The sequence below is a fragment of the Ahaetulla prasina genome, chromosome 3 (assembly GCF_028640845.1).
Source record: "Ahaetulla prasina isolate Xishuangbanna chromosome 3, ASM2864084v1, whole genome shotgun sequence".
Lineage (NCBI taxonomy): Eukaryota > Metazoa > Chordata > Lepidosauria > Squamata > Colubridae > Ahaetulla > Ahaetulla prasina.
In genome coordinates this window covers 167180363-167324541 of record NC_080541.1, presented here as the reverse complement: position 1 = coordinate 167324541, position 144179 = coordinate 167180363, and the positions used below count along the sequence as shown (strand labels likewise).

At 38.8% G+C, this 144179-nt stretch overlaps 1 long non-coding RNA gene across 1 annotated transcript; it reads left to right on the top strand.

Moving 5' to 3' along the window:
• Positions 1-57356: 57356 nt before the first annotated feature.
• On the top strand, positions 57357-112585 carry LOC131195912 (uncharacterized). Its single transcript, XR_009154575.1, has 5 exons — positions 57357-57469; positions 66316-66358; positions 68873-69099; positions 70200-70333; positions 112564-112585. It is a non-coding gene; the product is annotated as an uncharacterized LOC131195912 (long non-coding RNA).
• The last annotated feature ends 31594 nt before the right edge of the window (positions 112586-144179 follow it).

Here is a 144179-nt window from a genome sequence, read left to right as displayed (position 1 = left end):
GTGTCCTATTTGTTTTCCACCACAAATTCCCATGATTCCTGTTGTACACAAATATCCATGATTGCTCTAGTATTATAACAAGCTATCCCATGTAAATTGTCATCTCCACTTCTTTCCCTTATATAACTCTTCTCCCCCAAAAGAAAATACGCAAAGCTTTTGAAATTAAGCCTCCCATGCTGGCTCCTCTCCTTATCAGAGGCCAATCTCCAGAAAGCCATATATGAAATTAAATGAAGGTGTTCATAGCCCACATCTAATACTCTCACTTTCTATTTACTGTTTTTTCAGCTTACTGCCAAGCTGGGCAGGGGGGATGGTTTGAATGGTGGGTGGGATAACATTTAATTCCCTCCTTTCCCTAGATTCCTTTATTTATTTAGTTTAACATAAGCCTTCTGATTTTTAGTCTTCCCGTTACAGAGTAACATAACCTGCAAGGTAACCTTACGCTTAGTTAGCTTATTACACTTTGCATCTTAAGTTTCTTGACAATTTATTTTTCTTTTTATGGTCTTAAGAAAATGGAGAAACCTGTTCCATGTTGAGATCACATTTCTTTCAGACATGCAAACAAAAATATCCAGGGGTGGTCTTAACGAGTTCCAGGGATAACTACAAAGAACCATGGATGTCCATTAACCTTCTGTATTTGGTGAAGTTGGGCTTCTTTCATCGACCTGCCTTTATTTGGGGCATGGATTGAGTCTGTGTCAAATGCCTGCTGATCTATGAAGACCAGTGGCTTGACTTTTCTTGTCTCCCGGGGTTCAGAAAGAACTCAATGGGAGAAACAAGGAAGTTGCTTTATAGTGAGCCAAACTTTGATCAACCTACCCTTTCTTTCCTTCCTTTATCTCCAGCTTTCTGTTTAAAGCATCTTATAACAACTAAATTTCAAAAAAGTGTAAAACCTAACAAACTTCATACAATCAAAATAAAAACCAGAATAAACCTGACACTAATTAATAATGAAAAACTTGATGAAAGAGAGAGTGTCACGTTTTCCTAAAGACTGGGAGCTAAATGCAATTTCTTAGGGAGTCACACCAATGGTGTAGTAGAACTTCTGTCAAATGAGACCTCATCTCCTCCTCTGAGCAACTGTGAATATTTATGGTGAGAGAAGGCTCCATACATCATCAGGCCCTAAGCTGTTTAGGACTTTAAAAGCACTAGTTTTTTAAATTGCTCTGGGTAGACCCAGAGCAAATATCTGGGTCAGGGTAGCAAATATCTAAGTTTGGTAACCAATGTAGATATTTAGAATAGAATAACAGAGTTGGAAGCCATCTTGTAGGTCTTCTAGTCCAACCCCCTGCTTAGGCAGGAAACCCTACACCACTTCAGACAAATGGTTATCCAACATCTTCTTAAAAATTTCCAGTGTTGGAGCATTCACAACTTCTGCAAGCAAGCTGTTCCACTGATTAATTGTTCTGTCAGGAAAGTTCTCCTTAGTTCTAAGTTGCTTCTCTCCTTGATTAGTTTCCACCCATTGCTTCTTGTCCTACCCTCAGGTGCTTTGTAGAATAGTTTGACTCCCTCTTCTTTGTGGCAGCCCTTAAGATATTGGAACACTGCTATCATGCCTGCCCTAGTCCTTCTTTTCATTAAACTAGACTTACTCAGTTCCTTCATATGTTTTAGCCTCTAGTCCCCTAATCATCTTTGTTGGTCTTCTCTGCACTTCTTCTAGAGTCTCAACCTCTTTTTTACATTGTGGCAGTAAAAACTGAATGCAGTATTCCATATTTAGTAGTGGTGTCTATGATTTCTGTATCTTGCTGTGGTCAGCAGCCCAGCAGCTATATTTTGCAACAATTGCATATTCTAGACATATTTCAAAGTTGGTCCCATGTAAAGCTCATTGCAAGCTGTATACAAGACATGAATAGTTGTTGCTAAAACTGATTGACTCAGGAAGGGTCACATCTGGTCCATGTTTCAATATAAATAAACAAACATATAAATAAACTCAAAACTAGTAACAGCTGGGGATGAAGGACTACTTATCAAACTATCTTTCTGGGGGAGTCCTGGGTTATTTTTATTTAGTAGTGCCTCAGTCTTGCCTAGATTGAATTTCATCCTTTTCCTTCATCCAGCCTATATCAAGATGAAGCACTATTCAAGGGTACCGATTGCTTTTGGGAAATTAAAGAAGGTAAGGAGCAACAGATCAGGATCTCATCCTCACAGGAAAGCTCCCACTCCCCTGGCAAAGCAGTTTTGTACAAAAAAAAATTAATTAATTCAGCATTTCAAATCAGAGTTTTTCTTACCTGGAGGTGGCCCAAATGGTAAAACATATACCATGGAGCTATATGTCCATTCCGGTGTTGACATATAACACTTTCGGGAATCAAGTGTTGCCAAAAATAGTCTATTTAGAACAGGCCTGAAATATGCCATAGATTCAGGTTTTCCCTGTTTTGTGCCTTTCAATGCATTCAGCTAGTCATTACTCAGGTTGGGAAAACTAACTGTGAGGCTTCTCTACATAACTCTTAATTGATTTCTCTCCTAACTGCGCTAGGAAAAAGAAAGGAAAACTATTCCTTTTGTGCCAAGTAAGCACTTTTCTTAGAAAATGAGTTATTACCTAATAGGTTGCGAACTCTCTTGCCAGTTCATTTAGATCTCAGCTTATGTATTCAAAGGCATTTACCACCTCCTGACATGCCTTACTAAGGACATGCATCTCATTCCAAATCATATCTTATGTGAATCTGGGATTTGGTCAGGCTTGGTTTAAAGTTTTTGCCTTAATACTGACAATGTTATTTTAAATTACACTCTTAAAGTTCAGAATTTGTGTTTTTGAGGAAAGCTTGAGAACAGTACTTTATCGATTTTTTAAACAGGAAAAAACAATTGCTACCAACCTGCCTTCCATTGAGGACCTGTATACGGCACGAGTCAAAAAGAGGGCTGTGAAAATATTTACAGACCCTTCACATCCTGTTTCAACTCCTACCCTCAAAATGACGCTATAGAGCACTGCACACCAGAACAACTAGACACAAGAACAGTTTTTCCCCGAATGCCATCACTCTGCTAAACAAATAATTCCCTCAACACTGTCAAACTTACGGGACCGCCTGCTGTTACCTCATGCCTCCCACCATCCCGTACACTCTCACAGAGAGGGACTTCTCAGGGTGCCGTCCGCCAAACAATGTCGGCTGGCGGCCCCCAGGGGAAGATCCTTCTCTGTGGGGGCTCCTACTCTTTGGAATGAACTTCCTCCTGGTTTACGCCAAATACCTGACCTTCGGACCTTTCGCCGCGAATTGAAAACATATTTGTTTATTTGCGCGGGGCTAGCTTAAACTTTTTAAACTGTTTAGTTTTAAATTTTAAATTCTATTTATGTTTTAAATTGGGGTTTTTAGATTTTAAATATTTTAATTTCGCGGCCAATTGTTTAATAAGTTTCTTAATTTAGTTTTTAAATTGTATATTGTGTATGTTTTTTAGCCTGGCTGTACACTGCCCTGAGTCCTTCGGGAGAAGGGCGGTCTAGAAATTCAATAAATAAATAAAATAAATAAATAAATAAATAAATAAACTATTTACTAAATCTGCACTACTGCACTACTATTTACTAAATCTGCACAATCTGTACTACTATTAATCTTCTCATTGTTCCATCACCTATCTCCTTCCACTTATGACTGAATGGCTGTAATTTTGTTGCTAGTAGCCTTACAATTTATATTTATATTGATTGTTTCCTGATTGCTTATTGCACCCTATGACCAGTGGTGGGATTCAGCCAGTTTGTACCACTTCGGGAGAACTAGTTGTTAACTTTCTGAACAGTTTGGCAAACTGGTTGTTGGAAGAAATCATTAGGGCAGAGAACTGGTTGTTAAATTACTTTTAATTTAAGGCTTGGCCTGGAGGGTGGTGCCGCCATCAGCAACATTGAGATCTGCTGGCAGCGGTCTGGGGCAGTTTGGATTGTTCCGCTGCTTTGGTGCTGTGACGGCCCCCGAGGCTGTCTTCTACCGTTGGAGAAGCCGACGATGCTGGTGGGGGTACTCCCCCCCTACCTTTTTTAGAGCTAGCTGGGCCGCAAAACGGGATTATGATGGCATTGGCCTTGACATCGCTGTCGCTGCTAGGAGAGATGGAGGTGGCTGGCGGCGTGCTGGGGCACTGATATAAATTTTCCTCGTCATCGTCGAGGCACGATGTGGCGTAAAAGATCATAGTCACTCCGGGAGGTAGGGGCCACACACCGGGGACCACACCTCTCCCAGGCTTATGGTCATGGGGGACTTCAACTTGCCATCGGCCGGCGTGTCGTCAATGGCAGCTCGGGAGTTCATGGCCTCCATGATGGCCATGGACCTGACCCAACTAGTTGACAGCTCCACCCGCGTTGGGGGAAGCACACTGGATCTGATTTTTGTCTCTGGACAGTGGCTGAATGATCTGGAACTAGGACAACTAGTCATTGAACCTTTGTCATGGTCAGATCATTCTCTCCTTCGTCTGGACTTTCGGACCGCCACTCAACACAGCAGGGAGACGGGGCCAATGCGCTGGTTCCGTCCCAGGCGCCTGATGGACCCGGAGAGGTTCCTGACGGAGCTTGGGCTACTCCCTGGTGATCTGGCCCACGGCTCGGCCGAGGAGCTTGTTGTGACCTGGGAACGGGCCACGGCGGGCGCTTTGGACCGTGTTGTGCCTTTGCGGCCTCTGACCCAGCGTAGGTCTCAACCAGCTCCCTGGTTTTCCGAGAAGTTGAGGGAGATGAAACACCAGTAAAGATGCCTAGAGAGTGTCTGGAGGGCCAGCCGTTCTGAAGCTGACCGAACACTAGTTAGGTCTCATATTCAGACCTACCTAGTGGCACTGAGGGAGGCCAAGCGGGCCTATGTCTCTACCCTCCAGTTGGTCCAGGATGCAGCTGCACGGGTGATAGAGGGAGCCACTCGTGGCTCTCATATAACACCTCTCCTGCGCAAGCTGCACTGGCTACCTGTGGTCTCCGGGTGCGCTTCAAGGTGCTGGTTACCACCTTTAAAGCGCTCCATGGCATAGGACCCGGATATCTGCGGGACCGCCTTCTGTTACCATATGCCTCCCACCAACCGGTGCGCTCCCATAGAGAGGGTCTCCTCAGGGTGCCGTCAGCCAAACAATGTCGGCTGGCGACCCCCAGGGGGAGAGCCTTCTCTGTGGGGGCACCTACCCTCTGGAATGAGCTTCCTCCTGGACTCCGTCAACTTCCCGACCTCCGGACCTTTCACTGCAAGCTGAAAACGTATCTATTCTTTCGAGCAGGACTGGCATAACATGGGTTTTAAATTGGATTTTAAACAGGGTTTTATATCAGGTCTTTTATAATTTTAATTTGGCCATATTGAATAAGTTTTTTAAATGGGTTTTATTGTATATTGTATTGTATTTTATCTGTCTGTTAACCGCCCTGAGTCCTTCGGGAGAAGGGTGGTATAAAAATTAAATAATAATAATAATAATAATAATAATAATAATAATAATAATAATAATAATAATAATAATAATAATAATTACTTGAACCCACCACTGCCTATGACTATCAATAAGTGTTGTACCTTATGATACTTGATGAACGTATCTTTTCTTTTATGTACACTGAGAGCGTATGCACCAAGACAAATTCCTTGTGTGTCCAATCACACTTGGCCAATAAAAAATTCTATTCTATTTAAATAGCTATTTTTTTAAAAAAAATCCTAATCAAAATGACACAATACACTTACCTTTTGCAGATATATATACACACAGACAGACACAATTCATTTATTCATTTCCCTTTTGCATATATACATATGTGTGTGTGTGTATGTATGTGTGGGTGTTCACAAGAATGGACAATTTCTATATATTCATTTTTTTAAAAAAAAGATAATTGAGGTAATTTCATAATATGGAACAGAAAAAGAGAAGGAGCCAAGAAAACTGGAAGTTTCCCAATAAAAACCAGAGAGATGCTTGTGAAAAAGGACAGAATTTTATTTGCATGGTTGTGACTACCATCTTTACTCCCTACAGTATATCATCTTCTATAGTGTTGCGGAAGACCTGATTCTAGGGAAGACTAGATGCTTTTCCTTCCTTGGGACTAAAAGATTGAAAATTAGCAACACCCAGCATTCCCCTTTCTTCCAACACAGGCCTCCTGTGAAGGAACTTCTCTTCAGACGTGCTACTGATCCAACCTATTTTTTTCCTCAATACTAATCAAATTGGCAGTAGGAAAATATCTTTGGCCATGCAAAATTCTTTCAAAGTACTTAAAAGGCTGTTCAAACAACAAGCAATTGTTTTTAAAAAAACAAAACAGCAGGAATACCGTTTGAGGAAATCACGTATAACTTGTCCTGTAAGCTCATTGTCATTCTATTATAGCTTACTTCAAGATCTAATATGATTTGATATTTCATATTTTCCCATGCCCTTTTCATGTTTGCTTCCATGGCCTGACCTCAGTGCTAGGGGTCTATTAAAAACCATGGTGCTTTTTGGCTAAGTCTATTGCCAAATCACTTCTAATGAAAATCCAAAGAATGATAAATAGAACAGTGTGAAAAAAATTCCTGCAGCAAAACCGCTAGGTTAAGTCAACATAAAGAGGACAAAAGCATAACAAATATACCAGTGAAGTTCTGAGTTGGCTTTTATTATGGTTCATAAATGAATCTCTGTTCTCCATCATGTCTCTTTGTTTTTCTGATTTTATAACAGCTAAACTTTTACAGAAATGCTATTCAATATGCTTAAACTCAAAATGATAATTAGAAACTCTCTGGGACTTCATAATATGAACAGCTATACTGAATTTGTTGATATAAGTAGTCCCCGACTAACAACAGTTCTTTTAGAGTTACAAGAGCACTGAAAAATGTGACTTATGACCATTTTTCACACTTACCACCATTGTAGCATACCCATGGTCACATGATCAAAATTTGGATGTTTGGCAACTGGCGTGTATTTATCATGATTGCAATGTCCCAGAGTCATGTGATCACCTTTTGTGACCTTCTGACAGCAAAGTCAATGGGGAAGCAAGATTCAGCTAAAAACCATATTACTAACTTAACAACTGCAGTGATTCACTTAAGAACTGTGACAAGAAAAGTCATAAAATAGGGCAAAATTCACTTAACAAATGTCTCACTTAGCAACAGAAATGTTGGGCTAAATTGTGATGATATGTCAAAGACTATCTGTATTTGTCTTTTTAAATACTTGTTGGACTTTATGGGATGAAGATTTTCAAAATATAACATAGAGAGAATTCCAATTCATTTGGAAACACTGGACGGCTTATGTTTTCATTGGATTTTTTGGATCTAGATTAATGAAATCTGCAGTTTTACATGATTTCTTACATTGGGTGAGTTTGATATATTTTGTATTTGACTTTGACTGACTCTCCTTACCATCTGTGTTTGTGTCTCTCAATATGTGACTAGATATGTGGGACTACATCTAATGTTATGTATTGTGTTTTCCACTCGTTGCATATCCTCACTTCCTTCCTCTCTACAATTCCAAGTACATTCCAGACTTGTTCCAAGAGATCTCTCAACTATCTGGAGGAAATGTAGAAAATATGCAGAGGTCATCAGTAGGATTCCATTCTCCTGGAGATGTTCTTTCAGCAATAGATGGACAGAATCACACATCAGCCAGAATGCAAGAAAGGTCCACAATATAGGGAATGGGATGCAAGAGGGCTCCATTCCTTTGGAAAGTCTTCAAGTTTGTGCATGTTTGCAAATATTCAAAGCAGGTAGCATAATTCCTAAAATAGGATCTTTATGCTGCATCCCGCAAAGTTTATTCAGAACTGAGGAAAGACAAGTAGCTGTTGTGAAGAAGCAGACATTCATTTTGAGTGGGGAGGAAAAATCAGTAGAGGACTATACTTATATCTTGGTGATATTATAGAAAATGCTTCTTTCTTCATATCCTAGAATAATCTTTTTTAAAAATATTCTTGATTTATGAAAGGAAACTAATGATCTGCGTAATGGATGTGTACAAGCAGTAGATGGACAGCCATCTGCTATGGGTTGATTTAAATTGGATTCCTGCCCAAAACAAGAAGCTGAACCTGATGGTCAAACATTAGAATGTGTGTAGGCCATCAATTTCTAAAACATATCAATATCTCCATAGACATTCATAGTCCTTTTAGAAGTTGGAAACCAAAGCATTAGAGATGTGCTCAACCAAGTAGATTGGAACAACAAAAAAGTTAAAAGAAATTTTAATTCAGTTTAAAAACACAACAATCTTATAAAGGGAGAACTTGAGTTGTGACATCTCTTCAGAATTCACTTATTTTCTCTCTTTCTTTAAGAGAGAAAAAAATTGAGAGGTGGCTATAGAGAGCAACATAATGAATGAATGAATAAATAAATGAACAAAGCAACTTTACAAATGTATAATAAAAGCTTTTTCGTGGGGGTGAGGAAGAGAGAATAGAAAAGCAAATATAATTAAAATGATAAAGATTCATTGGACAGTTGCCTGATTTTCCTCACTTCCTTTGGTTTCAAATTTTGGCAAGGAAGGACAATAATAATAAAAAAATAATTGTTTACAGAGCGCAGATGCTCTTTTTTGCCCCCTGATGTGGCTCATGGTTTTTGTTGCACAGAAAAGATGGTGTGATAGGTAATTATATTTTACCTTTGTATTTATGTAAGTCCAAAGGCAAATGCACTTATTTGTTTTAGTTTTGCCTGTCCTACAAGACAAAGTATAGTTTTTCACCAATGTCGTTTATCTTCTCTCTTCCCTCCCTCTTTCCCTCTCAGCGAATTAAGTTGTCCCTGTTTTTTGCTACAATCCCTTCATGTTTATAAGTTTAGTAGGGGGTCTATGGAGTGAAATGAAAAGCACATGGCTCTGTACTTTTACACACAATGAAAGAAATATCATATGGCAGATGAATTATGTTTGTGGAGTTATGGCTTTTACTAAAGGACATCCTTACTGATTCAGAATAAAATCTTTCAAAATAAGCTTTGTGTTTCACCTATGGATATCAGAAAGATACAATGGAGTGAATTGTATTTGATTCTGAGGAAACTATTTCCTATGTTAATTCTAAGGCAAGGCATAATATAACTCGCAAGTTACTGCAACCCATGGAAGAAAATTAAAGGTAATGCTAGATTATATTTCTTATATATATTGTGTATCAGCAGAAAGTTATATCATCTGGAAAAAACTGTCCTTAAAGCACAGTGTCCTTATTATTAAAAAGCAGAACTGGGAAATACAATATACACGTCAGGCAAAAGGATTGCATCAGAATTGCCCCAATGAATCTGATTTATATCAAAATGCTGTGCACGTACAAACAAGCACTTATGCAGAGACAGACAGAGAAAAAACAGAGGGATGATGGGGTTAGTTGCAAATTTAGAAATCATGGCTATAATTTAAACATACCTAATGGATTTCACTATAGAGTAGAAACATGTGACCACATGATTATGTCTCTGTACAATTTACTGCCAGGTGCTGAGTGTTTAAGGGAAGATCTCTGATATTATATACTTTTCATTAAATTAGATTTGAATTATGCTTTGAGTTGAGCAATATCAGCCAACCTATCTGGAAAAGTGATTTGGAATGGCAAAACAACCAGGTAAAATTCTGAACTTCTGTTTTTCCCCCCCAATGTATAAATTGATTTATAGGATTAGTAAATAAATGGTATATCATATAAAACTGAGTTACTCAGATTGGACAATTCTACAATTTTAGTTGGCATTGGCAGAATGGGTTTGGTCTGAAAGAAAGGGAGAAAATTTCTCCCTTCCCTTCTGTTTTCAAAATCTGCTCTAGAAAAATTCTGGAACCATAGCATTACAACCAGATGTGGCATAATAGGAAAGATAAGAGTGAAATATATAGTATTAGGAAAATAATGCAGCATTAGCAGAATTTGTACCTTAGTTGTACTGGAATACTCCATGTATCCCCTGGTTGATGGACATATTACATTAAATACAAGGTGGTCTTTTGTTTAGAGTTCTTTGCTTGCATAGAATAACATGGAAAAGGTTGTGATAAAACTGGACTTCAATGGCACTTATACCAAACTGTCCCCAGCCAATATGTCAAAACTAACCAGTATTGTTCAGTATTGTCTAACAAGACATTTTTAACCTAATAAGGCGTGATGGTTAAAATGCAATATTGCAGGCTACTTCTGCTGGCTGCCTGCAGTGTGGCAGTTCATATCTCACCAGGCTCAAGGTTGACTCAGCCTTCCATCCTTCCGAGGTTGGTAAAATGAGGACCCAGATTGTTTCAGATGCTGACTCTGTAAACCCCTTAGAAAGGGTTGTCAAGCACTGTGAAGTGATATGTAAGTCTAGTGCTGGTATAAGTGCTGGTATATAAGTCTATTGCTAAGTGCTGGTATATAAGTCTATTGCTAAGGAGAATAGGACAAGAAAATCCTGCTGATGATGTTACCTAGTCTGATAACGAAACGTTCAGAAACTAAATTGAAACAGGGATTGGAGAGCAAACCTCTGCCAAAATCTAAAACCCAAGCTACAAATATTTTCTATTATTTCTAACCAGCATTGTCACTGCTATCAACAGGGAAGACTATATTAGAATGGATATTACTAGGGACTGCAACATGGTCTATTTTCTCCTCTTACTAAGAATCATTAAGTGAAAGCCTTGATGGATTGAAGCCATGATGAGAACTGGTGGAATACAAGGAATCTTTGATTCCGCATCTCAGAGTCCCAGATTATACCATGAGAAAACTCAAGCTTTAGGCCAAGAGGGAAAGCCACAGATGTTGCTTAATTATAACTCCAGCTATATCTGGCAGCTATAGGTTCCCATCACTGCTCCAGGCTCCGGGGTCTACTTTATTCACATACTCTCTAACTTAAAAGGATTTGTATTATTAAAATCTACTTTTTCCTCATAATTTGCAATGATGGGTCCATAACTTTTAATATATATAATAATGTTATAAATATCTGCTCCCGTCAGGTTATATATTTTATTTATTTATTTATTTATTTTCCTGCCTTTGTTACTTTTTTAATTAACAATTCCATGTCAAACATACCTAATACTCCTTCCTCATATTATTTTTTTTTACTTTTCAATAAATTATAATATAATAAACATTATTAAATATTATTTATATTTAAATATCAATATCAATTTATTTATATTTAAATGTCAATGTAAATTATAATATAGTAAACATTATTAAATATTATTTGCATTTAAATATCAATGCAAATATTATTTACGTTAATATAAATTACAAATTTATTATATTTTATCTATATTACAAATTATATTTTATCTATATATTTTATAGCAGGGATCACCAACCTTTCAGACCTCAGGGACCACTAAGTTCATAATTTTAAATCCCATGGACTACTAATATGATCTGCTTAATGACCAGCTGGGTGGGTATGGCCAATTGATGTCACTCACATCAAGGGGCGTCTCACCAGCCTCTACTCGCCCCATCCCTTCCAGCCACTTCTTGCCTCCTCACCCTGGCTCCTTAGGGCCTCAATAAGAAGCAGTTGCTGATGCTAAGCAGCCACCATGAGAAAGACTTGGTAAAACAGCTCAGTTCAAATTGGATCAGACCAAGAAGGAGGCTCAGCAGAAGCACCTCACTGAGGACTATGAGCATAGGCTTTCCAAGCAGAGGGAAGACCTGTGGGAGTGCAAGGCCAGGTACCGGCACTTGGAGGCTCAGCGGGCTGAGAAGGTCAGTCAGTTCCAGGCCACGATGCAGTCCCACTGGAACAAGGCCCTCTGGCTCTTCACCACCAGCAGACCCCAAGTCAAAATTTCTGCCCCCTTTCGACCTGCACAAAAAGACCCAGAAGAGGGAGACTCTCTGCAGCAACACAAACATTCATTGCACGTATCCGGCCCAGGAGCTGTAGTTTGAGGACCCCTGATATAGTGTAATATAAAAAATGCAAATAATTTTTCTGTGGACCATCAAAATTTTCTCGTGGACCACCAGTGGTCCATGGACCACCAGTTGGTGACCGCTGTTTTATAGCATATACTTAAATTATATTTTATTAGGGTGGTAAAACCTTTCTTCCTTTACATACAAATTATTTATTATTCCTTCTCTAGTAGTACATAAGATGCAAAAGAAGATTTGATTGGTTATGTGCCATCAAGTTGGGGTCACCGGTGTATTGACAAAATAGGTAGATTTCTTCTGAATGAGATCTATGGACTCCCAAAAAAGTTTGGTTACAGTTATTTCTTTCTTCTCTTCCTTTGGAAAAAAACAAGTTGAATTATATCAAAAGAGAAAATTAATTTGTTTTTAAACCCATTCTCTAAATCATCTATTGAAGGGGATGTGACCTCTCTGAATGTTTGATTAGAATATATCAAAAATATTAATTTTTTTTAAAAAAATGGGTAATAGCAAGCTAAAGCTTTTCTGTTTAGTTTCCTCTTTTTTAAAAAACAAAGCTGCCCATTAGATTTGAAGAAGAAAACCCTCCAAATGAAAAATTGGCACATAAAATTAATGACTGCTGAAGTTGGCAATTCTTCCTAGGAAACTGTGGTTCTTCTGGCATCTGTATTTGGAACTTCATCAAAGCTTTAAGCCTCCATTCAAAGTAACAGCTGAAAAGCAAAGATGAGAGGGAGGGAGGGAGGGAGGGAAAGAGAGAGAGAGAGAGAGAGGGAGACACACACACACACACACACACAGAGAGAGAGAGAGAGAGAGAGAGAAGAAAATGTGTCCAGAATACCAGGTGCAGAGAAAAACTAGGAGGTTATTAGGAAATTGTAGCTGTGTTCAAGTTTCATTCCAATGAAACAATCTTTTTAACGTGTATGGGGAAAAAAACCAGTCTTCTGAGATTCAGTGAGTTCTGTTTCATTTCTCCTTCCTCTAATATTAAATTGGAAGTGAAAGTAAGAGTAAGGTCAGAAAAATCCACAAAAGTGGACATAGCAATCTAAACCGCCAAGCTGAACTTAGGAAAAATTTAGCTCTCTGTGAATGACTAAATTGTGTTAAACAACACAGTTTCTTTTGGCCAAACTTGATTAAAACCCAAATTTGATTATTTCTCTGAGGTGACATGTGTTCAGTTTCACGCTCGTAAGATAATCCCCTGAAGCTTGATCTTTCTTTTATTATTTTATTTCATACAGCAGCTTCTTTGAACTGTGAGCTTCGCATATATTGGACCAGATTTCAGCTTTCATGAGCAAAAAACAACTTTTACCCTTGACATTACTCGGAATGTCCTTGACACTGAACTAATAGAATCAAAGGCGGGTTCAAGTCATCGGGCAGCTGCCAACACATTCTCTCACTGAGCAGATTAGTCTGCAAAGCAAAAATGTGGAGAGAATCATGTAATTGGGACATTAGACATACAAACAGTATCTTTCTCTCTTTAAGGGGAAAATAACATATTATGCCATGGTCCAGCTGCAAATCCTCATTTTAGGGCTGGGAAAGAAGCAATGTTGCTCTTCCCTTATTTTTAGCGGTTTAATAGCTAGAAGGAAACTCTGCTGGGATGGGCATTCTCCACTGGATTGAGCTTTTAAAATGACCATATTTTTGCTCATTTCTTCCAAATGAGTTGACAGCTATTTCTGACAACGTTGCCCTGAGCAAATTCTCCACCTTTCCGGGAGTGATTCAAATCTGGAGCTGTCGTAGAGTTGGTTCAAAGTGATAATGTCATAGGTTTGGAAGAGGCCATTTAGACCACACAGATGCAAAAGCTTAAGGAAAATACTACCTGGCATATCCTAGCCCCTGTGTGTTGCTAACTGCAGTGGTGATGAATGATTAAGGAGGAACTGAAAGACGGAAAAGAAGGAAGGCACGAAAATTTTCCAGTGGAATTCTGGAAAGCAAAGGTCGAATGGGCTGGACATATTTACATATGTAAGCCACTTTGTATTTAAGAGGATTGTGACAGATAAACAATGATGTTTATCATTGATGACCATGATGACCATGGTGTTCAATTGGGAGACCAAAAATTGACTAAGCTCAGTCATGGTAGGTATCAAGTCAATTGTAAGGTTTACTCTAGAGGCCAGAAACAAGACCAGGGAAGCATCTGAAAGGTTCAGCTAAAGCCTAGAAGAATTGAAGGAAATTTGACCAGAGATAGGCAGTCAACGTCTTGTAGAGTCCACCAATGTTTCCAAAAGTCTACATTTCAAAAGGATGATAATTTAGTGCTTACTTTTTGTTTATCAAATATTCCATTTAGAGACAAAATTAAGTTGAATATGGTAATTATTTGCAATGGTTTGTTTAGCTTGGTTGAGAGGGAAAATAAACCATTAGGGTAAAATCTATTGCAGCGTATGAGGCCAGAGAATCATTGCCTTTTGGCTCAGAAAGGAGCGGCCGTCATTGGTCAATAGGTGATTGCTGCTATATAAGTAGCAGCTGTAAGAGAAGTTGTAAGAGGGCCGCGGTGTGGCTCAGGCTGTAAGAAGCCTGTTATTAAAACACAGCTGCCTGCAATTACTGCAGGTTCTAGTCCCACCAGGTCCAAGGTTGACTCAGCCTTCCATCCTTTATAAGGTAGGTAAAATGAGGACCCAAATTGTTGGGGGGGCAATAAGTTGACTTTGTAAATATACAAATAGAATGAGACTATAGCCTTACACACTGTAAGCTGCCCTGAGTCTTCGGAGAAGGGCGGGATATAAATGTAAACAAAAAAAAAAGTTGGTTTGTTCGGTAATATTGCCTTGTTTTACTTGCCGTTAGTTTGTTGTTAATAAAGGATTATTGCTAACCGTCAAGCCTCCATACCTTTCTTCATTCTTTGAATGAAGCGCTGGCGACGAGGAGGTGGGATTCCTGAGGCGACGGTTGAGTACTGGTTACGGTAGGAGAGTTTATTCATACTCTGTCCTTGTCAATCCACATTGCTCCATGGCAAATAAGATATTTTTCGCTCCATATGACCCGGCCTACGAGACGTGGGATGCGTATGTTGAGCGATTTGACTGTTATCTCTTAGCCAACATGTAATGTATCTTTAAGAGATTTGGAGGGAAATTAGAGCGGGAAATAGCACGTTGCTGATTGGCTGTTGCCTCTGACTGAACTGTATATAAAGAGGGTTTTTTCTGTTGTTCGCTGCTGGGTTCACTATAAACTAAAGAGCTGTTGTCACTCATCTGGTCTCCTGCCTCGTTATTGCCCGAATCTAACACTGGCGACGAGGATGGGATCTCGAGGCAAAAGAGCACCAGGAAAGAGCTGAACTAACCAGGAATACGCGAACCCAGCAAAATAAGGGCGGATAGCAGCGATGTCCAGCTACACACTGCCAGCGCCATTCGACCCAGCCAAAGAAAAATGGGGGTCATACATGGCTCGTTTCGAGTGTTTCCTCGAAGCAAACGAACTCCAAGGGGTCTCCGACAACAGGAAGAGAGCGTACTTCCTAAGCCACTGCGGTTCGGAAGTTTTCAACACCGCAGAGTCGCTTTCGGAACCAACGCCGGTACAGTCGGTACCGTGGCAAACCCTGCAGACCGCCCTTCGGGCTCACTACGCACCGACGCCCTCAAAATTTGTTCAAAGGTTTGAATTGCGGCAACGGATGCAACGAGAGGGCGAATCGATTCGCGTGTACATGGCAGCGCTGAGAAAAGCCGCCAACCATTGCGAAGAAGACCGGGGCGAATGCGCGAGTTGCGGGGGACAACACAAACGACAAGACTGCAAATTTAAGGATGCGACTTGTCGGCGGTGCGAAAGGAAGGGGCACATAGCGCAGGCCTGTCGAGCGCCCCAACCTTCCCGCCAAAAATTCAAACCGACCAATCAGAGCGCGGGAACGACGAAGAGGCCCGTGATTGGTCGATTCAAAAAAGGCGCGAAACTTAATCAGACTGCCGTGAGAGTAGGCCAAGCAGCCACGCGCCTTGAAAAAAAGATTTTTACTAAAACGCACATTGAAGGGGTGCCATGCCGAATGGAAGTGGACACCGGTTCATCGATCACGATCATGTCCTGGGACACTCTCGTGAAACGTTTGCCAGCCATCGCGAAGCGCAAGCTGCAACCACAGAAACTAAGGGTACAAGATTACCAAGGAAATCGCATCCCCGTCCGAGGGGTAACGTCCGTCCAAGTCAAGTATGGACAGCACAACAAGACCCTGCCCATCACCGTGGTCGACAGAACCTTGCCGAGCTTGTTGGGACTGGACTGGTTCCGGGCATTGGGCATGGGAGTGACCGGAGTCTTCCGAAACGACGTCGACCTAAAAGATGAACTAATGAAGGAGTTCGGGGACGTCTTCAAAGACTGTTTGGGCAAGTACGAGGGGACCCCGATCTCCTTTAACCTTGACCCACAGTTGCCCCTATCCGGTTAAAGGCTAGGAGGGTTCCATTCGCCCTAAAGCCCAAAATTGACCGGGAGCTGGACAAACTAGTAAGCCAGGGAATACTAGTGCCAATTGACCATGCAAAGTGGGAGACACCCATAGTCACCCCAATCGAACCGGACGCGTCGGTCCGGATTTGTGCTGACTACAAGGCAACACTTAATAAAGCGTTGCAGAAGAGTGCCTACCCCGTCCCAGTAGTACAACACTTACTGCACTCTTTGGGGCAAGGCCAGGTCTTCGCCAAGCTAGATTTGGCCCAAGCCTATCAGCAGTTACCCGTAGATAGCAACACGGCCGAAGCACAAACAATCGTAACGCACAGGGGTGCTTTTAAATGCACCCGGTTACAGTTTGGGGTTAGTGTGGCTCCAGGGTTATTTCAGAACCTAATGGAGCGGCTATTGCAGGGACTCCCCGGGGTGGTACCGTACTTTGATGACGTACTGGTATCCGCCGACAATCTAGAAGACTTAGGGGTACGGCTGAGAAAAGTTTTGGGCATTTTCCGGTCCGCCGGTCTCAAAGTCAAACTGAATAAATGCCAGATCGGGGTAGGATCCGTGGAATTCCTGGGCTATCGGATAGACAAGGAAGGAATCCACCCCACTGAGAGCAAGGTTAGGGCAATCAGGAAGGCCCCAGCTCCCCAAAACAAAACGGAGTTACAGGCGTTCTTAGGTCTGGTCAACTTTTACGCGGTATTTTTAAAAAATAAGGCGACCATAGCGAACCGCTACACAAATTACTAACGAAGACAGCTGTGTGGTCTTGGGGAAAGGCGGAAGCTAGGGCATTCGAAGCAGTAAAAAACCTTCTGTCTAGCGATAGCCTACTGATTCAATACAATGGCACGCTGCCATTGGTGTTAGTTGTGATGCATCTCCCTACGGGTGGGGCTGTGCTCAGCCACCGGTTGCCAAATGCCACAGAAGCCCCTATAGCATTTTACTCCCGGACAATGTCATCCGCTGAAAGAAACTATAGTCAGCTAAATAGGAATGCCTTGGCCATTGTTTCCGGGGTAAAGAAGTTCCATGAATATGTATTTGGCCGTGATTTCGAAATCGTCACAGACCATAGACCCCTACTAGGCCTGTTGGCAGGCGACCGCCCAACGCCCGTGGCACTTTCGCCTAGACTGACCCGATGGACTATCTTTCTGGCTGCGTATTCTTACAAATTGTTGCATCGGCCAGGAAAAGAGTTAGGGCATGCAGACGCTTTGAGCAGATGCCCACTACCAGAGGCTATCGAAGACCCCACTCCGGGCACACCCGTCCTGCTAATTGACTCTTTGGACTCGGGTCCAGTCACTTCCAAGGAGGTGGCTCGGGCTTCTTACAAGGACATTACAATAAGAACTGTAATTGGTTGGGTGCAAAGAGGATGGCCCGCTGCGCCGGGCGAGCGGTTTAAGGAATATGTAAAGAAACGCGGGGAGTTGTCGGCTCAAGGAGGGTGTCTGCTCTGGGGGATAGAGTGGTGATCCCGGAGAAATTATGAAAAAGTTTTGGAACTCCTGCACGAGGGCCACCCTGGGATCGTGAGAATGAAGGGTTTAGCAAGGAGCTATGTGTGGTGGCCCTTGATGGACACGGAGATTAGTGACAGGGTAGGAAAATGCCAAGCCTGCCAGGAGTCCAGACCACTACCACCAACGGCCCCAACTCGGGAGTGGGAGAGACCCCAGGGCCCATGGTCTAGGATCCACATCGATTTTGCCGGCCCCTTCCATGGGCAAACATTCCTAGTGGTAGTCGATGCCTATTCCAAATGGCTGGAAATCATTCTTATGAGATCCATGACAGCCGAGGCCGTAATCTCAGTCCTGCGGCACCTATTTGTAACCCATGGGTTACCTGACACCCTAGTTTCCGACAACGGCCCTCAATTCACAGCGACCCTGTTTGAGGGGTACTTGGCAGAAGAGGGCATCCGGCATGTCCTCTCGGCGCCGTTCCACCCTGCGACGAACGGCCTTGCAGAACGTTTCGTACGGAGTGCAAAGGAAGTATTGTCCAGAATCAGGCCAGGCGATTGGCAATTAAAAATTGACACCTTCCTAGCAGTACAACACAGAACCCCCTGTGTAGCAACTGGCCGCAGCCCAGCAGAACTACTGATGGGCAGGAAGCTTAGGTGCCCATTAGACCGGTTAAACCCAAACTACACCCCAGACTGGTACAAAGGGACAAACGGTAAAACAAGAGAAATGACAGTGGGAAGTCCAGTATGGGCACACAATTACGAGAAGGCCCAAATTGGGTAAAGGGGACAATCCTTGAAACAAATCGTTTCGGGTAGAGATAGAGGATGGCCGGGTTTGGAAGCGCCACATAGACCAATTAAGAAAAAGAACAACCAAAAGTCCAGAAACAGGCCCTGACTATCCAATGTTTGAATCCACAGCTGACTCAAACCCGGGGCAAACGCGGGACTTATCTGAGTTCGATGAGGTCCAGCGACACCAACCGGTCCCTCCTGAAGGAAGCAGGGACGATTCTGCAAATAATCCAGGGCCGGATGGCCTAGAGGAGGAGCTGAGAGGAACAAACAGTCCCTCCGGCCAGCTCGACTCACTCCCAGAGAATGAATTGCGCAGGTCCGAAAGAGTTAGGAGACGCCCAGTCTACTTGCGTGACTACGTAGAGAAATAAGATGCTAATTTCATGTAAATAGGGGTAAAATGTTTTCTGGGAGGGAAGGAGTGTAATGTATCTTTAAGAGATTTGGAGGGAAATTAGAGCGGGAAATAGCACGTTGCTGATTGGCTGTTGCCTCTGACTGAACTGTATATAAAGAGGGGTTTTTCTGTTGTTCGCTGCTGGGTTCACTATAAACTAAAGAGCTGTTGTCACTCATCTGGTCTCTTGCCTCGTTATTGCCCGAATCTAACACAACAATTTCTCCGAACTCTCAGGAGATAGGAAACGTGCCCATTTCCTGAATGCCTGTGGCCCACAAATATTTGCAACGGCCAGAGCCTTGGGCCACCTTGATGGGCACATTGCGAGCTCATCATGCGCCGGCTCCTTCGCGCATTTCCAGACAGTTTACCTTTCGCCAGAGGGTCCAAATGGAAGGGGAGTCCATCAACTCGTATATGGCTTCTCTCCGGACCGCTGCTATAGACTGTGAGTTCCCTAACTTGGATGACTCCCTTCTTGAGCAGCTGGTGTGTGGCATGAGGAGTTTGAGATTGCAACGCCGTCTTTTATCTAGAACAGACATTACCCTCCAGTCTGCCTTGGATGAGGCACGTTCCTATGAAATGTCGGAGAAGTCATCGGCAGAGATGCATAGGGCTCTGGCCACGCACGCGGTGGCCCACTCTGCTTCCATTCACCATGACGATGTTCTTTCCGATGAATTCGAGGGTGAGGAAGACGAGGTGGGTCACCTCCGAGTAGCCCCGGGAACCAAGCGGCCAACAGAGCGGAAACCACAGATGGTGCCTTGCCTGGGATGCGGAGAGAATCACCCTCGCTCGTTGTGTCGCTTCAAAACTGCAGTTTGCTGCAAATGCGGCAAACGGGGACATCTGGCAAGGGTTTTTCGTTCCACCCCACTGGACAATATTCCATCGGGTCCTCGTCCGGCTAAATGGTTCCAGAGAGGTCCTTCTGTGTCCCAAGATGATTGCTTCACCGTGAACCGAGGAAATACCAACCCTGCAGTATCGATCAGCCAGGCTTCAACTGGCTCCAACAAGAAAATTTTTCTTACTATCAAGTTAGAGGGGGTGCCCTGTAAAATGGAGATGGACACAGGGTCTTCTAAATCTATTATTGCCTGGAACACCTTACAAAAGATAGCTCCAAGCTTCACTAAAAGTCAATTGACTGCCTGCACCACCAGGCTGAAGGACTATCAAGGGAATGATATTCCCATTATTGGAGGTGCCCACCTTCGGGTGGAGAAAGGTGTTTTCTCTGGCCTCATATGCTGCATCTATACATGGGAATGTCCAGGCTAATGGGCCACCTGAATGAACCCCACCAGAGACAGATTATTAATTGTACTTATTCTTGCATTTCATTTCTGCACAGATCTAGCATATAACATCATTTTCTAGATCCAATTCTGCAGAGGATCTAAGAGAGAATTTTCAGCTATACCAGAATGACTGAATGTGATTTATACTCCAAACTTATGGAGTAAAAACAACACTGTTTTTCTGATGCCCCTAAGACTGCAAGCCTTTGGTATGCTTTCTATCTCCAAGCTGGCCTTGTGTGATTCTAGTCCTCTTCTCAAGACACATCAGATGCACCAAATTCATCTGGGCCTCTTCCTCTTTTGATTGTGGAATTGTACTAATTTCCCCAAATTCCCCCATTTCCTGAACCCCACTGAATTTAATAAGGCTTATCTCTAAGTAGACTATCCGTGTAATTTATATTTAATGAATCAAAGCAGTCAAGATTCATTCCGCATAAAATACAATAGCATCTACCCTTTGATTTTGCAATCATTTATTTTCCTTGCTTTATTTGTTCATTTATTTAGTCATTAAAAAAAATCTCCTGTTTAATGTCAGGCTGAAACATAGAACTCAAATCACTATCCTGCACATGCTTTCCAAGAAGGAAAACTGAGATCAAATACATCTTATACCCAAGGGCATTAGTATAAGATCACAATTTCAGCCACAAAACACAACTTTTTAAAAAAATAACTGTTAGTGCTATGGCATATTTCAGTACATAATATTTATATCTTGACTGTATTATGGATACCAGTACTTTCTCCAGGTGTAAGTTTATCTTCAGTTTCATACAATGCTAAACATATTCCTGAGACGTGAACTCACTGAATTCAGTGAAGATTTCAGGTGAATGAAGCACCAAAGCCCCAGTTGAATAAACAAAACTGAATACTTTCTCCTAGCTCCCAAAATATTTAAGCACATAGTACCTCTTTTTAAATGAAAATAGAGAGGGGTGGGTGGGAGTAGAAGCTTCTTTGTAGATCATATGTTGGATAAGAATGCTCCCTTCTCACCTTTCTCACTTTCTGACGGCACAGGGAAACTTGGCTAGCTTTTGAAAGGCATAAATTAGGAGAGGTGGAGCTTAGAAAAGGCCCCTTTGAGCCAAAGCATAAAAGAGTTCAAATGCTGAGCTTTCAGCTGTTTGAGATAAAAGTTCTATGGCTTTCCAATCTTCCTTTTTGCTTCTGCCAATAACCAGGGGGAGAGCTTTGAGCAATTTACTGCCAAGGAAATAACAGAGATAAATAAAGCAGAATAAATACACGCTGGACTGAATAGATAGTAATTCTATCTGACTATCGAAAATATCAAAGGATACATCTCTGTCTTTTTACACTCACAGACATCCACCCACCCACAGAGGGAGGGTAGCATTTGAAGTGTAAAGGCTGCCTTTACCAATATGACTATAGGCAGTGGTGGGATTCAAATAATTTAACAACCAGTTCTCTGCCCTAATGACCAGCTGGGTAGGCATGACTCGGTGGTCATGTGACTGTGTGGGCATGGTCAACTCAACGTCACTCACATCGATGAGTGCGTCATCTTAGCTGTTACAATGTAATAAGGGTTAAGCAGAGAGGCAGTTTCTGTAAGCAGGGCAATAAAGATTAGGCTAGAAACACCACCAGAATGTTTCTTTCCTGCCTTCCTTACAGTATTAGCCCCGTAAAGTAGAAAAAAACAAAATAAGATTTCTTCCAACAACTGATTCTCCAAACTGCTTAGAAAGTTAACAACCGGTTCTCCCAAAGAGGTGCGAAGTGGCTGACTCCCACCACTGACTATAGGACTGGATTATTTGAGGGATGGCTTCTCTCCAATTACGTTGTTTGGTCCGGCGTGAGACTCATATTATGAGACCAGTCTACAAAAGAGTGTAAAGGATAACTTTTTCTACAAAGTTGCCTGTCCTAACATTATCCCCACCCCAGTCCCTAAATTGGGCCTAACCCATTCAGCCTTAGAAGGTGATGTTTGTAGCTCAGGGTTGAAACCACTGGTGGGTTTCAAATTTTTTTACTACTGGTTCTGTGGGCATGGCTTGGTGGGTGTGGCGGTGGAAGGATACCATAAAATCTCCATTCCCTCCCCATTCCAGGGGAAGAATGCTGAAAAATCCCTATTTCCTTCCTATCAGCTGGGACTTGGGAGGCAGAGAATAGATGGGGGTGGGGCCAGTCAGAATTTTTATTACCAGTTCTCAGAATTACTCAAAATTTCCACTACTGGTTCTCCAGAACTGGTCAGAACCTGTTGAAACCCACCTCTGGTTGAAATGAAGAATCCTGGATGCTCTCCAAGGTTGGTTGATTTCTTGATGACGTTCATTACTCAAACTAGGTAACATCATGGGAATGGCAAGCCACTAATGTATAAAATGAGAGCAAACCTCACTCCTTTCTATAACTGATAATGTTACCTAGCTTGGTAGTGAAAAGCCATCAAGAAAACAACTAAGCTCAGAGAACAGCCAGGTACCACCTCTCAGCTTTTTTTTAAGAGTTTATTTTTTTTATCACAACTTTATTATTTTTTTTATAAATAGCTCAAGGCAATGAACATATATAATACAACTTCTTCCCAACAACAACCTTGTGAGGTGGGTTGAGCTCAGATAGTGTGACCAGCCCAGGGGTGAAGTCCAGCAGGTTCTGACAGGTTCTGGAGAACCAGTAGCAGAAATTTTGAGTAGTTCAGAGAACCAGCAAATACCACCTCTGGCTTGCCCCAGAGTGGGCTGGGAATGGAGATTTTGCAATATCCTTCCCCTGCCTCACCCACCAAGCAACACCATGCCCACCAAACCATGTCCACAGAACCAAAAAAATTGGATTTCACAACTGGACCAGCCCCAAATCACTCAGCTAGGTTTTCATGCCAAAGGTGGGACAAGAACTCAGAGTCTCCTGGTTTTCAGCCAGCTCCTTAACCACTGAAGACGAGGCCATCGTTTCTGGGGTTTGGGTAAATGGTGGGGAGCTATTACAGTGGCTGTATGGAGCTGAAATAGAATGAATTCTGCTGCTTCTCATGAATATATGTTTTTTAATTTGATTGCAGGCAGTTTTTATATGTTTATAGATTAGGGTTTTTTTACCTATTATGGGAAACCCAGACTCACTTAGATGAAATGGTTGGCCATGCAAGTTGTCAGCATCATCTGGTTCACCGATGTTGCTATAACTGGTGATGTTAGCCTTGAGGAAAAGCAACTGGAAAAAATTGCAAAATACCAGGACTTGCAGATTGAAGTTGAATGCTTATAGGGAAAGAAATGTATTGTTATATCAATCATGACTGGAGCCCTAGGAGCAATGCATAACGGACTCCCCAAATGTTTGGAAATTTTGAAGTTATTGGACTTGAACAACTTAATTTTACAACCACCACCAGCATCACAACAAAAGAAAAGCACCACTTGAGCGCCTTTGGCATTGACAAAATCATCATCAATCAATTACAAAAGCCAGGTTTGCTTGGAACATATACATGCTTTGACAATACTTTTAGCACCATCAAATGACAATGGTTGCCTATCCCAGATCCTTGAGAGAGACTTGATAGTTGGACAGAAAGGCCAATCCAGGCTAAACATCAGGTTGACTGTGTGACAAACAATAATAGTTGTTGGAGGGGAAGGGGCATTTCTTATTCTCTTTCATTTTGATTTTTAAGAGTATTTATTACTAAGGACTTTTGATTTATATCCATTGTTTTTATTTTTTTAATCTATTATTATGCCTGCCTACAGTCACATTTGACAAACAAATAAAAAGTTTCCAGTCTTTTTTTAAAAAAACCAGATGAAAATAATTCATTATCAATACAATCTCAGAATCTTAAAGCATATCCTCATTGTACAGTTCTTACTTTTCCATTGGGATTTTTTTTCTTTAATGTCTATCAATGAGCAACTGTATTGTTTTTCCTGTCAAAATCTGAGATGGAAGGGTTTTCACTCAAAACATTGTAAAACACTGAAACAGAAGAGTTTCACCCCAAATTTTATCCAAAGGTAAAATTCAACCTCAAGAGACTGGAAAACAATAAAATGGTGCCCTTATTATTATTATTTTTAAGTCCTGTAGGAAATAAACTAGTTTAGGGCTTGAAAAATAATCTACTGAAGGAAACTCTTTTTCCTTTAATAAAGGAATGAATCATAACATACAAATGAAGTATGTTCCTGTTTGTTGTATGTTTGGTACTTTAACAAACAGCTATTGATTTGGGGAAAACAATTACAAAACGGGACTATTGTAAGAAATAAACAAGAGACCTCCGGTTGCAAAGCCTTTCTTTGGGCAATTTTAGCATTAGAACACCAAGAGAGATCAATTGTCCAGATTGAGTGAAGGGAAAGAAACTTGCCCACAAAACTTTGTTTTCTGGAAGTGATGCACATTTAGGCATGAACTAACAGATTTGCTGGGATAGGTTCTGCAGCCAGCACAAACAAATGAGAAAAGAGTGACTGCTTGTATGGAATGAGGAAAGGAAGACATTCCATAACAAAACATCTGCCCTGGAAGCCGACCTTGATTTCTGAGATGTGAGTCGACACTGATTCTCATATATGACCCCTTTCCCAAAACAGGAAAATGAGACTTAACCCACATTTTAAGTTTTTATTTTATTTTATTTTGTTGAGTACATTTCAGATAATATATATAAGTAAAAGCATGAATTGAATACATAAAGTGAATACAATTAAAGGGAACATTAGGACAGGGACGGTAGGCACACTGATGCTCTTATACATGCCCCTTACAGACCTCTTAGGAATTAATCTAATTCCTAAAAATCTAAATCTAAAAAGTTAATCTAAAAAGTTAATCTAACTTTTCCAAAATCTCCCCTGCTGCTAATTCTTCATTCTTCTTGCTTCTTTGTTTGGAGAGATGGGTGTGAAAGACTCACAGAACTGTGATAGAAATCCTACTTGGCTATTTTGCAATGAGAAGACTTTTAAATTTATACAGATCTGTCTTATGAAGAAGCTTTTGGAGATAAAGGCAATGAAAACATTGTTGAAAAAAACAACTGAGCATGCCGTCACAGGAATTCTTGTTGTAGTATTGCTCTTACTATTATCGTTCCTGTGAAAACCAGCTTCACTTTTTATAGGGTTCTAAAATATAATTTACTGTGAGGCCGTATTAATCATAACCATCTTGTGTATTTTTGCCCTTCACTTTAATTTAGATTGTATTCAAGCCAATGTTTGTTCAGTCCAAGGCTATGACTTGTTTTATAGAAGAAACCAGCTCATAGAAGAGCAGTGACTCTACCTGGCTGTAAAGTCAACATTTTATAGCTATAATTTCTGATTTCCAAAGACCTAAACCTCATGCTGAGAACTTTGAACATCATTTAAGACTTCTTGGAATGTGTTTATGAGAGGGAGGGAAGAATCCAAAGCCACTTAGTAAAAAGCACGAGCAACTATTTTATGCTGGTTTTTCTTCTTCCATAGCCAAAACCATATGAATCCTCTAATGATTTCACTAAAAAGTCTTTCTTGGCAGAATCCTGCTTCTCCCTTCCCAACAAAGCAATTTTTTTACCAGAGTGGTCTGAAAAATAAGGAAATCAAAGAATGTTTCAAATTTAAGATGCAAACCAATATACTAAGTCAAAGCTGAGAGTTTCTACCTGAGGGCAGAAAGAGCAGAGAAGGATGAAAAATTTCTTCTCAGCTCCAAGTGTGACTGATGCGCAGAAGGGGGCATTTCTAACATAGCTTCATCCATCACAGACCGAAACTGGCAGTAAATCTACAGCAAGTCTGAATCAACTGTAGATTAACTCCCTTCCATTGCAATCAATGGAAGGTAACATGAAGGAGGCAAGAAAAATTACTTAAAAAAAGGAAAGAAAACAGTGATATATTTCTTGTCTCTTATTCTCTTTCATAATTAAGTTTACATCTTTACTTCTCTGCCTGCATTCATCTACTCCATTCTGTTAGATTCGGGCAATAACGAGGCAGGAGACCAGATGAGTGACAACAGCTCTTTAGTTTATAGTGAACCCAGCAAGAACCTGCAGCAAAACCCCCTCTTTATATACAGTTTAGGCTGAGGCTTCAACCAATCAGCAACGTGGTATTTCCCGCCCAAGTTTCCCTCCAAAACTTTTAAAGATACATTACACTCCTTCCCTCCCAGAACGCATTGTACCATATTTACATAAACATTTACATCTTATTTGTCTACGTAGTCACGCAAGTAGACAGGGCGTCTCCTAACCCTTTCGGACCTGCGCAATTCATTCTCTGGGAGTGAGTCGAGCTGGCCGGAGGGACTGTTAGTTCCTCCCAGCTCCTCCTCTAGGCCATCCGCCCTGGATTATTGCAGAGTCGTCCCTGCTGTCTTCAGGAGGAACCGGTTGGTGTCGCTGGACTTCATCGGACCCAGATAAGTCCCCTGCTTTTTCCGGGTTTGAGTCAGCTGTGGATTCAAACATGTGGTAGTCAGGGCCTGGCTGATCTGTTTCTGGTTTACTTGTTATCCGCTTCTTATTTGGTCTATGTGGCGCTTCCAAACCCGGCCATCCTCTATTTCTACTAAATATGATTTGGGCCCGGTTATCTCAAGGATTGTCCTTTAACCAGGTTGGGCCCTCGCTATAGTTGTGTGCCCACACTGAGTCGCCACTGTCATTTCTCTTGTTTTACTGAGTGCCCCTTGTACCCATCTGGGGTGTAGTTTGGGTTTAGCGGTCTAATGGGCACCTGAGCTTTCTGCCCATTAATAGTTCCGCTGGCTGCGCCAGTTGTCACACAGGGGTTCTGTGTTGACTGCTAGGAATGTGTCTATTTTTGTTTGCCAATCGCCTGGCCTTATCCTGGACAATGCCTCTTTGCGCTCTGAACGAAACGCTCTGCAAGTCCGCTCGTCGCCAGGTGGAAAGGCGCCGAGAGGACATGTCTGATGCCCTCCTCCGCCAAGTACCCTCAAACTGGGTTGCCGTGAATTGCGGGCCGTTGTCGGAAACTAGGTGTCGGGCAACCCATGGGTTACAAAGAGGTGCCTCAGGACTGAGATCACGGACTCGGCCGTCATGGATCTCATAAGAATGATTTCTAGCCATTTGGAGTAGGCATCTACTACCACTAGAAAGGTTTGCCCGTGGAACGGGCCGCAAAATCGATGTGAATCCTAGACCATGGCCCTGGGGTTTCTCCCACTCGGATTGGGGCCGTAGGGGTAGTGGCCTGACTCCTGGCAGGCTTGGCATTTCCTACCCTGTCGCTAATTTCCTTGTCCATCAAGGGCCACCACACATAACTCCTCGCTAAGCCCTTCATTCTCACGATCCCGGGTGGCCTTCATGCAGAAGTTCTAATACCTTTTTCCGTAATTTCTCCGGAACCACCACCCTATCCCCCATAACAGACACCCCTTGAGCCGATAGCTCCCTCGTTTTTAACAAATTCTTGAAACTCCGCCGCGCAGCGGGCCATCCCCTTTGAACCCAACCCATTACAGTCCTTATTGTAATGTCCTTGTAAGATGCCCTAGCCACTTCTTTGGACGTGACTGGGCCAGAGTCCAAAGAGTCAATTAGCAGGATGGGTGCCCCCGGGGTAGGGTCTTCGATGGTCTGCGGTAACGGGCATCTGCTCAGGGCGTCCGCATGTCCTAAGTCCTTCCCCGGCCGGTGAAGCAATTTGTACGAGTATGCCGCCAGGAAGATGGTCCATCGGGTCAGTCTGGGCGAGAGGGCCACGGGCATTGGACGGTCGCCCGCCAATAGGCCTAGTAGGGGTCTATGGTCCGTGACTATCTCGAAGTCACGTCCGAAAACATATTCGTGGAATTTTTTTACCCCGGAGACTATAGCCAATGCTTCCCTATCTAGCTGACTATAGTTCCTTTCGGCCGAAGACATTGTTCGGGAATAATACGCTATAGGGGCTTCTGTCCCATTTGGCAATCTGTGGCTGAGCACAGCCCCCACCCGTAGGGAGATGCATCACAACTAGCACTAATGGCAGCGTGCCATTGTATTGAATAAGGAGGCTATCACTGGATAGGAGGTTTTTACCCTTCAATGCCTTAGCTTCCGCCTTTCCCCATGACCACACAGCTGTCTTTGCTAGTAATTTGTGCAGCGGTTCGGCTATTGTTGCCTTGTTCTTTAAGAATACCGCATAGAAGTTTACCAGGCCCAAGAATGCCTGTAACTCCGCTTTGTTTTGGGGAGCGGGGCCTTCCTGATGGCCCGTACCTTGCTCTCAGTGGGTGGATCCTTCCTGTCTATCCGTAGCCCAGGAATTCTACCGATCCTACCCCGATCTGGCATTTGTTCAGCTTAACCTTAAACCCGCAGACCGGAAAATGCCCAAAACTTTTCTCAGCCTTACCCCAATTCCTCTAAATTGTCAGCAGATACCAAGACATCGTCAAGTAGGGTACCACCGGTAGTCCCTGCAATAGCCGCCCATTAGGTTCTGAATAACCCAGGAGCCACACTAACCCCAAACTGTAGCCAGGTGCATTTAAAAGCACCCCGGTGCGTGACAATTGTTTGCGCTCAGCTGTGCTGCTATCTACGGGTAACTGCTGATAGGCTTGGGCCAAGTCTAGCTTGGCAAAACCTGCCCTTGTCCCAACGAGTGCAGCAAGTGTTGCACTACTGGGACGGGTATGCACTCTTCTGCAATGCTTTGTTAAGCGTTGCCTTGTAGTCAGCGCAACCGGACCGATCCGTCCGGTTTGACTGGGGTGACTATGGGTGTCTCCCATTTTGCATGGTCAACGGGCACTAGTATCCCTGGCTTACTAGCTTGTCCAACTCCTGGTCAATCTTGGGCTTTAGGGCAAAGGGACCCTCCTAGCCTTTAACCGGATAGGGGCAACTTGTGGGTCTAGGTTAAAGGAAATAGGGGTCCCCTGTACTTGCCCAGGCAGTCTTTGAAAACGCCCTCGAACTCCTTCATAAGTTCATGTTTGAGGTCGACTTCATTCCTGAAGACCCCGGTCACTCCCATGCCCAAAGCTCGAACCAGTCCAGTCCCAACAAACTTGGTAAGGTTCCATCAACTATGGTGATTGGCAGGGTTTTCCTGAACTGTCCATACTTGACTTGGACGGACGTTACCCCTCGAACAGGGATCCGATTCCCTGGTAGTCCTGTACCAGCTTCTGGGCTTGCAGCTTGCGCTCGCGATGGCAGGCAAGTCTCTCACGAGGTGTCCCAGGACATAATCGAGATCGATGAGCCGGTGTCCACTTCCATTTGGCACGGCACCCTTCAATGTATGTCCTGGTGAAAATCTTTTCTAGTTTCGTTGATGCGTGACCCACTCTCACGGCAGTCTGGTTTAGTTTCGCCTTTTTGAATGGACCAATCCCGGCCGCTCGCTGCTCCCGCGCCTGATTGGTCGGTTTGAATTTTTGGCGGAAGGTTGGGGGCTCGACAGGCCTGCGCTATATGGCCTTTCTTTCGCACCGCCGCAAACCGCCCTTAAACTTGCAGTGTTGTCGCTGGTGTTGGCCTCGCAACTCACGATTCGCCCGGTCCTCTCTCCGCCTCCCGTGTGGAAAACCTCTTCCTTTCCTCACCCTCCGATTCGCCTGGACTTCCTCATTGTGGACCGGGTTGTTTTCGCCCAGCCCTGGCGCTGCTCGGCATTTGCAGGGTCTCTGCCGCTTTGGTGGACATCTCGTGAGCCCTGGCCTCGCCCAGGGCTATTGCCAGCGCCAGGTTGCTTCTCGACAGCAGCCGCCGCAGTCGGATGTCCCTGACCCCACAAATGAGCTGGTCGAGCAATGCGCCTTCCAAATCTCTGTATTCACAATGGTTCGCGGCTTTTCTCAACGCCGCCATGTACACACTAATCGATTCACCCTCGCGCTGTACCCGCTGTCGCAACTCGAACCGCTGGACGAACTTTGAGGGTGTCGGTGCGTAGTGTGCTCGAAGTGCCGTTTGCAGAGTTTGCCACGGTACCGACTGTACCGGTGTTGGCTCTGAAAGCGATTCTGCGATATCGAAAACCTCCGGACCGCAGTGGCTTAGGAAGTACGCTCGCTTCCGATTGTCCGAGACTCCTTGGAGTTCGTTCGCTTCGAGGAAACACTCGAAACGAGCCATGTACGACCCCCATTTCTCCTTGGCTGGGTCAAATGGCGCTGGCGGTGTGTAGCTGGACATTGCTGCTTTCCGCCCCTTACTGACTGGGTTTGCTAATTCCTCGTTAATTCAGCTCTTTTGGGTGACCTCGCTGCCTCGAGATCCCACCCTCGTCGCCAGTGTTAGATTCGGGCAATAACGAGGCAGGAGACCAGATGAGTGACAACAGCTCTTTAGTTTATAGTGAACCCAGCAAGAACCTGCAGCAAAAACCCCTCTTTATATACAGTTTAGGCTGAGGCTTCAACCAATCAGCAACGTGCTATTTCCCGCCCAAGTTTCCCTCCAAAACTTTTAAAGATACATTACACATTCGATAAGATTAGACCACCCTCACTCACATCTAGGGACTAATGTTAGGTCCTTCCTTCCTTCCTTCCTTCCTTCCTTCCTTCCTTCCTTCCTTCCTTCAACATTCCATTCCATTCCATTCCATTCCATTCCATTCCATTCCATTCCATTCCATTCCTCCATGTTGTTTAATATTTCTTCCTCTTACATTCAAAGTCTCAGTAGTTTGTATGCCGGCAAGCAGTTGGCTGACAGCTATTGACCCTGCCATCCAACATGACTTTAATCAATTATGACTTTCATATAATAACATATAGTTATAAGAAGATATAGGTTTTTTTTTGTTTGTTTACATTTATACCCCGCCCTTCTCCGAAGACTCAGGGCGGCTTACAATGTATAAGGCAATAGTCTCATTCTATTTGTATATTTTTTTTACAAAGTCAACTTATTGCCCCCCCAACAATCTGGGTCCTCATTTTACCTACCTTATAAAGGGTGGAAGGCTGAGTCAACCTTGGGCCGGGCTCGAACCTGCAGTAATTGCAGGCTTTGTGTTCTAATAACAGGCTTCTCTATTGCCTGAGCTATCCCGGCCCTGCCGGGAGCTCTATTGCCTGAGCTATCCCGGCCCTGCAGATAGATTAGCAACCACTGTAGTTGTATCCATGTCACAAACACCATTTCCTACTCACGGTAAGGACATTACTGAGGGTTCCTTCCATTATCCATAAAAAATGTTTACTTTTTAAAATCACGTGGAAGAAGCTTAATGTCACTGTTCAGCTTTCAGAACATGCTTTGTTCAAAGCTTCTTAGCAAGGAAGCCCGTTCAAGATTTGCACATCTTTTCTGTTCAGTTCTTAGCAATGACTCAAGCAGCTTCACCCCAGATGGTATTAGAGTACCCCTTGAAATATTCTAGTCATTTTGTCCCAGCTGAAGCAGACTAGGAATAAAAAAAAATCTGCAGAGTTAATACATCTATTTGTTGTTAATTGCAAAGTTGTATCTGACCCATCATGACCCCATGGAAAACTTTCCTCCAGGCTTTCCTGTCCTCTACCATCCCCCAGAGATCATTTAAGCTCATGCCGACTGCTTCAGTGACTCCATCCAACCACCTCATTCTCTGCCATCCCATTCTTCTTTTGCCCTCAATCATTCCCAGCATTAGGTTGTTCTTCAGTGAGTCCTTCCTTCTCATTAAGTGGCCAAAGTATTTCAGTTTCATCTTCAGGATCTGCCCTTCTAAAGAGCAGATAGGGTTGATCTCCTCTAGGACTGACTGGTTTGATTGCCTTGCAGTCCAAGGGACTCGCAGGAGTCTTCTCCAGCACCATGGTGCAAAGGCCTCAATTCTTTGACAGCCTTCCTTATAGTTCAACTTTCACACCATACATTGCAACTGGGAAAACCATAGCCTTGACTATGCACACTTTTGTTGGCAGGGTGATGTCTCTGCATTTTAGTATGCTGTCTAACTTTGCCATAGCTTTCCTCCTCAGGAGCAAGCATCTTTTAATTTCTTGGTTGTAGTCCCCATGTGTGGTGATCTTGGAGCCCAGGAAAATAAAATCTGTCACTACCTCCATTTCTTCCCCATCTATTTGCCAGGAATTGAGAGGGCCAGTAGTCATGATCTTAGTTTTCTTAATATTGAGTTTCAAGCCAACTTTTCCACTCTTCTCCTTCATCTACAGCAGAAGGCTCTTTAGTTCCTCTTCACTTTCTGATATCACTTTCTAGAGTGATATCATCTGCATATCTGAGGTTGTTGATATTTCTCCCGGGAATCTTAATTCCAACTTCCTGCCTAAATCTGAGGTCGTCTCTATCTATTTCTTTCTAGGGTGAAAATGGATTTTATGTGCAGTATGTATGTATTTGTAGAAAATGAAATATAATCTGGATCACTATGCCACAAGCCACAATTGCAATTGCAAACCAGCTTTAGTCAATATGGCAACATGATATATCTTAGAACATGCGAGTCAGATATTCTAATTGCCAGCCAAATAGAAAAATTGACATTATTTAAAATTCAGTAAACATGCAAGTCTGTTTTTAACCATATCTTTTGTAAAAATCAGAATCTAAGTGTTCTTCTCTTTATTCAGTTTTTAAAGTGTTTCAGAAAATCTTCTGATTGCCTGAAGAGTTGAGAGAGAACATTGCTACTCAGACTAGCAACCACTCAACACAAACTGTAAAAATCCAAGTTTTGAAGTTTGATATCTAAGTTTTGCAGAACTGAATGTAAAAACATTTTTCTTCTCACTGATCTCCTCTAAATGATTACAAGCTCATCAGTAGATTTGACAGGCAACCATATCAGTGGATATGAAGCCAATACTTCTAATGTTTATCTAAACTGCTCAGAGTCACTTAAATAGTAAAATGGACATTGCTTAAATGTATTAGATAAAAGACAGACAGACAGACAGACATCAGAGATAGATAGATAGATCAGTTTCTGACCGATTACACTGGTGATGATAACCTAAGGCACCTGGGTTGCTTGTAGCTTTGGAACTTTTTGACACTGAGAGCATATGCACCAAGACAAATTCCTTGTGTGTCCAATCACACTTGGCCAATAAAAAATTCTATTCTATTCTATGTAGCTGTGGAACTTCTTTTGGCCAGTATTGTTGAAGATTGGTGGAACAGATTTTCATCATTCTTTGACAGTAAACATGAAAAGAAACACGAAACATGAAAACTGTACAGCGTCTGTAAGCTTAAAGAATTTTAAAATGAAGAATGATTTGCTAAACTTTCTTTAAGGAACAAATAACCTCCCACTTTGTATTTGGAGCCTTCCATATGTCTAGCATTTGGAGATTACCAAATTGTCCATACTTTATTTACACAATCCCTGTAAAAGTACTGCCCAGCTTGATTCTCCATGCTTATTAGTAAACTTGATCTTAATCTTTCTACTTGGTTCCTGGACAATTTCACAATCCCTGTAAAGATCCTGCTGATCTAATTTGCTCTGCCAATAGAAGCAGCATGCAACAAATTCTTGCTCCATCCCAATTTACAATCTCAAGCCAGTCATTACTCCCCCTTCATATTCAAACACAGCTGTCCTCAACCTTTTTGACACCAGGGATTGTTTTCATGGAAGACAATTTTTCCGAGGGGGGGAGGAGGTGCTGGTCCACAGCTCGGGGGTTGGGGACCTCTGCTCAAACACATAGAAGGTATATATATTGCATTCTATATTACATTTCTCAGAGCAAGATGCTACAACTGGCATCTATCAACTCTTCCTGAATCTTGCTTCCATAGCCTGCAAGCAAGAGAGGCTTCATTGGGCAATTCTCTGCTTCAAGCTTATGGCCTCTAGAGTGGGCATCTGGAGAAAAAAACCACAGAGGAGTATATGTACAGTATATGGCATATTATATTACTTCCCCAGTAACAGCATTTCTTTCAGATTGACTGACTTCATTTCAAGAACAAGTCTGGCTCACCAATTCATCCCCTAATAGCTACTATTGCAAGTCTTCCCTGCCTTTTCTTAGCTTTCCCATAGAACCCTCTACGCCTGCAATATCCATTTACATAAGGGCAACCCTTGTTGTGTCCCATTGTCTTCAGCTTCATCCGCTTGTTTTGTTGGTTGATCATGCCTTTAGTTGTTGCTTGTATTTGTTTTAGTATAAAAATATGGGTTGAGGATATGGGGGAAGAGAGATCTTAGTATTTTGCTAGACAATTTAGGAGACCCAAAGATGCTTTTTTTAAAAAAGGCAACTGGACTGTTTTTTCCTTGAGGAAGAAGAACAAGAAGATGTTTCGCTTCTCATCCAAGAAGCTTCATCGGTTCTGGGATGGTGAGGGTGATGGAAGGATTAGTTCTGACCAGATGGGGAAGGGTTGGAAAGATCTTTTTTTTTTTTTGCAGTTATCTGGTTATGAACAGATGACTACAAAGAAATACAATCCTTCCAACCCTCCCCCCATCCTGTCAGAACTAATCCTTCCATCCCCTTCATCCTGTCAGAACCGATGAGAAGCGAAATGTTTTCTTCTTTCTCATGAAAAAAACAATCCAGTTGCCTGTTGAAAAAAAGCACCTTTGAGGCAACTGGAGAACTCAGAATCTCCACAGAATTTAGAGGAGTTGATGTTCAAGACACTTGCAGGCAAAGTATTGCTGGAGTTGGTTGGAAAATAAATCTTATGCTATAAACATCTAAGGATAACAGCAACTATCTTCACTAAGTTCACCTTCCTATGTCACCTACGAATGCTGGGCGTTATCTGCAGAACTACTAATTAGAGAAGGCAATACTCTCTGCAGCCCTAATAAACAAGATGTCAACTTAAAATACTCGGGCCTGTCTTCTATATTTACATTTATAAAATGTGACCATATCAAAATGGAGCAAGATTCACATTAAAAATAAAAGAAACCTTCATTTTAAGATGATAATATTAAGCTCTTCCCTACACACAAAACCCTCAACAACAAATAGTAGATTAACATACATGTGGAAAGCTGGAGATTAATTGCTGAAGAGGAAGATTAACTTTTGATGTTTAATTTGATATTAAAAATTAAAAGGAGCCAAAATCAGTAATTTTATTTAGAGGAAATGGACTGCAGATTATAAATCCTATCTTTAAGTATCATAAATCTCTTTTTTTCACTGTAGGGGCCTATTTTATTTATTTTATTTTGTCACAACAATATATGTAGGTATCATACAAAAGATTATATAGTAAATAAACACATATTTGAGTAAATATAAGGAGGTATAAGCATATATATAGGAAGAAGAACAAGAAGATGTTTCGCTTCTCATCCAAGAAGCTTCATCGGTTCTGGGATGGTGAGAGTGATGGAAGGATTAGTTCTGACCAGATGGGGAAGGGTTGGAAAGATCTTTTTTTTTTTGCAGTTATCTGGTTATGAACAGATGACTACAAAGAAATACAATCCTTCCAACCCTCCCCCCATCCTGTCAGAAATAATCCTTCCATCCCCTTCATCCTGTCAGAAATAATCCTTCCATCCCCTTCATCCTGTCAGAACCGATGAAGCTTCTTGGATGAGAAGCGAAATGTTTTCTTCTTTCTCATGAAAAAAACAATCCAGTTGCCTGTTGAAAAAAAGCACCTTTGAGGCAACTGGAGAACTCAGAATCTCCACAGAATTTAGAGGAGTTGATGTTCAAGACACTTGCAGGCATAGTATTGCTGGAGTTGGTTGGAAAATAAATCTTATGCTATAAACATCATTTGTAAGGCCTAAGGATGACAGCAACTATCTTCACTAAGTTCACCTTCCTATGTCACCTACGAATGCTGGGCGTTATCTGCAGAACTACTAATTAGAGAAGGCAATACTCTCTGCAGCCCTGATAAACAAGATGTCAACTTAAAATACTCGGGCCTGTCTTCTATATTTACATTTATAAAATGTGACCATATCAAAATGGAGCAAGATTCACATTAAAAATAAAAGAAACCTTCATTTTAAGATGATAATATTAAGCTCTTCCCTACACACAAAACCCTCAACAACAAATAGTAGATTAACATAAATGTGAAAGCTTTACAGAGCTTTGTATGCTACTATGGATTTAGAAATGTCCTCAATGAAGTAATGGTCAATATATATCAGTCAGAAACAAAGCAGGCATTTTTTTATAGGAATAGGGTTTATGGATTATAAACAAATTGAATTTATGGCTGAAGAATTACTAAAGTAGATGGAATTTTGAAAGATACAAGATATGGTAGCTGTAATCTATTTCTCTTCTTAAATGAAAAACAATATTTATCTAGTATGTGGAAAGCTGGAGATTAATTGCTAAAGAGGAAGATTAACTTTTGATGTTTAATTTGATATTAAAAATTAAAAGGAGCCAAAATCAGTAATTTTATTTAGAGGAAATGAACTGCAGATTATAAATCCTATCTTTAAGTATCATAAATCTCTTTTTTTCACTGTAGGGGCCTATTTTATTTATTTTATTTATTTATTTTATTTTGTCACAACAATATATGTAGGTATCATACAAAAAGATTATATAGTAAATAAACACATATTTGAGTAAATATAAGGAGGTATAAGCATATATATAGGAAGAAGAAAAGAAAAACAATAGGACAGGAACGGTAGGCACGTTTGTGCGCTTATGCACGCCCCTTATGGTCCTCTTAGGAATGGGGTGAGGTCAATAGTAGTTGGTTAAAGCTTTTAGGATTATGGGAAGAGACCACAGAGTCAGGTAAAGTATTCCAAGCACTGATGATTCTGTTACAGAAGTCATATTTTCTGCAATCTAGATTAAAGCGGTTGACATTAAGTTTAAATCTATTAGTTGCTCTAGTATTATTGCAATTAAAGCTGAAGTAGTCTTTAACAGGAAGGACATTACAATAGATGATTCTGTGAGTTAAGCTTAGGTCTTGTCGAAGGCAACGGAGTTCCAAGTTTTCTAAGCCTAGGATTTCAAGTCTGGTGGGATAGGGTATTTTATTGTTTTCAGAGGAATGGAGAACTCTTCTTGTAAAATATTTCTGGACACGTTCAATTGTATTGATGTCAGAGATGTGGTGAGGGTTCCAAACTGGCGAGCTGTATTCTAGAATTGGTCTAGCAAATGTTTTATATGCTCTGGTTAGTAGTGTGGTGTTTTTGGAAAAGAAGCTACGCAAAATTAGGTTTACAACTCTTAGAGCTTTTTTTGCTATGTAGTTGCAGTGGGCTTTGGCACTTAGATCATTTGACATGAAAACTCCAAGGTCTTTAATGGGATGGGGGTCATCTGTAAGATAATGTCCATCTAGTATGTATTTAGTTTTTGGGTTCTTTTATCCTATATGTAAGTCTGAGCATTTGCTGGTTGAAATTTGGAGCTGCCAATTTTTAGACCAAGCGGATAGATGATCAAGGTCGTTTTGAATGATAGAAGTATTGTCTGTGGTGTTAAATAGTTTGACATCATCAGCAAAGAGAACACAATTACTTGAGATGTGGTCACAGAGATCATTAATGTATAGTATAAAGAGTGTTGGTCCAAGGACGCTGCCTTGAGGAATGCCACTCTTGACAGGAACAGGATTTGATAAAGCATTGCCAATTTTGACCACTTGTTGTCTGTTAGACAGAAAAGCAGATATCCATTTGTGGAGGGGTCCTGAGATGCCATAGGATGTCAGTTTTAGGAGAAGTTTATCGTGTACTACTGAGTCAAAAGCTTTGCAGAAGTCTATGTAGATTGCATCTATTGATTTGCCTTGATCGAAATATGTTTTTGCAGTGGAGAAGTTGTAAGTTACATGATAATTTTTTCCTGAAACCAAATTGTTTATAATTTGTTATAATTTACAAATTGTTATAGTTTGCAGATCAACTTAGCATTCTTTCTTTTACACACACATAGAAGTGATTGCTCTATTGACTCATGGGATGGGGAATCTATAACAGAACAATATTTTGATTAGGTTACCCCAAAATGTTCCATAGTACAGAGTAAGCTTTTGTCTTCACTCTGCTAAACAAATAATTCTTTCAACAATGTCAAACTATTTACTAAATCTGCACAATTAATCTTCTCATCTTTCCCATCACCCATCTCCTTCCACTTATGACTGTATGACTGTAACTTTGTTGCTGGTAATCCTTATGATTTATATTGATACTGATTGTTTCCTGATTGCTTATTTGTAGCCTATGACTATCATTAAGTGTTGTATCATTAAGTGTTAAAATTGTACCCTATGACCATCATTAAGTGTTGTAAGTGTTGTACCTTGATCAAGGTATCTTTTATTTTATGTACACTGAGAGCATATGCACCAAGACAAATTCCTTGTGTGTCCAATAACACTTGGCCAATAAAAAAAAATTCTATTCAGCTCAGAACTTTTTGAATATGGGATCAAGCAGAGAGGAACAGAGAAAAGGCATCTGATAGTAAAGGCATGGAACTCCTATTAACTTGCTTGGAAAGTGAACATCATATGGAAGGGACATGATGAAGATCTAAAGAGAGATTCCAAAAGCATTGAACTTAATTACAACCCTCTGTGCTTTTACTTAACCATGATTGCACACAGGGTTCCCAATCCCATTGGGTCTCCTGATGAGTTTAGCTGTATATCTCACAGCTTCATTTCAGCACTAGGATTAGATACAGTAGCGCTTTGTCTTTTCTTTGTACATTCTATTTTCCAACATCTGAACGTGTCTGAGCCTGCAGTTGCCAAACATACCAATGAAGTTATTTTAAAGTATTGAAGTAAGTGTAGCCCAGTAGATGTTGCTAAAGTAAAACTTCCAGCAACCCTATTCAGCAGAGGGATGTTGGGAATTACAGTACAGTAATATCTGGAGGGCAATATATTTCCCATCATGTCTTTGAAGCACCACACACAGATTTTAGATCGCAGGAATAATTTTTAAGAATTACCTTGGTTGAACATCTTATTTTTAAAATAATACAAATCAAAAAGTCCTCTGGAAAAAAAAGATTTTCTGGATAAATGCTGATAATTATACATACGTTTCCTATTTTCTCTGTATTAAGGTCCAAATCTTGTTTTGGCTGTAATTTCCATTATAATCATAATCAAAAGCATTTGATTTTGAGTAAAGCATAGTTATTCTACTCTGAAATGCCTAAGAATAGCTGTCAGTATTAACTGGGGAAATGACTATTCCATTAAGTTCTCCTATTACATAGAAGAGTCACACTTCATGTTTTTAAGAAACACCCATGCAGAGAAAGAGTTTGGACATAGCAATAGGAGGGAGTCATCTGTTATTGAGTGAAAGATTTAATTTAGACCATCAACTTGGAGCATTGTCAAAAAGATGCTTGTCCAAACGTGCTTGGATGTGAATGATTGTCCCAATAGTCTAAAATTTGGATGAGCAGCAGCAGCGTTATGTACATCAGGTTGCATGACGCTATCCAGGTCACTAGGTGGGGAACCGAGGATAACTTGGCATAATCACAAGGTATTTATTGAAGTTCCAGTTCATTTGAGCAACTGAATGCCAAATGACACATTGCATTGTTATTCAGATTTCTTTTTACAAAAATGTTTGAAGTGGTTGTTTGTATCATTTAACTGGAATACATTCCTAATCCAACTTTGGTTTGCTGCTGCTTTATGCCCTTAACAGCGCTGGGACAGCAAATAATATTTTGAGAGTCAGACAATGATTTGAGGGTGTGTGTGAAGGATCGCTGAATAATCAAGAATATTTTTGATTGAAGCATGTCTGAGCTCAGCCATTTTCCTTGTTATATTCAATACCCATAATAAGGTTCTATGTCTATAACTTTTTTGTTTTGTTAAATTTACTGATGTATTCACTTACCTATATACATATTGATGTTTTATTATTCTTTCTCTTATTCTCTTGCTCTAATTGGTCATAGATTGTAATAAACTAACTCAACTCAACTCTACTCTACTCTACTCTACTCTACTCTGTTCTGTTCTGTTCTGTTCTATTCTATTCTATTCTATTCTATTCTATTCTATTCTATTCTATTCTATTCTATTCTATTCTATTCTATTCTATTCTACAGTCTGACCCAGAATGTTTTTGGCTAACTTTAGTTGGCCTATTGTTTACAACTATTCCTAGACAGCGATAACTTGGTCATAGTAGTTGCTATATTGGTATTGTCCTATCTAGTATATTCAGATATAGGACTGTCTTTGAGAAAGACATGGAACTCATAACTTATGAAGAATACAGCTATTAGCTTGTGGGTGGTAAAGCCCAGAATATCAGTTTTAAGGAATTGTATTAGTACCCAGATATTTTGGTTCCAAATTCAAGGCGTGAGTCCTTTATTTATTTATAAACGTGCCTGCCATTCCTGTCCTATTGTTTCCTTTTATTATATCCAATTAATATAGTTATTACATACTCATACTCATATATATGCTTATATATTGTATAGTTATTTCATACTTATGCTTATATATGCTGTGTGACAAAATAAATAAATAAATAAAATTCAGTGCTGCCCATCTCATTATCAAGATGCTGCCCATCTCATTATCAAGATACTTACTGCTTTACTTCAAGTACTAGATGATGTTTTTTTCCACTGAGGACTAATTTGGTGAGCATGGGGTGGATGTACTCAAAAAAGGGCTGCCAAGAGAAATTCGCCTAAGTACAAAATGATTGCTATAGAGGGCATGACCTGTTACAAAATCCTTAATTACCGGAAGGTGAGGTAGGCCTACCAGGAGCTCTTTACCTACCAGTGAGACTTTTGTGGGACTTAATTTTTAATCCTGAAAATTATTATGACTATTGAAGTTAGTACTTTGCTTGATGATTTTGACTTTTCCTAAACTAGGTAATTAAAAATAATAATTATTTTTAAGGTGAGGTAGACAGTCTAGTAGAGGTATCTGAGGACATATTGATGTTCACAGATATCATATGATCTACTCTTGTTCTACATAAGATGGCAAAATCTTATAGAGCTCTGTACAGAATTGGTCAATATTAAGATTGTCCAAGTATGCTTTTCTCTGCTTCTCACCATTGGGCATGAGAAGTGGAAAAGGACCTTCTTAGTCATAACATCCAGGCTATGGGTTGTGTAAACCCGTTGACGATAGCAAAACTGACTCTGACATTTCAGAATCAGCAAAAGATCTACCTGTTCACTCAATCATCTTTGAACCTGAGTAACATTAACTTGCCATCCATATATTTTGAACTCTACTATTGTGATGTTGCTGTCTTTTTATTAGGTAGATTTGGGATTTGAAAAATACTTGGAAAAAATTACAATTATCTTTGTTGAGGATAATAGCAGCTATAAAAATGAATGTTTTGATTCTTGTTCTTGTTTCAGAAAAATACTTTGAAAAATGATACCAATAATTAAGAAAGACAAAAATTTGGAAGACTGGCAGATTGGAATTAATAAATTTATATGGGAAGGGAAAAAAGCGAGAGTCAAAATGAAAATAATGCAAGATACACGGGAAAGAGGAGGATTAAAAATGCCTAATTTAAAACTGTATTATGAAGCAGTTGTTCTTTCAGTAATAAGTGATTGGTTTAATTTGACAGAGGAAAGGATTTTGAATATAGAAGGTTATGATTTATTATATGGTTGGCATGCATATTTATTGTATGATAAGAAAGTAGACAAAGCTTTTAAGAATCATGTGTTGAGAATTTCTCTTCTGCGTGTCTGGAAAAAATATTATTATAAGTTAAATTATAAAATTCCTATATGGGCAAGTCCTCGGCACGCAGTAGAGAATATAAATATAGAACAGGAACAAGAAATGATTACTTATAAAGATCTTTTACATAATGAGAGGGGAAATTTACAACTAAAATCTTTGGAGACATTAAAAGAAGAAGGGAGGAATTATACTTGGTTTCAATATGGACAGTTAAAGGCTAGATGGAAAGAAGATCAGAAAATTGGTGTTATTCAAAATGAAGAAAATTTGGTTAAACAAATTAGAAATCAAACCCAGGGGCATATAAATAGATTGTATAATGTGTTGATAGAAATAGATTCTGAAAGAGATTTAATAAAGGATTGTATGATAAAATGGGCACAGAATATTCAGGAACCAATAATGTTGGAAACATGGGAAAAAATTTGGGTTAGAAATGTTAAATTTACGCAAAGCGCAGAATTTAAGGGAAAATTTTAATAAGATGTTTTATAGATGGCATTTAGATCCTAAGAAATTATCATGTATGTATCCAGATATGCAAGCGAAATGTTGGAAATGTAATTGTGATGATGCTACATATTTTCATGTATGGTGGACTTGTAAGAAAATTAAGTCTTTCTGGATAAGAATTTGGTGGATTATGTAGAATGTTCTGAAGAAGAAGATAAAGTTCCTACCACAATTTTTCCTTTTGGGAATAACAACAGACTGTACAGTGATTGAGACTAAATTGATTTTGAACTTAATAACAGCAGCAAGACTGTTGATTGGACAATATTGGAAGAAAAAAGAACTACCCACAATAGAAGAATGATATTGAAAGTTTCCAATTTGGCTGAGATGGCTAAAATCTCAGCCTTCTTGAAAGACAGTACTCAAGAAAAATATCTAAATGAATGGAAGAATTGGATTGATTATATTCAAAATAGATATCAGATTAAGAAATTTCAGATTGCCTTTGAATGAAGGATGTTGTTTTGATTTTAATGGAAGAAGTCAGGTTATGTGAGAGAAGGATTATAATTGTGTTAGATTTTAAAAATTTAATGTATGACTGTTTGTTTATTGAACTATACCTTGTGTTTGCTCCGGGAAGTCTGGGGGAGGGGTTTTGGAGGAGGGAGAAGGAGGGAGGGGTGGGAGGGAAAAATTTAATTGTTGTTATAAAACCTTTTCAATTAAAAAAAAGAAAAAAGAAAAATATTTTTTTAAAAAAATCATATATACCCTAATAATCTATGGATTATAAATTCATTACTTTATTAAAATGTGAATGCCTGCTAAAAGGGAAAGGTTGTAATCAAGAATCATTTGTTTTCCCTTTCTTTTTGGTTGCACCATAATATTAACCAAGGCCATCCTTTAAGACAGGGGTCTCCAACTTTGGTCCCTTTAAGACTTGTGGACTTCAACTCCCAGTGTTCCTCAGCCAGCTTTGCTGGCTGAGGGACTCTGGGAGTTGAAACCCACAAGTCTTAAAGGGACCAAGGTTGGAGACCCCTGCTTTAAGATTTGGAACTGTAAAGCCACACAGAAAGCAGCGCAAACATTTAAACTCTGGCACTCAACTTGGGACAGTATCCAAGTGTTTTTGTCCCCTCTGTTAAAATGTGTATCCAATAACACACAATGGAAATTGACAGAAAACATACTGCTAGATTCATATAATTCCCTTGGTGTGTTTCTCTATTTACTTCTGGAAATATAGCTAATTGTGTGAAGAATGCATGACATACTTGATGTTCATAGTATGTTCAAATCCACCCAAAGGGCTTGTGAAAGATTTAAAGTCAGATTTTAAAATGAGCCTCAGTGATCTCAGTGGGGCTGATTTTCAAGAATTCATGTTTACACTTGCTGTTCACATTCTTAACAACTAATGATCAGTAAAAATATCATTAGCTGACACAGAACTTTGAGAACACATGTTTTATGCCCAAACTCCACCAATATTTTCCATTAAATATAATCTTTCTCCTTACATCGAGTTGCCAAAATAGTTGATTTTTAAATGCCAACAAAGCATAATGATACAAAACAACAAACATTTGCATTTGTGTTATGTAACATTGAAAGATTGTTTTTAGGCTTATAGCTAACCAGAGTCATTCTGATTCGTATTAAGATGTGAGGTTACTAGGAAACTCCATGGCTTTGGATTAGATCAGGAAGTTAAATGTTATTCTAGAACAGGGATGTCAAACTTACATCGTCATGGCATCGTCATGTAACATATTGTGACTCCCCCCCTTCGCTAAACTGGATGTGGACATGGCCAGCACATCTGGCCCATGGGTCACGAGTTTGACATCCTTGTTCTAGAACAATGGGAATTCTGGGAATTGAAGTCCAGAGTTGCTTAGATTGAGAAACAGTGCCATAGAAGAAGGCAATAACAATCACTTCTGTGTTGTTGCCAATAAAATGGAATGAATGTGTCTTTCAGATTACCCGGAATCAAGTTTGAGATGATTTTTATATTTAGGGACAATAGACATGATTGATGAAGCACCACTGTTAGAGTAGATTTAGCAACACACATGCCTTTAAAATTCCTATTAGGTTTGTCCTTGTACAAGTTGTGCATTTTAGTATACATTTTCTTCATCTCTCTTCTGAGTTTTGTATCTAATGGTTTACAATATACTATATATCTAAAGTGTGACTTGAGCTATAGCAGACATGTGGACAAGCTTTTAATGTTGTCTTGTATAAAAGGTACTTTAAATATTTGCTGTAATATTGTAATCAAAATGAAATACTTCCTCCAAAAGACATTCTATTTATTTATTTCTTCCGTTCAAAAGAGGCCCAGTGGCACAGTGATTAGAATGCGGTATTGCAAGCTAACTCTGCCCACAGTCTGGAGTTCAATCCTGAACGACTCAAGGTTGACTTAGCCTTCCATCCTTTTGAGGTCTGTAAAACAAATATTCAGATTGTTGGAGGCAATAGGCTGATGTTGTAAACCACTCAGAGAACACAAGAGCATAGAAGTCTAATCAATAAAATAGAGGAGAGTGGTGATTATAAAACTATTATAAAAATTTACTCTTCAACTAGCCTTAAGGATAGGGTCACCATTAAAATTTCCTAAAAAAGAAAAGAAAACAAAAACCTAACAATCTGTGCGTATAAATGGCTTTGTGTTTCTAGAGCACTCCCCATGAGAATCATGGAGAAAATCTATTTCTCCTAGTTACTAAGAAGCATCAACAACTTGGTGGCACATAATCAATCAAGCAAACTTTACCAGAAAGGACAATTACTGTGGGAAGATGGTTTCACTGAAATAAGTAGAAAGTGGAAAACTTTCTCAAATGGAATAAAAGCAAAGGCCAAAAGGAAAGCTTACTTTGATCACAGGGATGAGATGGCCCTGGAAATGTAAGACGAAATGGCGGATGACTGACAGGTCCTAACTGACATGGTTATAAGAAAGGGATAATAGACTTTCAAGATTCTGTTATTACAACCAATCTCAATAAAAGTATCTTTAGCTTTTCTGTGGAGTTGATTCCCAAACTAGTCTGCTGGTAGGGCTGACAGGGCCATGTGAAGATGTTGAAGATGTCTATGGAGATTCTCAGGCATCCAGGTCATGGTTGTCCCAAACATGCGGAAGAATCAAGGAAAGTGGGTGATCTTTATTGTCTTGCCATATTTGCCATCTTCAAATGTTTCTTAGCATTAGTACTAAGTACTATTAAGCTACTTAGTATTGAGTACTATAGAGTGTTGAATAGTATTACTATTACTTAGCATTGAGCAGAGAAATGACAAATGTGGAACCTTCTCCCCTTCCCTTCCATACCTCTGTGAATTCTCTATGGTCTCAGAAGGACAGTTACACCATGACATGAATGTGAATATTTGATAAAACAGCATCCAAGTTGCACGGACAATATATTCGTGTTTAGAACAAATATAAATCTACCAGCACTTCATATTCCTGAGCGACTAAGAGAGGGGAACAATGATCTTCTTCTATTCACAACAGTGGTGGGTTGCCCCTGGTTTGGACCGGTTCTATAGAACTGGTAGTAAAACCGGTGGGAGGCTCCGCCCACCGACCTGGATGTCATCATAGGCGATCTGCGCATGTGCAGAAACTCAGCGCACATGCGCGATCCCGTTGCGAACCAGTAGTAAAGGTAAGTAGAACCCACCCCTGATTCACAACCAATTTGAAGACTTCACATTCTAGAAAACTTCAAAAGACTATTTAAGGCAGAATCACTGCCTTCTACATCAAATACTTTGAAAGTATCAGCTGAATGTTATGGAAGATCAGCTTCCTGTGCTGTTGAAGTTACTACACAATTGATTTTAAAGCAGCTATTATAAGAACATCTGCAGGAATATGAATGTAAGAACACATCCTTTCAATTGCAGAGGAGAACTATTATGGTCCTGCAGGTGTTATTGGAATATGATCGCTATCGTGTCAACTACTGGCTTTCTAAAGACCCTGACTTGCACCAGATTATCCTTGGAGAATGAAAATGTTTTCTGCCCTTCTTTTACAGAAATATATCCTCATTATTAGAAAGGAAGATTTCATTATGTTCTACCGTCATTATTTTTTTTTTACATATGTGAACAAACATTGTTAGCTAACCATGTGGTAAGTCATTAACAATTTGTGAATGAATTTGGACATGGATAGAATTCCTATGGTGCCTCATTACTGGCTATGGCAGGTGGGGTTTATGGGAGTTGTAGTCTCAAATATCTGAACGGCAGATTGTCTACCTCAGTGACTGCTTAGCACATCAGCACAGATGAAAATATGCTTGGAAATACTGCAAGGACAGAGTAAGTTCTTATATTTCTATGAAGCTGACAGCATACTTTAAAACTTCAACATATATATTATAGGAATGAAACTCACCTTTATTATAATGGTCACCAAAATTGAGTACAGTTATAGGAGGAAATAGAGTCCAGATAAAAACATATTAAACATTTCTGAATAAATTAAAAAATAAAAAGACAAACCAAAATACAAGGCTACACTTAAATCTAAATTGATAAAACAGCCATAGAATACTAAGCATGTTTATTTTTTTTAAAATTAAGTCCCTAAGTTATAAAATTAATTAAACCGTTCACAGTTAAAATGGTGATGACTAAGTAACTCTGTGATCAATCCTTGCATTGATGACCTTCACTGGTCTGTAAAGCAAAGAAAAGATGAAGTAAGATAATAAGCATAGTCATCGTTTCAGTTAGAAATCCAGTTGCCAGCCCCAATTATGATTACTAAATGAGGATTACCCGTCACCATAAATAATCTTGAAATAGTATAAACTAGATTGCATTTAATTACTTTTTACAAACTTGTTTGGTAGTTCACCCTGTTCCATGAGATGAAAAGCAGTTTGGCATCTTCACTGCATCTGTTACAAAACACAAATTCTTATGTTAAAAAGCTATCATGACTAAATGAATGAACCTGAGATCTCATTTTCCTTTCCTAATGCTTCTTTAAAAGTCTTGCTTAAATTTGAGGCATCAGAGAAGTGTAATTTTTTTAGGCAATGTCAGCGTAAATCCCATATTTCATTTCAAAATTTAGCTAGAAGTATAGATTTTGAAAACAGGTATACTTGTCTGGAAACTTCTTCCCAAGTATTAAAGGCTAACTGCTGGCTGAACTGTTCACTGGGACTCTGATCACCTGGAATGGATTTAATCTTGGCTTGATTTCACTTCAACCAATAACTCATTTCTTTCAATTTGGTTTTTAGTTTTACCTTGTGCGCAAGATGGTGATGTGACTGTTATGGATAAACCCACTAGCTTTTGTACATATCCTCCTCTACATAATTGAAAAAGTGAAGCATTTTATTTCAACCAATGAGTACCTTTGAAAACTCCATCCCTACACAATCTTGAAAGAGATCTTATGATACAGTAGAAGACTATCCTTCAACTCTATAGATGTCTGGCTTGTCAGTCCCATTATTTTCAGCTAGTTTGGCCATCATATATAAGAATGACTAATAGATGGTTGAAAGCATTTCCATTCTTTAGTTTCCTGTAAAGATGGCTTTACAGGGACAAATATAGGTATCCTTTGCACACTTGTCAGACTTTTCACACATGTTGAACTTGGTAGTATCTTGCACTGGGCTTAGATTGTGTGCCCATTTCCTGAAAGATCACAAAAGAGAACTCATGTTTATGTGATCTGCCTTTATGTGACTATCTTTCTGGATCATATGAACTGAGTATAAGGATGCGATCAGTGAGTAGCATGCAGTGATAGCAAATGGAAGGAATATGCTAAACATGAGTTTGCCTTATGTAAAAATAATTTGGTCCTCAGAGTTTAGTTTAGAATCACAGCTAAGAAATGGCTATGAATTAGAATAACAGAATAACGGAAGGACTTTGGAGGTCAAGTCCAACCCCTGAATTTCCCTGAACTTATACCATTTCAGACAAATGGTTGCCCAATCTCTTTTTTAAAAAACTTCCAGTGTTGGAGCATCCATTATTTTTGGAGGCAAGTCATTCAACTGATTAATTGTTCTGTTAGGAAAATTCTCTTTAGTTCTGGATTGGTTCTCTCCTTGATTAGTTTCAAATTAGTTGCATCTTGTGCTGCCCTCAGGTGCTTTGGCGAATAGGTTGACTCCCTCTTGTTTGTGGCAACCCTTTAGCTATTGGAACACTGCTATCCTGTCACCCCAGTCCTTCTTTTTCAAGAAGGAAAGTTCAAATAGTTCCTGTAGGATTTCCCAAATCTCACAACAAAGGCAAACACACATTACTTCTGAATCGTAACCCCAAGGATTGTGAAGTGATTCAGCACTGATCAAGAATAATCAACATGACCAAACATTGTAGGGGAAAAAAAAACCCTGACATCCACTGCAAAGTTGTTTTGATTAAAAAAGGTTCCCCCCACCTCACATTGAGGTCATTAGCCAGCCAGCTTTAAATATCCCTTTCATGCAGCTGGGCTCAGTGTAATGTGATTTTTTTTTCTTTCGTAAGGTATCCCAGGGCCATTTGACTATTTCAGACAAAGAAGGAAAAGGCTCCTGCCGAGCTTGGAAATCATCTTGCTACTTGGAGATCAGCTTGGAACAGGTTATTTATTGCTGTTCTTGGCATGGGGGTCTCTCCCAAGCCTGCAGCCTGTTTGGCTGTTCTGTTTGCAGCTCTCCAGCGCAGCTGATGATTCTTCCTTTGGAGCATGGGGTGCCTGACAGGCCCTGCAAGGAAAGGCCTGCTTTGCTCCACTTTCCTGCCTAAGCTGATTTCCAGTTACATCAACAAAAAGGGGCTGAGTTAACAAACAGATGCTTAATGGTGTGCCTTAAAGAAGAATGCATTGAATCGTGAGGCTTTCGCTTTAGCAAACTCTTCGGAAGGACCTTTTGAAGACAATTGTTCCATAAGCACAGCATAAATCTGTAGTTGTAAAACCTTTAATGTTGTCTCCTCTTCCCACCCCCCACCCCCCCATATGAAATCTGTTCAGCATTATTGCCCCTTTTTTGGGGGTATTACTTCGTTAGCCGAAACGTTCAACCTAGATATGGTAGCCTACCACTAGACTGTAGCAAGAAGATGCAGCACAGTCAAATTATTAGCTGTCATTTAGTGGCTCTCTAGACCGGTTTTTCTCAATTCCAGCAAATTTAAGATAGTTGGACTGGCTGGGACATCTTGGGAGTTGAAGTTCACCTCTTAAAATTGCCAAGGTTGAGAAACACAACTCTAGACATTTGTGGGCCAGATATGTTAGCTGTGACCATAAGATTTGCTCTTTCCTGCTACAGGGATCAGTATTCTGATAAAGTTAATCCACTGGTTTTACACCGATTTTCCATTGCAATTATAATTAGATGCATAATCCAAAGTAATTTTTCTTCCCTGATACATTTGAAATAGTAATAGGGAACTTTTTAAACCAAGTACTGTAACTATCACTTGCTGCAACAACAAAACTTGGAACCCTGGCAAAACCTTTAAATGCAATTTTCAGAGAAAGCCCTACACTTATTTAAATGGAAATAGACCATAATGTTTAAAAGTGCTTATTCATTAATAAGGGACTACATCAAAAGATTGGTAGGATTTTGGAAAGTGGGGAAGGGGAACCACGAGATTCTGGTTTCTTGAGGATACGATATATGTTTCTATTTTATGTGTGGTTTTATTCTAGGCACAGGTAATGTTTTGGGTTAACAGGTTTGCCATTAATATTGAGCGACTAAGGGCCATAATAGGTAATGACGTATATGAGACAGAACTAGCATTTCCTGGAGTTTTCCCCTTCGAGGTTTGGTGACTTCCTTTGGATTGTAGCTATATGCTGAATTTAGCTCTAGAATAGTGCTTGTGCTAGCATTTTCATGTATTTTGTATCACAAAATAGTGTTTGAAAAATATAATACTTGATTACAGGTGGTCCTTGTTTAGTGGCCACAGCTGGGACCATAAATTCCATCACTAAGCAAAGCAGTTGCCAGTTGTGTGTTTGCAACTGTGCTTTCCTTTGCCCATGAGATAGCCATGATGCTGGGAAAAATGAAAGGAAAGTGAAGCAAAGGATGACCAGCAGCAAATGTCATCTGTAATCTGTCACTCCGTTTACTCTAATGCCTTTAAACTCACAGAATGAATATGATTGTACATGAAACCATATTTCCTGGGATAAAGGATGTAAATCTCTAATACATATACAAAAAATATGAAAGTAGTTTTCTAACTCTTTCTTTGGAGGTGGGGGAAAACTTGTATATTATTGTAATTGTTCTATATGGTATGTGGCACCTAAATAATATGCCTTAGGAAACCAATATTGGTACATTAAATGTACATGAAATTCAAATGTAAAATGGGCTTTATTTCCCCAATAATTTAAATTAATATTTTACTCTCATTTTGTTTTGTGACATATTTCTATAATTAAAAAAAACTTTCCTGGCTAATTCTTTAGGGTTATTTTAGCATAATTAATGCTTCATTAATTAGTTTTTCTGATTTTTAAAGAAGCTATTGCCTTAATGTCTCTTTTATATCAGAGATGAATCCCAAAATAAGGCTTTTTCCAGCTGGTATTCTACAAATTAGTTGAGAATTGTAACTTTCAGGGTTCCAGTCTGCTCCTTAGGAATTGCAATATCAAGATCCCTAAAACATTGGGACAATCCGGAATAAATATTTCTTCCTTTCCTATATATTATCCTGTTCACTTAGATCAACCCAGTTATTGGAAAATACCCAGGCAGGCAGGGAGGAAGCAGGGAATTAGCTTTGAATCATTATGCAGCCACAAGCATTCCAGGACTGATCCACCCTCTTAAGCTCCATGGAATCTTGTCTATCTGTTCTCAAGGGAAGGCAAGCAGACTGGGGAGATTTCTGCATTATAGGCAGAACACAATAAAGTAGATAGCTTGAACTCTACATGTGTGGATTTGGGCTCTTGTGCCTGACAACAGTACAGCCTTATTTCATGGCTATCATTCAAGGAAGGTGGATATCAGAGGTGGGTTTCAGCAGGTTATGACCAGTTCTGGAGAACTAGTAGCAGAAATTTTGAGTAGTTCGAAGAACTGGTAAATACCACCTCTGACTGGCCCTACCCCCATCTATTCTCTGCCTCCCGAGACCCAGCTGATCGGGACGAAATGTGGATTTTGTAGTAACCTTCCCCTGCCACGCCCACCAAGCCACACCCACCAAGCCATGCCATGCCCACCTAGCCACCCCCACAGAACCAGTAGTAAAAAATTTTGAAACTCACCACTGGTGGATATGTGAGAAATAGGTAATCTAATCTATTATTCATCTTGCCCTGAGATTCCCAAAGTAGAATCTGGAGGAATCAATGCACTTGTAAATATCTCCCACTTCCCCCTCTTTTTAACATTTTTTTTTTAAACAAAAACTCTTAAATATCATTTTTTCCAGCAAAGCAAAGGATTAGCCCCCAGTACAATTTTTATTCACAAAAATGCCTGAGAGCTAAACTGCATTGGCATTCTATGTTCGTAAATGAGCTTCTCTCCCTCACTACCTAAAGAAAAATGTTAGAGTTAGTTGGAGGTTGTAGAAGCCAAACAGTATGGTTGTTCCCTGGGCAACTGGTCTTTGATGGCTGGATCCATACACAGTGTGGCCATCATTTAATATGTCGGGGTAAGTTTCTTTATAGCAGCTGTTTTCTTTGAAAGCCCATGCTGTGCTTTTAAAATGCAAAATGTGACAATTGCTCCCAAACAGTTTTGGACCCCCCCTCCACCCCCAGTTCCCTACTGTGAATAATTTGATTCTTCACAATTTCAGTTCCAGGTCTTGCCTCCTTCTAAATGAGATATTGATCGACTGGTTTTTTAAATTTTTTAAATTTTTTAATTAATTAATGTTCCACCTTTTGATTTACAACACACAAGGTTGCTTTTTTTTTTTACAATATTAAAAATACTAAGTAAAAAATTAACACAAAATCAAAAGGACGATAAGAACTGAACCTGAAACTGTATCTCAAATGATCTGCTCTGCCATAGAACTTTGGCCTCTTTAAGCACCATTTCCATCATAGTGTACCAGTTCAGAAATAGGGGAGAATAAAATTAGTGTGGTTTTTTTTGTTTTGTTTTGGAAGGTAACTGTACTTTTATTATTGCAACTTTCTTTCATATACTTTTACTCCTGATCTAATCCAATGGATGTTGCAGTTGGGGTATGCCCTATATACATATGTAAGCATCCCCTAGATACAGCACATCTGGAAAACCTTCAAAACATATGCAAGGCACTTGCTGGGAGGAAAATAAAGGAGGTAGTTTATGATTTCCACATTAGGGTTGCTCACTTCTCTGAGAAAAAAGTGCACACATCTGTATCTTTCAAAAGTAACATGAGAAGCACCCCTGAGAGGGCTGAAATGCAATGCTGAGCCTGGGAAATTGGACCAAAATCTAGGTCCATTGTTCTTACTACTGGATCATATAGACTTTCCTTGGCTCTTTGTCAGATGGATGTCAGCAGCAGGACATAACCTGGAGGAACAGAAATGCTAGTAAGATGTTGAAAGATGGCATACTATACCATGTTCCAATGTGCTGGAAGACGCTGAGTATCACCAGCTAGGATTATGTGGTAGGAAACCTCTTGTCCTTTGTGTTGGAAATATCTTTAAGTGATCTACAGCCTTTGTTATATCCCATCAAATGATATTAATAAGCCCTAATGTTCATTTTAATGTTTTTAAAAAAGTAAAGCCATTGTAATCATTTTTCCATTCTAATCTCTGCTCATAAATTTGGAGATTCTTGCACATTAAGGGGAGAGAAGTGTGAATCTCTCTCTCACACACACATACACACACGCACACACATGAGATTAAGCAGTCTTATGTGGTATAATGATTCATATCCTCTTCTAATCACCATCGATTATACGTGAAAAACTTGGAAAGCTCATCCCAGAGGCTTTAACAGCAATGTATAAGTTGTTTCCAAAAGTACCATATGGACTATGACTCATATATTTGCTCAGCACATAAAATATCTATTATATGGTCATTTTGGCAAAGAAAATGATCTTTTTGTTGCTGTTATTGTTGTTTAAAACCATTGGTCATTTGTTTCCTAATAATTTTTAGAGCTATGAGAAGATCATAAAACACTAGATGTGCAAAACCAGCTAACAGAAAAAAGAGTTGTGCAAACCAAGGAAAAGTGGTTTGTAACAAAGGATAATTGTCTGGTTTTATCTCCTAGCTGATATTTATATTCTTACAGTCAATTGAAGTTCTTACCCCTGGATAGCATGGCTCTATAACATATGTCAGCTTTCCCCAATCTAGTGCCTTCCTGATTTATCATTTAAGAAATTTCACAGTTGAAATTCAACATATCTGGAAGATATTATTATCGGACAAAGCTAGATGATGTAATTTTGAACATAATGTTCCGAATTCCTGTTTATGAAAAAAAACCTGACAACTGTAGTCCTACCCAAAGTTAAAAGAGCTAAAGGATTAGCAAACAACAACAGCAGCTAAGTAAGCTAGAACAACTTACCTTTGATATACTCTGAAACAGATGCATTGACACAGCATCTCCCAATGCTATTGTTATTTCTGGGAGTTGCATTCTCAACAGATGCATTTTTTAAAAAGTATTCATTAGATTTATATCCTGCTTTTCCATCAGGAACTCAAGGCAACATACATAACATTTTCTCTTCCTATTTGTCCTCACAACACAACTTGATGAATTACTCATCATGTTGCTCTGGTCACCATCTCCATACATTGGAGAGGGCTGTTGTTGGATCTTGCTCCTGAGTCTTAGTTTGAATACACAATCAATAATGTCCACAGCGTACAAGTAATACAAGTAAGATGGGGACCATAGCAACCTGATCTAAGCCCTATATGCCTTCTGTATGCATATTAAGGTCTTTGATTATGATGGTGCAATTGCCATCTTGCCTGCTTTGACACCCCACCTTATGCCTTTGTACAGATCCTTAACTTGGGCACACTGGGGTATAATTCCATCATACCATCACAACAAAGACTTTCATAGAATTTGGGAATTATAACCCAATGTATTTGGAACATGCTTGGTTAGGGAAAACTGTCATGATATTATTTAGCTGTCTTTAGCATCATGTCCATAGCTTATCATGTTTTTTTGCGGCAATTCCTAGGAAACTTTTACAATGTCTTATCGGTGGATTTCCCAGTTTCTTCTGAGGAACAGAAAGTTGAACTAATAGATGTTTTTCATTTAATCATCTTCAGTTTATAAGTGTAAATAAATGTTTGAAACATTCTTTGTTCCTGCTAAACTGGTCAGGTCTCTCTCTCTCTCTCTCTCTCTCTCTCCTCACATAAAAGATGAAAGACAGGAGGGGCTAACCTGTATTAGACAAGCCCATTTTGTTTACCAACATCTTGAGGTTTATGGCCTATATAATATCTAGACATCATGTTGAATTTGAATTGTGAGGATGAGGGCCCTACTTTTGAAAAATATCTAGTTAGCCACATTTGACTTCTTTCCAGAAGACAGCATTAAATTACATTTCACAAAGACTGCCTCTTCAGCATTCTCTGTGAAGAATATCTAGTGACACCGATACACTTCATGTATTATTTTTTGCCCTAAATAAGCACCTTTCTATATGGATGGCTAGGATATTTCCCACTTGTTTTCTTAAGCGTTTGACATAATTTGTTTCTTGGCCAAGCTTAGTTCTTTGAAATATTGCTGCTCTGGTTGCTGATCCTATCTTATGAAAATATTTAGACACAATTCAAACTTTGTCAGCATATGATTTTAATTGCAGATGTATTTTGATTCTAGATGGTGCCTTTATGAAGCAACCCCTTCACAACAGGGGTTGTTAAGAGGCCACCACTCACTAGATGCCCCAATATTATTTATTTATTCATCCATTCATCTAGATTTTGAGTTTTTCTGTTCTTAAGTCTCTAGGTGGTTAGCAAAACAGTAAAACATAGCAAATATTAATATATTCCCTTCAAATGACTGCAGATATCAGCAAGTACACACAGGTGAGTAGGAGTGGCCTTAAAAACAGTTCTTGGTGAGAACTGTTACATATGTGCTGTCCATGAAAGCTTTACTTCCCTGGTTTGGAGATTACCTCTCTAATATATGTTCAAAGTCACTTTTTTAAAGTCTTCAAAGGGCAGATACATCCACTGTGGATTTATTTTACATAATAAAGTGCCATGAACTACCAAATCGGACTCAACTATCATGTAGATAACAGTATTGACTAGTAGTAGTATTGAAAGTTTTATGTGTTTGCCTTTGTTCGTTTGTTTTCTTTGTGTGTCATTTTTTTTGTACTGTGTATTTTAATATTTGGAAATTTAATAAATATTATTTTAGATAAACAGTAATGAATGAACAGTGTTGCCGTCCATTGCTCTTGTATACAAAAGATAATAGACAAATATATTTGGGAATGTTATATAATGGGCTGCCCAAAGATTCAGATTTGAAGGGACAAATGTTTTAGAGTGCATATGGATGCGCATATAGCACTTGTGTCACCCAATCCCTGAAAAATAAGCCTTTGCTTTAAGGCAGGGTTACCCAAAAAGGGGTTGATATTGACCCCAAATGATGATGAGACTATCCTAATGTCAATGCTGTTATCGTTATTCACAGTACTGTGCGCAGAAGCTTCTGTGCATGCACAGAGCATATTTGATGACATCTGGGTGGGTGGGTGCAGCTTCCCACCGCCGCTACTACCGGTTCTCCCGAACTGGTGCAAATCGATAGCAACCCACCATTGGTACTATTGCTTAAAGTAGTATGGGGGGTTGATGAACAATTTGAAGCTTCATTACGGGGGCGATGAGCTGAAGACCCCTGTTTTATTAGGGGTATTATTAGGAAAACCTATTATTAGGTTTTCCTGATCAGAGCTACTTGCACACCTATAAACATTTTGAATCCTACTTTGTCCTTTGATGCTGATCTTCTGCCTTATTGCATAACAATTATGCAATAATTGTTATGCAATAACAATAACAATTATAGATTTTACAGGGTTTCATAAAGCATATAGTATATACATCTTATAGTATACAGTATCTTTGGGCTTTGATGTTCTATTCTGGTCTTTTGTCTGTAACTCAGACCACTTTTGCAAAATTGTCAACACGTATGAGTACAGGTGGTCCTCAACTTAACAACAGTTCACTTAGTGACCATTCAAAGTTACAACAGCACTGAAAAAAGTGACTTATTATGATTTTTGACACCTACGACCATTGCAGCATCTCCATGGCCACGTGATTTACATTCAGATACTTGACAACTGGTTCATATTTATGACGGTTGTAGTTTTCTGAGGTCATGTGATCCCTTTTTGTAACCGTCTGACAAGCAAAATCAATGGGGAGGCTGGATTTACTTAACAACTGTGTTACTAATTTAACAACTGAAGTGATTCACTTAACAAATGTGGCAAGGAAAGTCATAAAATGGGACAAAATTCATTTAACAAATTTCTCACTTAGCAACATAAATTCTGGGCTCAATTGTGGTCATAAGTCAAGGACTACCTGTATAAAACTAATTGACTCCTGCCTTTCTTGTCACTCTCTTGAATAGCCCAATCAGTATCTTCCCCAAGAACTGTGTTTGGAGGGACCAATTATGATCTGACACAGAAGCCTTTCTGATCTGAGAATGGATCTACCACATCCCGAATTCAAATCTTTTCCCTTCCTTTCTCTTTTTTAAACAAACATCTAAACATCTTTCATCTTCCTATAGCCTTTGATCTGGGAGCAAAGGTCTTATTGATGTTGTTCTTAATTCTTTTGCGTCAGGTGAGTAAATAATGACTTTGCTTACCCCAATTCATCTCATTTTGACCTTTTCCCCAAATTGGATTATGTGGATTATTAGGCTGTTAAAAATTTTATTCTGTTTAGGGTTTTAATAGTACAACATAACATATTACTGTAGATTTAAATTGATCAATGGATGCCTAATCTTTAAGATGCGGAATTCTCATAAGTTAGCTTAAAAAATTCATTTGTGAATTCTGATAATGGAGCTGATATGACTTTTTTCAGATCTTCTAGGCTTTGTAACTGGCCAGAAATTGTGATGCTTGTTCTTGCCTCAAACTACATACATAAATAAATCCATACATATGCATATGTAGCACATGACTTAGGAGAAAACACAATTGGAAATATGCTCAAATTTCAAATGCTACTTGCAATGTTTGCAGATTAAAAATAATTGCTTTTTTAAAAAAAACAAAAAACCCACATATTGTAGATTACATAGAAGTGGAATACAAATGATTTATGAACATATGTCAAGCTAAACCAAAGAGTCAGTTTGGTATAGTGGAAACTGCTGGGCAAGAAACCAGACGGCTGTGAGGTTAAATTCTCCCATAGGTATAAAAGCCAGGTGGGTGATTTGGAGTCAGTCATTTTCTCTCTGAACAATCCACCTCACAGAATTGTGAAGAAAATTAGAGACAGGAGCATTAGTTATGTATATTGCCTTAGCTGACCAAAAATAAAAGCAGGAGAAAAATCTAATAAATCAATCAAATGGATCACCCTTAATAGGGATAAACCTGATAAGTAGAAAATTGTTTTTTTTTTAGTTTTTTAGTTTTTGCTGATTGAAATTCTGTGATTTGACTATTATATACATTTCTGGAAATAAAACATTCTCTGTTCTGGAAAAATACTGACTTTTCCTTTAATTCCTTTGAATAATTAAAGTTAGATTTAAGTTTATTTCATTGATATAAATTAATTTAAGCTCCTTTTAATAATTTAATTATTCTCTTTTAATTTAGACTTTCCTGTTTAAATTTTTAATAAGTTGTGATTGTCTACTATTTGCCCCAAGATAGTTTGTTAGCTCTTATGGCAGAATATAAATTGGGAAGAGCCTAGAAGGAACAAACTTTCAATCTGTGAAGTAGGCCTCAATTAATACAGCCAATATTGTCATGTTTGAGTGACAAGGATAAGATACTGCAAACCAGTGAAATCAGTGCATGGATGTCTGTGGTGATGGGCAAAATAATTGCGTCATGATGTTTCAGTGCATCCTCCCCTAATACACTTGCATGCAGCGATCTGATGTGAGTCTGAAAAGGCAGAACTTGTATCACAATGTCACAAAACATGTTTTGGCATCATCTTGGCTAATATGGACATCTCTGAAATGCAGGGCATCTTTTGAGGTTTTTCATGGGTGTTGATGGAATTTGTTGAGCAGAGGCATGCTATTTTTTTTTTAATATACTCATGATGAAAATGTCATATTTTATGAGTGAGGAAAATGTGTCGGTCGCTGAAGCCTTTTTTGAACATGGGGGGAGGAATGATAATAATGGCCTTTTATAAACCTTTACTTTATCGTAGCCTAAACAAAGCAGCTCACGTCAACAGTGGAGAAATTTAATTAGAGGAAGGAAAGATTATTTCAGTACCCTTCAATAATGAACTATGATTTATTAATGAACATTTTAGAGAAGATTTAATGAAAAAGGTCAAGATAAGGAGAAAGAATGAAAAACCTTCAGGCTTGTCTACCCCCCTCCCCACAATTTTTGGAGTTCGCACTGTTTCATTTTGACCAGTTTTCAGTTATGACTTTGTAAAATCTAGAAATAATCCCCAACATTCTCAATTAAGATCTTTTTAAAAAAATCTAGATTACCTTTCCCTGCAGGCATACTTTTATATAAACATGCATTTTAACAGCATATTTTCCCCATTGGTTGAAACTATTAATGATTAAATGACAAAATAAGACAGTTGTATAAACCTGGGTTATCAACTAGCTCAGGGGTCTGCAAACTTGGCTCTTTTAAGACTTGTGGACTTCAACTCCCAGAGCTCCTCAGCCAGCAAAGCTGGCTCAGGAACTCTGGAAGTTGAAGTCCACAAGTCTTAAAAGAGCCAAGTTTGCAGACCCCTGAACTAGCTGGTGTCAGCATCTAATTTGACCTTGGCTGATCTAGAAAGGTAAGCAGATTACTTAGTGTCTGGATGAACTGTTTACAACTGTACAGTTGTAAACTGGAAGACAGTTTATAACTGTAGGAAAGACTATTAAAAATTAAAAACATCTTGGAAACAGGCAAACCACTCTTCTGGCTATATCATGCTAAGCTCATGCTCCTTGTAGAGAAGATGGGCAGCATAAAAATTTAATATAGGAAATAGGGTACCAGAATGATAGCTGCAGCACGGTTGCCAGTTGTCCTACCTTCTCCTTCACTTGTATGTAATAGAAAAGTAGGTGCTAGTCAAGAAGCATGCTTCACCAAAAACAGGAAGGTTTTAAAATGCAGAGATAGATCAAATTCAAGAGACATCAATTATAGAGATTTCTGTTGCATTGGCCAACTAGTATTTTGTAATATAGCCACCACATCAGTTTGACTGAGAAATGACAAGGTAGAGAATGATCAGGAAAAGAGAGGGATTGAGAGGAGCAGCAGATATGAAACTACAAGGGGAAACAGCAATTAATGAAGTGAAGGATACATTTTATATAAATACCTATAATAAGTTCCGGTTTAATTTGCTTAATAGCTTTCATGGCAGAACAAAGTTCTGATAGATCTAATAGAGGTTGATGAAAGTTCTAGACTCCTTCCTTTTTTGATCAATTCTACAGAAAGGTCAATGGGTTTTTGCAAGACTGCTACTGCTGCGATTAATATACTTAAAAAAAAAATCTTATTGTTTCCAGAGGTTTGCTGAGCAAATGAGGTTTTACATTTCCCAGCCTCCTGCTAGCACATTAAGGTGTCAACTTTCACTGTAAGGCAAGTGTCTTGGTGCAAACAGCATTTTTGACCTCATGACACTGACCAGAGTACTGAAGTTTTTTTTTTTTTTTGAACAACCATTGAACAAACCTGGGGTGTAATAAAGGGATGGGAAAACAAATCAGGTAGCTATGAAATACTGTATAAAACTTTATACGCACATACTGTACATACATACATACGTGAGTGGATAGCTTTATACAACATCAAAGAGAATGTAGCTTCTTCAGAATTGCTAAGCAATTCCCAAGAATTAAAATATTATTTTCTGGGGAGAGGAAATATGAATCTGGCTATGTTGCCATGGCAGATATATCAGCTGAACCCCAGATATAGTCATGGTGTGCTTAGGCAATGCTACTCTTCCATCAGTGATGAAATGTCAACAGGGCACTTAAAATAAGTATTTAAGGTTAGCCCTTGAAAGAGCTTTATGTTGTATCCTTAACTTTCCCAGATTCCTGTCACGTCCTTATTGATACTACAGGTTTACATCACCCTGGATGTGCCCAAGGAATTTCTGTCTCAATGATTTCAGTTGCATGGTAAACAATGAACCATTAAGCATTTTTATGTCAAAAATTGTCCCACCTACATCATTGTGGAAGTGTATATGTGCAACTGGAGTAAAAAGACAGAGAGAACAAAGCTTCATTGAAAAGAAATGCGATTACAATACTCTTGGCTATCAAAATAGGGATAATGAGCATTTACCCACCAAGAGAACATTTTGAATGGACAACCAAACATTTCTAGGAGTGGGAGCAGTGGTGGGATTCAGCCAGTTCGCACCACTTCAGGAGAACTGGTTGTTAACTTTCTGAGCAGTTTGGCAAACTGGTTGTTGGAAGAAATCATTAGGGCAGAGAACCGGTTGTTAAATTACTTGAATCCCACCTCTGAGAGGGAGTACTTATATAACACTAATCACCTAGCAGCTCCCATACTTTGAGATTTTGAATTAAAACAGCCCTTTTCCTCCCCATTCCAGTAGTTGGAATACCAGCAGGTCAAAGGAAAGTAACAATTGGTGTAACCAGAATGCCCAACATACCTTTTACAATCTTTGGGTATTATGTCTTCCCTAAAGTACAATGCTTTAATGTTTTTCCTTTCTAACAATAGGGAGCTGTATCTCTAAAATGTTTGGGAAGCAGTTGTTCCCAAATACAGTTAAATCGTTGGCCTTCCTCAACTCAGTGCTCTTCATCAGTATTTGCATTATAATGAAGAACAATATTTTAGATAAGGTGATAGGGGAAACTGCCGTTTAAGTCTCCATCTGACCACAGAGCTCCATGGATGATTTGGGGTTATGGATGTCGGGATAAATTAGGTGAAGCCTTCATGAACCTGTCTTTAGCTCTCAGCAAAAGAATTAAACTACATCAAAGGATTATAAGAGGTGCAAAATGATTGTCTTCCTGCAGAGTTCTATAAAAGCCATCCCTCTTTGGCCCAGAGGCTGCATGCTTTGCAGCTCAACATGTAAACATTAGCAGAAGTTAAATCTTACTGTTGTAAAGCTGATCAGCTGTTTTCTGCAAGCTTTAAAAATCAAAGCAATAAATGCAGGGCAAGCTGCTTTTGTTCTGGCGAATTGCAACCGTGCTTTTGCCATCCGTGGTAGCAATTATTTCACCGAATCCGCTAAACCAAGAACTGAGGTAGATCTCAAGTCTTTTTATTTTCTCCCCACATGGTCTTTCGTCTAATGATGCACTTCAGGAAAACCTGGACAATTGCCCCTTTGCCATCCCTAAAAAAAAAAAAAAAAAATCCCCCATGAGCAGCTGTGTCAACAGTTCTTCAAGATGCTATTGAGCAGGGAGATCTCTTGCAGGCAACTTCGTGGGAAAAAACATTGCCACCAAGACATATGACCCATTCCCAAATGAGCATGGAATGATGGATGCTTTAGAAAGCCCCAAGATTCACACAAAGCAGTCTCCATGTGCAAAGGAGGGGTCTTGCTCAAGGGGGAAAGGGAAACCTCTGACCCTCTTCCCCTTTCTAAGGTAACTTCTTTGGCAGAAGTTCGGAGCTGTTTCTCATCTTTCATATAAGGGCTCTGTTGCTATTGTAAAAACACAAGGAGCATTTATCACGGAGGCTGAAATAGCTCGGTATCAGTGGGAAAAGTTATTTGTGCGTTAATGGACCAGCAAATCCTTGCCCCTTCCTAATGGGTGGAAGTCTCATAGGCTCAGGAGCACATACTAAAAAAAAAAAAAAGGATCCGTTTCCAGCTTGCTGATACCAGCAAGAAGAAATCAAAGATAGGGAAGCATATGCAGTCCTCGCAGGGGCAAAGGAAGACATCACATCGTTGGAACACTTAGTCAAACAGAGGATGTTTATGGCGAGAAATCAGGAAGCGCGCTTTCAGGAAGTTGGTAGGAAAATTCAGATGAGGCAGGCAAAGGAAAAACAGAATGCGGACACAGAGAGAGCTGTTGTGCAGTGACATTTATAGAAAATGGGATTGTCATCAACTTTTTGATCTTGAGCCTCTGCCCAATCCTTTTCAAGCGTCCAACAATCTTCTCATTCATATTTAGAAGACCAAGCTGCTTTGTGAGAAATTCGTCATGAGTTTCTTGTTGTTGATTTAGGAGCCTATTTTGAGCCTAGGTGATAAACACATTTCTGTCCTGGTGCAGACTTCCTGATTGGGCAACAATGTAAGTTTGGATGATTTTGATTGGTGGAATAAATATATTATCCTCAAATGTAGCAAACTCTTAGCAAAACAAATAAAGCAGACCTGTTCCTTATATAATGCTGAAAAAGCTATTACAGTCCAATAGGATTTCCACATTACCAGAGGAACCTGAATTTCATTGTCAGTTTGAATATAATACAATGTAGAGTTTACATTTACATTACTACCACTACAGTGTAGTAATGATGAGGAGAACATCTGTGCATTTATACTATACATGGTAAACTATATTGTTTTATTGACTTCAAAATTGGATAAACTTGCACTACTGTGTTAGGAATACTTCTATTTATTCTGTTGGATGATTCCAGATATTAGCTGGAATAACCTGTGTTGATGGTATTTCAGCTTTCATGGTTATGCCCCAGTAAATCATTGGTGGGGCCAACCTGGACTTGTCTTTTGTTTTTGCTGAGAAGATCTGTTTCTCAGTTAAAAAATGGCCTTGTGACCACAATTCTGGTCACAATCCAGTTGGTTAAATTGAAATAACACACACTTTAAAAGGACATATTATATTTTATAATTTCTTCAGAAATTGAAGCTACCGACTGCTCCTTTTGCACCCAAGCATTGCTTCAGTGAGACAAATTTCACCAGTGTCACTTTCTCTGAGTTTTCTTACTATCAACTGAACTAGGCAAGATATGATCCCAGTTTATCATAGAATTAGCTTTGAAGGAACAAGAAAAAGAGTATAAATCACTCACATTCTAACATTTTTTAAAAGAAGTGTTAGTATAGAGTGATAAAGTTGAAAGTTGGTTAGATACCATCTAGTCTACCCCTCATCACTGTAGGACTCAATAAAGCATCCCTAACAGATGACTATCCATCCAATCTCTGATTGATGAGTTTGAGAAAAGAATAACTCTTTTAACTCCCTATTGCACTGTTGGTTTCTATAGTCAATAAATTCCTCCCAGAGTCTTCACTATCCTCTGAATTCACTCCAATTTGTCATTGTCTATTTTGAACTGTGGTGCATAGATTGGGATATGATATTCATGTGGGGTATGGCCAGTTAGTAGAATAAATTTCTATTAAAATTTGTTTGTAGAGGAAAATCAGACTACTATCAGTCATTGGCATAAATTGCTTTATTATGGTATTAGAACCATCCACCCTTCCACATCTATCTATCATCTATCTATCTATCCATCCATCCATCCATCCATCTATCATCTATCTTTCTATCATCTATCTTACATCATCTATCATCTGTGATTTATCATCTATCTAGTTTTTTATAAAATAACTTAAAATGGTTTTGGAGGCAAGGTTAGATGATACAATTTAAAATCTAAATTTGTTGTAATTTTCAGTTTCTTTGCTGGTGTGAATAAGGTTCATGATACTGCTGCGATGGCCTTATCTAGCTGGTGCCTCTTAATACTGCTGAAGAGCTAAAACCACAAGTAGCAAAAGTGGCTAAGTGGAGGTCACCTGTGGAATGTGGCAGGAAGGAATGTTTTAAAAAGTGGGGGTGGCCAAAATAAGAACAAAGTTTGCTTTAATGGACACTCAATAATTTCAGGCTGTTTCAGTCAAGAATCCTTTGTCGTCCACCCATAACATTTGTATAAGAGATATGAAATTAGTTTCCTTTTGTGTAGTTGAAAATATTGCAAAACTAGTTATTACTTAAAAAGAAAAGGATGCTTGATAGTTTCCACTTTAGAAGGTATTACTGTTGATTCTTCATTCTAAATCCTGGTTTTCTGGTGCAGGAGGGAAATCTCAGTTTGATAATTTGCTACTTTCCTTTGGTAGCCTACCAGAAAGGACCAGAGGTGGAAGTAAGAAGCGTATATATCTTTCTCTTCAGCACTGGGAAGAACTAGGGTGCAAAACATAGATTCTAGGAATTGTTTTCTTTACCTTTATCAATAAAAATCCCTGCACCTCACTTCTCGCAAGAGGATCTGGAGCAGTTCAGGGTGAATCAGTGATTATTCCTCCTCTTCCATCTTTATACCTTCTCCTTCTTTTCTCCTTCACAGAATTTCAAGTTAGTAAAATTTGATCATCACAGACAGTATCAAAGTGCTTCAGAGGGTTGTGAAGTCAATAAGAAGGCAACAAGGAAGTGCACTGAATAAATATAGCTAGTCTCCAATATTTACTTCCTTTACAATATTAACAATTCAAATTCAGGGGAAAAATTGGAGCTTCGTTATTCCCTTTTGATGACTTACACATGATTTGGGACCTCAAGCAAGCTCCCCTCTGTACAACAAGGCATAACTTTCATATGTTTCTTTAATTAATATAGCTCCCTTGGCAAACCATTGCAAAAATTAGGATAGTGTTAGCAGTTCAAAACATTAAAAAATGTGTCACAGACAAAATCAGAGTTAAAAAGATAATATACAGTATATAAATATTTAGCAATGAAATTCTGAAATCTAAGCAGGTCACTTTAATTGAAACTATCATTTTGGCTTTAATGAGTTCAAAACAAAACACTAGCTAAGGAAATTACAACACATTTCCCCAGATGAAAACCTTCAGTAGAATTTTTTTTGCCTCATTTTTCTATCCTCCCCTCACCCCACCACCACCCCCCGATATTTGTAGGAATGTTTGGCCTGGTAAAATAACAATTGAATCAAATGTGTGAGAGTATTTAATATGATTTGGCAATATAACTCAAAATCAGCAAACTGAATGATGTGGCAGTAGTATAAAATATTTCTTTGATTCCTCATTTGCTAACTATAGCAATTTCAGAATACAAATTGCCAACAAAAAAAAGAAAAATAGTCTCTTAAAGCAATCTTTGTTTATAAGGTTTTCATGTCTGATTTATGATTTCTGGATACAGAACTGCTGAAATAATCTGAAAAGCCTTTGGCTTAAAGTGCAGAAATCCAATATTTTGCCTGATAAAGACATTATTATTTCCATAAAATTGATCAACCATTTATAAATAAGCAGATTTTTCCCTGCAGCATCTCAACAAGTCATAATGTCAAATGATTTGTAGTATTTCACATTTTTAAGTTTTACTTAAATTCTTCTCTTTATAAAAAAACATCCAATAGAAAAAGAAAAGAACATGATATATATTCCTGATAATATATTTATTTACAAAGTGTTTATTTTTTGTTATTTTCTTTATAAAATAGATCAGGAACATGGACAACAGGATCAAAACTGTGGACATGAAGGGTATTTGAAGCTCTACCTTTTAATGTGCGTGCGATCCATGCAACATAGGTTGAAAAGGGTTCAATCACCTGGTTGCACTCACCATTTTGACAATGTTGACCCCTTCTCCATAGATGCTCCTAGGATACACCTATAGTTGTGTACTCCATTGCACATATATACAGGGCATGCATTTATAGGTATATCCATGAGATCTTTTAGAGTGGCATGGCAGAAATTAGGATAAAAAGCTGTTTTTGTGTCTCTTCCTTTTCTTTTTGCACAGAGATTTATTTATAATAAAATGAATGTCACTCAACTGGGGACCCATGTAATCAAACTAATTCCATGCAGAATTAGCTGGAAGTTGCTTCACATTCACTTCCTCTGTTTCTTGCATGAAAATTTTCTAAATCATACTTTTTTTACCATTACAGGAAAAGTAGATGTAAAACACGTTTTTAATTAGTCAAAGTGAGTTTATTAGTACATTACAAAGTCTAGAAGTTGAGTCATGGCAACCCCTTCCCTTCCCTTCCCTCCCCTCTCCTCTCCTCTCCTCTCCTCTCCTCTCCTCTCCTTTCCTCTTCTTTCTTTTCACTGCTTATCCAAGTAGCTTCTTCAGTCTGAAGAACAACTCTACCTGGATGACTAAGAATCTTCATTGATATATTTCAAAGCTAGCTTTTTCCAAACATGTCCTTACTTATACCACATGAAACTTCTTACAGATTTCTATAGCTCTGAGGCCTTCATGGGGTTTAAGAAGCAACTTCCTGGCCTGTTCTTTAAAGATGTCTGTTATTCTTTTGTTTTAATGCTGCTATGAAATCTGGGAGAAATCTTAGATGTTCTGAAACATTTACAAGATAATCAAGTATCCATTGAAGAACCTGGCAGTGGCATTAATAGAGCTTCCCCTGTTCCAGCCAAACTGCATAAGAAATGTTAAAACTGTGTGTTTAATAGTGCTTTGGTTAGCCAGAACATCATGATGGCGTCTTACACTTTTGATCCCTAAATAACCTTTGAGTATCTTTCATAGCATGGGTATCAAAGATTCTATGGCATTGTTATTATGCTGCCTTTGAAAACAGCCGTCTCACCATTAGTATCTTATGCCTGCAGCACTACACTGCCAGTATTATCAAATGAAAAAAGGAAATTTACATGAATCTTATCTCCTTGATAATTCTTGTAGTTATTTCAAAGACTGATTAAGTTCTGTCTCATGCTTTATTGGTTATAGTCTATTGTCAGTATGGAAGATTTGTATAACCTTAGCAAAATATAGGCTCACATTGTGCACAATATGCATTATGTACACAATAAAGTGTAGCTCATAAGAATATCCCCAAGACACATGCAGATTCAGTATTTTTATAACTTGTGAACCTTCAGAGCTTCATCATAAAATCTGATCAGCAGTTGATAGTCTGGTTCACATCCACGACTGTGTATAAAGAAACTGGTAATAAGCTTGTATAAGCTAACAGCTTTCTCAACAATTTCTCTACAATTTGTGTATAATTGGTTTTAGCCTCTGCCATTGTCTTAGATGTGCAAACAAAAGACCATCATGGTTGCAGAATCTGCTGAGATACAATAGGCTTTATTTTAACAGGAGGGTAGTCTTTAGCTTCTGTTTCCAAGCAGTCTATAATTCCTGCTGTGGCCTCAGCATCATTCATTTGGTTTACAGAAAGGCTCAAAGAGGGGCTCTTTAGCTGACTAATTGCACTGAAATTTACTCAACTAACTGACTATTATTGCACGTCTTACTTAGATTGAGGTTTAGTTATCATGTGAATACTCACAATTTTCTTTTGTTGCTGGAGAGAATGTTGTTTAAGAGGCAGGCTTTGTCACCTTCAACCTAATCTGTGTTACCATATGATTTCAGGTTGAAACTTTGTTGACTCTAAGAGTTCAATAGCCTTGAATCATGTTCCTGTCTTTTGGAGCTTCCCATAATAATGTTATTTACCAAAGTACAAACACCATCAATACCACTCATGTATTAAGTGAATCATTCTATGGAACATTCAGCACAAATTCAATGCTAAATAGAAGCCCCCAAAATCTATAACAGCACAAAAAACTCATAACTTTTTTGTCTGGGCTTCTATTTCTTCTGCAGCTTTACGTGATTTAACAGCCATCCTCAAGATAAAATCATTTTTTATTGTATTATCCCTGATATCACAAATAATCCTATCCTTGATGAGTAACTCTGCTAAATTTTCAGCAATAAAATTCCGCTAAGAGTCATAACTGTGTGACATATTGGTCTTTAATTTTATGCACAATTGGATGCATTGCATATGGAAAACATATGCAAAATGCTACTTCTAGTTGTTCTTTCCAGTTCTCCTTTTATTGCATGTCATGGAAGTGATTCAGTTTAGAATCAATCAAGAAGTTGTTTAGCCTTTTCTGGGATTGGTGGGTGGCGGAAAGCTGGAAAGTCACTGAGCCCCTAATTCTCTCAATGCCATAACTATGACTTTCTCTTCCTTCTTCCTCTACCTTCAGGCACTGGATCTTGGATATGAAGGAAGAACTGCAGATGTTTGTCCTCCTGAAACGGGGAAAGGAGTAACCGATGTCTGACTTGTCTTCAGAGATCAAAAGTCTTTCTTAGATTTCAGAAAAGGAAAACCACTTCAATAGCCCCTTGGAATGTGTCTTAAGGCTACAGATTTCAGAAATCCAAAACTGTAGAGTTGCAGCCAATATGTACTGTGCAGTTGTCGTACACGGTAGAAAACTGTAGTATATAAAAAATACTCTTTGTTTAGGAATAAAAGATGTACTTTTATAAAGAAATTGTGCCCAATTAAGAAGTTCCAAAGTTCTTGCTCTTTTTTTTTTTTTATAAAAAAGTTTTATTTTTACAATCATATCAAATAATTCATCCAATGTACAGTTATATACAATTAGTCGGGCTTGCCCAGTCACCACCCCCCTTTTTAACACTCTTCCCTCTTCTACCTTCTTTTACTTTCCAAACCTTCCTCTCCTTCTCTTATCTACATCCTCTCCTCCCTCCACCCTACACTCCTTCTCCCTCTTCTACCCCTCTTCCTTCCTCTTCTCCTCTTTCCTACCTCCTACTCTCTCTTTTCTCCCTCCCCACCGTTCTAAAATGGTAACTGGGCAGACCCGACCCTACATTAATTATATTTATACATCTTCAATAATCCCTGTACATTAACCAACACTCCATCTCTATCCTCAACCCCCCAATTCCCCTCCCCCTTACCCCCCACCCCCCACCCCGACTTCCCAGAATAAAATGCAGGGTATCAAAACTAACAATCATAATCTAAAATAATTCCTAAAATATAATCTCTAGTCACTCCACACTTAATCACACTCTCAATTCCCCTCTCCTTCAGAAGTTCTTGCTCTTTTTTTGATACGTTAGAGTTAGTGTAATTCTGATATTCTGTATTTTAATATTTCAGTATTTTAACATTAAGGTTATTAAATTAACTTTTACATTTTACAGGTAGTACGCTATTAGCTATTCTCTTCCAAGTTTTAAAAGAAAGGCAACTTGGGTGCTTTAGCCATTTATTTGAATTTCAGTAATGAAACTTTACAGTGATTCAAAACATTGAATTGGTCAGATAAAAGGCTTTTTGAAGATTCCTGCATTTTATGGAATACTTATCCCTAGAATACTTTTAGGAAGTGTTTGGACATTATCTGATCAGTGCACCTGAAGTCCACTTATTGGAAAACCATTAAACCAAGTTTTGCTGTATGTTGTTTTGTCTGTGAGTGATTTAAGAACACAGAAAGATGCCTTATCACACATTAGATCACAGTGGTGCCTGTCTTGTGTCTCCAACAGATTTCTTACCTGCTGCTTGGCTCTGTTAATGGTGATTGGACAACTGACTTCCTGCATACCAACGATGTATCCAATCCTGAGAGAGTCCTGATTGGAAGTAATGACAACATTTCCTGTTCAAGATAATGAGCCAAGTATGGTTTGTTTGGGATTTTTTTGGAATAGAGACAATTTCTATCTTCCTGACCTGCAACTATCTATGAAGGATGAGAGAACTGGCTCACAAACACAGTGAATTAGAATAATATAATCATGGAATATTACAACTAGGGGACTAGGAGAATCCATACTCCTCAAATCAGTTATTTGGACATAAACTACACGCCAGATGTAAACTATTCATGCAGATGGTTGTCTAGATTTCCCAGAGGAGAGATTCCACAAATTCTCTAAGCAACTTTTTAGTTACCAGCTGTTCTTAGAAACAGGGATATTACTAATATTATTCAATTGAAAATGCACAAGCAAAATATACTGTTATCTATCTGCTATCCAAGTCTATGGAGCACAGTTAGTTTACATATATTTAACAGCATATGCTAAATATTTGAAAATAGTTACCTTTCCCATGCCAATGATTTTACTTCAGTGATAAACACTCCTACTTTGACCATCATGCTTCAAACATATCAGAGAAAAACCTTCAAACTTAAGATTTTAAAACTTTATTAGAGTTTGCTCACATGACTGAGATGATCTTTTTAATTTAATTTTTCTTGACATTTCTTCTAAATTTAATCAAGTTTTATTCATACAAGATCTGATGAAGCACAATATAGGAGGGATTTAATTAAATTCTTTTTTTTTAAATACATTTTATTAAATATACAATTTTAAAAACATTAGACATGGTGTGACTTGTCTGGTACATACTTTTCTAACACTTTTTCTTTCGTGTAGATTACAATATAAGGTCATGCATATTCCATATATACTTTTTGTACATTCAATCACACCCCAGTTACATATATATTTCCTTCATATCTATTCAAATCCTGTTTATTCCTGTCTAATATTTCTTATATTATTATTTTTTTCTCCCCTTTTCTTCACTTTGTTTCTAATTCTCTATCCCTGCATTCCTCCTTTTCTCTAGCCATTTATAAAATGTATTCCAGGTTACATAGAATTCCGATTCATCTTTATCTTTGAGCTCCATTGTTAACCTGTCCATTTCTGCACAGGTCAATATTTTGTTGATTATTTCTGCCTCCTGTGTTCTCTGCATTTCCAATTTTGTGTGAATATCAGCCTTGCTGCCATTAATATGTGTACCATAAGATATATTTCTTCTTTTTTTGTAATTATCCCTTACTATACCCAGAAGGAAGAGTTCTGGCATCATATCTATTGTCTGGTTTAACATCTCTTTTAGCCACTGTTTTATTTGGAGCCAAAAGTCCTTGGGCATCCCGACCACATATGATAATAAGTGCCTAGTGTTGCTTTACATTTCCAAAATTTCGGTGAGCAGTTTTTGCACATCTTGGCCAGTCTTGTAGGTGCGAGATGCCACCTATAAAACATCTTGTACTGATTTTCTTTGTATGCAGTGGCTAGAGTAAGCTTTAATTAAATTAAATTCTTAATTTAGCGCAGGGGTGTCAAGCTGGAGGCCCATGGGCCAGATGCATCACGCACAAGCCACGTCCACCTTGGCTCCGCAAAGGCAAAAAAATGTCACAGTATATCACTTGATGTCATGTGATGCAATCGAGTTTGACCCCCGTGACTTAGCTGAATTAATAGTACTTTAACAGGAAATTCAACAGGCATATATTAATATATCCATCTCAATCTTTCAAATACCAGAAATATAGTCAAACGTCCAGAATAATAGATCTGAGTAATATATTAAAATCAAGCTTCAAAGACTATACTTACTGCTGAAATATAAAGATTACTTCTAGCTCTGCATGTATTGCTATATAGAAGTATTGTCATTGTCCAAAAATTTAAGGTGTGTTTGTTATCCATAGAGCAACCTCTTGGATTTCTAATGAAGCCTGCTTTAAATATAGCATGTAAACATTTTGGGCAGAAAAGTTTTAACATTCTATCATTTATTTATTGAATTTTTAAATTTATATTTGTAGAACTGCAAGAAAAATTTAAATTTAATTTATGTGAGAAACACTGCATATTTACTATGAATTTAGCATCCATAGTTCCTCTGAATATAAAGGTAACATATCCACTAGTTGTTCCTGACACAAGGGGGTGGTGCTCATCTCCATTTCAAAGCTGAAGAGCCAGCGCTGTCCAAAGACGTCTCCATGGTCATGTGGCAGGCATAACTAAACGCCAAAGGTGCACGGAGCGCTGTTAACTTCCCACCAAAGGTGATCCCTATTTTTCTACTTGCATTTTTTACGTGCTTTCGAATTGCTAGGTTGGCAGAAGCTGGGACAAGTAACGGGAGCTCACCCTGTTACGTGGCACTAGGGATTCGAACCGCTGAACTGCCGACCTTTCAATTGACAAGCTCAGCATCTTAGCCACTGAGCCATTGTGTCCCTTTCCTCTGAATATAGAATCAAATTATTCAATTGAGTCACAAATATTTCTGATACATTAGAGGACTTCTCCCAAAAAAATACTATATTAAAAATACCATATGCAAATCAAATAGATTATTTTACCATGAACAAGTTGTATAGATTTAAGTCTTCAAAACATTTTTTTTAAAACTAAGATGTATCAAAGGACCTATGTCCAAAATGTTTTTCCTGGTACCAGGAAAATACCAGGACATCTCAAAACAATCAGATTTGTGCACAACACACCTTTCTAGTTTAATTTTTAATTTATTTATTTTATTTTTTGACTACGTATTAGATAATATATATAAGTATAAGCATGAATTGAATACATAAAATGAATACAATGAAAGGGAACATTAGGACAGTGGTGGTAAGCAAGCTGGTGCTCTTTTGCATGCTTCTTACAGACCTCTTAGGAATGGGATAAGATCAACAGTAGCCAAACTAAAGTTAAAATTTTGGGGGTTTGGGGAAGAAACTACAGAGTCAGGTAGTGCATTCCAGACATTGACCACTCTCTTGCTGAAGACATATTTTCTGCAATCGAATTTAATGTGGTTTACCTTTTTTTTTTTTACATTTATATCCCGCCCTTCTCCGAAGACTCAGGGCGGCTTACAGTGTATAAGGCAATGGTCTCATTCTATTTGTATATTTTACAAAGTCAACTGAGTTTGTATCTATTGTGTGCTCATGTATTGTTGTGGTTGAAGCTGAAGTAGTCATTGATAGGTAGGACATTGTAGCAGATGATTTTATGAGCTATGCTTTGGTCATACCGAAGGTGGCATAGTTCTAAATTTTCTAAGCCCAAAATTTCAAGTCTGGTGGCAAAAGGTATTTTGTTGTGAGCAGAGGAGTGGAGGACTCTTCTTGTGAAATACTTCACGTTCAATTGTATTAGTGTCGAATATGCAGTGCGGGTTCCAGACAGACAAGCTGTATTCGAGAATTGGTATAGCAAATGTTTTTTATGCTCTGGTTAGTAGTGTAATATTACCGGAGAAGAAGCTATGCAAGATTAGGTTTACAACCCTTAATTCATAACATAACATAACATCAGAGTTGGAAGGGACCTTGGAGGCCTTCTAGTCCAACCCCCTGCCCAGGCAGGAAACCCTACTCATCTCAGTCAGATGGTTATCCAACATTTTCTTAAAAAATTTCCAGTGTTGGAGCATTCACAACTTCTGAAGGCAAGTCGTTCCACTTATTAATTGTTCTAACTGTCAGGAAATTTCTCCTTAGTTCTAAGTTGCTTCTTTCTTTGATCAGTTTCCACCCATTGCTTCTTGTTCTACCCTCAGGTGCTTTGGTGAACAGTTTGACTCCCTCTTCTTTGTGGCAGCCCCTAAGATATTGGAACACAGCTATCATGTCTCCCCTAGTCCTTCTTTTTGTTAAACTAGACATACCCAGTTCCTGCAACCGTTCTTCATATGTTTTATCCTCCAGTCCCCTAATCATCTTTGTTGCTCTTCTCTGCACTCTTTCTAGAGTCTCAACATCTTTTTTACATCGTGGCGACCAAAACTGGATGCAATATTCCAAGTGTGGCCTTACCAAGGCATTATAAAGTGGCACTAACACTTCACGTGATCTTGATTCTATCCCTCTGTTTATGCAGCCCAGAACTGTGTTGGCTTTTTTAACAGCTGCTGCACACTGCTGGCTCATATCTAAATGGTTATCCACTAGGACTCCAAGATCCCTCTCAAATTCCTTTTTGGTAATGTTGTTACAGTGGGCTTTGGCACTTAGATCATTAGATATCAGTACTCCAAGGTCCTTGACAGAGTGAGGGTCATCACAAGGTCGTGTCCACTCAGTTTGTATTTTGTGTTATGATTCCTTTTGCCAATGTGTAAGACAGAGCCTTTGTTGGTTGAGATTTGGAATTACCAATTTTTTGACCATTCCGACACAAAGTCAAGGTCTTTTTGAAGGGTAGCAGCATTGGTGGTGGTGGTGTTAAATAGTTTTACATCATCGGTGAAGAGAACACAGTTACTTATAATATGATCACAAAGGTCATTTATGTATAGTATGAAGAGTGTTGGTCCTAGAATGCTGTTGTCAGGGTTCCAAGGAACACCCCCTACGAAATAAAACTCTGAGGCTTGAGGTTCCTCAAAGTTCCTATTTATTAGAGATGTCATGTTGGCACAGCTGGGAAAACCTGAAACTGAAAGCTTCCAGGTTTTCCACACCCAGTTAACAGTTCACAGCCCTGCCCCACACCCACAAGTTCATCACATTGTCCAATCAACTCTTCACACTCAATTGGATACCGTCTTCAGGCAGTCTACATCAGATGCAGGCAAAAGTCCTTGAATACGGAATGTTGTTATGACTAACTTTCTACTGCTCCAACAACAACCCCCTCCCAACTTCCCCAGCTAAAATATGTGGCAGTTAAGAAGCAAAAAGAAAATTGCCTTCCAAAACTGACAGCTATCTTGGGGGACACCACTATCAACAGGTGCAGGATTTGATAGGGCACTCCCTATTTTGACCACTTGTTGTCTGTTTGACAGGAACGCGGTTATCCAATTATGGAGGGGTCCGAAGATGCTATAGGATTTAGTTTTAGAAGTAGTTTGTCATGTATCACTGAACAAAGGCTATGTAAATTACAGAAGTCTATGTAAATTGCATCTATTGCTTTGCCCTGATCAAGATTTGTGGTCCATATGTTTTTGCAGTGAAGAAGTTGTAAATTACAGGATAAGTTTTTTCTGAAACCAAATTGTTTATTAGAGAATAGGTTGTTTGCTTCTAGGTGGAGGGTAATGGATTGGTTAATGATTGATTCCATGACTTTGCAGGTGATGAAACATAAAGAGATTGGTCTGTAATTTTCGACTAGGCTGGAGTCTCCCTTTCTTAAGATAGGGATAACCGTGGCTAGTTGGGTAGGGACCTGGTCCTGAAAGATTTTTCAAAGATTATACTTAGGGGTTCTGCTATAGCAGTGGAAAGCTTTTTTAAGACGTATGCACATAGTCCATCAGGTCCAATAGATAGAGATGGTTTTAATCTACGCAGTGCCTTTTCAACGTTATCTTCTGTGAAATCTATTTGTGTTAGAGCACTGTAGTTATTAGTGGTATGACTAGAGAATGTTGGGCATGAACCATTGCTGTTTACAAAGACTGAGCTGAAGAATGTGTTAAAGAGGTTTGCTTTAACTGCTTCATCATTGCATTTGTTACCGTTAGGTCCTTTTAGGGGTGGGATGGAGCTCGAGTCTTTAAGTTTGTTGTTTACAAAATTATAGAAGGCGCAGTTGGATTTCATGCACAAAAGATTTTCTTCTTGTTTCATGTGGTAAATTGGTGCATTCAGTCTTTATTTGGTGGCATATATTTTTGTATCGGCTTTTAAAGTTAGCTACATAGCCAGTTGTTTTTTTTTGCCAGAGGGATTTTTTTTGGATTGGAGCTTCTTTATTGATATGGGTAATTTGTTTTTCTTGGTTTTGGTGGTGATTAGTGGTACATATAGTTTAATAACTCTATTGACTTCAAGCAAGAAAATGTTACAATGGTCTTCGGCAGTGTTACAGTCAGAGAATAGAATTTGCCAATCAAGATATGAGAGGTCGGTATCTATGAGATCATAGTTGGCTTTTTTGAAGTTGTAGTTGGGTATCCCATTATTATGGTGATTTTTTAAGGGTGTATATTGAGACAAAAATGAAAAGAAGGACTATGGATGACATAGAATAGAATAGAATAGAATTTTTATTGGCCAAGTGTGATTGGACACACAAGGAATTTGTCTTGGTGCATATGCTCTCAGTGTACATAAAAGAAAAGATACGTTCATCAAGGTACAACATTTACAACACAATTGATGATCAATATATCAATATAAATCATAAGGATTGCCAGCAACAAGTTATAGTCATACAGTCATAAGTGGAAAGAGATTGGTGATGGGAACTATGAGAAGATTAATAGTAGTGCAGATTCAGTAAATAGTCTGACAGTGTTGAGGGAATTATTTGTTTAGCAGAGTGATGGCCTTCGGGAAAAAACTGTTCTTGTGTCTAGTTGTTCTGGTGTGCAGTGCTCTATAGCGTCGTTTTGGGGGTAGGAGTTGAAACAGTTTATGTCCAGGATGCGAGGGATCTGCAAATATTTTCATGGCCCTCTTCTTGATTCGTGCAGTATACAGGTCCTCAATGGAAGGCAAGTTGGTAGCAATTATTTTTTCTGCAGTTCTAATGCAGTTCTAATTCTAGTTCTAACATGATAATAGTGTTCCAATATCTAAGCAGCTGCCAAAAAGAAGAAGGGGTCAATCTATTCTCCAAAAGCACCTGAACAAGAAGCAATGGATGGAAACGAATCAAGCAATCTAGAACTAAGGAGAACTTTCCTGACAATGAGAAAATCATCCAGTGGAATGACTTGCCTCCAGAAGTTGTGGGTGCTCCAACACTAGAATATTTAAGAAGAGATTTGACAACCATTTGTCTGAAATAGTATAGGGTTTCCTGTCCGAACAGGATTGGACTAGAAGACCTTCAAGGTCCTGTCCAACTCTGTTATTCTGTATTCCTAATTAGGATGTACACTCTTTTCTGGGAAGAATATTTACCCACAATCTGTCTCTTTTTCTCTCTCCCCCTCTCTCACAGTTACACTATCAAAAGTTTGTAGCTGGTATATCAAGAAGCAAAGTTAAATACTGTAAATGATTATAGAGTACTCACAAATCTACGCAGTTTCTCTCTTTTTGGCAACTTTAATGTTGGACTTATCTCTTCCATATTTTCCAGCCAGAAGGATTATCCATGAACTAATATTTCATTTGCATTTTGATCTGGGAAAAACCAGCAGAAACAGGCCTTAGTACTTAAGAAACTGGACCTCAAATGATGAAATGTAAACACCAAGCATATATACAAGAAGTCAGCAAATACATACTGTATACACAAAACTGAATGTAAAATCTGCAGTAGGTTACTTTCCACAATCCCTAATTGTTCTTCAATTATAACTTCCACTTTTTCTATTTTCCTTAATCTTTGATAAAGGATAAAGAAGATAACTTGGAGACAGCAACAAGAAGTGTATCTACATACAGAATATCTGTATACTGGAGAGAAACACTAAAGTCAAAAATATTCAGATGCATACTGATAGAAAAGGGGGAAAACAATTCAACAAAAGGATTCTGTTTTGTGGATTTTTATTTTTAATTGCTTCCGCTTCCTCTTTCTTATATTTGCTCATATAAGAATGGCAACTGTGCTTTTTATCTTCCTTTGCAAGCCTTCTTTACTTCTGGTAATGAATGAAGGATATTCTTAAATATCTAAGTAGTAAAGAATGAAGTTCAGCTTTGACAGAATTAAGACTCCCGGCATTTCAAACACTACAGTTTCAAACATTGTAGGTAGACCTTCTGGCCTAGGAAAGAAAACCCATGAATGGGCTTTTATACATGTATACCATGTTTATTTGCATGGAACATCCTTAATTTCTCTTTTGATGTCCCTTGGAAATACCAATGGAAGTTAGAGCATGGTTTTAAAGGATTAATGGCCTAATTAAGCATATCAGAAGGAATTGGAATAAAATCTGAGTAAAGGAATTAAACATTACTTTCTCTTCCTGAACATCTTCCATGGTGCACTATGTGGAGCAGGGGAATCTTTAAAAAGAAAAAAAAAAACCCTTCAAGGCCTGATGATGAATAATATTCCTTAGGGAGAGAGCTGAAGAATATCAGCCCCTTTCTGCTTTTGAATGATTTAATGGAAGGTAGCATTTAAAAGTAAAAGTCTTTTATTAGCACATTAGTACCTTACATTTTCTAGACTGTCCGGTAAACCACAGAATGGGTGTCAGGGGCTCTATGGTGTTCGGGCTGCAAGCCACTTTCCCACGTATGTACAAGTTCTTGCAGTTTTGCCATAGAGAACTAGTTCTGATTTTCATGTTCCATTTTCATAATGACAATATGAGTGGCACTATAGTCTTGTTTATTTTGGATATTTAAACAATCTAAGCTGCTCTCTTGCTTTCTTGTTGAGATTGAAACCAGGATTTTAGGGGAAAGGGTTCCCACCTCCCTCCCAAAAAAAATCTCTTCAGTCATGAAGGTATTCCTTTATTAAAAACAAATCCTGCTCGCTGACATTGCCTGAAATTTCTGCTGCTACTTTAGCATGATTTTCCATATTTTCCCTTCCATGGGTCTGTTAGATGTCTTCGTAAACAATCTCAGGATGATCTCAGTGGATCTGGAATCATGCAGAGTCTAATTGGCAACGTGTATCCCTTGGACATAAGTGGACTGCAATTCCCATTAGCTCTCGCTATTTGTCATGTTGGCTAGGATTGATGGCAATTTTCATTCCACACTTTCTGAAGGGGGTACATATTGCCTCTTCTGCTGTAGAACAAGAACAGGATGATCTGACAGTATTATTTATTACCTCATTATCTCCAAAGGTTCATAAATAATGCACATTAACTAAGCAAGCATAGTTGCTCATGGCTTAATGTCACAATAAGCAAACAAAATTGAGGAAAGAGATCTTTTGGAATCAGCTCTTGAGAAGTACTCAGTGAAAACTTAATAAAGAGAACCTGTATTCATTCCATTGGGGATTGCTGAAAATGTTTGTGGGTAATCTGGGAGGGGATAATCTGAAGTGGGAGGCTGATATACTGGCATCTTAATTCAAAGGCCTCATTCACAAATACACAGGTAAGTTTTGTTTCTATTTTCCCTCACACAGACAATGGTTTTAGACCTACGATAGCTGCCCCTTTCCTTTTATTTCCTTATGTCTATGAGTGTTTGTGGAATGTTGTCATTTTAAAAGTGCCTCAATGTTACATTATGTAAGATCTGCTCCTTTGAATTTTGTTTTTCCTAATAAATAGCACCAGAGTTCAATGGAGCTGATTCACCCGTGGGCAATGTCAGAGAGGATCCAAGAACAATTACTCTCTGAATGTTTGTGGAGATTCTCAATCATCCAGGTCATGGTTGTCCCAAAGGTGCTTGTCCAAAAAGCAACTGGACTTTCTTGTTTTTTTCTTTTGAAAATGTTTGCTTTTCATCCAAGAATCTTCTTTAGTTGAGTTCTTCAGAACTGAAGAAGCTTCTTGAATGAGAAGCGAAATATTTCCAAAGGGAAAAACCCCCCAAGAAAGTCCAGTTGCCCTTCGGAAAAGCACCTTTGGGATGTCCCTTAACTTCCTTCATTTAGTAAAATTCATAATCCCCCAAATTTGCAGAAATAATGTTATAAGCTACCGAAGACTTTATGTTGTGTTGCAACTTTACCTTTCCTTTTTTTCCTCACCAAAGCAAGCATACTGGCTAAGCCTGACATTTTATGGACTTCAAGACTCTCTTTCTATTTCAGAAACCAACCAGTCTAATTTGAAATCTTTGACCTTTTGATGTCACACATTCACCGGCCTGGCAATCAGTTAGCACAGTACAAGGCAGGTCCCTGATTAAGTCATATTGCAATCTTTTTCTGTTCTCGATCCTGTATTACTAAAGGAAACATTACACTTCCATTTATAGGATGACCCAGAAATTACACATGAGTTAAATGGAAGCATAAGTTAAAGAAACGTGCATCTGTCCAGACATTCTTTGGAATGAAAGGGTAAAGAAACAAGTCATTGATTAGCAAGTCAAATTCTTTTGCTTTTCTTTGAAAAGTCAATCTGCCTTTTCCTCAGGGACATTATGTCACTAAAGCTGGCCTCTCCACTTACAAAGCAAAGTCCAGCTGTGTCATGGAGTTGTTTTAGTTGTTTTCCTTGTTAGCTCACTTTTCTTGCTGAAACTCTCCCGGTGTGTGTGTGTGTGTGTGTGTGTGTGTGTGTGTGTGTGTGTGTCTGTTTGGAAGGGTTGTTAAAGGCACCCTTGGAATGGGGAAGGAGGTTAATAATGGAAGGGATGGAGATTCATCCTTGAACAGAGGAACCAGTGGTTATATTTTTACATTTCAGATTCAACCCTGGAGAATACATTAAATGTATTAAACTGCGTGGTCCAAATTATTGGATATGCAAAGGCCACTGGCCAACTTGGAATTCATGCATGGTTAAGGCCTTCAAAATGTGATCCCTGCAGAAAAATAGGACTTCTACAGGCATAACAAGCAATTAGCATCCTACTCATTATGGGCAATGAATGGTTCCTTTCTAGGGCAGTAACTATTTTGAAGAGAAGCCATTGTATTGATTTCATTCAAGCTATTCCCTTTACACTGAATGGCATGACCATTCTTGCAAGCGTCTGTGCTCCCTTTTATTCCCAAAATATTGCCTTCTTGCAAAAGTAGCAGCTCTGTATATATTTTGTCATGTGTACCAGTGTTGACTGCTTCACAAGACACACTATCACAAATAAGTGTTGTATCTGGATTTTTGTAGTATGTGCCCTACATGATTTGAAGCAAAAAGACAAAAGGAGAAGTTTTGTAATTTGCTGATTTCCTGCTGAGCACAGTATGAAGGATGCTTTTGACAAGAGATTGAGTTACTCTACTTTTTAAAAAGGAAATATTTTTTAAATCAAGAGTCTCTTCTTTTGGATTCTCTGCCCTTTCCTCCTAATTATTCATGAATTTAATGGATGCTTTCAGAAGGACATTTCTCTGTTGGTGAATGTCAGTGTGTTGTTTTTCTTAAAGAAATATACACGGATAAATTCATTGCCAAAATTTTATAATTCTCCTTTGGGAAGATTAAAATAATCTTGGACAGAAAGGACTCTGAAGAACATATGAATTTACTTTGGAAGGCGATGATGATTCCAGTTCCTTGAATAAAGAGAGAAAACAAACTTCCAGTTCTAGTGCAAAAATCTGATGATTGTCTCTTAGCTTTGTGGAATGTGTGTACTAGCAAAACAATAGGCTAGACATTTAGTTCTCTCCCTTCTCCTTCTCCTCCACCTCCTCCAACCTCCCTCTTGCACCAGGCATGTTGTGATGGTAGCCCATTGCCTCTGTCCAACTCCAGACATTTGACTAGCTTCCAAGGAATAGCTGAGATTATGTAAATGTGAGATCATCTAAAACGAGATTCTTGAAAATAGCAGATGTCATCAGGAACAAATGAAATAAAGATAAGAAACTAAATTAAAGTTGGTAAAGGTTGCAGCTGAACTTCCAGATGCAATGGAGACTCTGCTACAATTATGAGCATACTTAAGCCATATCAGTTACAGTGGAATTTGTTTATGAGTAAGTAAGCATAGGCTTGTGTTTGTGAGTCTTGCAGCAACATGCCTTGATTTTAATCATACATATTTTGGTGTGTGTGTGTGAAAGACTTCAGGGGGAAGCCAAAGGAAGTAGCCACTTGACTTGAAGTAGAGGGACAAGAATATCTATCATGAAAGCCGTACTTTGAGTTTTAAGCAGCATGTGTTTAATTGCAGGGCTACCGAATTTGGACTGCAGAAATACAGACACTAAATTGGAGCAAAGTGATATAGAAAGTATTGTTTTCACTTTTTATAGTTTTCTATCTAATTTCAAAAAGCTTCTTGCAAGCAATCAGCTCAAGGGTTTTCTCATCGGGGGTAGCAACAGAGAAAGAGAGGAGACATCACCCCAAACGAAAGATACCATGCTCTTCTGCGTCACGTTCAATACACATGCAATAAATCACAGGTCACCAACCTTTCAGACCTCAGGCACTACTAAATTCATAATTTTAAATCCCGCAGACCACTAGTATGATATGCCTTATGACTGGCTGGGCGGGCGTGGCTAGGTGGGCATGTGATTAGGTGGGCATGGCCAACTCAATGTCACTCACGTCCAGGGCTATCTTGCCAGCTTCTACTCACCCCTCCCCTCCTTGCCTCCCCGCCCGGGCTCCTTGGGGCCCCAACAGAAGCAGTTGTTGGAGCTAAGCAGCCATCACAAGAAAGAGTTGGCAAAACAGCTCAGTTCAAATTGGATCTGACTGAGAAGGAGGCTCAGCAGAAGCACCTCATTGAGGACTATGAGCATAGGCTTTCCAAAGAAAAGGGAAGACCTGTGGGAGTGCAAGGCCAGGTACCGGTGCCTGGAGGCTCAGTGGGCTGAGATGGTCAGCCAGTTCCTGGCCATGATGCAGTCCCACTGGAACAAGTTCCTCTGGCTCTTCACCACCACCAGCACTTCCCTCCAGCCTTTGCCCAAAGCCTGCACAAGGAGGCCGAAGCAGACCCCAAGTCAGATTTTCTGCCCCCTTCTGACCCATACAAAGAGAAGCCGAAGGGGGAGACTCTCTGCAGCAACACAAACATTAATTGCATGTATCCGGGCCAGGGGCCATAGTTTGAGGACCCCTGATTTAATGCAATATAAAAAATGCAAATAATTTTTCTGCGGACCACCAAAATTTTCTCGCGGATCACCAGCGTTCCACGGACCACCAATTGGTGACCGCTGCAATAAAACATCATCTAGCTAATGATGAATACGGTAACATGGTTTCACACCTGGCGTTGATATGAAATAACATAACTCACATCATCTTCATTGTCCAAAGTTCCTTCTCAAGGCAAACTCTGGCCACCTTGCACACCCTAGTGAAATTTGATATAATTTTGTGATGAATTTCATTGCCCAATTTGCTCGTACTCATTCATTTTATGATTCAGGTTTGAGCCAATACATTTTCTTTGAGGGTGGGATGGGAGTATATGATAACTGGCTTCCAATACTTGCGGGGGGGAGCTGTCACATAGAAGGGGGAGAGTGACTTATTCTCCAGGGCATCAAAATGCAGGACAATAAGTAATGGGAAGTTTCTCAAAGAGAGATGCAACCTAGAAGGAGAAATTTGCTGACTGTGAGAGCAATCAATGGAATAGCTTGCCTTTTGAGGTTGTGGGTGCTCCATCACTGGAGATTTTCAAAAATAAACTGGAAAACCAGTTGATGGTATAAGGGATGATATAAGTCTCTTGCCTTGAGCAGAGGGTTGGACTAGCAGACCTCTGAGGTCCCTTCCAGCCCTATGATTCTATGATTTTATAAAATACCTTTCCTGTCATTTCTATACCTGATAAATAGCCACATCCATTTCTTCCTGGGTTGTATGGGTCAAATAAACAATAGTCAAACAATTGTTGAGATATAATTTTCTTTTTGGAAAAGAAATTTTTAAAATGTTTATTGTGGGGGGGAGTCAGATGAATACATTAAAGTTGAAATCTTATTGGACCTGTGGAAGGTTGGAATCTCAGACACCACAATCTCCTGTCTCCTTTTTCTTAGCCCATGGCTCTTTTGGAGAGTCAGATGTAGGGCCCTGGGAATTTTTAAAGCCTTTCAATATTTATGGAAGACATGGGACTACCATTTATTTATTTATTTATTTATTTATTTATTTATTTATTTATTTATTTATTTATTTATTTATTTATTTATTTATTTATTTATTCATTCATTCATTCATTCATTCATTCATTCATTCAATTTTTATACCGCCCTTCTCCCGAAGGACTCAGGGCGGTTTACAGCCACCATAAGGCAGCTCAGTGGCTAAGACACTGAGCTTGTCGATCAGAGAGGTTGGCAGTTCGGTGGTTCGAATCCCTAGTACAGGTCTCCTGCGTGAGCAGGAGGTTGGACAAGATGACCTTCAAGATCCCTTCCAACTCTGTTATTGTTAATTTTCCTTCCATTGCCATGCTCCTGCTTTGATAACAAGTGATTGACATAGCTTTGGATTTCACCCAGGTTTCAATGGGATTTTCCCTACTTTTGCTGGTAAAATTCCCCGATGAGCTTACAAAAAAGAAGCGTATATAGCATCAATGTGAAGTGGGGTGGGGGTTATTCATTGAATGTCAGTTTCAAAACAATGTCTCTATAAATCTAATCTGAAATGGGATCACATAAGAACTCTCTACAACCAATGATGGGCAGAAGAATGGACTGAGTAGACAGTGCCCTTTCATCTGAAAATTCTTACTGTGATGATAATGAAACAGTTTTTTTTTCTTTAAGATAATGCAGGAATTGATTGACAGGTTTTTAATTTAGCGTCCCGCCCCCTCCTTTGGTTAAAGCACACAATGCAGATGCATAGCTGTTTGTTGTGGTCCGCCAGCAGCCTGCAGAGCTGGAGTCAGAGAGTGAGGAGGCTGGGGAAGAGCATGGCCCAGTCCTGGAGTCTGGGGAAGGCCCAGAGGAGGGCTCTGCGTTGGAGGCAAAGATGGGGCCAGGGCCATCTAGGAGTGATGCGTGGACTCTGGAGCACCCAGAGTCAGACAGCAGAGAGGCAGAGGAACAGGACCATCCTGTTCTTAGTGCATACATACGCAGAGCAGCCAGAAGGCAAGAGCAGCTAAAGCAAAAGGGATGACTCAGGAGTAAGGCCAGGAGATGATTGGCCCCTCCCATAAGGCTTAAAAGAGAAACAAAGGGACTTGGGCCTTTTGCAGGAAAGCAGCATTGCTAACTCTGTTTCCAGTCAGCATCTCTTGTTTGTTTCTGAACTTCATGGGGCATTGCCAAGTAAGGCCTTTGGCAGGGTGTCAAAGAAAATAAAGGTTGGTGATTATCCCGAAGGACTTCTTCTGAAGGACTTTTTTCCCCAACTAATTGGGACTCAGCTGGGAATGAACATAATTCTCTGCTGTAAATAGTGTTTTTCAGGACTAATTGTGTATTGTAATGACTCAGTAAACCTAGGTCACAATACTGTTAAAGAATGAAGCCATTTCTCAAACCCATTTACTAACTGATGGGATTTGCCCAACATATGCACAACATAATATTTCCCATATGCTGAACTTTTGGGTTCCTGTTGTTGAAACGATTAAAAAAGGAAGAATATATTTTTCCTAGAAATGGCTTTTCTTTTATACTCCAACATGAATTTCCTCCTAAAAAAAGAAAGAAAAAATATCTCTGCTTTAGAGCTATTGAGAGACTAGATTGGTGAAAATACAAAAAGAGTTTTCTTTGTTGATTGTACTCCATAAGAAGATTAGCTTGGCCTGTTCTTTATTTAATGTAAAGATGGTACATACAGTCCTTGACTTGCAACCATTTGTTTAGAGATTTTTTGAAGTTACAGAGTCACTGAAAAAAGTGACTTACAATCATTTTTTACACTTATGACTTTTGCAGCATCCCCATGGTCATGTGATCAGAATTCAGACATTTGGCAACTGACTCGTATTTATGACGGTTGCAATGTTCCGGGGTTATGTAATCACCTTTTGCAATCTTCTGACAAGCAAAGTCAATGGAGAAGCCAGATTCACTTAACAGCTATGATACTTACTTAACAACTGCAGTGATTCACTTCATAACTGTGGCAAGAAAGGTGGGGCCAAACTCACTTAACAACTGTCTCATTTAGCAACGGAAAACTTGGGCTCAATTGTGATCGCAAGTTGAGGACTACCTGCGTTTCCACCAACCTGAGTAGCAAATTTAAGCAACAGAATCTTTGTTTAATAGCTAATTGAGAGGAAAACACTTCTCATAGTACTCCATGCAAGATTATTTTTTGGTCACAACGTGGTCATCTTGCAATAAGAATAATTTATTCTCTTCCAGTATCACTGTTTCCTAAATTAATGAGCAATTTTACTCTTTCCTTTTTATGGCTTTTCTCCGTACTTCAGGAAGAGGAAAGTTCTGCTTATCAGATAGTATTTATATCTTTTCTGCCACATATAAAAAAAATCAAATGAAATAAAAATAAGATGGCTTGTTTGCAAAATCTTAGTTTAAAGCTAGCATCTATAATTCAAATCATCAAGAATGAAGCAATAAGTAAAATGGTCCCTTATAAAAAACAGAATTGTCCAAAGACATCCTTAAGGATTTTCCAAAGCAAAAGTTGGTATTTTTTAGCATCATCTATTGTATCAAGGGATGCGGTTTTGTCGATCGAAAGGTCGGGAGCTCAGTCGTTCGAATCCCTAGCACCGCTTAATGGAATGAGCTCTCATTACTTGTCCCAGCTTCTGCCAGCTTAGCAGTTCAAAAGCACGTAAAAAATGCAAGTAGAAAAATAGGGACTACCTTTGGTGGGAAGGAAATAACGTTTTGTGCGTCTTTGGCATTTAGTCATGCCAGCCACATGACCACGGAGACGTCTTCAGACAGCGCTGGCTCTTTGGCTTTGAAACAGAAATGAGCACCTCCCCTTAGAGTCGGGAACGACTAGCACATATGTGCAAGGGGAATCTTTACCTTTACTTTTATTGTATCATCAGGTTTCCACAAGTACTAACCTTTTTTTCTTTTAAATATAAAGCCTCAGATAACAAATGAAGGAAAGTAAAATTATAATGGAGGTTAAAAGCCACTAGTGTTTATTTACCGAATAGAAGTTTGAGATGATGTGTCTGAAAGCATATCCCGAAATTTGCAGATTGGTGCTTACAAAGATCTTTTGGCTCCTCTGCTTTCAAAATCACATATTTCACAGCTGTGAAAACTTGGTCTCAGTGGAAAGTTGGAACCAAAGACCTTTGTGTGGAAGAGCCAATTTTAATTAGAAGTGAAAAATAGCATCCAGCTTCCTGCAAAATTTCAGGTTTAAAAAATAAGAAATAAAAATAGGTTTCTGCTGGGATGAGAATAGACTATATTGTCCCCACCACTTCCTTGTTCCGTCGTGACAGCCTGTCAGACTTTTGGACTTCAACTTCCTCATCCTTGCTTATCTCTGCTGAATGAGACTATTTGGGCCCGTCTGACTGCCCTGCATACAGATATGGACAGTCATTCAATGAAAGAACATTACATTCTCATTCTTAGAAATTTCCTGTTTTATTTCACTAGATAGCATATTGTATATGTGAAATATCAGCTAATTTGTTTTCAACAAACATATTCTGCCCAACATTTGTTGAATTATATTCTGGCATAAAACTGAGCAAGACGTCCTGCTAAAATAATTCCAGAGAAAGCTAAATTAAAATCACTGTCCAAAAGGTTTTCATATTTATTGATTTATCAAACTCAAATGCTTCTATTTCCTTTAGGAGTTTAAAATAGTATACAGAGAATTCCCTTTTCCAATTTAATCTCTCCAGCCACAATTCTAGGTGAGGCACTGAGTGGAGGACTGACCCAAAGACATCTATAGCTGAAAGTTGACTTGAACCTGGCTCTCCTTAATACTGATCCAATATGTCTGTCTGTCTATCCATCCCTCCATCAGAAATTGTTCCATCGCTTTTAGCATGCTATTATATTCTTGATATAATATTAATTGCATGGGTATTTACACAAATAATCAATGATTCTACATGAGATACCCAAATCCTTACTGAGATATCCGTATCTTTAGTAGTGGTGTAGTCAATGTGATGTGTGGGTTTATATCAGGTGCCTAGTTTGAGTCATATTTATATCATTGAAAGTAGATCCACAATATTTCTAAATACATTAATAGTGTTTTAACTTTCTTGAAGATATGTTTAGTTCATTAATGATTAATAGGATTCACAGTCTTAAAAATTGGCCGTTTCTGGTATGTTGACTGACTCTTGCCTTGGAACAGACACTTTGCCATAAACTATTAAAAGAAGTAGTGCTTATTTTTTAAGAAAAGCAAAAGCTAGAGACTGGAATAGAGCAGAGTGATACTGATTTGAACCAGACATCTCTCCTTGGCTGCATTTCTGTCTAATAACACATGTCCTAAATTTGCTAAAAGCATATATAAATATACATATAAAATTAGATATGTCATTATCTATGGACATAGGTATGAATATATATGAATATGTATGTATGAATTAGCCACGATCTGAAAATTTGAAGGTGTTCGATTTGACTTGAATCCATAGTTCAGGACTTGAAGGCCATAAGATTAGATTCAAAAATTCAATAAAATCTTTGATGAATAGCTATAATGGGAACCATCAAAGCAATTGCTGCTGCTTTATATTTTGAGAAAATGGAATGAAACTAAGAAAAATAATAGATTTTTTTAGAGCAATTTTTTTCCATATGATACTGCTGCTTTCTCTATTTTTGTCTGTTCTCTGCAGTTTTCTTGGCAAGGTTTTCCAAAAGTGGTTTGCCATTGCCTCCTCCCTAGAGCTGAGAAACAGTAACTGGCCCAAACTCACTTAGCTGGCTTTGTTCCTAAAGTGGAACTAGAACTCACGGTCTCCTGGTTTCTAGCCTGATGTCTTAACCACCTCACCAAACTGACTCTTATCATTTCATCACCATGATGTTGGATTGTATATGGTTTTATCAGATGTGTATGCTGCCCTACTAACTTAACCTATTTGACAGCTTATAAATGTAAGAAACAAACCAACCATGAACATTAAAGGAAATTGGATAATGGTATTATACTGTTATATTCCAAAAATTATTTTGATTTCAAGAAGAGACTGCTCAGAGCAATGTAGCTTCTAGTAGCTCACATTAAAGCTATTTCCTTAGTTTGGAAAGAAAACCTAAATGAGATTAGCAGCTACCAATATAGCAGATTTAAGCAGATGTGTTGCTAGAAAGGATGCTCTAAATAACTTGTCTCTTTCAAGAAACACATTTTTAAAATTGGCAGGGATAGTTCAGTCACAAATATAATTTCCAAGCTTCTTGGCTTGAGATACCAGTAAAATCAACTGCTAATCATAACACAGATCATACAAATAAATGCCCTCGAAATATAGATACCCTCAGCTTAGCGGATGTTCTGAAGGCATGAAATGTATTTCACAATTAAATCTGAAGAAATTTTTAAGATTAGGTCTAATCAATTCTCCAGTTATTCAAATTTTACTCTGACTGCTAGCAGGGTAGCAAATGTGGCTACTTACAATTAAATAAACACCTCTGTTCTATCAACCAATCTGGAAATATTTTTATTGCAGTTCCTTCAGACTGTAGTTACATCATGTCCACTAAGACATGTAGTTGCATTTATTTTAAAATGTAATTGCTTGGATTTAAAATGAACAATAATATACGTTTGCAATATCAGTTAGTCATCTTCTTTATAAAGGTAGAGAATACAGAATCTTCCCTGTTCCAAGCCTCCAGTTTAGACCTGATGAAAAATTGTCTGTCACAATTTATGCATCTGAAAATGAAGAAATTCTAGCTTATATTGAGAGACAAACAACAGTTTGTGCATGACACCTTTTCATCTTGATTATTTTAGTATTCTGTGAAACCAAGAACTACTAATATCCCTATCAAAATAGTCCAAATAATAAAAATGATTGATGTTGAAAATATATTAGGACTGAGCCCTGCTTTGTTTTTTTTGGGGGAAAAAAGGAATGAAAGGAAAGATTTACCTACAATGTACTATATCTGTAAAATTCTTTAAAGAATTTGCCTCGTCCTTCACATTTCTCTCAACTTAAATAAGAATCTGCCACACTAAATTTCCAAGAACACAAAAATTCATATAAGTAGATTTTGTTGTAATGTGGATGAAGCCATGATGAAGTCTTCTAACACTTGTGGATCAAATGCAAGTCTTCATTATACTAAAACTACAAAATAATATTTTTGTGCTTCTTTCTTCGGCCTGCATGTCAGTCATTTTTAGAAAGTCAGACTCAGGCAAAGAGGTGACATAATTGCTATAACCAGAATTCCCTTTATTACAAAAAGGTCGTAAAATAAAGATTTTAAACTTAAATTAGTGGGTTAGGGTTAGGGTTAGGGTTAGGGTTAGGGTTAGGGTTCCAGCTGTTTGGGAGGAAATGGGGATTTTGCAGTAACCTTCCCCTGGATTGGGGAGGAAATGGGGATTTTGCAGTAACCTTCCCCTGGATTGGGGGGGGGGGAATGGAGATTTTACAGTATCCTTCCTCTGCCACGCCCACCAAGCCACATCCACAGAGCCAGTAGTAAAAAAAATTGAAACTCACCACTGTTTAACACTACTGCAATTTCTGCATTGCCAAGCTAAAGCTTTAAAGCTCCCTTTAAAGATCAGGTTGAATTGATTTGTAAGGATGGAGATCTTAATGACAAAGGAAAAGTTGTAGGCTTTCTGGATATCACCCGTCCATTTTTTCACACGAAAGTTGTTTTCTTTGGAAATCAATTGATTTGGTGTCAGCCTCTTTGCTTCAGACCACTGGAACTTGCTCTCACCTGTAGCTTTTCCTGAATCATGTCTTCTCCTGCCATGACATCTTAAGAATACATATATCAGTCTTAAAAATTACAGACAGATGCCCTGTGAGTATCCCTGGTGCTCTGAATCATATTTTTGCACTCAATTCTGAAGCACTGCTAATCCTGTTAGATAAAAGCACTTCAATTTTATTTATATTTACCTCACTGAGATCTCCCTTTTATTATTTATTTATTTAACATAACATATCATAACATCAGAGTTGGAAGGGACCTTGGAGGCCTTCTAGTCCAACCCCCTGCCCAGGCAGGAAACCCTACACCATCTCAGTCAGATGGTTATCCAACATTTTCTTAAAAATTTCCAGTGTTGGATCATTCACAACTTCTGAAGGCAAGTCGTTCCACTTATTAATTGTTCTAACTGTCAGGAAATTTCTCCTTAGTTCTAAGTTGCTTCTTTCTTTGATCAGTTTCCACCCATTGCTTCTTGTTCTATCCTCAGGTGCTTTGGAGAACAGCCCGACTCCCTCTTCTTTGTGGCAGCCCCTGAGATATTGGAACACAGCTATCATGTCTCCCCTAGTCCTTCTTTTTGTTAAACTAGACATACCCAGTTCCTGCAACCGTTCTTCATATGTTTTATCCTCCAGTCCCCTAATCATCTTTGTTGCTCTTCTCTGCACTCTTTCTAGAGTCTCAACATCTTTTTTACATCGTGGCGACCAAAACTGGATGCAATATTCCAAGTGTGGCCTTACCAAGGCATTATAAAGTGGTACTAACACTTCACGTGATCTTGATTCTATCCCTCTGTTTATGCAGCCCAGAACTGTGTTGGATTTTTTAACAGCTGCTGCACACTGCTGGCTCATATCTAAATGGTTATCCACTAGGACTCCAAGATCCCTCTCACAGGTACTACTATTGAGCAAGGTACCACATATACGGTACTGGTGCATTTTGGTTTTTTGGCCTAAATGTAGAACCTTACTTTTTTCACTGTTGAATTTCATTTATTTATTCAATTTGTATACCGCCCTTCTCCCGAAGGACTCGGCGGTTCACAGCCAAATAAAACACACATCATAAAAGTTAAAAACATTATAAAAAACTAATTCAATTATGGCCTAAAAAAACTAAAACAATAATATAATAAAAATCCCTTCAGGTGATCCTGCTGCCATATCGGTTCTCTGATTTCTTCCCTCAAAAGAGTCATGTTTGTCTGCTTCATTTTCAGGTCTTGATCAACAGGTGATATGCTTTAAAGTTACATAACTGTTGCCTGAATAGACACTGTATGTTTCATCTAATTTTATTATGGGCTCTGGCCCTTCATTTTGTTTATGCAGCAAATCCTCTCTTACAGTTAAATCTGCTCCAGCTGTTTCTGAGCACACATCTTGTATTCAGTCCATTTTCTCCTGATTTATTTTGCGTATGATACTTTGGATATTTGCTGGTAATGCTGCAGTAACTTAAACTTAGTTACCTGATGCACGCTTATGGAGATTTTCTTTTTGTGCTGAAAATTGCTTCTGTGGTTTTTTTAATTGTCGCTATTCAAAGTGATGAAAAATAAAAGGTGTTTTTTTTTTAAAAAAAGAACATTTCAGAATGTTTCTTATGGTAATGGTTGGTAATTCTAATATTTTAACTTAGTTAAGTGACGGCCAAAGTGTATAACCTCTTTTACTGTATAATTAGTGACTTGAAAATGGCTACCTAGGCTATGCGGCAATGGTGGAATTCAATTTTTTTTACTACCGGGTTCTGTGGGTGTGGCTTGGTAGGCGTAGCAGGGGAAGGATACTGCAAGATCTCCATTCCCACCCCACTCCAGGGGAAGGATACTACAAAATCTCCATTCCCACCCCACTCCAGGGAAGGATACTGCAAAATCTCCATTCCCACCTGACTCTGGGGCTAGCCAGAGTGGAATTTGCTGTTTCTTCAAACTACTCAAAATTTCTGCTACCGGTTCTCTAGAACCTGTCAGAACCTGCTGAATAGGCAATTCTTCCATAAAGATCTTTTTCCCCTTTTAAAAATAAGTTGGTAGATTGCAAAAGAATGAAAAAAATATGTGAAACAACAGCATCTTTTTCTATTTTGTAGCAATCAATTGTTGAGCCCAGCTCCGGCTCGACACATGACGCTACAGGGATCTGGATCATTGGAGCAGCCTCTAATCAAAGATCCAAAAGGATGACATATCAAGGACTTGTTTGAGGGCTGCAGGGATCTGCGTTTGGCAAGCATGGGAAAGGAATCAGCACACTGGTGGCCGGGATAGAGGGAGATGAGGGTTGGGTGTTAGGAAGAGCTGCTTTAGTTCCGGGATTTGGCAGATGACGTGGCAGCTGAGGCTGTCAGAGGAGGAGGGAGAGAGTGGCCGGGCGTCCAATCAATGGAGCAATTCAGCCATGGGGCGGGGCATGAGCAGCTTGGGATGTTTAAAAAGGGCCTGAGAGGCAGAAGCTCTCAGTGCTGACTTTATACAGAGAGACCTCGACTTTTACTGAGACCCAGTTTGTAGCAGGCCCAATAAACAAAGTCACTATTGGAAAGAAAACCAAGTTGGCTTGTTTCTTCTCACGGTGTCTGACACAACTATGGCTGAGAAAGCCGACATCAATTTCAGACAACGGCCAATCATTTTTGCATGTTGCCAACCTTGTGATTTTTTGTGTGTAATGTGAGTCACCCCAATAGCTTGGAACACAATGGGTGCCACTGGGTTTTATCTACTTGAATAACAACATCTTGCTCATGGTGCAATTCTCAGCTGAAGCCAAATAGGCTATAAATTACACCAGGACAGAAGATGGCATGTGATGCAGTAGTTACAGCATCGGGAAGAAGAAATAACTTGGAGTTCAGAGTTAATATCTCCATGATAGAGCATGAAGGATTTGGATTAAAAAAGAAAGTGGAGTTTCATAGCTTGTTTCCAAAATTATGGTGGAGAGAAATCAGTTTTTGTTTCTTTCTTTTTTTTTTTGCTGTGACCATTGTAACCTTTGTTTCCTGCCACACTAAGTGATAAGTCCTTGCTTTAGCTTCAAAATTTTCAACTGTTCCAGTACCCTTAAAAGAAGGCTTTGTTTTTCAGGAAGTAGGAAGCAATGGGTCTCTTTTTGCTAAAAATAGATGCCACGTTTAGATGTGATTGGAATACAATTGTTCTTCTGGAAAGCTGAGAATTGAAATAGATCTGGGAAGGGAGCGACAGAGGACATCCTTGAAACATTCAAGAATGGTAACCTATGAATGAACAGATCTTAGTACTCTCAAGGATCTTTTGGTTATCTAGATCGGCAATTAATCATATTCAGCAAACAATGTCCTCCAAAGAGAACATTTTTGTGATTAATATGACACAAACAGAGATATGTGTGCAACCATAAAACATAAGAATTTCCTTCCTCTTCCAACATTTTTGTCAAAAGGCAAGATGACGCAAAAGCATTTATGCTTCTTTCCAGAAAAAGTGTTTTAGACTGCTTGAAGATCCACCCATACACTCACATCCTATAATCCTTGGCCATTATTAACTATTTGCTATCGTTGTACTTCACTTAGAGGTAGTGGTTTCACAAGATTTCTCAAACCTTGGGTCTGAGGGAAAAGCAGATTAAAAAAATATTTTCAGAGAAGAGAAAATTTTGACCTTTATTGGTTTCCTCAGAATTTACATTCATGCTTTGACAGAGGAAAGATCATGCACAGAGGCAAAATCACTACTGTTTGGAACATTCAAAACCTATCCTATAGCAGAGAACCAGTTTCTTGTTAGGGAGTTTTAATCTGAAATATTTTGTGGAGAGGTAGGCCTTCTCCCCCAACTGGAGTGGCCATTGTGGAGCTTGATGTTTGTCTGCCTGTTTCTTATAGGTTGTGCCACTTTAGCTAGTGCTTTCTAGACATTCTCCCAGTTGCTTTCAGTGTTGACATCCAAGCGGTCAAGCTGACTGAGGAGGGGGGCATCCCTTGGATACTTTTCTGTATCTTCTTGCTGTCATCTTAATAATTATTCAAAATATTGCAACCCAGAACTAGAAGGTCCACATGAGTTAGTCTTCAACATACTCCATTTTAACTACAAAATAGCAATGAATATAAATGAAATTTACTTTTACATTTTGAGGAATGCAATGAACAATGCACAAATGACTAACACTTAAGATGTGGCTGTAAATATTTACTGTTTTTAAGAACAGATGTTGGCAAGGTTACAAATGTCAGTTTTTCTGTACAAGACTTTCTCCGTGGTATTGTATCTTATTGGTCAGTTGGCTCCTTTTGTCTCTTCTAATTGCCAGTCAAATTCATATGGCAGTGCAGTGTATTTAGCCTCTTAATCAAGAATTCATACAATGATTTCCTTATTTTTCTTTCCTTTCAGCCTCAACTCTATTTTGAAATTCAGCCCCAAAATTCAAGAGCTCCTAGGACTGAGCACTGAGAAATGAGTTCCAAAGAATTAATATTGTATGTCCTCTGATATTTCTCCTGATAATTCAGAAAGATGTATAAGTAGGGAAAGTGATAGGTAACCATTTCAGGCAGCCAAATTTTATTCCCAGTAATAAATCTAAACTGTATAAAATAAAATTTGAGGTTGATCATTCGCCTTGTGAGATCATTTTGATGGAATAATAGCAGATTTCCCTTATGTATATAAGTTGCCATTTTCTGGATGTAATGAATGGAATGTCATAAAACATATATACTTCAAAACATCATATATCTGAGTGAAGCAGGAGATATTCAGTGCATTTCAATTTGGCTCCTACATTTCTATATTGTTGATTTAATATACTTTAGCTCTAATCCTTATCCGCAGCAATGCAATTTTTTTCAACATTAGCACAAAGTGTGTCTTCTTCCAAATGTACTTTACATGCAACAGTTTGATTCATACTACCACATATGTCCTATAATTGAATTTTTAGAGCACTTCTAGAGGCTTTTCCAACTAACTACCGGTAAATGGTCAGGTGATCCCCTCTTCTTTCCATTTTCTGCCTCTAAGATGTTTTGCAAGATGTTTTTACATCCCACGAAGGAGGCATTAAAAAACAACAACCCATGAGATCTTTCTACATGTATATTCCCAGCTTCTTCTTTCATATTGTACATAATGCATTTGAATAAAGGAAATATGGAACTATGTAACTTTGGCAAATGGTTCTTATATTGTTCACAGGAGCTATTCAATGCTTATAAGTCTGTCATGGGCCCATTCTCAACTGCTGCTCTGATTAACTTCAAAGATTATTGAGAACATGGTGACTTGCCATGTTTAACCATCATAAAGATAATATCCAATTTCAACTGGAGAATAATTGGTCTGAAATACACTGCAGAAAAACTTGAGCTGCTTGGACAGAGCTAGTTGTATGAAAAGCTAAACAATATCCATATGTAATGATTTTCTTGATTCACAATTTTGAAACTGAAAACCTCTTGGCTTCAAGCTTGTGTGTCCATTCCCCTGGGTATAAGGGTTCCTGGCAAACTATCAGCTCTTAAATATCACTTCTCCAGTTACATTCTCACAGGTTGCTATTTATGCAAACCCAGCTTTTCAAATCTATATAGTTGGTATTGGGCTGCAGCTTAATGCATTACAGGTGGTTTTTGCTGCTTCGGGCTCATAGGCCAAACTGATTCCAGATGGTCACACGGTATGAGTAATAACGTCTCATTAAGTTGCAAAGTTTCAACTATGGCCCCAGAATTATCAATGAAATAGAAGCTAGAGGAATATCAGCTGTATTCCAAGTCATGAATAGGATTTTTCATAACTTTGAACTTAGATTTGCCATTTGTTACCGAAGAGGGAGTTGTCTTGCAGAAAATATGAAAGGCCACAAAGAGTGAACTGCTTATTCTAATTTTAAGAGCGATTTTGAACCACTATTTTAGGAAGATGTTCATTATGTATCTTGAAAAGTTAAAAACTTTTAAAAGGGAAATTCTGTGTTCAGATAACTCTTTGCAGTTGGGAAAGTTTGTTTATACTGGATTTCTGTCAAGTACAAGTACTTTTTTCGATGAACCATCCAACCAGGAATCGGTTATTTAGAGACAATATTGATCAAATTAGCAAAACAGAAAAATAATCAGTCTTGTCATCTTGCCCAATAGTTCCAGGTGCCTTGGGAATATATTTCCCAGAGTTCCCAGAAAACATACTGTGTGGGTTGGCCAGAAATTCTGGGTATTGTAATCCTTATATTTCCGGTGAGTTGCTGATTAAGGAAAACTCATCCAGACTGATTTTTTCTGCTACAATTTGTCTCAATAGGGATGGTGTTAATGATCAATGTTAATGTTAATGATTAATGTTAATGAAGAAAAATAGTAGATCACAAAAGAAACCAGCATGGATGCATAAAGAACTATCTGACAAATTGAAAGACAAAAAGGACAAATATAAAAAATGGAAAGAGGGGCAAATAACTAAGGCAGAATATCAGCAACAGCCCGAGCCTGTAAAGATGAAGTGAGAAAACCAAAGGCTCACAATGAACAAAGGCTAGCGACAAAAGTAAAAAATAATAAAAAAAGCTTCTTCCAACATGTTAAAAACAAGAAAAAAGTCAAGGAAACAATTGGCCCATTGCTGGGAGAAAGTGGCAAGAAGATGACAAGCAACAGGGAGAAAGCAGATCTACTTAACTCATATTTTGCATCTGTCTTTACACAAAAGGAAAAACAATCCAACCTATCAAAAACAGCACTACAAGAAACAGATTAGAAACACAAGTTAAAATAGGGAAGAAAATGGTAAGTGAACACCTGTCTACCCTAGACGAGTTCAAATCACCAGGACCGGATGGATTACACCCCAAGGTTCTGAAGGAACTGGCAGACGTGATCTCAGAACCACTGAACTATATCTTTCAAAGATCCTGGAGCACAGGGAGCTGCCAGAGGACTGGAAAAGAGCTGATGTAGTTCCCATCTTCAAAAAGGAAAAAACAGATCCAGGAAACTACAGACCTATCAGTCTGACCTCAATACCGGGAAGATTCTGGAAAAGATAATCAAGCAACGAATCACCGAACACCTAGAAGCAAACAAAGTAATAACCAAAAGCCAACATGGGTTTGTCAAAACAGATCATGCCAGACTAATCTTATCGCATTCTTTGACAAAATGACAAAATTAGTAGACCAGAGGAATGCTGTTGATATAATTTACTTGGACTTCAGTAAAGCATTTGATAAAGTAGACCATAACCTACTACTAGATAAAGTAGAAAATGTGGGTTAGACAGCACCACCACCAGATGGATTCGTAACTGGCTGACCAACCGCACTCAACGTGTAGTCCTCAACGGAACTACATCCACATGGAGGAAGTATGCAGTGGAGTACCCCAAGGCTCTGTTTTAGGCCCAGTACTCTTCAACATCTTCATCAATGACTTGGACGAGGGATAGATGGGGAACTCATCAAATTTGCAGATGACACCAAGCTGGCAGGAATAGCCAACACTCCAGAAGATAGGCTCAAGTTACAGAAAGATCTTGACAGACTTGAACATTGGGCGCTATCTAACAAAATGAAATTCAACAGTGAAAAAGTAAGGTTCTACATTTAGGCCAAAAACAAAATGCACCAGTACCGTATATGTGGTACCTTGCTCAATAGTAGTACCTGTGAGAGGGATCTTGGAGTCCTAGTGGATAACCATCTAGATATGAGCCAGCAGTGTGCAGCAGCTGTTAAAAAGCCAACACAGTTCTGGGCTGCATAAACAGAGGATAGAATCAAGATCACGTGAATTGCTAGTAGCACTTCACAATGCCTTGGTAAGACCACACTTAGAATACTGCATCCAGTTTAGGTCGCCATATGATGAAAAAAGATGTTGAGACTCTAGAAAGAGTGCAGAGAAAGCAACAAAGATGATTAGGGGACTGGAGGATAAAACATATGAAGAACGGTTGCAGGAACTGGGTATGTCTAGTTTAACAAAAAGAAGGACCAGGGGAGACATGATAGCAGTGTTCCAATATCTCAGGGGCTGCCACAGAGAAGTGGGAGTCGGGCTGTTCTCCAGAGCACCTGAGGGTAGAACAAGAAGCAATGGGTGGAAACTGATCAAGGAAAGAAGCAACTTAGAACTAAGGAGAAATTTCCTGACAGTTAGAACAATTAATAAGTGGAACAACTTGCCTTCAGAAGTTGTGAATGCTCCAACACTGGAAATTTTTAAGAAAATGTTGGATAACCATCTGACTGAGATGGTGTAGGGTTTCCTGCCTGGGCAGGGGGTTGGACTAGAAGGCCTCCAAGGTCCCTTCCAACTCTGATGTTATGTTATGTTATGTTATCATGGTCCTTAATTTATGTATACTTTATATTCTTTCTGTTCTGAGGATCTGCTCATTCAAGCAGGACAGCAACATTTATAACCGTCACTGTTTATGTACCCTTTCTGATTTTTCCGTACAAACAGTGTTATTGGAACAAAGTTAAAAGGAGGAGGATGCCTTTTATTCTCTGCTACTTGAGAAATACAAAAGCATCTTAAACTGGTCCCTGGTAATCAATCTGGAGGAAAAAACTAGGCCTTCTGAGGCACATTACCAGATTACAAACTCTCAAGACACATGATAGTATCCAAAATCTCTGTGTAAAATAGTACTTAGATTGCAGATTGTGGCCTGAACATTTGCCAAAAGGAAAAAAAAAGGTTTGATGTGTTCTTGGAAGGATGCTTTTATGCCTGATATCAAAGGTGGGCTTGATTAAATGAGTTCAATCTCAGCCTTCTGATGCAGTGAAAAGACTTGGGCAATATGATTCCATGTGGCCAGAGTTAAATGTGTTGTTTAAAACCTGAATGGCATTAAATTTTATACATGTATAAATATTGTAACTCAGTTAGGGTTTCTCCCCCCCCATTTCCTCCTACTTATATGCTGTGTTCTTTTTTGTTATATTACTAAAAGTTTTTTTAAACAGTCACACAACAGCAACATGGATGGGTATTAAGGATTAAAGGTTATTAAGGATAGGAAGGAAGGAAGGAAGGAAGGAAGGAAGGAAGGAAGGAAGGAAGGAAAACAAATTGTCCAAAATGGACAAATACTCTGTAGATAGTATTGAAGAACACTGGCCATTTGCACTTTGAGCACAAGCAAAATAAAAACCTCTGTTGAAATACTCGCTGTACCTAGACGTCTGGGTTAGGTTATAGTTCTCCTTGAAATTTTGCCCCACAACCAGGGTGTGATTCTATCCTACCCACAGACAGCTGCTGTTCCCCAAGCAAATTCAAAGAATCAAAGTCTTCAGCAAATTCTTTCCTAGCTGTTTAACCTAAGGGAGAAATAGTGATTTGATTAGAGATAGAAGGAATTAGACTCCAGGTCAGTTGTGAGTACATTCCTGATATTGTGGCAACTTCTAGAATTTGGATTTCTAGGAGGCCCTGTAACAGCATATTCCAGATCTTTTGTTTTAAAAACTTTTATAGATTCAAATATTTGACTAGGTGATTTCTTTTTTTAAAAAAAGGTTTTTTATTTATAATACAATAAAAAACATTGGACGTGGTGCGACTTTTCTGGTTTGAACATTTCCATCAAGTTTTACCTTACAACAAATACAGCTCATTTTCCCTATGTTAATATAAACAATCTATCACAGTACAAACACATAGATTCTTTTGTCTGTGAAAATTACAACAATACTGATACCATTCCTATCTGTCACAGATAATAACATGAAAACTTTTAAACTTTCGACTTATCAATAATTCTTTGTCCCGACATTCCTCCTCCTCTCCAACCAGTAATACATTTTATTCCAGATTTCATAATATTCCGTATCTTTCAGTTCCAGAGTCAACCTGTCCATTTCAACACAAGTCAGTATTTTGTTTAATACTTCATCTTCTGAGGGGGTCTCTTTATTTTACCAGTTTTGCACAAATGCCAATCTTGCTGCTGTTAAAATATGTAACATTAAATATATTGTTCCCTTGTTATATTTGTCCTTTATAATACCCAAAAGAAAAAGTTCTGGCTCTATATTTTGAGTTAACATCATGTGATTTCTTGACCAACTACATCATGTGTTTTGACATAGAAATTAGTAACTAGACTAATTCACTATAGGTTCAAGCAGATGATTTCATATTACAAAAGAGAACAAACTCTTAATGACTGGATTTATTGTCCTAAAGGTAAAATGACAAAGGTAAATAAGGTATATATCCTTATATACCTTATATCAGTTTTCATCAGCTGTTCTTCTTTTAAAATGACAGCTGTTGTGAAAAATGAAGCAGAACCATCCTCCATTTTCATATTACAAAATGGTGCTGACAGATATTCTTCAACTTGATAATAAAAGCAAGCATAAAAGACCCTTGTCCCCTTCTGGACTGGGCCTTTAAAAGTGGTAGGTCCTTTATGGACTTGGAATATGAAGGAAGTTCAAACATTTCTTATTTAGACAGGACTGAAACTGCTGTTGCCTATTATTAACTACAATCTGGGAAAGAATGAACAACACCCACAACCAACCACTGTAATTATTATCCTCATATTTTTATATAAACAATGTTTATGGATAAAATTTTAAGATTAAAACAGTTTTAAAATTCACTGGCATAGATTCAAATTTACGGAACAATGTAAACCTCCCTTGCATAGACAGCCATGTGTGTTGAGGGGGGAAATTGTTTGAATGAAACACAGATGTTCCTTTAGTGATAGAAAAGAGAATCGTCAGAAGACTATTGTAAGCTTTATTGAACCAAAAGTCATTTCTTGGGAGCCAGCACAGCATTGTTGGAGACCAACTTTGGTCTAATGCAGGGGTGGGGAACTATGGCCATTTTATGACCTGTGGACTTCAACTCCCAGAATTCTTGAGCCAGCATGGCTGGTTCAGGAATTCTGAGAGTTTAAGTCCACAAGTCAAAAAGGGGCCATAGTAGGGGTAAAATGTTCCCGGTTCAGACCGGATCAGACGATCTGGTAGCAATGGGGGCGGGTAGTTCGGAGAACCAGTAGCAAAAATCCCTGCCCCCCCTGCCCATACCCACCCAATTGCCCGGTCCCCACTTGCCTACTTGGCAGCTTACTGCTTCTTTTGGGTTCGCTTGCTACCTTGTTTTGCTTTGGCTGCTGCAATCAATTGCATCAGCTAGCAACTCAATCTGACTGCCTGCAATCCATCTCATTGGTAAACAACTCAATCTGCCTGCCTTGTCCCTTCAATTGGGTAAGTAACTGGGGTGGGGGAGCTTTAAAAAAATAATTAATTGTGTTTTTTTTAAGGAGTTTTTTTTTTTTTTAGACATAGCAATTTAAAGTTAAGGAAGTTTAAAATTTAACTGCTTTTATCTAAAAATATAAATAAAATAAAATAATAAAATAAAATATTTGTGCAGCTTTCTAAGATTTCTAAGTGTTTCTGTAGTGTTTCACTCTGACTACACAAACACACAAAATCTCACAAAGCTGTATGTGGCATTTTGTGTGTGTGTGAGAGTCAGTTGTGTTGTGTTGTATTGTGTGTGTAAAGTGTGAAAGTTGGTTTTTGAGCTTTTTCTGGCTGTGTGAGGTTTCTGCTTGTTGCAGGGGCCATTTTGGGTGAAGTGCAGCTTCTTTTACATTTGTGTGAGTCAGTTGTGTTGTGTTGTATGTGTGTAAAGTGTGAAAGTTGGTTTTTGGTACCTCTTATTGTTTTATGTACTTTGTTTATTATTTCTATTATTTATTATTATTGGCCATGCCTACCCGGTCACCTGACCACCAAGCCACGCCCATAAATTAAGCCACACCCACAGAACTGGTAGGGAAAATTTTTAGATTTCACCCCTGGGCCCTAGTTCCCCATTTCTGGTCTAGTGGTTAAGGCATCAGCAGTGATGTGTTTCAAATTTTTTTACTACCAGTTCTGTGGGCATGGCATGGTGGGTGTGGCAGGGGAAGGTTACTGTAAAATCTCCGTTCGCACCCCACTCCAGGGGAAGGATACTGTAAAATCTTCATTCCCTCTCTAATCTCAGGAAAGATTACTGCAAAATCCCTATTTCCTCCCAATCATCTGGGACTTGGGAGGCAGAGAATAGATGGGGGCAGGGCCAGTCAGAATTTTTACTACCGGTTCTCCGAACTACTCAAAATTTCTGCTACCAGTTTTCTGAAACTGGTCAGAACCTGGTGAAACCCACCTCTGGGCATCAGGCTAGAAACTTGGAAAGTGTGAGTTCAGTTCACATCTTAGCCAGTCTGGTGACTTTAGGCCAATCATTCTCTTTTAGCCCAATCTACCTCATAGGGTTGTTGTAGGGAGAATAGGAAGAGAAGTATTATGTGTAAGTATTGTAAGAACACAAGTGAGGGGTCAGATGAGGAGACCCATTCGTAGCCTCACATTCCAATGAATAAGGACACACGTTTAATTTTGCAGCAGCAAAGATCATTGGCCATGCAGGTACAAAGATAGCCAGGGAAATGACTGAAGCCTGGGAAATGGCCTCCTTATCAGTTAATCGGAGTTGCTGAATTACCACCAACATATCAAATGCTTAAGTTGGCTCCTAAGGGCTTGCCAGCACAAGGAAATGACAGCCAATTGCCAGGCATCAAGACACCAATCAGCCAATAGGAAGGCACCACATAAACACGACTCACAGAACAGCCCAGAACACATATTTCAATAGAGAAAAGTTCCTTGAAGGTGTTCTGTCCCCCTCCCCACCTCACATCAAAGAGCGCAGGAGCGAGCGTCTAACAGTCATTTATTCTACAACTGACCTGAATTTCCTTTGTGGATAAAAGACTTGGCAGCTACAGTTCAAACGCCTGCCAAGTTCCTTATCACTTGCAGAGACGGGAGTCACTAGTCCGTAGGCTGTTGCCAGGGCAGCCAAGAGTTCACAGAATAATTCCTTCACACAGTCCAGGCCTTAACTCAAAAACAACCGATCAGAAGTTCATGCTTTGTAGTTTTTGTCCGTCACAGGGGCTACAGAGCAACTCCACCCGCTTTTATCCCCTGTAGGGTGTGGCTCAGTGACTCAGAACTCTCTGGGCCTGCCATACCTCTTCCTTTGCTGCTCACGCTTCTCCTTCTGACGCTGTCTGGGATCAGTCCAGGATTGATCCTCCTCATCCTCTGTCGGTGGGGGCTCCGACACGCCTTCTTCCTGACCTTCAGGTGGCACCTGAGGCGTTGCCAGAAAGAAGGGACCTGGAGAGGGAGGCCTTGTCGGCTCCTCCCCCTCACTCTCAGAGTCATCCTCCTCCAAGAGGCCAGGCTCGGGAGCCGGACTCACAATAGAAGGTGAGCTCCAGCATGAGTCTGAAAGCTTGGAAGAGTAAATCTCTGGTCCCAGTGACCAACCCAAATTCAATCTTGCAGTATCATATGTGTTTTCCGCCTTGTATTATTTGTAACAAAAATAAAAAAATAAAGGTGGGTATAAATAAATTGAAAAATAGTAGTTAAGGCACTGAGCTGGCACTTCCGGAGACTCAAGTTCTCACCTACCCTCAATCATAGCTGTCTACAGCAGTGGTGGGTTGCTACTGGTTCGGTCCGGATCTTGCAAACTGGTAGTAATGGCGGCGGGAGGCTCCTCCCACCCACCCAGATGTCATTACAAATGCTCTGTGCATGTGCAGATGCGCCGCACACAAGCTCCTGTTGCAAATCGGTAGCAAAGGTAAGTGGAACACACCCCTGGTCTACGGGGTGATTTTGCGCCAGTCATTCACTCTCTCAGGCCAACTTACCTCACTAGCTTGTTGTGGAGAGAAATGAGAGCCTTGCATATGTCATTTAAGCTTCTGAATAAAGGGTAGAATGTAAATCAATAAAAAATTATTGCTGGTGGCAGGAGGTCCTGAAAGGATTTGCAGTTGGCAGTATTAAAAAGAAGGATCTTGCAGCAATTCCTGTTGACCTGATGGCTGAAGTTGGTGTAATTCAGTCTCTGCAATATAGAAGGTACCAACTAACTTGAATTTTCAATAAATTCTACACTTGAGAATTATTCTTCTAAAGCCCAGTAATGGGGAACTATGGAATTCTTTATTGTTATTATTTCCCATCGAATTAGTTTCTTTGTTCATGTTTTTATATATAAGAATTATATATATATATTTTACACTTAATCCATAAAATTATATATTCAAAGATTATTTTATGCAGTAATCATGTAGTTGCAAAAGACTTCACAGCAACTGACATTTTCTTGATATATTGTCTTGAGAGATAGTTCCATGTGACATTTTACATTAAAACTTAAATTTGTATCCCTTTATAATTGTGGATTAAATTACCCTTCCATTTAAACCATTGCATTCTCATCTTGCTTTGTTTTAAAATTGCATGAGCATATGTGTGAATTGTGAAGCTTTTGTTGGAACTGCAACTCTTGTCAGGTATTCTGTGTTTTTTTTTAAAAAAACTGGTTTATAGATCACTTGAAGTTGGGTGGTAAATAATAGTGATGCACTGAAATGCTTCTCTTCAACTGTTTCCTATAAACTTCCTTTTTCCGTTTTCTTCCTTGCCATGGCATCTGTTTGCCTTTTAAGCTAAACCTCTGTGCTGTATCCCATAGTCTATATCAGTGTTTTTCCAAGTTGGCAACTTTAAGATGTGTGGACTTCAACTCCCAGAATTCCCCAGCCAACATGATGAAAGTTGCCAACTTTGAAAAACATATTTTGCTCAATTCTACTCCTTTAAATAGGTTTTATCTTATATTTCCCTAATCTCTTGGCTCTGTTTTCTTTGATCTGAATTGGGCTCCATATTTTTATAGCCCCCACACCCTGTCTGACTAGCATTTGAATTTTTTAACTTGTTTACCTTCTCTCTGTCTGCAAGAAACAACCTATTTCTTCTTTTAAACTCTGCCTCCTCACCTCCCTCCTGGAGGCTCCAGTCTCCAACATTTTCACAACAGTTGCGACTTTCTGGAAAGCCACAGCTACAGATTCGATTTTTATCAAATATTAACACTGTGATTCCTGAGCTGTAATAGTCAAGGCTTGCACTCACATTATTTGGTGGGCTGATTCCCTATCTTTGATTTTTGTCTGTTTTTTCTTATGTTCTGTTTTGTTATATACATTTGCTGCTGATATCTCTTCTCCTCCATTGAATTGAAATCTCCCACTGTGCTTAGTTGTCTATGTAGGAATTTACAAATCTGACTTTCAGTGGTCTGTTTTCAAATATATACTTCCTTATATAAACCTCTGCAGTCTTAATATGTTCTTAAACTATTTTAGATGGGTAAATATTAATATTAACAGGGACACGGTGGCTCAGGGACTAGGACGTTGAGCTTGTCGATCGAAAGGTCGGGAGCTCAGCGGTTCGAATCCCTAGTGCTGCCGTGTAACAGAGTGAGCTCCCGTTACTTGTCCCAGCTTCTGCCAGCCTAGCAGTTTCGAAAGCACGTAAAAATGCAAGTAGAAAAAATAGGGACCACCTTTGGTGGGAAGGTAACAGTGTTCCATGTGCCTTTGGCATTGAGTCATGCCGGCCACATGACCATGGAGACATCTTTGGACAGCACTGACTCTTCAGCTTTGAAATGGAGATGAGCACCGCCCCCTAGAGTCGGCAATGACTAGCACGTATGTGCGAGGGGAACCTTTACTTTTACCTTTTAAATATTAATGTCTCAGGAAAGTGTGGTAGTGCCCTTATGAGGAGACGTATGCAATGATGACAATATTCAAATGCTGCCATTTATACTTGCATCCTGACATGTGTCAAAAGTTTGTGGTGGTATTTGCTTCATGGCAACATCACACAAATGTCACTTTGTTCCTTCTTGCCCATCCTATGATATTCATAACTTAGACCGATTAACGTAACATTCAAACATCTTGGAAATTGGATGCATTGTGTTTCATAGAGTGTGCCGAAAATGGAAATATTTTAAAAGCTTACCAAATCTGCATTTTGTCTCCTGAGTCAGAGTTTGTTTGTTTGTTGTTGTTTTTAGCGTGTCCTTTTAGAATAATTTTGACACCGTTTGGTCATTAAGACAAAACTTTATTCAAATTCTAACCATTTTGAGTTTTCCTTTTTTTCAACAAAAAAAAAAGGGGGGGGCTAGAAATGAATTTCTACTCAACATTTTATGAGTCATAAATCTGAAGAGGATCCTACTTGGCTACACACTGTGGAAATCCATTAAAATGCTTGAATGCAAAATCTTTGCATCACATTTGTTTTGGCTCTAATCAGCAGTGAGAGAAAAGTAATGCGCAATATGTAGCAGAGTATAATTTAGATGAGATAAGGCATATGTATCAAATGTTACGCTTTTTGAAATTCAGTTACCCACATTGATTATGGCATCGGTAGTTCTGTTTCCCTCCTATGTTTCTGAAGGTTTTGCAGATATGGTTCTGCCACTATTTTCAGATGTTTCAGGCTTTGTTCACAGTTCTAGACTGACCCCAAATGGGTTTTTCTATTGGAAAGTTTTAGCACTGACTACAATTCTTGCCAAGTACAGGTAGTCCTCGACTTTCAACCAAAATTGAGCCCAACATTTCTGTTGCTGAGTGAATTTTACCCCATTTTACCATTGTTGTTAAGTGAATCACTGCAGTTGTTAAGTTACTAACACGGTTGTTAAGTGAATCTGGCTTCCCCATTGACTTTGCTTTTCAGAAGTTCACCAAAGTTGATCACCTGATCCTGGACACTGTAATGGTTATAAATATGAGTCAGTTGCCAAGCGTCTGAATTTTGATCATGTGACCATGGGGGATGCCGCATAGGTCATAAGGGTGAAAAACAGTCATAAGTCACTTTCTTCAGTGAGCTTGTAACTTTGAATGGTCACTAAGTGAACCGTTGTAAGTTGAGGACCACCTGTGTAGCTCTGCTCTGAGGAAAGGAAGCAGAATTTAGGATCTAGAAATGGAAGTGATTTTAGACTGAACATGATATTGGCCACCAGTAACAATCTGAGTTTTTTTAAAAAAAATAAGGGGGGAGGGAAAGCAACGTTTTATGATTACATAATGTTCCTATTTGACAAATATTGGACAAAAGGCCCATTTAATGACTCTTCATTTGGCATTTTGATGACCTGACTCGGCCCTATACATTTTTTTTCAGAAATAGGCTTAAAGGAATTAAGCCTGAAAATTTTGTAGACATAGACCAGTTTTTCTCAACCTCAACGACTTTAAATGTATGAATTTCAACAGAATTCTGCCTTCTGGGGAATTCTGGGAGTTGGAGTCCACACATCTTAAATATGCTGAGGTTGAGAAACACTGATATACATTGTCCCAATGCAACTTGAAACTATTACTGCAAGCTCCTAGTATTGAGAAAGTGTAAACAGCACCCTCAGCCATCAGAAAAAATATGATAGAATATATTTCTTCATTCTTTTCAAAATGGTGGCATTCATTTAGATGCTCAGGTTAGATGTCACACAGATCTGATGGAGTGGATCAGGGTTGAATTGCTTGACAGCACTTGTTTTGTAGTTCATAATACCCTGTTCCCAGGGGTGGGTTCCAATTTTTTTACTACCGGTTCTGTGGACATGGCTTATTTGGTGGGCGTGGCTTGATGTCATGTGACTGGGTGGGCGTGGCCCACTCAGGGCAGGGTGGGGTGGCACCTTGTTGTGAGTGACATCAAGTTGGCTATGCCCACTCAGTCACATGACCAATGCTGCAGAGACAGGGCTATTTCTCCTGGGGCACAGCCAGAGCTTTGCCGCCTCCTCTTTTCCTCAGAGGAGCTGCCTCCAAGTCCTTGCGAAGGCACACACACACACACACATAACATAACACAACACAACACAACAGACTCACACACAATGTAAAAGCAGCTGCACTTCACCCAAAATGGTTCCTGCAGCAAGCAGGAACCTCACACAGCCATAAAAAGTTCAAAAACCAACTTTCACACTTTCACACTTTCACACTTTACACACACACAACACAACACAACTGACTCACACACAATGTAAAAGCAGTTGCATTTCACCCAAAATGGCCCCTGCAACAAGCAGGAACCTCATACAGCCACAAAAAGCTCAAAAACCAACTTTCACACTTTACACACACACAACACAACACAACACAACTGACTCTCACACACAGAGACACAAAATGCCACATACAGCTTTGTGAGATTTTGTGTGTTTGTGTAGTTAGAGTGAAACACTACAGAAACACACCAAATCTCAGAAAGCTGCACAAATATTTTATTTTATTATTTTATTTTATTTATATTTTTTAGATCAGGGGTCTCCAACCTTAGCAACTTTAAGGTTTGTGGACTTCAATTCCCAGAGTTCCTCAGCCAGCAAAGCAGTTGCTCACTGAGGAGATGGATTCCAGGCAGGCAGATTCAGTTGCTAGCTGATGCAACTTATATAAAGCATGGCTTTGTCAGCCCAAAAGAAGCTGTAATGAGGTAAGTGAGGAGGAGGGGATTGGGTGGGCCAGAGGAAAAAAATATTTTAAAAGGCTCTTCTGACGACCCCAGCTGAAGTTGCTTAATCACAGTCCAGAAGCTCTTAACTCAGCTGGGATCGCCAGAGGAGACTTTTAAAACTTAAAAGGCCGAAGAGGTTGTTAAAAAAACAAAAAAACTTTTAAAGGGTTCTGATGATCCCTGCTCAGCCACACGATCATCAGAGGTGTTGTTTTTTTTTACTTTTAAAAGCCTTTTATTGGCTGAATAAAAGATGCCTTTAAAAGTAAAAAAAACCCGAACCTCTGATGATCGGGGAACCGGTTCGGGGGCATGACCAGCCAGCCATTACTACCGGTTCTCCAAACGTCAGCAAATTTTTACTACCGGCTCTCCAGAACCAGAGCGAACTGGGAGCAACCCACCACTGCCTGAGAACATCCTTAGGAGAAAGAAGGAGCTAAATTTAGCTCACATTGTAATTCGGGATGGGGGTGGGGGGGATTAAAGCAGAGAAATAGGTTAATTAAGTTTTGAAGAAGACATAATCATATTCATTTCATGCCTTAAACCAGCCCCAGACCTTTAGAATATGACTCTTGAGATTCTGTGTCCACACATGCCCTACAAAAGCTGGAGTAACGCTCAGTCCGAAAGAAATTATACATCCTTGTTTAGATTCTGCACTTCAAATATAAGCTGCTTTGGCAGATATATTGCAAATCACTTCAAACTATAAAGGTAAAGGTAAAGGTTCCTCTCGCACATATGTGCTAGTCATTCCCGACTCTAAGGGGCCAAAGACCCAGTGCTGTCCAAAGACATCTCTGTGGTCATGTGGCCGGCTTGACTAAACCCCAGAGGTGCACAGAACGCTGTTACCTTCCCACCAAAAGTGGTCCCTATTTTTCTACTTGCATTTTTTGTGTGCTTTCGAACTGCTAGGTTGGCAGAACCTGGGACAAGTAACGAGCTCACCTCATTACACGGCACTAGGGATTCAAACTACACTTCAAACTAGTCAATGCCAAAATGAAAATTGCTCCAGAGGTATGCTAACTGGAGATTATAGTTTAAGATTGAATCTTCAAAGTATTAGAAGCTACTCACAATTAATGGACTTTTTCTATCCATAAATGGACTTTTTAAAAATTTGCATATGTTATGTCTTGCTTTAACTAAGTCTCTGAGAATTCAGAGATGCCAGTAAACATTTTTGCAGGGAAAGTTCACAAAACAGCCACGGGTGGGAAGTCATAGCAATGTGGAAGATCAGTGGTCCTCGGGACTGAAGGACAATAAAACAGCCCAATAAAATGACTTGTACATCCTGAGTGTAGGGGTTTTTATTTTGCAAACCAATGGCAGGCCTCCACTAGCCATAGAAATGCAAGGGAAAATATTTAACATCTGTAATCAATTACAAGAAACACATGCACAAAGGTAAAGAATGAGAAGCAATGCCAGGCTATCTCAGAAAACAGTGGGGCTGGTGTACCGCCTGGGAATTAGTCAGATTCATAGCTAGCCTTGTACAAAGACTTGTGTACCCACTAAATCACAACCAGACAGTTATGATTACTTACTGATGGTTTTCAAGTATAACTTCTAGAATGCTAGAGTTGAAACTGAAGAATTATTAAAGAAATCAGAAGGGAAGAATGGCCTCAGGGATGAAAATGAGTTCCTTCTTTTGCACTTTGGCTAATTAAGGCTGATTTATTGTTATTATTATTACTACTACTACTCTGATATGTTTCATGGCCGAAGACTTGTGTGCTTATTTGGAGTGAAGTTTCGTGAAGGCGTCTATCTGATACCAAAAACCAAATTCTCTATTGGACATGTAAAACTCAGCACTTGCCGTTCTGCAGATGTTTTTATCTTGCTTTGGAGATGAAAGCACATAATTAGGATTGATCCGAGTAGAAAAGATATTAACCCTGACTTCCCTAGCTGTAATCTCAGTGAAAATGAACTTCTGTTTTAACTGTCCATCTTAGAGGGCAAGCTTGTCTAAACATGTTTGGAGTCCTGCTCAATTTGGCCCTGGATCAGATTAATCTTGGATCAGGTCCTGCTTGCTTTAGCAAAAAGGCACCCCACTAACCATTTGTGGAGGATGTGAATGTATGATATCATTCTCCGCCTGCTTCAGGTCCACCACATAGGCAGCCTCCAATTGTCTTTGCTTGCTCCTCATCCATGGTGGTGTTTTCTAACTTCTGTCTCCAGAAGAAGTGGTTGGTCTACTGTACTTCATTTTATTGAAGGCAATCCCTCTCTTCCCACCCTCTGTCCCCAGTCATTGGTAGTTGCTCTCTAAGGCCACTTTCGCTGGACTTCTGCACTCTCCCCTTCCGAAAGCATATTTCCATGTAAACTCTGAGCACACTTCACCTTGTGAGTCATTATTTCAAGCTTTGTATGGACTCCCTATCTTTCTGAAAATGTTTGAATTTTAGAACACTGACACATCAATTACCAAGATGAGTATACCATGATCAAGAATTTCAGTGTGTGTCAGAGTAATGAATAATAAGACATGTTGAAGAAGGAATTATTGTTATCAATTCTGTATGGGGAATGGAAAGGAAAGCCATTTTACTCTTCACCTCAGCAGAAAAATGCCTCAGAGTATTAATTTTCTGTTTAGGAACAAAAGACATGGGAATCCCAAGTAATACAAAATGGGAACCAAAAAGAGAGACTTTTTGAGAAGAAAATGGGAGAGAAGTAAGAACTTCACATAGCATAAAATAAACTCTTTGGAATAGCGTGAGAAGTTCCTGTTTTCTTAAATTGGCCTGTTAAAGTAAAAACACCCTACTGCCTACATGTTTGACATATTCTTACATAATGTATAAACAAATGGTTTATAGCCATATGTCAGACTAAGAATGGATTTCATCTTCTGCCATCAATCAAATTAGGTCAATGGATTATATGATTTTTATACATGATTATATGATATATGATTTTTTTAAAAGTGATTCCCTGCTTGATGACCAAAAGGGAGTTGTTACTCACAGTAAGAATGGCTTCAAATAGAACATTATTTGTATATATTCCTAGCTAACAAGAATAACTGAGCCAAATGTTTGCAAAAATTTTGGCTGAAAAAAACATTTCAGATGATGATGTAGTTATTTTTATATGGGTGTGTTAAAGTAAGGGCAGTAAAGCTTCAAAGTTTTATGAGAATAATTTGCCTAGTTAGGTATTTACCTTGGAATTAATGCAATCTTATTTGATTTATTTCTGTGTTACAGATTATAATTTCTTGCTATTAATAATTGATACTACGTGGTTAAATTGATTGATTTTGGTGCCAAGCTGAGGAAGCCAATTTGGTGTAGTTATTAAGGCACCAAGCTAGGAACCAGGAAATTGTGAGTTCTAATCCTGCTTTAAGCATAAAAATTCTGCTGGACCAGTCACTCATTTTCAACCTACCACACCTCGCTGGTTGTTTTTGTGGGAAAATAGGAGGAGGAAGAAGTATTTGCTATACTTGCTTTGAGTTGTATATGAAAAAAAGGTGGGATAAAAATCTAAAAACCCTGAACTTGGGTTTTGTTAGATAATAGTGCTATTTTACACAATACTTTTCTGGATTGTGATTATGATTGTAGGGAGATCAAAATCTGCTTGAACTAATTTTTAAAACATTAGTTTTAAACATATAGAACATTCTTCTATAAGAATGGGCAGAGGTATTTGATGAAATCGAACCGTCAAACATTTTCTGTACAAATAGAAGGATAATTGCACAATGAAAACTTATTATCCCAATAAGTCCCTTATGGGATATTAATTATCTGGTTCAATGTGGTTTGCTTCATGTATGGGCAACATACAACTCGTATGCAAACTCAAAGAGGTCTTCTATATCACCTCTATCACTAATACTCATAGTTAGCTGAAGGAAGGAAGGAAGGAAGGAAGGAAGGAAGGAAGGAAGGAAGGAAGGAAGGAAGGAAGGAAGGAAGGAAGGAAGGAAGGAAAAGCAACATCAGTTTTTTTAATTATTATTTTTTATTTGAATTTATATCCCGCCCTTCTCCGAAGACTCAGGGCAGCTTACATTGTGTTAAGCAATAGTCTCATCCATTTGTATATCATATACAAAGTCAACTTTAGTAATAAGATCATTAAGGAAGAAGAGGAGGCCTTCTCAGCTAGAGTTAATATGGGCATGAATGTAGATCACAATTTATTACATGATGTAGATTTGCTTATTGATGCTTTTATACTGGCACATCCAAACCAAAAATTGTCCCTTGGTGCTTCTTTGTGAAGGCTTCATAAGATCAGAGGAAAAACCTTGTTAGATCCAGACTATATTTCAGGTGATAGAATACAGGGAAGTCCAATAAGCAATTTTAGGAGCTGATCATTTCACATGGTAGAACTCAATATACTCTCTTGCTATATATGTAAAAGAGACAATATAAATTTTTGGATTCCCATATTCCAGAATAGAAACAATATGTGTTTTGACTTGATTTAGGTAGGCAGATTAGATAAACTATTGGACAACGGAATTTCTGATCCCTCTCATACCATATTTTTCAGACTATAAGACACACTGGTGTATAAGGCGCACCAAGATATCGAAGAGGTAAGCAAGAAAAAAAAGTTTTTGCCCTCCCTGGCCCTCAGGAGGACTCTGCAGGCCTCCCAAACCCTCTGCACATCCCATTTTTATGAAAAAGGGCCCGTTTTTTGCAAAAATGAGACAAATAAATAGGTTAGGGCTGTATTCGGTGTATAAGATGCACCAACATTTCCACCCTCTTTTAGGGGGGGAAAAAAGTATGTCTTATACTCCAAAAAGTATGGTAAATATAATTTTCAATCTCTTTCCCTGACCTTGTCATGTGAAATACTTTTCATGAACACATTTCTTGGCTGAGGATTAGCCCATGTTTCTATTTAGAACTAATTTCCATTAATTTAAAAGGAGCAGGAAAGCACCCCATTTCAAACAGTATTTCTCAAAGCAGAAATATATTTAGTTTGTCCAACCCTCTCCCTCTCATACACAACATTTTGGCACAAGTAAAGGCGTTGCTTCTTAAGCTGTCATTTTTGTTGAGGGCAGATCCCCAATTTTAGAACAATTTGCGGGCAGTAAAATATTTTCCCCACATGTTAGTGCTGTTAAAATCAGGTTTTCAAAAATAATAAACAGGGAAGAATTATTGTAACATGATGGAGGGTGGAAAGACCCTGATGAGATGCCTCCTTCCTTCCTTCCATCCGTCCTTCCTTCCTTCCTTCCATCCATCCATCCATCCATCCATCCATCCATCCCAATATTCTATGGGAAATTTCCATCTGTTCTGTTATTTCTAGTATTTAGTTGGTATTCAGCAGGCTTCAGTAAGCATGCTCAGTACTTGTACTTTGAATATATTTTTAGGATTTTCTCCTCTCCTATAACCATGTGCATATTACTACTTTCTTGACTGTGGATGATACCTTTTTGAACTCCATAAGGAATGACATTCGCTTCTGGGCCTCTCTGGGTTGCAAACAAGTTATGTGTTGCCCATACATGTGTGTATTGTACACCAGTTGTGCCTTTTCCAAAATCAGGGGCTTTGCTCATGGTCACTCATGTTCTGGTCACCTCCCAATTGGATTACAGCAGTGCACTGTATATGAGGCTTGAAGAGTATCTAGAAGCTTAATATAGTACAAAATGCAATGGTGCAAATAGTTATGTGCAGAAGAAGCATGCTAAGAGTCCAATCTGCTAAGGAGCTACACTTGGTGGGACCTAGGAGGCTTCTCTACTATGGTCCGTGTCTTATGGAACATCTTACCCCAGCCATCTAAAGTGAGATTAGCTCCATTCCTGTTGATTTTGTAGAAATGCCTCAAAATTTAGTTATGTGATCAGGCCTGGGGACCCCAAGAGACTAGTAAGTTACTGAGATGGCTCCGTTGCTGTTGACATCTGCTGCATTTGGTTTTTATATTTTTCCTTAAATTAAAAAGTAATGTTTTTATATGTTAACTGTCTGTTGTATACTGCCCAGAATCACTTTTTCATGAGATGTTTGTGTGTGTTTATAAGTAAACTAAAAAGTAAAGTAAAAATAAAATAATGAAGATAAAATAATGCAGCACAAGGTGAAATTAACCTATGGAATAACTGCATAATGAAATTAGGGACATTTATTGATGCATAACAAGATTTCCATCTGAATAAACATGGCTAAGACTGGATTGCATTGTATCTTTCAGAGTTCTAGCTATTTCCTCAAAATGGCAACCTGTCTGATCAGAGATAGGAACTGTATCTTACAGGGTATCAATATACCAATCTGAGTCCATGAGGATCGCAAGCCAGAACAGCAAGTATTTAAATTGCTTGACAGCAAAAAAGTTCTCCTTAGAGTTCAATTATGAATGTGCAAAAAGCCACCATTTGGCCTTGTGGCTCTGACTTTACTGTGCAGGCAACATCTTGAGATGGAAAGCTTTTGTCTTGAAAACATCCATGTGGACCAGTGCCTAGATAGCCTTTGATGAAAATATCTTCTCTGCCTGTCTATGCACAAAGGCTGAAATATTTTTTTCACCGTTTTTGATAAATAGTTTCAATAATGCCTCTTTTTTTCACTTACCATGAAAATGTCCATGCATTCTTTTCTATTGGTTTTACATCTTTTCTTTCTGAACTGCTTTTACTTGTCAACTGTGATTCCATCTAGATCAGGGGTGGGCAATGATGGCCATTTTACAACCTATGGACTTCAGCTCCCAGAATTCCTGAGCCAATCAGTTGCCCACCTCTGAGCTAGGTAGGTTCTCTGTGAAGGCCTATAAGAATGAAAATGTTGTGTGTGGTAGGGGAGGACAAAGGTTAGTCCATAGTGAGGAGTGAGTGAAGATAGAGCATGGATAAAAATCACTCTGTTTTCTTTTCTTTTGTCTCCTTTTCCTTTCACTACCAGAAGTTTGAAATGATTACTTCCAGGTGTTATAAAAATTAATTCAATGAGAGACATATTCACTAATTCTGCATTACTATTAATCTTCTCATCGTTCCTATCACCCATCTCCTCCCACTTATGACTGTATAACTAACTTTGTTGCTTGTATTCTTATGATTTATATTGATTGTTTCCTAATATGATTTGATTGCTTATTTGTACCCTATGACTATCATTAAGTATTGTACCTTATGATTCTTTAAGAATGTACCTTTTTTTTTATGTACACTGAGAGCATATGCACCAAAGACAAATTCCTTGTGTGCCCAATCACACTTGGCCAACAAAGAATTCTATTATCTATCTATCTCAATATACTAGCCAACACAGTATCAACAGTAGAAACCTTCAAATTTCTAGGTTCTACCGTATCGCAAGATCTAAAATGGACAGCTAACATCAAAAAAGTCATCAAAAAAGGACAACAAAGAATGTTCTTTCTGTGCCAACTCAGAAAGCTCAAACTGCCTAAGGAGCTGCTAATCCAGTTCTACAGAAGAATTATTGAGTCTGTCATCTGCACCTCTATAACTATCTGGTTTGGTTCTGCAACCCTACAAGACAGACACAGATTTCAGAGGATAATTAGAACTGCAGGAAAAACAATTGCTACCAACCTGCCTTCCATTGAGGACCTGTATACTGCATGAATCAAAAAGAGGGCTGTGAAAATATTTACAGACCCCTCACATCCTGGACATAAACTGTTTCAACTCCTACCCTCGAAACCACCCTACAGAGCACTGCACACCAGAACAACTAGACACAAGAACAGTGTTTTCCCGGATACCATCACTCTGCTAAACAAATAATTCCCTCAACACTGTCAAACTATTTACTAAATCTGCCTATTATTAATCTTCTCATCGTTCCCATCACCCATCTCTTTCCACTTATGACTGTATGACTGTAACTTTGTTGCTTGTATCCTTACGATTTATATTGATATTGATTGTTTCCTGATTGCTTATTTGTACCCTATGACTATCATTAAGTGTTGCATCATTAAGTGTTAAATTTGTACCCTATGACTATCATTAAGTGTTGTAAGTGTTGTACCTTGATGAAGGTATCTTTTCTTTTATGTACACTGAGAGCATATGCACCAAGACAAATTCCTTGTGTCCAATCACACTTGGCCAACAAAGAATTCTATCTATTATCTATCTATCTCAATATTCCTTAAAGCAGTGTCCTATCTTCAATAATGACATTTGAGGGTAGAGGCCAATTTAAATTCTATCCATCAAGTGAACATGTACTGGTCTGAATCCAACATTCCTGCCTTTAAAAGGTAACTTCTTTCTTTTCACATAGCAATGATTAAAAAAGTGTATAAGTCATATATAGTGCCCTTGCTTGCTTCTGCGGGATATAAAGACAAGCAGAGATCACTTTGTTTTGTATGTACATATTTGTTGGAAATATGTCCAGATATACACAAAGTACAACTACAAGATGAATTATGATGCAGACATGTTTCCAGGCAAATGTTTTCTCTTGAAAAATAAAGCAATATGTTTCTAGAGACCACTTGGATAGTCTGAAGACTTAACTTAATAAAACATTGACATCCTTGTAACCATGAATATATGATGGATCTGATTACTGTACAATATTTTATTCAATACTCCACAAAGGGAACAAACCATCAACTCATAAGGTCAATAATGACAAACATTTCTCTGTCTTTTAAAACATGGAAGGAAATATAATCTCTAAAGAGTGGCTAAGTATGAAATGGTCCCATCACATATCCACCAGGCAGGGTGCATCTGGATTACTTTAGCAATCAGAGAACAGAAGCAAAGCATGTGATTTCTTCAGAAGGTCAAAGGGCAAAAGTGACTGTGATTAGTTTATAATTCAGATGAAATGGGGGCCACAACTCTTTTTTTTTATTTTAAAAGCCTTTGAATGAATTGGGTATTTTTGATCCTCAAAACTTTAGTTGTTAGATTATGTTGGAACAATTTATTTAGATGTTACTTTAATGTTAAATCTGTTTGTTTTATCTAGTTTTGAATCACCTTAAACAACATTTAATCTTGCAATTAAGCAAAAGCAGCTGGTAGTTATAGGAAAACATCCTGTTTTTACAGTGGAAACTGAGATTCTGGAAATAATATAAGAGAACCTGTCTGATAGTATTCTTCCATTCATGCTTCCCAAAAACTGATATTGAGCAATATATTGCCTTAGATGACTCAAAAATAAGCCTAAATTACATGGCTTTGATTTACCTCTGCAGTGCTTTGGGCTACCAAAGTGACACAATTATCCTTATCATAACAAGAGGCGATGGAAGCAACAGAGAAAGTACACTGAGAAAATAGACTGAAGCAATGTTGCCCTTTCCCTGGCTTTTACTAGCAATGGAGGGATTATATTCCTTTATGAAGCAGCTTCAAGCAGCAATTCCTTGAGCCTTTATAAATTGAAGCAGCCCATCAAATATGTGCACAATGAGATCCATCCTGATTAGTAACTCTTATGGCTTTCTGGTTCAGAGCTAGCTCACCCCCTGTTGTGCCCCTTAGAAAGCACACAAGTGTGAGCCAAATGGGTTAGAAGTCTTAGGCAGCTAAACTACTACTCTGTATTAGTATTACAGTCTCCAGGATATTGTAACCTTACTAAATTAACTAACTAACTAACTAATTCACTCACTCACTCACTCTTACGGCCTTAGCTTCATGAATTTGCTTAACTTCCTTTTAAACCATTATAGGTTCACTTAACTGAGTTGTAGCAAATTCAGGAAGTTAACTAGGAAGAGCATAATAAAATACTCCATTCTACTATCGCATCCTGAAAAGCTGTAGGTCTGAAGCCATGTATAAGAAGAATCATAAATATTGACATATAATTTATTTCCAGGAGATGGCGTCTTGGAAACATGATTGCAGTACTATTGGGTTCAGTTGATGATGGATGGGTGGGATAAGCAACTATTCAAAAGAATAAGGATTTGTCTCAGTTGATATACATTCAAGGCAGGTAACAAAATCCAAATCCAAAACAGTATATAAAAATATTTAAACTATAGATTGAATTGAACAAAATAAACAAATGTAATAAATATTTGTTTCACCCCATAACTGCATTAATTTTCTAGCTAGATGGCCCTGATTGTTAGGATGATTTTTAAATAAAATTATGCTACATCATTTCTCTGATTTAAGTCAGAATTCTTGAGAAAGCAGATGTTCTTCATTTTGTTGTTTGAAATGGAAGTTTTGGTAGTTGTTCCTTTTTGCTCCTTGAAACATGTAAACTGGCCAAGAATATCTTGAAATAATCTTTAATGATAATTAATTATACCCTCATATATACTCCACATGGAAAGATTGATTTACAAAAATGGATCTGAGGGGTTCTAACAAATTGTTCCATGCATGAAGGCCATGTGCAACTGGATTGTAGGGTCCCTTAAGGACACAGTTTGTTGAGGCCCTTCTTCAGGGGATTCATGTTTCTACATGATTTACTTCCAAACCTGATACCCTCTGAACAGCTGTTTTTTAAAATACACTTGTCTGATCTCAAAAAGCTAATAGGAGTCAGACACATTATTAATCAGATGGAAGAACATTAGGAAATTTTGGATCAGCGGCCAAGACTGGCTCACCAACCAGGAATAGATTAAGAAAACAAAATGGATATATGTCCATGTAATATTCAGGAATCAAAGTCAACATGAAGGAGACTTGGTTTTATTTGTAAGTGTGATTACACATAGCTGAGAAATCCTGAATGAAGAACATTCCCAACTGTGATGATCATTTTCTTCCAGCAAGTATACAGCTTTAGGAGGAGAACTCAGGAAGTTAAAGGAGAAAAGTGATACAGATCTAACCAGTAGGATCAACCCTATCAAGCAGGATGAGCAATAGCACAAACAAATTGCTCTTATGTCTAGCATAGTCTGACCCATACGTTTAGCTCTTCACATTTCCTGTAAAAGGCTTTTGTGAATAAATCTATGTATCAACATCAGACTGAATAATTCTAAACATAACATTGCACAAGATACAGAAGGTTTTTGCCTAGCTAACATGATTAAGAAAACAAGAATAAACTAACCTTTAATGAACTTAGAGAAGTATAGGAAAGATATGTTTGCTAAAAGAGTAACAGTAGATCTTTTCCAACTATGTCAACAGCCCAAGGCCAAAATGGGTTTCTGAGATGAAAATGGATCATATAGAAATCAGACCTTAATCATCACTAATAAAAAGTCAATATTATAGGGAGAAAAAAGCAGCCAAACACCTGCCTTCACCAAGTTTTGGAGATCTTTAATCTGTGCCATATTAAGAGTCGTCGCCTGTATGCAGTGGTGGGGTTCAGCGGGCTTGCACCTATTCGGGAGAACCGGTTGTTAACTTTCTAAGCAGTTTGGAGAACTGGTTGTTGGATGAAATCTTATTTTGTTTTTTTCCACTTTACAGGGCTAATCCTGTAAGGAAGGCAGGAAGGAAAACTGCTGTTGTTTTTAGCTTAATCTTTATTGCTCTGCTTACAGAAACTGTCTCTCTGGTTAACCCTTATTACATTGTGACAGCTAAGGCAAAGCGTCCATCGACGTGAGTGACATTGAGTTGGCCACACCCACATAGTCACATGACCATCAAGCCATGCCTACCCAGCTGGTCATTAGGTCAGAGAACCGGTTGTTAAATTATTTGAATCTCACCACTGCCTGTATGTATATCACCTGGATGGAATTTTTCATGGAGCTTAAATTCATTATAAAACATCCTTAATCAGGCAAAACTCTGCAAATTAAATTGGATTTGCATTACAAAATAGTTACCAAATTCAGGCATCTAGGAAATGCTGGTGGCAGGTTGTGTGTGTATTTGTGCATATGGAAATCTGTAGAAAATAGGAACCCTCAATCCTAGTTGAAGTAAACAATATTAAAAGAAGGATTTGACTAAAGGTTTGGTCTTCCTGGAGGCATTTGGCTGACCACTGTTGGAAACAGGATACTGGACTGATGGATTTTTGCTCTGAAAAGTTCTTAAGGTTCTAAATTTAAATGTTTATTCATTGGCCCTGAGGGTACCTGACTTGAACACATAAGAATAAGCTAAATGTCAGAGGAAATAAACAGATTTAAGTACACAATGACAAAGTGAGTATGGAGTTATTATGTGTTGTGGTCCGCTGGTGGCTTGTGGAGCTGGCAGCAGAGTCAGACAGTGAGGAGGCTGGGAAGAAACATGGGCCAGTCCTGGAGTCTGGGGAAGGCTTGGATGAGGGCTCTGCATCAGAGGCAGAGATGGGGACAGGGCCATCTTGAGTTATGTGCTGACTCCAGAGCCTCCCGAGTCGGACATCAGTGAGACAGAGGAACAGGGGGAGCCTGTTCCCAGTGCACGCATGCACAGAGCTGCCAGAAGGCAAGAACAGTTAAAACAAAAGGGATGACTCGGGAGTAAAGCTTGGAGATGATTTTTATGACATAAAGGAGGAGCAAAGGTACATGAGCCTTTGCAGGAAGCAACTTTGTTCATTCTGTCGGTTTAAATTCTGAAGCTCTGTTTTGACTCTGTGCTCCATGTGGCCTTGCAAAGCTAATTGTCAATTAGGTCTTTTGCAGCGTGTCAAGGGAGATAAAGGTGGGTGCTTATCAGCCTTCTCCTGAAGGACTGTGGCAGACTTCTGTGGACTCTTTACAAACTATTTATGACTCATTACAGGCTGTGAATGAATAGAATTCACAGCCATTGTAATAAAAATAGGGTTTTGGGACTAATCATGTGCTTTTTACTGTCTCAGGAAGCCTAGGTCAGAACATTATGAGCCATGGTGGTGCAGTGGTTAGTGCAGTATTGCAGGCTACTTCTGGCTGCCTGCAATTTGGCAGTTCAAATCTCACCAGGCTCAAAGCTGACTCAGTCTTCCATCCTTCCGAGGTGAGTAAAATGAGGACCCAGATTGTTGGGGGCAATATGCTGACTCTGTAAACTGCTATTGATATTGCTATTACTGTGTGGGATAAAATGACAGTCACAATGGTGTTTAATTGCTGTTTAATTCTCTCCATCCTCCACTGCAAAGAAGAAAATTCAATCTCACCTCACAACAAGGATCTAGTCATAGCTGTCTACAATTGACTAATTTCATTTTCCTTTCTGACTTGTTGCAATTTATGTTATCAAAATACGATTTCTACCTCCATAACATAGAAGTATGTCTACTAAGATCAGTAAATATGGAATTGCTTCCAGATGTTTTCAAGATTGCATCTAATTAGGGAATACTATTTCAATCCAAGATAATCTTGTGTACACCATAAAGTAAACTGAATCCCTGTTGCAATTTATTAACAATTGGAAAAGAATCCAAGTTTCAAGGCTGGAAAAGTAGAATGTTAAAGTGAATTCCACACAGCCTCACTAGTAACTCCTAGCTGCCCTGAGGATCAAACAATGTAGGAGAGACCACAGCACCATCTCACTGTCCCAGGCTACATCCCACATTACCGAGGAGCCTGAAAAGTCCTAACTGCTGTGAGCTATATATAAAATGGAAATGGTTAAGGTGCCAAAACATTTCTCCTGATAACTCCAACTTCTGAAAATAGACCAGTATTATTGAGCTACTTAAGTTACCAAGTAGACTTCTGCTCCCTCACTTTCCTCATCCCAAAGATGAACTAAGAACATGCCATTAAAGAATATAAACCTGAACTTAGCCAAAAAAATTGAATTGTTGGGTTGGCGCCTTGATTTGGATCGTGGCCCAGATTCTGAATTGGAAATGACATTCAAAAGCCTGATGTTTACCAGTTTTGACTTTATTTTCCAATGACATAAATGGATGCAAATGATGAAAAAAAGGTCAATTAGGTAATTATGTAAATGATGAAAATTGATGGGCATTATGTCAATTACATCAATTGTCTGGTTTGCCTCAGATGTAACAGACTTTGTCTGTTTTTTTGTGGGGTGGGTGGGTTGAAATCCAAAGTAGATTTTTGTCCATTGCTTGTGAACTCCATAAAATGAAAGTCAGGACAATCAAAGTTTCATTGCACAGAACATTATTTTCTTTCTTTATCACAATAACTCTCTTGAAAAATATGTAGTGTCAAATTCTAGCGCTAACCTTGATATATTAAAGTAACAATTGGAGGTCTGTTCATAGTTGAAATTAGAATCTATTCGGTGTACATCGGAAGTCTGATATTTCTAGATTCTAAAATATAAATCAGGAAAGTTAATTTAGTCTTTAGGGAGAATGATTGAGCAACTATGGGAAATGTGTTTCTGTAACAATGATTGTATATTTCTATTTGCAGAATTTTTGCAAACTCTATAAAAAAAGGAAGAGAAATGATTCAGATTTGCTTCCTTGTGTAATATCATCTCCTAGTATTGTAGAAAGTTTTTAATCAATCTAGAAAACTGTATAAATGAAAACAAAGTTATGATGGATTCCAAAGGAATCTTGCTGGATGGAACTCAGTTGTGAGATGCAAACTTCTAAGAGACAATAGAGATGTCTAGCTAGATCAGGGGTAGTCAACCTTTTTATACCTACTGTCGTGTCCCACTCCTCCGCTGACGGCCGGGTCAGGGAAATCCGAATCAGGCTTGCCTCTGCAGCTCTGCTCAAAGTCCTAGCAAAGTCCTCAGAGCAGGCAGGAGACCAGAAAGTGACTTCAGCAAGATAAGTTCGATTTTGCCTGACTCAGAGACTGCCAGAAAGCAGATCCTTTATATAGGTCATGGGGTGTGGCTCCATGACTCAGCACTCATTAAGGTCTGCCCCTCCCTTCCTTCTGTTGCCTCCGCCTATCCAGTCTTCTGATGCGAGGGTCACTCCAATCAGCAGCTGTTGGAAATAAACCCTCCTCAGGCTCACATGCTGTGGAGGAGGGGGAGGGATCTAGCTGCTCCGTTTGCCTGGGCATGGAGCCAGGGCTGGGGCCGGGAGGTGCTCCCTCCTCTGCAGCTTGTCTGGGCATGGAGCCAGGACTGGGGCCGGGAGGCATACATTCCTCCGTGTTCGGGAGCAGGTAAGAAGGCCCCGGCTGCTGTGAGAGCGGGCAAGACACAACACCTACCACCCACTTTTGTATCTCTGTTAGTAGTAAAATTTTCTGACCGCCCACCGGTTCCACAGTAATGCGCCGTGTATCATCGTCTGTGCATGCCTCTCGCACATCGTGGATTGGGGGGAGGGGCGCTGGCTACCAGCTCTGCTTGTCTGTTACAGCTGGGTGGTGTGGGGGGAGATGTGCAAGCTATTCTGGGATGAGGCTCTTTTGTTTGCGGTCGCACTATAGCACCATTTATTTTCACTTACGTAACATGAACTAAACTTATGTGCGGGCGATACAAATAGTATATTTTCAGAAAATTAAATTGTCATGGGGAATTTTATGAAAACCTAATGAAAATGTTTTAAATAATGCTATGAAATTTTTTTAAAAAGTCAATTAAATTAAAAAAAAGGAAAGTGCTTCAGTATCAGACAAAACCCCTACCACCCACCATGAAAGCTGGAATGCCCACTAGTGGGCGGTAGGGACCAGGTTGACTACCACTGAGCTAGATAAACTTTCATTTTATAGGGGCAGAATAGTTTGGGAAGCTATTTTTGCTGATTCTTTCATCATTTAATCAGACTCTCTTGAAATATGAATGGCAGAATTGACTGGATGTTTTAACAAAGCTTCTTGCATGCATAGAAGGTAAATGCAGAATTGTTGGGACAAAACATGATACTTGAGAGGCTGTCACAGAGAAGAAATGTACAACCTATTGTTCAAAACATCAGAAGGCAGGATAAGAAGTAACAGGTGGAAGATCATTAAAGAGAGATCCAACCTAGAACTAAGGAGAAATTTCCAAATGGTGGAACAGCTTGCCTCCAGAAGTTGTGGCTGATCATTCACTGAAGATTTTCAAGAAGAGACTGGATGGCCATTTGTCCAAAATGGTATAGGTTCTCCTGTTTCAGCAGGAGTTTTTCTCTTGTTCTATTTTCTGAAACCTGGATCATTTTGCCTATAGGACAAAGCTGTTAGAACTAGTAAGCATATCTATTGAGAGTAGGAGAGAAACTCCTAGATTTTCAAATGGTCTAAAATCTCTTTCACAGCAATCTTTGATAATTATAGTTCAAAGTGGTTCTTTCTATCTTTATAGTACCTTTAGCCTTTTATCAGATATTCTATCTTAGCTGAGAATTAACTTCACTACTACTTAGGGCTACACAGGCTTTTTATAGGATCAAAAATACAAATTGCAAGTGTCAACCCTTATTCGTTAGAATTTCATACAGTATTAGTTTGTATTAATTCCCTAAAAAATAATATCTATTCTCAAATCTCAGAGTGTCTCAAAGAGAATCTCAAAGAGAAAGTGCTTGAGTGTATAAAACCATGTGTGCTATATTAGGCATAGATTGTTATTCATAGATCTGTGAACGGACTTTACCAAAACCACAGAGATATATCAAACAGTGGTTCTTATAATATCAAAACTGCACTGATGTTGTTTCATAATAAAAATTCATCTGGTTTGTAAGCTGCATCTTGAAATAGTCAAGATGACATCTATTTTTTAAAAAAATTCTGACCCAACCCAATGACATTTGTTTTAAATTAACATCTAAACTTGGATCCCTTTTCAGGGGGTAACCATACCCTTTGTGGATAAAACTAGTCCAATTTCAGATTAAGAATTCAACCAATTTGTTCAATGACCCTACAAGGGTTTCTCATATCAGTGAAATTCACTGTTTTTAATAGATTGCAGTAGGTCAGCCAAGAGTGATGCCTGCAAAATTTTGTGAAAAATTTCCATCAACAAATCAAGAGAAATGCAACTGATAACTTTTGGGGGGGAGGAGGTATACCTCTCTAAACTCTACTTTCAGCGCCACTGAATTAATTGTAATTATTGCAGTTACTTGGTGACAAAAGTTTTACAATGTGTAATTGGCCAAGGAGAGACAGATTAATGAAAATCAGGTATTTGTAAGGTGTATATAACTTCCTGCCTGAGACTCCTAAAGCAAATTATTATTATTATTATTTTTTGTCATCACGCTTCCCCTTTAGTATATTCTTGATGCATACATTCTCCTATGGATTTTGTTGACATGAACACAAAGAATATAAACAATAGAATGGAACTTTGGGAAAAGAGGATCTACAATGTATATCTATTGTTCAGTAACAATGCAATGAAAAGACTCTGTCTGCATTTTCCCAAGGTAGGTATACTTTACAGTTTGGGAAATCCTTCTTAAAGTTTTTGTGAGTGCTGCTTATTAAATATATGTATTCATGAATGTATATGTGTGTGTGCGTGTATTTGTAAAGACAAATGTTCCTATTGGCCTATGCAAAATATCTAAACTATTAGGACAGCATTTGTTGTTAATTGAGAAGTCGTGTCCGACCCATCGCGACCCCATGGACAATGTTCCTCCAGGCCTTCCTGTCCTCTACCATCCTCTGGAGCCCATTTAAGCTCACAGTGACTGCTTCAGTGACTCCATCCAGCCACCTCATTCTCTGTCGTCCCATTCTTCTTTTGCCCTCAATCTTTCCCAGCATTAGGCTCTTCTTCAGTGAGTCCTTCCTTCTCATTAGCTGGCCAAAGTATTTGAAGGACGGCATAATAGTATACTGTAAATATACAGGTAGTCCTCGACTTATGAGACACAATTAAGCCCAACATTTCTGTTGTTAAGTGAAAGATTTTCTACGTGATTTTGGTCCCTTTTTATGACTTTTCTTGCCACAGTCGTTAAGTGAATCAATCTAATTGTTAAGTTAGTAACACGATTGTTAAGCAGATTTGGCTTCCTCATTGACTTTGCTTGTCAGAAGGTCACAGAATATGATTGCCTGATTCCAGGACCTTGCAACTGTCATAAATATGAACCAGTTGTCAAGCTTCTGAATTTTGATCACATGACCACGGGGATGCGGCAACGGTCATAAGTAAGAAAAACGGTCATAAGTCACTTTTTTCAGTTGTAACTTTGAACGGTCACTAAATGAACTGTTGTAAGTGGAGGGCTATCTGTATACATTTAAAAAGTGTCTTCCGTACAGGATTAGCCCTGTAAAGTGGAAAAAAACAAAATAAGATTTCTTCCATTAATCTCCACTTCGGAGATTTCTCTGAACTGCTTAGAAAGTTAACAACCGGTTCTCCCGAGTAGGTGCGAACCGGCTGAATCCCACCACTGCTTCTCTCTTTTCCTGGGATCCTTAAGCTTACTGACCTAGCCACATTTTGAGGAACTTCCAGAAGACTTGGAGAGATGAGGCCATTATGTCTGCCTTATTGCAGGTCACAATAATAATTTTCTGTGCTGCTGAAATGCATTGTGGTCGTAGTTGCCTGGATGGATTTGATCTCAGAATTTCTTAAGCAGTGCCATAACAAAACTGTTATTCCCTATCAAGATTATGTCATTTCTTTGGGGAGGGAAAACATGATCTGCACTCTTTCAACAATACTGAAGTTCTGGTACATGTTAATGGTTGATCATTATATCCTACACTATAAGCACTTGATTCCTTCAAAAGTTCTTTTTAATGAAGTTTTGCAAATTTATACTTACCCTATTGCAGAATGTTTTCAATCACATTAGTCTAAACATAGAGCTGTATTTTAAACATATGTAGGTCATCAACTTCTCTAAACACTATAATTGTTTGGCAGCCCTGTTGCTTACATTTTACATTTAAAGATATAGTGTGTAAGAATCTGTAAAGATAGCAGGCACACACTTTCTGCTATATACCAAGACACAATTTATAGTATGTTGGAGGCCCCTAACTTTCTTCCTGTAAAATCCCTTGGCAGCAAACCTCAAACATTCTGTCTGCAGGACTGGATGATGGGGTCTTCTATTTTATAATATTCGTTTTGCTGGATTTGATTGAAGGATGTGGTTTGGACTGTAACCTAGTTCCCTGCTCTTGTTAGATTGTGTAAAACAACACAGATATAGTATTATGAAGTCCTCAGTTGATATGCTCAAGTTCTTGTGTGGCAGAAAATGAAAGTTTTATATTTTCACATAAGGAAGAAAGGCCAAAAAAGGGAAAATGCATGGCACAGGATGTTTTGTTTGGCTTAAATATAAATGTTGAACTGGTGTCTTAACTGACAGTGTGATGTATAAAGGCTAATATTCACTATACCTGAGTTGAAGAGATAAAAGAGATGTAGAAATAAACTTTGTCCTTCTGTCTTTTAGGCTTTGTAAGAAAAATGTTTGCTAGTATATTATATACATATAACACACATACAGGCATACATACCAAATTGCCTTTCGTTTAGCGAATGCTGAATTTAGCCAATAAAACCACTCTAACCATGATGTAGTCCTAAACCAAGGTAAACGAGTGTGTTTTGTGAATGTCTCTCATAAAAAAATCACATTTCTTCAAAAATAGTTGTCAAACAGGAGTGCCCACAGAAAGAATTTTTAAAAAAAGGCAAGATGGAAGTTGCAACTGTGCAATTGAAGCACTTCTCTACTTGTGTTGACGTTGTATGCATATTCAAAAGGTGTAACTGGAAACAATCACCATTTTGCCTTTTTTTTTTTTACACCACTTCCTTTTTCTGTCCCGTCCCAACAGCATTGTCCTTGCTCAGACCTTGGGCTGTGATGGAATCCAAAGGCCAATTTATGAAATTTATGAAATTTATGAATTTATGAAAATATTTACAGACCCCTCGCATCCTGGACATAAACTATTTCAACTCCTACCCTCAAAACGACACTATAGAGCACTGCACACCAGAACAACTAGACACAAGAACAGTTTTTTCCCGAAGGCCATCACTCTGCTAAACAAATAATTCCCTCAACACTGTCAAACTATTTACTGAATCTGCACTACTATTAATCTTCTCATAGTTCCCATCACCAATCTCTTTCCATTTATGACTGTATGACTATAACTTGTTGCTGGCAATCCTTATGATTTATATTGATATATTGACCATCAATTGTGTTGTAAATGTTGTACCTTGATGAACGTATCTTTTCTTTTATGTACACTGAGAGCATATGCACCAAGACAAATTCCTTGTGTGTCCAATCACACTTGGCCAATAAAAATTCTATTCTATTCTATTCTATTCTATTCTAAATCTCATTTACATTTATTTATTGAAATAAATAAATAACATTAAACGATGATAACAAGCCAATTGAGAATAGTTATGTGATGACACTGTGTCAGCGTGGCTTTTGATTCATGATTCTTCCCTTCACTGACTAAGATACTTTTATGTAAAATAAATAGAGCTTTTTAAAAAGCTATTTAAATCTTAATATTCATAATCATCTAATGCTTGCAACATGAATTAATGTATGATCTATTACAAGACAAAAACCAAATAAACATTGAAACCACAAAATAATCATTCAGTTGTTCATAGTTGGGATTAATAGTTAATAGTTATTTTAGTTGGGGTTAAAAGTTAGTTGGGATTAAAAATTAATAGCTGTTTATAAATTTTGTGTTATGTTATAAAGAAAGGATTTATGAGAATTCTTATAAAGTGTGTATAAATAAGAACTTAGATGTTTTCCAGCTCCTGCTGTCTATAAATGTTTCTTTCAGCAAAATAGACAATTATTCATTTCCAAAAAGACCCAGGTATTTTATTCATTTTAACTCTGGCATTGAGGGGATGAGCTCTCCCCAATCTAAATAATGGGGAGGTGATTAATTCCCCCCAAAATGTGCACCCCTCACATAATTTGCAGAACACGGGGGCCCAGCAAGCTATTAGACTGACTGACTGACTGACTGACTGACTAACTTAACTGACTGACAGATAGACATGCTGTGTAACATGTAGTTTGACTATGAGTGAGCAGACACATGTGTCGGAGGCATTAGGTGTTGGGAAGATGCTGTCCTCTCACTAGTGCTGAATTAAGAGTCAAACATACTGATCCTGACCAAAAAAAAAAAAAAAAGCACTTTCTGAAGGGTTTTTTAAAGTGAAATCTCATGGGTTATGTGACATTGTTCCTTTAGTTAAGAGAGGCTGGAGGGATGCTGTCTCTCTTTGCACAATAATTTCTCCAGCTCTCCTCATTTTCCCTTGTTTTACATTTTAAAATTGAACCCTACGTTTATTCTTTCTCTCTCTCCCTCCCTCCCTCCCTCTCTCTCTTTCTCTCTTTCTGTCTCTCTCAGACAGACACTATCTCGTCTCAGGAATTCTCCTATCCCACATTTAGATTTATATACTGCTTCACAGTGCTTCACAGCCATCTCTAAGTGGTTTACAGAGTCAGCATCTTGCCCCCAACAATCTCGGTCATTTTACTAACCTCAGAAGGATGGAAAGCTGAGTCAACCTTGAGCCAGTGGGAATCGAACTGCCGAACTGCTGGCAGCTGGCAATTAGCAGATGTAGCCTGCAGTACTGCATTCTAACCACTGTGCCACCATCTGTAGCAGGAAAAGAAAACGACACAAGCATCATCTATCACCTCCTGACAATATTGGAAATCTTAAGAATGAGATGGAAAAATAAAAGTGATAGGTAAATAAAACTTTTGGGGAGACTAAAGGTGTCATTTTGCCACTTCAAACTTTCCTCACCCACTTTCTGGTAATGTTGTTAAGACCAAATAATCTCTGACATATTGAAAAAAAGCAAAATCATGTGCATATCTGACAAAAAATGGAAAAGTATAAAGTATTCGTGCATTTCAAAGGAAAAAGTTTTTAATTTTAACATTCAAAGTATATTAATATAGCCAAACAATTATAAGAAACACAACTTTAATTATTTGCCAAATGATAAAACTAGGAAAATTCAGATATTTACAGGAACAATAATTGAAAGACTGAGAAAATAAAAAGAAGGAAGAAAGGTAAGCAATATTTTAAACTTCATGTAGAAGTTTAGACCTTGTAGAGCAAGACCTGTATAGCCTTTGAATTATATTTGGGTAAAGGACAAAATTCATGCTACTTAATAGGAAATGCAATATTGAGTATGTGTTGATGTGACATCCCCCATATATAAATGTCCAGAAAATGCCCTTGTGAATTCATCCTATCTACCCAGAATTCCTTCTACTTTGCTTCTGAAGAAAATTGGACAGATAAAATAGACTGTGTGTTCTTTTTTTTCCAGTTTTGTTTTGCTTTGCTTTTTTCCTTTTTAGGAACCTCAAGAAACTCTTGGGAAAAGAAAACAGTGATTCCTTGCTCCTGGTCAAATAGAGTTCTTCATTATTTCCCAGAAATCAATTCCTTTGCTCTCCTCCCTTGCCTCACAGCTACTGCTCTGATTTACGTGGGTTGACCTACATCTGCCAAAAATGAACTCCATTAATGACTAGTTGCTCTTGGCCAGCTGTCTGAGTGATGGAGGAGACCTCTCTTTGAGACATAGAAACCACCTCCCACAGTTTATTATTCTCAGGCCAAAATTCATTTAATATTTCAAACTTAGCCAAGAGGGTGTTGGTTTACCTTGTGCTTTTTCTCCTATGTTGAAAAAGATTAAGTGTTTCTTTAGGGACCAGTGACTCAATATTGATCATGGCTCTGTCCGTCTTTGGGCACAATCAGGCCAGGAAGGATATGAAAATTCACACCATCATCTCTCATTTGCTCTGGCTGTTAAATCTAGTATGTTTACAAAAGTTTCTGAAAATGTTCTGAAACAGAACATTTGCCCAATACATAGGAGGTGCAAACTGTTGGTTTTGGAACCTCTGTTGGACTCTCTGTTCATCTAATATTTAAAATTTTAAATATTTAAAAATTAAAAGTGAATGTTAAGAGCTGGTATCTTGCAAATGGTGTCTCCCAAGACAAACTTGAAGATTGTTGAAATGTAAAAGTACACTTATGTACCACGCATGCTTGTTTTAAGTCTTTCAGCTACCTGGTTTAGCTGATTTTTGATAGGTATGTAATCTTGATGTTGTAGAATAGTGATTCTGTAGGATTTCTCCCTGCCATCTTTTTAAAAGAGATTTAACTGATTAATGGGATGCTACAAAACAAAAAAATAAAAAATAAATCAGTCTCTAAGAATCCTTTTTTTTAAAATTTCCAAAAATGCCTTTAGATAGTCTCTACCTCCTAAGAAATGAACCATTGAATCCCTTACTAGATCAGGGGACTCTGTTCATAATTACTCACACCCTAGTGTGGCGGAGGTGAAGGGCCGTATTGTTCCCTGGGAGCACATGTTCGCTGTTTAAAAGTGATCACGTGCTCCGGCCCCTCAGTCCTTTCCCATTCCCCAGATGGCCAAGACCCTCAGAGCTTGGGTCTTTGGGTGATGTTGTGCAATGCCCGGTCCGTGGTCAATAAGGCCCCCTGATCTGCGATCTTATTCAGGGGGAGTCCGCGGACTTTATGGGCATTACGGAGAACTGGTTGGGCACAGAAGGGGGTGTACCCCTGGTTGAACTGTGCCCTCTGGGTTTCATCGCAATTTTGGTTATCTATACGATAAAATCGTTCAGCTTCGGGATAGTTTGGACCAAAATTGCGATGATCCAGATGAGAGGACGGAGACGCATCTTGTAGAGGTTGTTTGGGATGAGTTTGATTCTGTGGCTCTCGAGGACGTGGACAGGTTACTGGGGAGGTTACATGCAACTACATGTTTACTGGATCCGTGTCCCTCCTGGTTGGTGCTGGCCACACAGGAGGTGACACGAGGCTGGCTCTGGGGAATTATAAATGCTTCATTGTTGGAAGGGGTTTTCCCCGCCGCCTTGAAAGAGGCAGTGGTGAGACCCCTCCTCAAGAAGCCTTCCCTGGACCCAGTTATTTTGGGAAATTATCGTCCAGTCTCCAACCTTCGCTTTGTGGCGAAGGTTGTAGAGAGTGTGGTGGCATGGCAGCTTCCCCGGTACCTGGATGAAGCTGTCTATCTAGACCCGTTCCAGTCCAGCTTCCGGTCCGGATATAGTACGGAGACAGCTTTGGTCGCGTTGGTGGATGACCTCTAGAGTGCCAGGGATAGGGGTTGCTCCTCTGCCCTGGTCCTATTAGATCTCTCAGCGGCTTTTGATACCATCGACTATGGTATCTTGCTGCACCGGTTGGAGAGCTTGGGAGTGGGAGGCACCGTTTATCAGTGGTTCTCCTCCTATCTCTCTGACCGGTCGCAGATGGTATTGACCGGGGGGCAGAGATCGACCACGAGGCGCCTTACTTGTGGGGTGCCTCAGGGGTCGATTCTCTCGCCTCTCCTGTTCAACATCTATATGAAGCCGCTGGGTGAGGTCATCAGTGGCTTTGGGGTGAGTTACCAGCTGTACGCTGACGACACGCAGCTGTACTTTTCCACCCCGGGCCACCCCAACAAAGCTGTCGAAGTGCTGTCCCGGTGCCTGGAAGCCATATGGGTCTGGATGGGGAGAAACAGGCTCAAGCTCAATCCCTCCAAGATGGAGCGGCTGTGGATGCCGGCACCCCGGTACAGTCAGCTGCAACCGCAGCTGACTGTTGGGGGCGAGTCATTGGCCCCAGTGGAAAGGGTGCGCAACTTGGGTGTTCTCCTGGATGGACAGCTATCGTTTGAAAATCACCTGGCGGCAGTCTCCAGGAGAGCTTTTTATCAGGTGCGCTTGGTCCGCCAGTTGCGCCCCTTCCTTGACTGGGATGCCTTATGCACGGTCACTCACGCTCTTGTTACCACCCGTTTGGATTATTGCAATGCTCTCTACATGGGGCTCCCCTTGAAGTGCACCCGGAGGCTTCAGTTAGTTCAGAATGCAGCTGTGCAGGTGATTGAGGGAGCCACACGTTGCTCCCAAGTAACACCGTTCCTGCGCAGACTGCACTGGCTACCTGTGGTCTTTCGGGTGCATTTTAAGGTTTTGGTTACCACCTTCAAAGCGCTCCATGGCTTAGGGCCCGGGTACTTATGGAACCGCCTGCTGTTACCTTACGCCTCCCACCGACCCGTACGCTCACACAGAGAGGGTCTTCTCAGGCTGCCGTCAGCCAAGCAATGTCGGCTGGCGCTCTGTTGGAGCTCCTACCCTTTGGAACGAACTTCCCCCTGGCTTGCGTCAATTACCTGACCTTCGGACCTTTCGCCGTGAGCTGAAAACGCATTTATTTATTCAAGCAGGACTGGCTTAAATTTTTAAATTCCAAATAATTTTAATTGGGGTTACTATTTATGAATTTTAAGGGTTTTAAATTTGATTGTTTTAAATTTTGGCCATTTATGGAATATGTTTATTTTAAGTCTTTGTTTTAATTGTATATTGTTTTGTTTTATAATTTGGCTGTACACTGCCCTGAGTCCTTCGGGAGAAGGGCGGTATAAAAATCTAAATAAATAAATAATAAATAAATAAATAAATAAATAAATAATAGTCACCCCTTCCACTGGATTGGATTACTGTAAAACACCTTACATGAAATTGAAATAGTTGGCAACTGGTTCATATTTATGATGGTTGCAGAGTCCATGGGATCACCTTCTAACAAGCAAAATCAGTAGGGTAGTCAGATTCACTTAATAATATTGTCCCTAGCTTAATAACTGCAGTGATTTACTTAATAACAATTCACTTAACAATAAAGTTGTAAAATGGGGGAAATCTCACTTATCAACGGTCTTGCCTTTGGGCTCATTTGTGATCATAGTTATATGCAGGATCATAAGAACCTGCATTAGATTGGGAATGGTGGGTTGGCATAATATTGAGTATGATTATTGATATGAGGCATCATTTTATTTTCACAGCTGAGAAATAGCACTTCTATGGCAAAATATGTAATAGAAAAATACTGTAATAGAATAGAATAGAATAGAATTTTTTTATTGGCCAAGTGTGATTGGACACACAAGGAATTTGTCTTAATATGTAATTAGCAAGACTCTCTCATCTTGCTAATTGTTTTTAATGAAAGATGGTTCCTGCTTCCCTTAAAGCTCATTAATTTGAGGAAGATTAAGCATCCCTCCCTGACCACCATTAAACTTTATTTTTGCTTTCCATTTTCCCATTTCTTCCTTGTGGGCTTGGTTGACTTTTACATCTTTACTAGTCAACAATGATTGAGTGTAGTAATATCACTGTAAAGGTTACACAATCCTGTTTCTGCAGTTCTTGGGGCTATGGAAAGGTGAATAGATTTTTAATATACCTGTTGTCGCTGAACAGCATCTCCCAGCAGTTTTCGCCTCCAGGGGAAATGTGAGGAATGTGAGGGTCTGTCTTTCAACACCATCTAGTGAGCTATAGGTTCCTACCCTGCCAATAAAGACACACATTTGAAGAAACTCAAGATACGCAAGCTGATTTTTGAATAAAGAAGCAAATTATTGGGCTGCCAGGAAACTGCATGAATGTTTATTGTGGTAGCCAACAGCATCCTGCCTGAGAGGCATATATGGGTTTATGAAAACTTGCCATAGCCAACTTGCTAAGGCCAACTTGCTGCAGCCTACTTGCCATGGTCAACTTGCCATGGTCAACTTGCCACAGGACAATTCAACCCAGGATTAGTTCCTTTCATTATTCATCAAAGCATTACAAAAGTTGAGGGTCATAGGAATTATTTCCTTTGATACAAGAGATAAAATAATGTTGACAGAAACATAGTCAACAAAAATAAAAGGAACTAAGTGAATCCGGCAGTGAGTTATCCAGTATCAAATTGGCCATGGTGACTTGTTCCATTCAGCATATACCTTTAAGTAGGTAGGCACACAAGTGCAAATTGAGCACCAAGAGCAGAATATAAAAAGTAGAGAAAGATGTTTCAGAATGCCTATAGCTTTGACTTATGGATATTTTTCAGAGTAAAACAGAACAGCATTGTATTATATTGGGTTATATATTGCCTAAATAGATACTTGTCACATATTACTCAATGCAGAGTCATTTGTTGATATGGGCAGCCAAATAAATTGGGTAAATAAAAAAATAAAATAAAATACTGGGTTGTAATATAAAATTCCAATATTTTTACAGACCATTTCCACAGGGTGAATATATGCGAATATATTTCCTTGGGAATGAACATTTGCAAATTCATTTTCAGCAAGATTATTTTTACACCAAACAAAATTTCCCCTTTCTCCTACCTTCATTGTGAAGGAGCTGTACAATGTATCACCCAAGAGGAAAACACATTAGCACTGGAATTTTGTATGAGCCCTGAATATAAAAGGTAAAAGCGGTAAAACAAAGAATCTAATCTAGGAATAAAGACATGAAATTATTTCATATTACAGTTTGCAATCTTTTGATGGCATGTTCCTCCCTCTAAGAAAAGGGGTTATTTGAAAAGAAAAATGTTATTTTTTTTTAACCCTTTGAAGTAATCTGCATATAAAAATTCCAAGTGAATATATTGTAAAGTGCTGTGATACACTGATAAAATATGCTGAAGCTGAACCCAGATTCCATTAATGGCTAATTCAGAAAATTTTCATTGATTGTTTATTTCTGAACTTCCTTCCTCCCTCCCTTCCTTCCTTCCCCTTTTTGGAAATATGTAACTTTCCTAGTCAATAATTATTGTGGCCATTCACTTAGATCCCAAAAAATTATCACGTATGTATCCTAATATCCAAGCGAAATGTTGGAGGTGTGATTGTGATGACGCTACATATTTTCATATTTGGTGGACTTGCAAGAAAATTAAGGCCTTTTGGATAAGAATTTGGTGGATTATTCAAAATGTACTGAAGAAGAAGATAAAGTTCCTGCCACAATTTTTTCTTTTGGGAATTATAACGGATTGTACAGGGATTGAGACTAAACTGATTCTGAATTTAATAACAGCAGCAAGACTGTTGATTGGACAATACTGGAAGAAAGAAGAGGTACCTACAATAGAAGAATGGATACTGAAAGTCATTAATTTGGCTGAGATGGCTAAAATCTCAGCTTTTTTAAAAGACAATACGCAGGAAAGATATTTAATTGAATGGAAAAAATGGATTGATTATCTACAAAACAGATATCAGATTAAGAAATATCAGATTGCCTTTGAATAATTAGAAAGTTATTTTATTTAATGGGGAGGGGGTTGGGAGATGAAAAGCTTTGGATGAGGTTAATTGGATTGGAAGGGAAAATTTTATTCTATGTTTGGTTTATGTATAACAATACCTTGTGATTGACCCGGGAAGCTGGGGGGGGGGGTAAGGGAGGGGGGAAGGGGGTTTTCTGGGAAGGACGGGGGGGAAAAAGGGGCGAAAATGTCTTTGTTTTTTTTAAAAAAACTTTTTCAATTAAAAAAATAATAATTATTATTGTGGCCATTGATCATTATAGCAAGGATTGTTTGGTGTTGCAATCCCCAAACTCTAAAAGGTACTGGTTTGATGAAGTTGATTTATCAGTTTCCATCTGCTTCAGTGGCTAAGTCAAATCTTCATTCTATATTAAGGTTGCCTTAGCAAACAACTCTTTCTACATATAACAGATAGAATGGGTAAAATGTCATATATAGACTTAATCCTTAGTGTTGTTTGTTATAAGACTCCAATTCCCATCTGCTAGTCATCAGATATCATGTAGTCCAAGACTGAGGGGCTGTGTTACTAAAATTGAAGTTAGCTAATAGTTTGTTTCTTGATTTAATAAACTACATCCTGACTGTATGTTTGTGTGTGGGGAGGAGAGAGGTTGTATACGATAGTTAAACATTTTCTTCTCAACCACTCAATTTCAGTAAAATTATTTCTTGGTGTTGTTCTTTCTTTTTTGGCTGAATCAAAGCTGTGAAAGAAATAGTTTTATTCAGCATGATTTAGCAGAAAGACTGCTTGAGAAGACAGTTAATTGTGTTAGCTTTGGTTGGATTATGTCCATCGAATTTTCTGTTCCCTCATACTGAGTGATCATTGCACTCTGTACAAACAGTGATGTTGCTTAGCAGATATTAAAATGTCCTCCTGTTATTCACAGATAAGAACCTAGATAAATAATCCTGGTGCCATATTGCAAGCTAAATAAATATAATCAATACATTAAAACTGTTTTGACCCTAAAGTCATCACCAGTAGCTGAACCTTCTGTGGTTTTACAAACCATAACATCATGTTGGTATCATTTTCCTGAGACTCCATCTGTGAAAACAAAAACTGGGAAACTAAAACTAGACAGAGCAAAAAAAAAAAATTATTGATTTCTTAAAGCTTTCTTGTGGTGATGCTGAACATTGCCACATAGGAAGCATGTATTTTTTTACTGATTTAAATTTCCAATGTCAAGGGAATAAAGATAATTTTTGCTTTCTTCCTTAAGACTGCACTCTGAATTAAAAGCATTTTGGATAAAATCTATGGACTCAGTAGGGATATCGTTAATTCTAGCATTCACCAGCTTGAGTTGAAGGCAATGAATTAAAACAGGATAATGAATTGGAAGCTTTCTTTTCTTCTCCAGTTTCACAAATCTCAGAAAACTCTTGGGGGGAGGGGAGAAATGTAAGGTGTACAGTTCTGGTAGTTCCCTGCAAGCTTCACAAATACAACAAACAGTTGCTTAGCAGAATTGCCAGGGCAATTCAACAATTGCTGCAATGATACATTACTCATGAAGATAGCTTTTATATTAACAGAGCTACAATACTGTACTTATTGAGTCTCATTGCTGTATCACTCTCCTTTGACAAAGTCAGTCCATAAAGAAAGCATTGTTACCTATCACTAGTGTGAAAAAGTTTAGCCTATAACACGCAGCAAATTTCCATTAAGTAGTGATGGATGTGCTATGATAAACATCCTTTGCCACTTAGTCCAGATTTTTTGGACTATTCTGTGGGAGCCACCCAGAGTTTGTTATAAGATGGTGGCTATATAAATGTTTTAATTAAATACATACACTATGGACAGGGCAGTTCCTATAAACTGAACCAGGAGCCTCCAAGAATGCTTTGCAGTTTATTGATAGTTCGAAACTTCTCTCGTATTAGTTAGATGTTTAAAGGCCTACCCTATCTGGGTTGTAAAAAAAACTGCATGATGAGGACAAATAATTTATTCTCTGTGTATCTTTGATGTCATCTACAAGCTGTCTGGATTAATGCAGGCCTGATACGGTAGTCTAGATATCTTCTATTTTATTTTATTTATTTATTTTTGTTAATCATATATAAGATAACAGATAAAAGTAAAAAACATAATCTGGAAAAGAGTAAGTGAAAAAGGAATTTTAGGACAGGGATGGTAGGCACGCGGGTGCAGACCTCTTAGGAAGTTTAAGCTTAAAGTTTTGGGGGTTTGGGGAAGAAACTACAGAGTCAGGTAGTGCATTCCAGGCACTGACCACTTTGTTGCTGAAGTCATATTTTCTGCAATCGAGTTTGGATAGGTTTACCTTGAGTTTGTATCTATTATTTGCTTTTGTATTGTTGTGGCTGAAGCTGAAGTAGTCATTGACAGGTAGGACATTGTGGTAGATAATTAAAATGATCGCAAAGGTCATTTATGTAAAGTATGAAGAGTGTTGGACCTAAAACACCGCTTTGGTGAACACCACTATTAACAGGTACAGGATTTGATAGAGGGCTTCCTATTTTGACCACTTCTTGTCTGTTTGACAGGAAGGCAGCTATCCATTTATGTAGGAGTCCAGAAATGCCATAGGATTTTAGTTTTAGAAGTAATTTGTCGTGTACCACCAAATCAAAAGCTTTACAGAAGTCTATGTAAACTATTGCTGTGCCCTGAATCGAGATGTGTAGTCCATATATTTTTGCAATATAGCAGTTGTAGATTACAGGATAATTTTTTTCTGAAACCAAATTGTTTGATAGAAAGTAGGTTGTTTGTCTCTAGGTGGAGGGTAATAGATTGGTTAATGATTGATTCCATGACTTTGCAGGTGATGCAACATAAAGACATTGGTCTGTAATTTTCAACTAGGCTAGGGTCTCCCTTTTTGAAGATAGGGATGACCTTGGCTTGTGACCATTGGTAGGGTAAGGTGCTGGTACTGAAAGATTTTTCAAAAATTATGCTTAGAGGTTCTGCAATTGCAGTGGAAAGCTTTTTTAAGAAGTATGCAGATAGTCCATCAGGTCCTATAGATAGATATATAGATAAATCCTATAGATATCTCTCTCCAGATATCTAATAGTCTTAATAGTGCATATCAAACTTCTGATTAATCTTTAAAGCTGTCTATCAAATATCTGGGTTTCTAATTCCAGGTACTCCAAAGAGGGACTGTGGGATCCCAAAGGTAATGTCTTCTGGTAGTGTACCCATTTTTATGAAGTCATTTCTTCAGTAATTCAGGTCAGGCATATCTTGGCATCGTTTAGAACAGGGGTCTCCAACCTTGGCAACTTTAAGCCTGGTGGACTTTGCTGGCTGGGGGATTCTGGGAGTTGAAGTCTACCAGGCTTAAAGTTGCCAAGGTTGGAGACCCCTGGTTTAGAAAACCTTGAAAGCAGCATTCTTCCGCGGGACATTTTAACGATTAAGAATGATTATGAAGTGCAAAAAGTTTTTACTTAGTACCCCAGAGCCTTTTGAAACTCACAGGTATATTAAATAAACAGATAATACTTGCATCAACATATAACAATTCCAATTTTGCGAATGTGAAAGAATTGTGATGAACGTTACCTTTTCCAGATCTACTGCTGTAGAACTGGGGAAAAAAAAATCTGTTAATTTTTGTGTTTTGTCTTCATGAGGCATTTATAATTTTTTGGGTGCTTTTGAGTCAGTCTTGACTCCAGTGACTAGACAACTGTAGTTTTGGATTAAGATTTCAGAAGTTTATTTATAATTTATTTATAATTTAATTTTTATACTGCCCTTCTCCCGGAGGACTCAGGGCGGTTTACAGCCATATTAAAAACAACACAAAATGCAAACACAAAATTAAAAGCAAAATTAAAAAAACCAAATTTCAATAGGCTGAATCAGACTAAAATGGTCAAAACCGACATAAAACCCAATTAAAATTTTCAATTAAAAAATTTCACTTAGGCCAGTCCCGCACGGTGAAATAATAAGGTCTTAAGTTCGTGTTTGAAGGTCCAGAGGTCGGGGAGTTGGCGCAACCCTGGAGGCAGCTCATTCCAAAGGGCAGGTGCCACCACAGAGAAGGCTCTCCCCCTGGGGGCCGCCAACCGACATTGTTTGGTCGACAGCACCCTGAGAAGGCCCACCCTGTGGGAGCGCACAGGTCGATGGGAGGCTATCGGTGACGGTCTCGTAAATAGCCCAGTCCTAAGCCTAAGAAATGGTTTGCCTTTGCCTCCATTCCAGGGCTGAGAGGAAGTGAATGACCAAAAATCATTCAGTTGAAGCATTTGCAATAATACAGTAATAAAATTTGTATTATGTACTTTATGTATTTGTGTTATTCAATGCATATCATTTATTATACAAGAATTTACAAGAATTCAATAAAGACATTTCAATACATGGATATTTTCAGAGACACTATATAAGGAATGCATTATTACTGGTGTGGTAGAAAATTAAAGAACCACATTATTTGAGGATACCAGTTTGGCTTTCAACGATGGAAGCATTGATTCACCCAAATATTATTAATATGGGAAATATTGTTAGATATAAGGATATTTTAAATGAAGATGGGGGACTTAAAACAAAAAAAGAAATCAGTGAGCAAGAGATCAATATAACGTCGTACTCACATGGGCAGATACAGTCTAGATATGAGAAAGATGTTAAATTACAGGGCTTTTACAAAGAATTAATGGAATTAGATAAAATCTTAACAGGAACAGAAGAGAGGGCAATAAAGAAATTGTATAATTTCTATTGTATAATACTATTGGGTATAAAATTGGAAGAGGAACAAGTAAAAGAGACAATGATAGCATGAGTGAAGAACTTTGGTTATACAACAGAATTAGATAAATGGCAGAAATTGTGGGATAGGAATTATAAATTAGCGATGTCAACTGATATAAAGAGAATTTGTATAAGATGTTTTACAGATGGCATTTATCACCGGCGAGGTTGGCAAAGATGTTTAAAGATAAATCAGCTAAATATTTGAAGTGTCACCAACTACCTGGATCTTACTATCCTGTTTCCCCAAAAATAACACCCACCCCCCCACATAATAAGCCCAATTGGGCTTTTGAGCACATGCGCTAAAATAAGCCCTCCCTGAAAATAAGCCCTCCCTGAAAATATTTAAACGCATGCGCACCCAGTCTCCTCCATTTCCTCTGGTTAGAGTTAGGGAGACAGAGCTGGAATTCAGTTAAGATGGCAAGAGGAGCCCCATCTTGTACCACACACCCCAAAATAATAAGACCTCCTTGAAAATAAGGCCAAGTGCTTATTTTGGGGTTCAGAAAAATATAAGACAGGGTCTTATTTTCAGGGAAACACGATATCATATGTGGTGGACATGTGAAGAAGCAAAGAAGTAATGGACAAAAATTAAGATATGGTTGGAAGAGATGATACAACAACGTATTGAGTTAAAACCAGAAATATTTCTGTTAGGACTTTTACCGGAAGCTTATAACAAAGAAAATGTATATTTAATTATTCATGTATTAACTTCAGCTAGAATTGTATTTGCACAACATTGGAAAAGTAGAGAAATTCCCATTGAAGAGAAGGTGATAAGGAAGATATTAGAATGTGCAGAAAGAAGAGAGGTAAACGATCTGGGATCTTAATCAGACTGAGAAATCCTCTGCCTTCAATTTTCGCTCACTATATACGCTCACTTGCAAATAAGATGGATGAAATACTCCTCTTAAACAAATACTATTCTGATTTTTTCAATTCAGCAGTCCTATGCTTCTCCTATGCAGCCTGAACATTCCAGGGTTTCAGATTGAACGATCAGACAGGATTCCAGAAACATCTGGTAAAAAGAAAGGAGGAGGCTTATGCCTATATATTAACAGAAACTGGTGTCAAGATTTTAAAATAATTTACAAATTCTGTGACAACAATTTAGAGACTTTAATTATCAACTGCAAACCTTACTATTCGCCTCGTGAATTTTCCTCATTTCTTCTAATTGCTGTTTATGTCACCACAAGCCTGTGTAAACAAGGCATTACGAACTCTAGCTGACCAAATCATGGAGGCTGAAGCCAAACACCCTGATTCACTGGCCATTGTTTTGGGAGATCTAAACAAGGCAAACTTAAGGAAAGAACTACCAAAATACTTTCAGCATGTCAATTGCCCCACCAGAGGCAAGAATACTCTAGACCATTGCTACACAACACTAAAAGATGCTTATCGGTCTTTACCACGTGCAGCTGTAGGACACTCTGATCATTGCATGATTCACCTTGTACCTGCTTACAGGCAAAGACTTAAAACCACAAAACCAATAATTAAATCAGTGAAGACCTGGACGGAGGAATCAAAATTAAAGCTACAGGCATGTTTTGACTGCACTGATTGGAATATTTTTAAAGATACCTCTGCAGACCTGGATTAACTCACAGACACTGTAACATCATATGTCAGCTTCTGTGAAGACCTATGTGTACCTACAAGGAACTTGCGAATATACAGTAACAACAAACCTTGGTTCACACCTAAACTTAAGCAGCTACGACATTCCAAAGAGGAAGCCTACAGAAAAGGTGATAAAATGCTGTACAATCAGGCCAGAAATGCATTAACAAGGGAGATCAGAGCAGCAAAAAGAAGCTACTCTGAAAAGCTAAAGAATCAGTTTTCAGCAAATGAACCAGCAAACATGTGGAAAACTCTTAAAAATATCACCGGCTATGGCAAACCTCCTTCCCAGGCTGAAGGTAATCAACAACTGGCAGATGACCTGAATGAGTTTTACTGCAGGTTTGAAAGGAAACTACAGCCACCTATCTCCACAACCCCCATCTCAGACACACCAACAACAGCCAAGCC